General features: G+C 40.4%; 6 protein-coding genes across 7 annotated transcripts in view; 5 read left to right on the forward strand and 1 right to left on the reverse strand.

The window, feature by feature from the left end:
- Positions 1–56,091: 56,091 nt before the first annotated feature.
- LOC136678467 (uncharacterized) lies at positions 56,092–58,832 on the forward strand. Its single transcript, XM_066656521.1, has 5 exons — positions 56,092–56,416; positions 56,535–56,645; positions 56,752–56,776; positions 56,877–56,908; positions 58,717–58,832. Exons 1-5 carry the CDS (start codon positions 56,092–56,094, stop codon positions 58,830–58,832), a joined length of 609 nt encoding a protein of 202 aa, XP_066512618.1.
- A 5,698-nt stretch (positions 58,833–64,530) lies between these two features.
- LOC136679731 (uncharacterized) lies at positions 64,531–69,291 on the forward strand. The gene is made up of 7 exons (XM_066658398.1): positions 64,531–64,585; positions 64,700–65,017; positions 65,124–65,600; positions 68,356–68,457; positions 68,554–68,575; positions 68,685–68,719; positions 68,831–69,291. The coding sequence occupies exons 1-7, from the start codon at positions 64,534–64,536 to the stop codon at positions 68,998–69,000; spliced, it is 1,176 nt and encodes a 391-aa protein (XP_066514495.1). The 5' UTR covers positions 64,531–64,533; the 3' UTR covers positions 69,001–69,291.
- Positions 69,292–77,603: 8,312 nt separating this feature from the next.
- On the forward strand, positions 77,604–111,229 carry LOC136678926 (myotubularin-related protein 10-like). Of its 2 annotated transcripts, none has more exons than XM_066657117.1 (17): positions 77,604–77,873; positions 78,562–78,789; positions 79,515–79,575; positions 90,249–90,385; positions 91,952–92,024; positions 94,506–94,648; positions 100,137–100,230; positions 100,505–100,652; positions 101,189–101,276; positions 101,516–101,604; positions 102,607–102,737; positions 103,266–103,335; positions 103,592–103,662; positions 103,868–104,040; positions 106,199–106,369; positions 106,942–107,130; positions 107,355–111,229. In XM_066657117.1, exons 2-17 carry the CDS (start codon positions 78,730–78,732, stop codon positions 107,964–107,966), a joined length of 2,310 nt encoding a protein of 769 aa, XP_066513214.1. In that variant the 5' UTR covers positions 77,604–77,873; positions 78,562–78,729; the 3' UTR covers positions 107,967–111,229. The 2 variants fall into 2 exon arrangements, with proteins under 2 accessions (XP_066513214.1, XP_066513213.1); XM_066657116.1 differs by having other exon boundaries at positions 78,565–78,789.
- A 374-nt stretch (positions 111,230–111,603) lies between these two features.
- Positions 111,604–117,069, reverse strand: LOC136679051 (U3 small nucleolar ribonucleoprotein protein MPP10-like). Its single transcript, XM_066657326.1, has 11 exons — positions 116,876–117,069; positions 115,623–116,325; positions 115,219–115,403; positions 114,928–115,102; positions 113,981–114,122; positions 113,570–113,637; positions 113,333–113,470; positions 112,844–112,954; positions 112,637–112,744; positions 112,254–112,484; positions 111,604–111,828 (listed from the first exon to the last, which is right to left on the reverse strand). Exons 1-11 carry the CDS (start codon positions 116,947–116,949, stop codon positions 111,679–111,681), a joined length of 2,085 nt encoding a protein of 694 aa, XP_066513423.1. The 5' UTR covers positions 116,950–117,069; the 3' UTR covers positions 111,604–111,678.
- Positions 117,070–117,641: 572 nt separating this feature from the next.
- On the forward strand, positions 117,642–120,374 carry LOC136679593 (methylmalonyl-CoA epimerase, mitochondrial-like). Its single transcript, XM_066658216.1, has 3 exons — positions 117,642–117,687; positions 119,118–119,464; positions 119,767–120,374. Exons 1-3 carry the CDS (start codon positions 117,660–117,662, stop codon positions 119,917–119,919), a joined length of 528 nt encoding a protein of 175 aa, XP_066514313.1. The 5' UTR covers positions 117,642–117,659; the 3' UTR covers positions 119,920–120,374.
- An 8,545-nt stretch (positions 120,375–128,919) lies between these two features.
- The window catches only part of LOC136679606 (amyloid-beta A4 precursor protein-binding family A member 2-like), a 118,957-nt gene continuing 103,697 nt past the window's right edge, over positions 128,920–144,179 (forward strand). Inside the window, 1 exon segment of the mRNA XM_066658234.1 lies at positions 128,920–129,013. The gene's annotated coding sequence lies outside the window, so the exon portion shown is untranslated.

Raw genomic sequence — 144,179 nt, forward strand, 5'->3', positions numbered from 1 at the left:
TCTGCCTGTTTATAAAGGCTGTGTTCACGCATTGTCACACAAAACCCACAAACCTGTCATTTGACCAGGATGTGCAAATTGTGCAAGTGTCTATATGTGCAGTATGTATCTGAGAGGGGATTACAGTTTTTCTTGACTGTTAAACACATTTCCTGAAGCTCTAAACACAAGCTCATTATGTCTTACCCAGTTCCCCAAATGTCCTCTTTCAGGTCAAAATGAAGCTCTTTATTCAAACCACTCACTCTCGCTGATAAAACAAACTTTGTCTTGAATTGTGAACCCAAGCCCTTAAGGCCCCTGGTGAGATTAATTCAGAGAAATACCGCAAAACCTGGCAATATACAATGCATATATGTTTCTCCCTTTAAAAATCTGATGAACGCAACTAAACATACAACCAATCTGTACATCTACACCTTTTGTATTCCATAATCTACTGTACAATACAATACCACTGACCACTATATAGTATTTTGAGGCCACAAAATAATATATTGGGGCAATGAAATAATATTTTGAAGCTTGGACCAAGGGACCTGCATTTGCAATGCTCACAAGCTTGTTTGGCATAGCAGCTGAACAACCACACAACTAACCTTTGAGATTAAGTCTAACACCGGATTGCAGTTGGTTAACGTTAATGCACACTGCCTTGAGGTTCATGGACAATAAGGAAAAACAGCACAAATTAGAGAACTTTCCCAGATGAGATATGTGGAGGAGAATAAAATAGCTAAAATGGTGGAACACAAGGTAGGTTTGTACAAGTTTTGTCAGGGTGCGCACTCATTTCATGGCCTCAATTTACTATTTTGTGACCATTCAATATATAATTTTGTGGCCTCAATATACTATTTTGTGGCCTCAAAATATTATATAGGAGGCTCAAAATACTATATAGTGGCCACGACTTGCTAAATAATCCCACCATGTCACCGTAGAAAACCCTTATTCTCCATTCAGCATAATGACCTATATATTTTATTTTTCCCACAAAAAACAGTGTACACAGTGTACATCCCAACCAACACAAAGTCACACATACAGTGGTCTACATACACAACTACAGAAGAATTTACTGTATATAGTTACAGTAGGAAAAAAAATGCTGCATCCTCCCTACTGTTTCAGTCTGGTCACAGCACCTCATCCACATCACAAGCAATGTTTTCTCTGGCCAAGCAGCGAGGGAAATATCACCTACCATGACGAATGAACTGGTGTTCTACTGCAGCCACCTCTAGCTCAAGGACTTTCTGAAACACACATGACATGGAGTGGTCACTATAGTGATTATATTATGATTACAATACTGAAATATGTATAATTTATAGTGCTGAGGCCAAGCATCAATTGTGGGATTGTATAGGACTTACTTGCACACAGTTATATCGCAATTCCTTTAGCTCTTTCTGAATTGCGTTCAACTGGCCTGCTCCATCCTCTGGTTTTTCTGCGCAAGACACGGTCCAGCAGTGATAAGCTTACCCTATCCATATTTAGAAATATCTTGTTTTTTTATTATTTTACTTTGTATTTGCCGTAATGTTATACCATTATTTTCTAGGGCCATGTTTATGATTTCAGTTTCCTGTTCAGGAGACAGAAGACATTCTCCTGCTGGTAATCTTCCAGTTCTGCCGTACAAATAGTAAAATACTGCAAATACTGTGTAGGAATATAAAATAGGAATACATCTCCCAAATACCTGAAACATACTTTATTTTTACAGTCCTACGGATCAGTCCACAGGCGATGTGGACACAGGCTGCACTACTGTACTCATTGAGTACTGCATTGATGTGCAGTACTGCAGTCTTCTAGTGAGAGTAGATTTCTTACCTATTCTCATTTTGGAAAATCCGGATGGTTGATGCTACAGTTTACCTGCTCAAATTTGGCTGTACTCTTTGCCCAGCCTCCCTCATTGTTAGACCATGGTTGACTTCATGGACAATTAAAAAGGCTTGGATCTCATCAGAGATTATGGTCTATGGCCTTCCTCGTCCTCCCCATCCTCCTTCTCTTCGTCTGACTCCTCTGGCTCTAGGCTCTGCTTCTGTTGGTATCCATTGCTCTAAAACAGAAGAGCTCACCTGTTGCCTTTTCATGCTAAAGCTCTGATTGCTAATGTGACAGGTGTTTGCTCAGTTGATGAGTTAGTGTGCATAGTAGGGCTATTAACTTTAGAATTTAGGACAACAGTGTGTTCCTTGTGAAAACAAGAGATTTTCTTCATAAAATTGTGCCAAATGTAGAAAGTTGTGTGTAGTTTTTTGAAAACTGTGTGTTTTAGAACTGCAGTAGGAGTGTAAAGCAGGAATTGTGTTTGTAGTTCAGCAGAATTGGTTCAGGGGGTTGGTGCATGAGTTACATGTTCTGATCGTTGTGTCTGAAGTACCAGTATGTGTGTGCAAACAATTGAGAAAAACTGTAAAATGTTTGTCTGAAAAAAGAAGAAGAAACTGGAAAGAACTGAAACTTATTTGTTCTTATTACATTAAGTAATGTGCAATTATTTGTCATTGTACAATGTATAACAAAATATGCCTTCTGCATTTAACCCATCTGTGGCAGTGAACACATACACACACACACACACACACTAGTACACCCAGAGCAGTGGGCAGCCATCCCTGGCACCTAAGGAGCAGTTGCTGGTTCAGTGCTTTGCTCAAGGGCACCTCAGGCATGGATTGAGGCACTCCCACTGCCCTCAGTTATCCTGCCGGTCGTGGGAATTGGACCAATGACCTTTCAGTCCTCTTCTCTAACAATTAGGCCACAGCAGCCCTCATATATAGCCTCACACTGCTGTTTATCCAATTGACAAGCTAGACTTTGAGACCTGACCGAGGGCTACATCACCACTGAGATACAAGGTTTTAGTTTGACAGGGATGATATACACTCTGGATCTTAGGAGGAATATATATGACCCTGACTGTTAATGTAGTATATTATTTCACTGATTGTGTTTCTGGTTTCTGATGTTTGTTAATGCTCTGTATTCACAGGTTCTAAACTCCTGTCTGTGTACATTGCTGTCCCTGTTTTACTGTGTGTCCTGCTGGTTGTTGTAGTTGTGTTTATAAAGAAGAGGAGGATGATCTCACAAGGTCAGCACACTGAAGAAACAGCTTGAAAAACTAAACCCTCTGAACTCTATCTGCTGCTGTCAGGCGTCATTAGTGCAGTCAGTAAAGGTTTTCTTTGTGTTTCAGAGTCTCAGTCTGCACAGAAAAGGTAAGACACTGTAGTTATATCTATATTCACTTTACACAAATATGACTCTGTGTCATCACCGTTTCCTCTGACTACTGCAGCTACCACAGCAGAGAAGACACTCTTTATACGGACTGTAAGTGGTTTTACATTTTTGTCACCTCTCTTTTGCCTTTTCTTTTTTTAACCCTTGACTGCTCAGAGTCATGTCTGTAAAAGTCATTCTCCCCCCGTGCTGTGTCCAGGTTCTCCATACGCCATTGGGACAGGGGAGGAAGAGCATCATTTTGCCTCCAAGAACTTGTATTCCGAGATGTCTGATCCAGGCTGTAAAGAATCCACACCTGCCCCTGACCCGTATTCAGTTGTTCGACTCAACAGTTTGTACGAGTCTGGTGTAGCAGAGCACAACTAACCTATTTAAGACAAGGGGTCTGTATCCTCCACAATGACAGTGGCTTGAATGCTATATCAGTATTCTAGGATTTATTTTGAAAAATATATACAGGAAGGACTGGCGCCCCCTCCAGGGTGTGTTCCTGCATTGCTCCCAGTGATTCAGGATAGGCTCCGGACCCACCGCGACCCAGAATTGGATAAGCGGGTTCAGACAATGAATGAATAAATGAATATACAGGAAGGAAGTGCTTAAATGCTTTTGTCAGACAGAAATATTTTATGTTTTTAAATGTCTTAACTTTTTACTGTGTTTTTATTATCCAAAAAGAGTAAAATAATTAAATAGTGACTAAATCAAATGGCTCTTTATTTCAGGTCAGTTTTTTGTGTGTTGTATTGTTTTTTGTGTGGTCTGTTGTGTGATTTTTTTGTTGTTGTTGTGTTATGTTGACGGCACGATACCCCAACACATAGGGTCCTGGTGTAGTGCCTCGGGCAGAACCAGAAATCATCACTGAGAGAGCAGTGGAGGCCTTAAGGTTACAGAAGCAAGCTTAATGCCGGAGGGTCACTGGTTCAATTCCTAGGACCAGCAGGAAAACAATAAATCCACAGCTGAAGTGCCCATGAGCAAACGAACCTAACCCTCAAACTGCTCCCAAGTGGCGAGGACATTGGCATCCCTCTGCTTTGGTTGTGTGTGTGTTTACTGCCCCTGAAGTGTGTTTGAGGAACTGCACGCTAGTGTGTGTGTGTGTGTGTGTGTGTGTGTGTTCACTACGAAGGATGGGTTAAATGTAGAGAATCAAATTCTCAAAAGGATTTAATAAAGGTGATTCTTATATATGTGTTTGTGTGATGAGATGTGATGTGTGTGTTGTGTGATGGTAAAGAGATGGTTTTTCAGTAAGAATTTAAACATTATGGCTGTGTCTAGAGAGATCGGCATCTATCAGATAAACCGCAGGAACATTAATGTGGGGTGCACTAGTTTCTCCTCAGAGAAAACTACAGGCAAACGTCTCTGGAGAGGCCTCTCACTCAGAACTCATAGATAAATGTGTGGACTTTAATTACTGTAAAGTTGTCATTAAACAGAATAATGTTCCTGTAATATGATTGTGACCACTACAGCAGTGAGTAACATATAGAACTATTATTCCATGAGGTGCGCTGTAAAGATGCACATTTAAAACAGGGCTTTGCACTTGATTAGTTAAAGAAATGCATTTTTTAATAACAGGGGACAAAAAATAATCAGAAGTTCACTGTAAAAATTAAGACCACCTGTGTCATCCAGTAGATGGTGCTACTGCTAAAAAAGTTTCTCCGAATTACCCTCCTGTTACAGCAGGTGGCGCTGCTGCACCATTTTTCTCTGCTGCTTTAAGTCTCTGTTTCAGAGTAATACATAAATACATAGAAAAACAAGTTATTAATATTGATTCACTTCTCTTTTTGATCCAGTTTATTTCTATTAAATCTCTTCTATTCCTGTAAATGTTGGTGGAGCTGTTTTTACAAAAAGGTTCGATTTGTGCTGAACACATTTCAGTTTCTGTGGCAACAGACCACAAACCTCAATAACTTCAAACTGTTTAGCAATGTATGTTAGCTATAATTCCTCTTTAATTTTAATTTGTGATATTTTACATTGCAGCTGGTTAAATGAAATAATCAATAAACAATAGTCTTGTAATGTCTGTCAATGAATAAATGTAATGAAATATAATTGAGCAAATGAACAAGGAGTGCATTATTCATACATTTTATCACACAATATATGCTAATAAACATGCATATCACCATTGTCCAGTGACAAACAGGCATCTCCCAAAATATTAACTTTACAGAAGAAGGAAAAGCCTTTCAGTAGAGGTCAATGTAAAATTATTTTATTTCAAATAATTTTGGAGCAGTTCTATTGGTTTATTCATCATGAAATTGCCACAGAATGTGACGGAGAGTGACTGTATTCTAATGATGTGGTAAACTAAAACTCAACAAAAATGGAGAAATGTTTTTAATTGGACAGTGACAATGTGAGAATCATAAATTGTAACACAGATGTTTGTAGTTATTCTTACCCCTTTTCTAACAATCTTCTTAAAACAGTTGTACATATCTGGCACAGTTTCTGGGAGCAATGTGCGATACCACACATTTCCCTTCTGATCCAATATCAATAAAACCCAGGCTGGTATTGATGCCAACACCGATACTGATATTTTGAATAGTTTTTAAATCAGCTTCAGCAAGGGCAAATAAAAATGTTTAAAATATTTCTATATAACTATTTTATTTATAGCCCCCTCCAGGTTGTATTCCTGCCTTGGACCCACCGTGACCCTGAATTGGATAAGGGTTACAGATAATGGGTGGATGGGTGGATATTTTATTTATATTTAATTCATAATAATTATATTTATTTGACAATAATATTTATTTAAAATAAATATGGTATTCTATCATTCAAATTATTACAGAAAATGTACATCCATTCATTCATTCATTATCTGTAACCACTTATCCAATTCAGGGTCGCAGTGGGTCCAGAGCCTACCTGGAATCATTGGGCGCAAGGCAGGAATACACCCTGGAGAGGGCGCCAGTCCTTCACAGGGCAACACAGACACACACACCTACGGACACTTTTGAGTCGCCAATCCACCTACCAACGTGTTTTTTTGGACTGTGGGAGGAAACCCACACGGACACAGGGAGAACTCACCAACTCCTCACAGACAGTCACCTGGAGCGGGAATCGAACCCACAACCTCCAGGTCCCTGGAGCTGTGTGACTGCGACTCTACCTGCTGCACCACCATGCCGCCCAGGAAATGTACAGTCATATGAAAAAGTTAGGACACCCCATGAAAGCCTTTGTATTTTTGAACATTTTTAAACATATGGACATTTGAGCTTCATTTGAACAGCACTGAGAAATGGAGCTTAAAAAAATACACAAACAAAACTGGAGAAATTACATATAAAACATAAGCTGTAAAATGTAATGTAACGTACATTTATTGTGAGGAAAATGTTAGGACACGCCTACATTTATTATGGTTTAAAATGTTTATATTTAGAATCAGCTGCAAATGATTAGACCATAGTAAAAGAGGACATTGGAGGAGATCCTTAATTAAACCTCAGACACTAGTTGGATTTGCCATTGAAAGTGAGTGGTATCATCATGGCAAAATCTAAAGAGCTCTCTGAGGCCTTCAGAAAGAAGGTTATAGATGTATATGAGCCTGGGAAGGGATGTAAAAAGATCTCAAAACAATTAGAATCAGGCACTCCACTGTCCAGAAAATAATTTACAAGTGGAGAACATTTAAGCCAACTTCCAGTGAGGCCAGGTCAGGCCATCCTCACAAGAGCAGCCCAAAAGCAGACCACAAGGTGTGTGAAGAAGTCTCCAACAATCCTAAAATGTCATAACGGGACCTACGGGTAGCTCTTACCACAGCTGATGATCTTCTGAGCTGCGGTTGTGCTGAGCTGAACTGAACTCAGAAATGAGTCGACGTTGCCTTTTCAAAGGCGGCGCGGTCACGCCCTATTGGGAGGTGTCCTTTCTTTGATTGGATGCGAGTCCGAATCAAAGAGAAAAGAGGGGGAAGGTTTAGACCAGAGATTCAAACAGAAAAGGTAGAAATTTCGCGTATCGAAATTTCTTATACATGTTAGTAACATATCACAATGAATGTCCTGGATTATTAATATCAAACATTTACATAAGATTTTATCTTGGGTACGTTGTGTTTACGTCCCATTTACAATATTGTCAGAAGATATTAATTCGTATTTCTAATCAGAGACAGAAACTTCCTTTCATGGTAGAAACAGTAATACACATCATTTCATTAGAAGGTGGACGTTCATCGTAGGACACAGAGAGTGACATTCATACATATTGCATAAACATACTTATTAAAATTTCATTAAGTCCATTATGTATTTAGATGGCCTTAGGCGAGACGTGATTTCGCAAACGTCCACTTGGGGTCGCTGTTGGTCCATGCTGGTGGTTCGGTGCGGATGAGTCAACGGGAGTTCAAACCGAGGTCACCCCTGTTAACCATTTGTTGATCCCTGCAGGCGATAATGACGAGACCCTTAGGCGCCACTCGTCATAAAGAGAAGGGATTATAACTCTCCCCTTTTGTTTGAGGTTCCTGTTTCTTAAGAGCATCATAAAAGTTTGTTATCTTTAAATTTCCAAAGAGAGGAGGGGGGCCGGGGGCCAGGTGTCCTGGTCCGTCTTTTGATGTTAGACCTTATGTGTGTGCGTGTGTGTGGGGGGGACTGCAGGGTCTTTGCACCCCCACGGTTTGTGGAATGTTGATTCTGTCGCAGACGAAGGTCCTGGTCAGAGTGAAAAAGTTTTAATTCAAAACTTTTCATTTCTTTATTTCTTCATTTGATTTTTCATCTCGTTATCCGGTCCATACTCCACTACACGCCCATCTATAGCTTCTGGACAGCAGCATTGTGCCACTAAAGCTTTATTAAAAATGCTCAATCTCCTTCTGGTACAGCAGATGAAAAGTGAAAACCTGTATTTAACAGAAAAATAACCAGCTTCTCTTTTCTGAGAGATTTGCTTTTAATTTTCCAAAGATATTAAAGAAAAACATTTTTCATGAATCAAGATCAGTCCCAGACGTTGCTTGCATTTTCTGCCGCTCTCGACTCCAAATCCCAAAAGACATTCTGTGTGTGAACCTGGGAAAATAAAGGCAGTCAGATGCAGGAGATGGGCACAAATATAATGAAAGGACGAGTACATGAGTGATCAAATCCAGGCCTAGGTTCTCACACCAGAGAATCCAAACATTCATTCATTTTCTGAAACCACTTATCCAGTTCAGGGTCAAGGTGGGTCTGGAGCCTACCCAGAATCACTGGGCGCAAGGCAGGATCACACCCTGGAGGGGGCGCCAGTCCTTCACAGGGCGACACACACACACACGCACACACACATTCACTCACACCTACGGACACTTTTGAATCACCAATCCACCTACCGACGTGTTTTGGACAGTGGGTGAAAACCGGAGCACCGGAGGAAACCGACGCAGACACAGGGAGAACACACCACACTCCTCACAGACAGTCACCCGGAGGAAACCCACGCAGACACAGGAAGAACACACCACACTCCTCACAGACAGTCACCCGGAGTGGGGCTTGAACCCTCAGCCTCCAGGTCCTTGGAGCTGTGTGACTGCAACACCTACCTGCTGCACCACCGTGCCGCCCTAGAGTCGAAACAGCACAGGGAAAATACACAGAAATACAATTCAAAAGATCAAAACAACAAAGGAAAGATCAAAACACTCAGGAGAGAGTGAATTCTCCTGCACTGACTGGAGACAGAGTTGTCCCTCTTTACTAAGTGTACTCCCGGGAGGCTCTTGTGAGTTGTAGTTAGGAGCTGTGGTAGCAGGAGGGATTGATGTGACATTGTGATGCTGTGGTATGGGGTCAGGTAATTACTGGCCACTTTGAGTGGATATTAAACAAAAGGAAATGTAGTCTCTAAATTTTACACAGACTCTTATTTCCCCCAAAATCTACAACATAATTTGAGTTAAACTACACAGGGTTAATCAAAGCTTCCCATTTACTTTCCTTTTAAAGCCAAGACTTTACAAACCCCAACCGGTTAAAGCATCTTCCGGTGAGCGGCAGTTTCACATCATTTCACACTTCTGCATTTGCACAAAGAATAGAAGTTATAATGTTGCTGTCTTTAATTCTGCTGGGTTTAGTCCTCGATAAATGCTGTGGTGAGTGATATTCATTATGTTTCGATGTCGTCCTGTTACTGTGCTGTGTTTATGTAACTGAAATATTATAATGTAACTTTGTCTACAGTTTAAACTCAGAAAGGGTTTGAATCTAGCAGTAGGTTCATGTTCAACTGAAAAAACTTACAGTGTAGTATTTATTTTCACAAATTATTCTACATATTTACACTTTTAGTTCATTAATATTAATTATATAATGGACAAACTTATAATAATGTCTTTTTCCTCCTTCAGATCAAACAGAGTTCATTTATACGACAAAGAAGGAACACACCATTACATGTGAAACAAAGAAATGGCAAATAAGCACAGATTCTAACAGCATCATCGACCTGAACTGCACAGAAGAGTGTTACCACCTCACGATTGAGATTAAGAATGATGATGAAAAAAATGTGAAAAACAGAAAGATAAACCAGGCGTTTGTTTTCTAAAAGTAAAGAGTGAATTTGTTGCGTGTGTTAATCATTCTCTTCCTGGATTCTTATTTCCATTCAAACCATCTCCCAATGTTCTCCAGTCGTTCATAGTCGCTGTTCCAGATAAAAGCAGTGAGTAACTTTTCACTCCTTTATTATCTTCTAAAATTCATGGCTGTTTTCTGTTGATGAATAATGACTATATATAAGTTAATAGTAAATAGTTGTATTTTGACAGTGACGTCTGAACCTGAGAAAACATCTTCACTCACTGTAAATGAAGGTGAATCAGTGAATTTAAACTGCAGCTTCACTTTCACAAAAGGACATTATGGATCTGCATTTGTTGTTTACTGGATTAAGACCAAAGGACAGAGCAGCACCTGTTTATATTCTTATGATTTTTCAATGGATTATATAAAGCTCGGTCACAACTGTGAAGTGGAAGAAACACTGAATAAACGACTCTCAAACAGAACCATAGAGAAGCTCACTCACAACATCAGGATCAGTGGAGTGATGGAGTCAGACAGTGGTCAGTACCTGTGTGCCTTACGCATGGACACAAGTAAAACAGATACAACAAATGTAAAGTGGAAGGTGATAGAAAGAGTTAAAGTCAGTGTCAGTAAAGACAAAACATCTCAGTCACCTGAAACGACCTGGACTGAGGAAACACCTGAGGAAACACATGAGGAGAGAACTGAAGAGAGAAATGGTAAGATACATGTATATAATCTCTTCACTGTTAGTTCACATATTTACATTATTTACTTTAGCAGTGCTTCTAATGACTAATGCTGTGTTTGTTGTCTGTGAACAGGAAGTGATCCTCTCATGCCCTTGTACACTTCATGGCCCATAGGTCTGGCTCTTCTGTTTTCTGTTTGGGTTGCATTTGCATTCCTAAGGATTAATGCCAAGAGTTTACAAGGTAAATGTCCAGTTTGAATCTCTACATTCATTTACCTAGTCTCTAATAATAGGCACTTAATGGTTACATACAATAAGACTCTTGTTTCATAACTGTATTCCTACAGGATCTCAGTCTGTGGAGTTACAAAGGTAGGTCACAGCAGTAATGTCTTTAAATAACATGATTATTTCTGTCATTGTGAAGTCATTTCCTTTCTGTTGCATCGTCTTTTCCCTGTCACTGTTACAGCCACCAACAAGAAGCTACACCTGACGCTGACGGTGAGTTCTTCAGTCTCATGTCTTAGCATTTTCCTTTTTGATTGTTTTCAGAATTGTATTTGAAACAGTAATGGGATTTTATGTTATGTGCTTTTCACAGGCCCCCTTTACGCAAACAGAAATGCTGAAGAGGGGCATTAGGATCTGTGTGGAATAATTTGGACATATTACAGTTCTACTGATCATCATCTATTCACCAGAATCCTGGACATCAGAAAAAAGCATTCATGATAAAAGTTATACTTAGAATTCCCCTTGAACAGTGTTTTTTCACCTCAGTTGTTAGAAATCGAAAACAGCAGCAACTCTGTACAAGTCGTCTGTACTGAAAGAGTCACTGTAAAACCACTAAGTTAAAATATATTAAATGTCTTATGCAACATTAAAAGCCTATGTTTAATCTAAAATTACTAAAATGAACCTCAGGATAGCCATTAGCTTAGTGCTAAAATAAAACTACAGTCATGGCCAGCAATGAGATCTAAAGCCCATAGAACAGATGTAGAGAGATCTTCAAACAGCTGTTGGGAGAAACACCCTTCAAACCTGAGAGACCTGGAGCTGTTGGCCAAAGAAGAGTGGTACAGAATTTCAGCAGAGAGCTGTGAGAAACACGTTCATATGAAGTGACTGATTTCAATTATTGTTTCCGAAGAGTGGGTAAATGTTATATTGAAGGAGCCAGTGATTGTGTCCAGTTCATTTCTGGAGCTCTGTGTGAACTGAGATTAGATCTGACTGTTTTTTTTCTGAGCTTTTCTTCGGTTTTTGGCCTGAACTGAAGATCTGGCTCTAAATGTCATGGTTTGTCATTGCTCAAAGTATTTGTTCAAACATGTTACCAATACTTTATACAAATTGAAATAAATTATTATTCTAATATATGCTATGAAACATGTGTCTGATTCAGAACACTATCAGCACTGTTTTTAATTTTTCTGACCTCTTTACTGTAGAACATATTAACAATAATTTTCCTGGAATGTTTTAAATACTGAATATTCAAACATTTAGTTACATTAAAAACATATTTCAAGCTTCTCTTTATGGAATCATTTTGACTGTTCAATTAATTTACAGAACTGATTCTTATTGATTCTCTGATCCAATGAATCGAGTATATGATTCAATGATTCAAATATTCCCAAGTCAAATATAGTGTAGTCTATTGACAGACTATTATCTCCGTCAACATGTGGGCGGAGCGCCTGTGGCTGAGACTAAGAGTAGTGTAATGTTCATGGGCAGAGTCAGGTGTTTTACTCTTGTACAAATAACTTATTCACACTGTAAACATATTCTTCGTAGGAAGATCCATCTTAACACCTGATGAAGACATGTTTTCTGGAGTAGACTTGTTAAGATCACTGAGTGCACTAAGAGCTCTGTTTAATGTTTCACAGTGTCCTATGACAAAATGATCTAATACCTCAAGCAGTGGTGGATTTAGGCATGGGCCACATGGGCAGAAGCCTAGAGCAGCATGGTGCAGGGGGCGGCATGCAACGTTTAAAGAAAAAAATGGTGATTTTTATTCTGAGCATTATGTTATTAAATGAACGTAGCTCAGTTACTTCTTTTGAAGCGGGCACCCTCTCATCATGATGTCCTCATGAGGCATGTAACTTTGTTGTCTGTTTACCTGTCAGTTCCACGTTACAACAGCACATGGGTTCACTTTGCTCCTTCATTCTGACAAGCACTAGAGGAGAGGGGCAGTGGGATGTGAAGTCCTGTCTCCACAGTGGAGACCCATTGCAGAGGGGAGCAGGTGAATGAATCTGATGAATCTGTGTCAAATAGCACTCTTCCAAGTGTAATATAACAAGTAAAAACATGCAGTGACACTATGTACAGTTCACCATTAAGATTAATTGATTTAGTGTTGACTCTTGGTTGATGCTCCAGTGCCAAATTAACAACACAAACCTGGATAAGAAAATGTAGTGGATATGATGAATGTGTATTAATTTCTAATAAGAAATTTTGACTTTCTGAAGATGTGATTTTAAATACCCAAGCTTTCGCTAGTTTTCAGAGACATCTCTAACTAAGATCGTAAGGTGAGATAAACCTCCAGAGCAGGCCCATAAAACCCCCTCCAAAGACCCTTTTTATGACTTAAGGAATAATTTTTTATATTGCAAAGTATTCACTCAGGGATGGTCAAGTCGTTGTCTTGTCCAGGGTCATAAATTCTATGTGATGCCAATCCCAAGGTACAGGAAACAGCCAATCAGGAGCAAGAAAAGCTCCAATTCTCTCTCATTGAGGACAAATCAGGTATTCGGGGCGGGTTTTCTAAACTCTGGTTAAAAACCTGTGGCGCCAAATGACACAAGCTTTTTTAGCTTTTTGAGCTTTTAAGCTGTTTGGGCTTCTGCCCCTTTTTCTCCACTGTTCGACTCTTCAAGGCTCCAGATACTTGGAGCGTTATCTCTCTTAGCCTTTTTCAAGGCTAAAGAGTAAAATGACCTGAGTTTTGGAAATGACTCTGCAGGCATCAGACTCATGGCTTTCTTAAACAGTCTTTGGCCTTTAAAGCGTGGTCCAGATAGAAACTACAGATTAATAAAAGCTATAGTTTAACCCTAGCAAAATTTCAATGCCACACCCAGAGCATGAAGGCAACCTTAGACCTCTGACCCTCCAAACGACGACAACGCCACGAAGAGGACGGCTGCGCTCCCCCTCAGAATGACCTTCTGAGATGCGGAAACCTGCCCAGGAGAGACCTGCATGGACGTGTCTCTCTTTCACAAGGCGGCAGATCAGCGACAATGAAGAATCCCCACAGAGACCTTCAGAACACCACCAGCTCCGACGGCTGCGTCTGAAAGCCTCGGGAGAAAATGAACGCACGCGGATGCAACCTACAAGGCCCGCGCCTGCAATTCTCCAGGAAGTCGTGCCGGAAGGCACCGTCAGCAACATGCTCCATGTCGATCTCCGGATACGTAAGGTCACATGGTCTCATGTCTCTCATGGCTCATGGGTTGGAACTGAAAGTTTGCTGGGATAAACAATAGCCTTTCTTAGAACTTAGGGTAATAATTATCATAGAGAAATTCCCTCATATATTAATCTCCCTGTTCCCTCATTTCGCTGTAATCCATTTCATTATATGAATGTCTAATTAATATTAATTATTTGATATTACAATTAATAAACCAGTTGTGTGATAAAACCAATCCTTGGTTATTTGTTTGTGTGTGCACCTTTCCTGTATGGAATTATAACTTCTAGTTCAGATTCCATTTCAGAGTCAAGAACCCATGGCGGGTCAATGAGCATAATTCATTAATAATAGTTAATTCTAGCTAATTCTGCTGTATAATATGTGAAGATGACCTACTTGTCTAAGCTAAAATTAAGACAGGTTAAGACACTACATATTAGTTAATGGCTCCCAAACATGGAGCTTAGCAAAATGAATAAAATAATTAATTATTAATAAAATAATAATTAATTATCATTGACTCCACTATGTAGTGCTAATGCCACCGCAACGTGTGCATACTATTTCCACTACAAAAATGTCTTCAGGTGCCCAGTTTAAGAAAAAGAGGAAAGAAGAAAAAGACAAATGTGCAAAAAAATAAAGGTATGCTGCTGTTGTGTTCTTAATCTCTTTATTAATATTCTTATTAGACATATAAGCTATACATAACCATTTCTGTCGGTCATGTCCGAGTCATTACATCAATTTTCCAGACAGTTGTCAGTATTGTATTTTATTTTTAGATGTGGGCCACATACGATTAATATGCAGTATTTAATAAAATGCTCTGATCAGTGTAGTGTGCTAACTGCAATGGCAATCTTCTCGCCAGCCGACTGTGCCAACGTGCAGCCGGAATTGGGCCAGATGCAGGGTGCCGCATTCACACCGAGTCACAGCCAGACGACAGTACCGAGTCTGAGCTAGAATCGACCCAGATCTATCTTGCTAGCTGGTTAGTTTAAAACTACTGTCCTTTAGCTGACATGTCTGTGTTTCTTGCTTTGATATTAACATAGACAGACAATATTCCATTTACTGTATTTCATATAGGTGGCACGGTGGCGCAGCAGGTAGTGTCGCAGTCACACAGCTTCAGGGTCCTGGATTCGATTAACAGCTTAACGATTAACGTTAAGCTGTTAACGATTAACGACAGCTTATTCGATTAACTGCATCTACTTTACCTGCTCCGGGTGACTGTCTGTGAGGAGTTGGTGTGTTCTCCCCGTGTCCGCGTGGGTTTCTTCCGGGTGCTCCGGTTTCCTCCCACGGTCCAAAATCACACGTTGGTAGGTGGATTGGTGACTCCAAAGTGTCCATAGGTGTGAGTGTGTGATTGAATGTGTGTGTGTGTCGGTGTTGCCCTGTGAAAGACTGGCGCCCCCTCCAGGGTGTATTCCTGCCTTGCGCCCAATGATTCCAGGTAGGCTCTGGACCCACCGCGACCCTGAATTGGATAAGCGGTTACAGACAATGAATGAGGATGAATGTATTTCATATAAATACTGCATCTACTTTACAGTATTTAATCACATAATTACACAGTTTTCATGAATGATATGTGTAGCCTCTATCAGGAATTACTTAGCAGCAGGGCAGGCAGGACAACAGGCTTCGTGACTGCACACGTATCAGCCAGGGATATCTGTGAGAGCATGAATGTAGACGCTGCATCAAAAAAGAAGCACTTTTTATATGAATCATTAGAAGAGGCTTTGAGTGAGGCCTTGAAGAAGGCGGAAGTGATATATTTCAATGTTGTTGTTGATGCTGGCACTAAAGGGTGGGTTTGCCCAAGGCGTCACACAAACTAGAACTGCCACTGACACAGTGTTAACCTCTGCTTCACATTTACTTCCTTTACAAACCCAAGCAGTTAAACATCTTCTGGTGAGAGGCATGTTCACATCATTTGCACAAAGAATAGAAGTTATGATGTTGCTGTCTCTTATTCTGCTGGGTTTAGTCCTCGATGAATGCTGTGGTGAGTGATATTCATCATGTTTCGATGTCGTCCTGTTACTGTGCTGTGTTTATGTAACTGAAATATTATAATGTAACTTTGTCTACAGTTTAAACTCAGAAAGGGTTTGAATCTAGCAGTAGGATCACGTTCAACTAAAAAAAACTTACCATGTAGTATTTAATTTCACAAATTATTCTACATATTTACACTTTTAGTTAATTAATATTAATTATATAATGGACAAACTTATAATAATGTCTTTTTCCTCCCTAAGGTCAAACACACTTCATTTATACGACAAAGAAGAAAGAAACCATTACATGTGAAACAAAGACATGGCAAATAAGCACTGATTCTAACAGCATCATCGATCTGAACTGTACAGAAGGTTGTTACCACCTCACGATTCAGCTTATGGATGATGATGAAAAAAAATGTGAAAAAGAAAAAGATAAACCAAACTTTTGTTTGCTAAAAGTAAAGAGTGGATTTGTTGCGTGTGTTAATCGTTATCTTCCTGGATTCTTATTTCCATTCAAACCATCTCCCAATGTTCTCCAGTCGTTCATAGTCGCTGTTCCAGATAAAAACAGTGAGTAACTATTCACTCCTTTATTATCTTCTAAAATTCATGGCTGTTTTCTGTTGATGAATAATGACTATATATAAGTTAATAGTTAATAGTTGTATTTTAACAGTGACGTCTGAACCTGAGAAAACATCTTCACTCACTGTAACTGAAGGTGAATCAGTGAATTTAAACTGCAGCTTCATCTTCACAAAAGAACATGATGGAAATGACTTTGTTGTTTACTGGATCAAGACCAAAGGACAGAGCAGCACCTGTTTATATTCTTATGATTTTGAAAGGGACGGTATAAAGGTCAATCACCACTGTAAAGTGGAAGAAACACTGTATAAAAGACTCACAAACAGAACCATAAAGAAGCTCACTCACAACATTGGGATCAGTGGAGTGATGAGGTCAGACAGTGGTCAGTACCTGTGTGCCTTACACATGGACACAAGTAAAACAAAAAATAAAGCAAATGTAAAGTGGAAGGTAATAGAAAACGTTACAGTCAGTGTCAGTAAAGACAAAACACCCGAAACAACCAGGACTGAGGAAACACCTGAGGAGAAACATGAGGAGAAAACTGAAGAGAGAAATGGTGAGTAATAATCTTATGTCATAAATTTTGCAAAAGTTTGGAGACACTGCTGAAATTTGGACAGGATTAGTTTTGCGTGGGGAGCTGGGGTAATGTCATGTGACCACAGGACATCATTAATTTTTGAGGTGGATTCACACTGTATAAGAAATGGTGAAATTAACAGAGATGGGAGCAGCTACTCGATACATGCACCGCTGTCACACAGTGGATCAGACACAGCAGAGCTACTGGAGTATTAGACTGTCAGTACTGTTCTGAGAGCAGCCCTAACACCTTTAATATTAATATGACCTGAGGTTATTTTTCTGCTCTTTTTACAGTAGGTAAAGGCTCAGGTATCTTTCCTGGAACAGGAGCAGGGCCACTCCAGAAAAATGACTTTAAATGGTCTGTTCAGAGGGGAATAAAAACACTGAGATACTCCAGTAATAATGAATTTACCCCATGTCCAAAGTTAAAACTAATCCCAGAGGGTTTTAGGTTTTACATGTGACTGTATGTACAGTCTGTATCTGAACAGGATATTAATGACTTTGAGTGTTAATCTACATTATTTTATTAGTTATATCTTGAAGTTTTACAGTTTTTCTTGAACACATTTTGAATTTATGCCCCGATTTCACCAAACGTCATATTTTCAGGTCAAAATGAAGCTCTCAGTTTCTCAAAACCTTTAATTCTTGATGAAAAACAAGCTTTGCCTTTAGACATAACCCTCACACACACACACACACTAATGCTTAGTCTTACACTTTCTAAATGACCACATGGTGAAGGCAATAAGAAATTGAGGCATTTGTGTGAAGAGTGAAAGCTTAACACTTAATTTTCTCAAAACAGTGGAATTGTGTTTAAAGTTTAGGGAAATTGATGTGATTTTGATGAATGGTGTTATGGTTTTGAAAGTTTAATTTAAAAACGTGTTTATAGTGTTATAGTGTACTGTAACTGGTGTCTGTTGATCTCACGCAAAATGTGGGAGCCCTGGTCAAATCAGGTTTTGTTGATTTTCTGAGTGAAAGTGAACTCTCTGTAAACGATGTCAGGGCTTGTGCATATGAATGTATTTTGTGTTTGTTCTTTTTTGAATCTTAATTATTTCCCACATTATTGACACACATTGATGAAACAAGTTGATGAACAAACCAATAGAAAAGCTTATAATTCATTTGAATATAACTAACTTCAATTAGAATGGCATTAGAACCATTAGAGTCCAGACCAAGACAGACACCCAGTCTTCGTCAATACCATGACATTTTCAGAATAAGAAAAATTAAAAGAAGAAAGAGGAAACACTGAAACCTTTCTGTAGTTTATTGTACATTTATTATAGATAACAGAGGTTAATCAAATATATAATAATATTTAATATATTTTGAAATGATTACATTAAGGAATATACAGTTTTAAGCCAATATTTAGACAACTGAAAAACTGGACTTTGAGACCTGACTCAAGCACAAGACCATGGAGATACAAGGTTTTAATTTGACAGTGATAATATACACTCTGTATCTTAGGAGGAATATATATGACCCTGACTGTTAACGTAGTATATTGTTTTACTAACTAGTTTTTCCTGATGTTTGTTAATGCTCTGTATTCACAGGTTCTAAACTCCTGTCTGTGTACATTGCTGTGCCTGTTTTACTGTGTGTCCTGCTGGTTGTTGTAGTTGTGTTTATAAAGAAGAGGAGGATGATCTCACAAGGTCAGCACACTGAAGAAACAGCTTGAAAAACTAAACCCTCTGAACTTTATCTGCTGCTGTCAGGCGTCATTAGTGCAGTCAGTAAAGGTTTTCTTTGTGTTTCAGGGTCTCAGTCTGCACAGAAAAGGTAAGACACTGTAGTTATATTTATCTTCACTTTACACAAACATGACTTCAACTACTGCATTACGTGTTCCTCACTTCTGTGTCATCACCGTTTCCTCTGACTACTGCAGCTACCACAGCAGAGAAGACAATGTTTATATGGAGTGTAAGTGGTTTTACATTTTTGTCACCTCTCTTTTGCCTTTTCTTTTTTGTAACCCTTGACTGCTCAGAGTCATGTCTGTAAAACTCATTCTCCCCCCGTGCTGTGTCCAGGTTCTCCATACGCCATTGGGACAGGGGAGGAAGAGCATCATTTCGCCCCCAAGAAAGAGTCTTCCAAGATGCTTGATCCAGGCTGTAAAGAATCCACACCTGCTCTTGACCCGTATTCAGTTGTTCGACTCAACAGTTTGTACGAGTCTGGTGTAGCAGAGCACAACTAACCTATTTAAGACAAGGGGGCTGTTTCTTCAGCAGGATGCTTTTGCAGTGGCTTGTGTGTATATTAATATTCTAATGTTGTAGAGAGATTTATGCAGGAAGGAAGTGGTTAAATGCTTTTATCAAACAATATTTAGACATGTTTTATGTTGTTTGTTGCCTTCACTTTAAATGTGACTTTTTTATTAACCAAATGTGAAATAGAGAATAAAACATATATTACTGAAATATCTAAATGACTCAGTACTCAAATGACTTATTTTATGTGGGTTGTGTGTGATGTGTGTTGTTTTTCTGTTGTGTGATGTGTTTGTGTGGTGTTTTTATGGGATATGTGTGGTGTGTGATCTGGCACCATAGTGCTACAGCTAGGGTTCTGGGGTTGTGGGTTCGAGCCCCACCTCGGGCAGGACCAGAAACCGTTGTTGAGTGACAGCATTGGCCTTAAGGTTAGAGAAGGGAGCGTTTATGAGTTCTGGCCGAGCTGTGAGGTCAAATATTAAAACCAAAATATCGATGTCATCCAGTAGGTAGCGATACTGCTCACTCTGCTGGAAACGTTTCACCCCATTACCCTCCGGTTACAGCAGGTGGCGATACCGCACCATACTACTCTGCTGCTTGAGACTTTTTATTTTTATTTTAACAGAGCAATGCAGACAAAACAAACATGTTTTTGAAATTGAATAATTGCTATTTATCATTTAGTTACCTTTTCGTGCACCTCAGACTGTTTGAAGGGCAGGGGTAAAATAATAAAAAGGGCACCACCTAGAAGCCTCACCAACGTGATAAAACCTATGATGTTATGATAAAAGAGCACTTCTTAAGACACATAATGGAATTTCCTTGCTGTAGAGGGCGCCCTATCATAATTTATTGCAAGAAACAGCACTCAGTTATTTATTTGGCACTTTGACTCATGGTTGCTTCTCTAGAGGGCACTTTAGCAACGTTTTTTTCAACTATAAGTGCAACTTTATCTCTGTATTATATTCAAACTGTCTAGCAATGTAGCTATCGTTCTTTTATTATTGAAAATATTTGTGATATTTTACTATGCAGCTGTTAAAATTTAAAAATCATAAAGTCTTTTCCATAATATCTGTCAGTTACAGTTTTTCTCAGTTGCTTTGGTGCATTTCTCTGATCAGAATTAAAATTCTCATTAATGTTAGTTCAACCTCCTGTCAAAAGCATCATTTTTTTCTGAAATTGTCTCCCAAATTGAACAATTCCTCTCAGGTGAACCTCAGCTTTCAATGAGGAGGAGTGTTTGAAGCGTTAGTTGTAACTAATGATAAGCCACTTCTCCACAGTCACTCAAAGCTGAATCCCATGAACCCTCAATTGGCAAGCACATATGAACCAAGCAGGACATAATGTGTACCATATTGACAATACAGTGACACAGAAATGGAAGGTCAGCATCGTGGAAGAGGGGTGAGGATGCGTGGAGGAAGGGGAAGGGGACAAACCAGGGGAAGAGGAAGAAGAGGCCAAGTACATATGCAGATTCCTAATGAAATTAGGGCTACAATCATGGACCATGTCGTCAATCATGGCCTCACAATGGCTGAGGCTGGGCGAAGGGTGCAGCCAAATGTTGGAAGATCCACTGTAAATTCAATTATTCAAACATTTTGTTGGGAGAACAGGTGTGTATACTGGACAATAACTCAGCACTAAACAATCTGCACTGCTCTACTGTGTCATACATGAAGCTTACAGTGAGACAAGAACTCACTTTTACATTTAGACTTACAGCGTTATTGCAGCACAGATTTACTATATTGTAGTGTAAAGTAGTGTTACAGTAAAGAATTGCCATATTTACAGTATGGTACTGTACTGCAACATTTTACAAGCATTAAGCACTGTTATTGTACACTACAGTAATACGGGTTAAAGAAATATATCTCATGTTTACTGTACATTACTGTAATTTTACTCTGCACCGCATAAGATTGCAAGACAACCTCACAGAAGTGGAAGAGGGCCTCTTTTTACTCCGCAACAAGAGGAATCCATTTGTGCAATGGTGATTTCAAACAATGCCCTAAGGTTGAGAGAGATACAAAGCACTATTATAAAGGATGACAATATTTTTGGGAATACTGAATCCCTTTCAATCGCTACAATTGACAGAGTGCTCAGAAGAAATGAAATGCACATGAAACAATTGTACAATGTGCCATTTGAACAGAACAGCGACAGAGTGAAGGAGATCCATCACCAGTATGTACAGGTAAAGCATTTATGTGTTCTATGCATACTCTAATGTACAGTGCTGTAAACTGGTTACTGTCCAAAATGCATTATGTTACACAGGAAAAGTTGTTATAGTTTATCTCTCTCTCTCTTTTGGTATGAAGCATGTACTGGAGCTGGAGGCCAGGGAGCTACTGCACACATTCATATACGTTAATGAGGCGGGTTTCAATATGGCAAAATGTAGAAGGCGTGGAAGATATTGCATTGGACAGATAGCAACCATTGATGTCCCAGGCCAACAAGGAGGGAACATTACAATGTGTGCAGCCATCCCAGGAAACTGCGTCCTCACCCATATCCCCCGTCTTGGTCCATACAACACACAACATTTGCTGAATTTTTTAGACACTTTACAGGGACATAATCCCTGAGAATGAGAGGGGTCTAAATGGAGACCATCTGAACAAGTTTGGATAAGTATGGGATAATGTGCATTTTCACCACTCAGATTTGGTCAGACAGTGGTTTGCAGCACATGAAAGGCTGCTGGTGGAATATCCCCCTCCCTACTCCCCATTCCTTAATCCAATAGAGGGGTTGTTCTCTGCCTGGAGGTGGAAGGTATATGACCAGCATTCACAGACCCAAATGGCCCTGTAAACGGCCATGGATGATGCATGTGATGACATCACAGCAAAGTCCTGCAGAGGGTGGAGTCACCTCTCGAGTAGATACTTTCCTTGCTGCATTGCCAGGGATGATATTCGCTGTGATGTTGATGCAAATATGTGGCCAGACAGACAGGAACGTCTGGATGTGTGAGAATGATTTACAGTACTTTGTATGTTCCTATTCAGTTCCAATATGTGCTGCAATATTGTTTACAGTTGTGCACAACTCTATCCAAAGGGAGTTTCTTATGTTTGTCGTAAATATGTTTGTACTTTGCTTTTGCACAGTGCTGTGAACAAATTAAAATTTCAAAGAACATATGGAGTAAAAATGTGAAACATACATATTGTGTCTTGTACTCATTTACCTCACTAAATACAATAATGTGTAACTTAACTGTAGACTTCAGATGGGTGTGTGCTTATAGTGTATAGTGCTGTCTTGAGCATTTTCAGGTAGTGTCAACATAATCTGTATTCCAGTTTTTTGCACTGGAAAACACTTACAGAGTGAACTGTCATGATGAAAACATGACAAAGCCATTTGACTATCTTGTTCATAAACGATGGTGTCAGGAGTTTTTATTTTTATGACACAGACACTTTCAATGATATGAATACTTGCTTTTGAGGAATGAACTATTCATTTTGAGCAAGTGACATGCTTTTGCAGATTATCAACTAGGTTTTGCAGTTTGTACTAATTGTTTTGAGAAATTAACTTACTGTTGTGCAAATGTTAATAGTGATGTGAGAAATGCACCAAAGCAACTGAGAAAAACTGTAATAAAATGATTGTGTTACCTCTCCTCTGCTTCCAGGTGGTACAATACAAACCTGTGTATAACAGCAAAATCCACTAAAATAATTCGGTAACACTTCAAATTACAGCCCGCTAATTACTGGGTACAGAGTATGTACCTGTAAAGTAAGCCGTAAGATAAAATAAGTTCTGAGGAAGTAAAGGGTATGATACTAGAAACATGTGGTTATTAATGGGTATCTTACAATTCGTTTAATCATTTCCTCATTAGTCAGCTATGTACATATAATGCTTCAATACATAGAGAATAAACAGTGTAAAACATTGTGGTAAATCACATGTCCTGAACCTAGTGAGTACAAAGCACCATGAAACTCTGCTAGTGCTTGTAATGAAAGTAACTGACCTTGTCCTTCTCTGTGGGGGCACTGTAAATCATTTTGAAGGATCTATAATTACATTCAGAACTAGAGTCAATTCAACTTACTCTGCACTTATGTTTGTAAGACACTCATTAATAACAACATATTTCTCGTATCATGCCCTTTACTTACTCAGTACTTATTTTATCTTACGGTTTACTTAACAGGTGAACACTCAGTACACAGTACATAGTGGGCCAAGAGCACAACAGTGGCCGACTCAGACTGTGGCACTTTGTCTCATATTTGCCACTCTAGAGGGCTCTTTAGCAATGTTTTTTCAACTATAATATTATTAAACTCTCTAACAATGTAGCTATCATTCTTTTAAAGTTTTTGTGATGTTTCACCATGCAGCTGTTAAAATGTAAAACTCTTTTCTATTATATCTGTCAATTAATAAAATGAAAGTATTACCTCCCCTCTGCTTCCAGGTGGTACATTACAGACCTGTGTATAACAGCTACAAACACATAATTGTCCAAATCCACTTTCTGGGAGACTTGCTTTTTTGAAATTACAAAGAAATCTCCAAAGAATCAGACGTAGAAAATATTTTCATTGATTCATTCTTCTGGGTTCAGTCCTGGATAAATACCATGGAGAACAATGTCCATGTTTCTGATGTTGTTCTGTTAAATACTAATTTTAAAGTAGATTTATCTTTAATAGACGTTTTCCTAACTCTGCAGTATTTTTTTTTCACTAAGCAAGTGGCATATTTACACTTTCAGTTCATAATAATTAGAAAAGTAACCCCTGATACTGGGGCGGTACGGTGGTGTAGCAGGTAAAGTTGCTGTCACACAGGTTCTGGGGTTGAGTGTCTGAGCCATGCTCTGATTGATTGTTTGGTGTTTGGTTTGTTTTCTGACCCATGTCCATGTGGGTTTTCTCCAGGTGCTCCGGTATCCTGCCTCAGTAGGTGGATTTGCTACTCAGAAGTGTCCATAGGTGTGAATATCAGAGTGTGTGGACTGGCGCCCCCTCCAGGGTGTGTTCCCACGTTGTGCCCAGTGATTCTGGGTAGGCTCCTGACCCACCACGACCCTGAACTGGATAAACGCTTACAGACAATGAATGAATGTCTAATGTTAACAACAAAATGAATGCATATCTAAACTTATAATAATGTTTCCCTCTCTAAGGAAAACTCAGCTCATTTATAAAATAAAAGAGAATGTAAACGTGACATGGGACACAAATGTACCACAGCAAATAATCACAGATTCTATCATCATTGACCTGAACTTCACCTGAGCTGTTGTTATCACCTCATGATTGAGCTCACGTATAATGAGGAAAAACAGTGCTTAAAACTAGAAAATCAACCAGGAACTAGAAGTGTATTTGTCGCCTAATCATCATCTTCCTGGATTCTTATTTCCATTTAAACCATCTCCCAATGTTCTCCAGTCATTCATAGTCACTGTTTCAGATAAAAACAGTTTATTATCTTCTAAAATTCATGGCTGTTTTCTGTTGATGAATAATGACTATATATTAGTTAATAGTTAATAGTTGTATTTTAACAGTGACGTCTGAACCTGAGAAAACATCTTCACTCACTGTAACTGAAGGTGAATCAGTGAATTTAAACTGCAGCTTCACCTTCAGAAAAGGACATTATGGAAAGGTGTTTGCTGTGTACTGTAATGTAGTGAATAATGTCTGTGTTCACTATTGTGGGCCTCTGTTATAATTCACAGCATTTCAGTCTACAGCTGTTTTAGTTAATCACTGCTGATGGGGTCTTGTTATGAATTTGTAAGAGATTCACTGTTTATTGCAGCTACAATGACTCTGAAGGAGGTGTGAAAAGGAAGTGTGATAACAATTCTTCATTCTCACTTCTGTATTTTATCACAGTGCATGAAGCAAGAGAAATGGCGTTTCTGCTTCTCACTCTTCTCCTCTATTTTCTTGGTGACTGTCTCGGTGAGTTATTTTCTCTGTTTTCATTAAACTGTGGCAGTTGTCATTTCTTGTGAAAGATGTCTGTTCTGCAGAGAGTTTGTCTCAAACTTATAATAATGTCTTTTTCCTCCCTAAGGTCAAACACAGTTCATTTATTCAACAAAGAAGGAAGGAGTCATTACATGTGAAACAAAGAAATGGCAAATAAGCACTGATTCTAACAACATCATCGACCTGAACTGCCCAGAAGGTTGTTACCACCTCAAAATTCAGCTTAAGGGGGATGATGAAAAAAAATGTGAAAAAGAAGATAATAAACCAACCTTTTGTTTGCTAAAAGTAAAGAGTGGATTTGTTGCGTGTGTTAATCGTTATCTTCCTGGATTCTTATTTCCATTCAAACCATCTCCCAATGTTCTCCAGTCGTTCATAGTCGCTGTTCCAGATAAAAACTGTGAGTAACTTTTCACTCCTTTATTATCTTCTAAAATTCATGTCTGTTTTCTGTTGATGAATAATGACTATATATAAGTTAATAGTTAATAGTTGTATTTTAACAGTGACGTCTGAACCTGAGAAAACATCTTCACTCACTGTAACTGAAGGTGAATCAGTGAATTTAAACTGCAGCTTCACCTTCACAAAAGAACATGATGGAAATGACTTTGTTGTTTACTGGATCAAGACCAAAGGACAGAGCAGCACCTGTTTATATTCTTATGAGGTTTCAATGGAGGGTTTAACTGTTGGTCACCACTGTGAAGTGGAAGAAACACTGAATAAACGACTCTCAAACAGAACCATAGAGAAGCTCACTCACAACATTGGGATCAGTGGAGTGATGGAGTCAGACAGTGGTCAGTACCTGTGTGCCTTACGCATGGACACAAGTAAAACAGAAAAAACAAATGTAAAATGGAAGGTGATAGAAAGAGTTATAGTCCGTGTCGGTAAAGACAAAACATCTCAGTCACCTGAAACAACCGGGAATGAGGAAACACCTGAGGAGAGAACTGAAGAGAGAAATGGTGAGTTTCATCTGTGTTAAAACCTTTAAGATACATGTATATAATCTCTTCACTGTTAGTTCACATATTTATATTATTTACATTACCAGTGTTTCTAATGACTAATGCTGTGTTTGTTGTTTGTGAACAGGAAGTGATCCTCTCATGCCCTTGTACACTTCATGGCCCATAGGTCTGGCTCTTCTGATTTCTGTTTGGGTTACATTTGCATTCCTAAGGAAAAAGGCCAAGAGTTCACAAGGTAAATGTCCAGTTTGAATCTCTACATTCATTTACCTAGTCTCTAATAATAGGCACTTAATGGTTACATACAATAAGACTCTTGTTTCATAACTGTATTCCTACAGGATGTCAGTCTGTGGAGTTACAAAGGTAGGTCACAGCAGTAATGCCTTTAAATAACATGATTATTTCTGTCATTGTGAAGTCATTTCCTTTCTGTTGCATCGTCTTTTCCCTGTCACTGTTACAGCCACCAACAAGAAGCTACACCTGACGCTGACGGTGAGTTCTTCAGTCTCATGTCTTAGCATTTTCCTTTTTGATTGTTTTCAGACTTGTATTTGAAACAGTAATGGGATTTTATGATATGTGCTTTTCACAGGCCCCCTTTACGCAAACAGAAATGCTGAAGAGCGGCATTAGGATCTGTGTGGAATTATTTCAAGACGGTTTAGATCTGCTGATCATCTTCTATTCACCAGAATCTGAGACATAAGTGGAAAACAAACATATTTATGGTAAAATATATAATCAGGAGTCACCTGAACAGTAAGTTTTTCCAGTTGTTAGAAATGGAAAAGCACAGTAGTGCCATGAAAGAGGTCTTTACTGAAAGAGTCACTGTAAAACTGCTAAAGTAAAATATATTCAATGTTTAATTCACACTTTTAAAACCCTGGTTTAATCTAGAATTCCTAAAATGAGCCTAAGAATTGTCATTAGTTTAGAAATAAAACTAAAGTCATGGCCAGCAATGAGTCCATATCTAAATACCATAGAACAGATGTGGAGAGATCTTCAAACAGCTGTTGGGAGAAACACCCTTTAAACCCGCGAGACCTGGAGCTGTTGGCCAAAGAAGAGGGGTTAGAATTTCAGTAGAGAGCTGTGAGAAACACGTTCATATGAAGTGACTGATTTCAATGATTGTTTCCAAAGAGTGGGTAAATGTTATATTGAAGGAGCCAGTGATTGTGTTCAGTTCATTTCTGGAGCTCTGTGTGAACTGAGATTAGATTTGACTGTTTTTATCTCAGCTTTTCTGTTTTTCCAACACACACAAATATAAACGTGAAGACTAAAGCACTCGTAAATGAATGTGTTCTGGGTGAAATGCAGCATCATCTGAAAGGGCAGGGGTGCCAGTGCTTTTGGCCATGACTGTACAATCTCATATGATGTGGGTGCAAGTAAAAATGATGATAACCACAGTGGTGTTTGTTGTTTTTCTTCATTTTTTGGCCTGAACTAAAGATCTGGCTCTAAATGTCATGAAGTGTCATTGCTTAAAGAAAAAATAAACATATTTCAAGCTTCTCTTTATGGAAATATTTTGACTGTTCAATTTAATTTACAGAACCAATTCTTATAAATTCTCAGATTCATTGAAGTCAAGTGTAGTGTACTGTTCATTCACTGAGTCGGGTATCGTACTCTCATGCAGACAAAGAACTTATTCACACTGTAAACATATTATTGGCAGGAAGATCCATCTTAACTTTTTATTTTTCTCCAATTTTTTATTGATTTCTAATCTTAACGAAAATTAAAGAATGAACAATTACAACATAAACAAAGACCCCCTCACACTCACACACACCTACACACACACACACACACACACACATACAAACCTGCACCAACAACATTGAGATACACAATTTAGAGATAGTGTACATAGTGATAGTGTACACTTTGTGTGTGTAAGAAATAACAGATCGCATATTTTACTCCACGGTTTCTATAATATTTACATATTTTCCCCAAATGTGTCCAAATTCCTCCCATTTTCCCTGACTATATAAGTCAGTCTTTCCAGACCTATACTTTCTGTGAGTTGCCTTATCCATTGTTGCTTAGACAGGGCCTCCATATCCCTCCAGCCCAGTGCAATGGCTCTCTGTGCTTGAAGAAATCCTTATCTCTATGATTGAGAGAAGTCTTTTGGGTAAATTCCAAAAACACAGAGTTTAACACTTAACTTTATCATTTAAACGTTTAGTACACATTTCTGGAATGTTCTTAGCTAAACGCTGGAGCTTGACAGGAGTCACATATGTCCTCATTTGACAGGAACCACTTATAATGTAGCAGTTTAAACCATGTATTTATTGATCTTTCTGTGCCCTTAATAAGCTTCGTTCCAGTCGTCTTCACTTATATTTACTTGAATATCACTTCTCCACTGATCTATTCTGTTCTGAGCAGAGTGCGTGGAATTAGACATCGGTAAGTTATAAGTTATATATAATATCCATTTTAACACTTGATGAAGACTGTTTCCTGGAGTAGATGAGTTACGATCACTGAGTGAACTAAGAGCTGGTGTTTAACAGTTTCCTGTGACAAAATTATCTAGAAGCTCAAGTACCATTTCTCCACTTTGTGACAAATGTAAAACTGCACATTGCACTCTGGTTAATCTTTTCTGGTTTTGTTCAATCTATGTAAGTTCTGCTCAAAAGTATTCGCTTATATCTAGGATGCTGTAGTACACAGATACAGCCGGATCCAGTAATAGCAATAAGTGGATATTCAGAGTCTCTGGACAATGCCTCCCAAGTCATTCAGCAGATTATGACCAGTTTGGTTGCAGCCAAAAAGATGAATCTTCTTGAACGGAAGTCCTCCTCTGCCCCTCGCTTTGCCTGTTGACTATTTGAGATGACGCATATAACTCAGATGGGACAACTGAGATGCTCTGATTACAGAGCTCAGCGACACTTTAATTCAACATGAAGTACTTCTTTGGACAAACAGAAAGACCCTTAATATGTAGAATGTCCTTTTTTCTGTTTTATACTGTCTTCATTATCTTCCACCTCCCACAAGGGATTTGATTATATTATTTAATTTGATTTTAAGGACTGGAGTTTGAGTGTCTTTCTTCATATTTTGTCTGTTGTTATTTGTTGTGATTAAAGAAACACAATGTATTTTAACAAACAAACAAGAAAAAAGTAAAAAATAACAAACAGTGTGCAATAGAAAATGAGTGTACAGTTTCACATGAATCAGGCCACTACTGTCATGTGTAATAAATGTATGTTAATGATTTTACGTTTTTACATTTTAATTCTAAGTAAGACCTGTTATTCTATAAATTATTCATAAACACTTTACTCATAGAAGATTATTACAAATACCTTTCATTCATTCATTGAGAGAGAACAAGAGAGAGAGAGAGAGAGAGAGAGAGAGAGAGATTTGATAGAATAAATGTGTACAACAGCAAAATACACATAATTGTCCAGTGTTAATTTTTTGTTAAACTTGCTTTTCGTTTTCCAACAAAATGAAGGAGAAATCTCCAAAGATCAGTATCAGATGTTGGTTATATTTTTCTGCCTCTCTTGATTCAAGCGCTGATCCCAAAACACATGCAGTGATGCTAAGGTCTGGGGTTCATTACACAGTCTGCTTTTAGCTGAAGTGATGCTAAAGACTTTTTATCCCTAGTTATCCGTTTCAGGTGTTTCTCGTCTGGTAGATGTACTTAAGTCCTTTTGTCTCGCTTCCTGGTATCGGTCATTCGTTTTGTGTCATTCTCAGTCCAAGTCATGGCGTTTCGTTTCTTTCCCCAAGCCATGTCGTTTCTTTCCTCTAAGTCTTGTTGTTTCGCCTCCAGTGTTTCCGTGTCTAGTTCCTTAGTTCGGTCTGTCTGTCTCTGTCGTTTTTTCCTCGTTTCATTTCCTATATGTTGTTGATTCCGTAGTTGCCTGTCTTTGTTTTGTTATATATTTTGTTTAATTAAAAGTACTGTGTTTTAGCGTGTGCGTCCGTCTCCGTCAGTCCGCCCTCCGTGAATCATGACACCGAGAAGTTGTGATTGTCACACCTTGACACTTTCTGGTTTGTTTTCCCCTTTCTATGTGGCTCTGTTCGTTGTTTTCCTTCTCCTCACATGGCTTTGTTTATGTTCACTCTAGCTCCGCCTTTGTTCCGCCTCCTCATCGTTTCCCTTGTTATCCGTTTCAGCTGTTGCTTGTTAAGTTCATGTATTTAAGCCCTCTTCCCTCACTTCCTGGTATCGGTCATTTTGATTTTGGTTTGTTGGTTTGTTTGTTCATTTGTTTGTTCATTTGTTTATTTGTTTTCGTTGTTGTTTGTTTCATGGTTTCATTGTGTTTGTTTCACGCTCATGGTTCTTCGTAGTGTTTCTCGTTTTTGGTTTCTCGTTGTCTCCTGCTTGTTTAATTCCCCAGTCTAGTAATGTTATCTCGTAAAGTTTGATTTGTCATCTCTTTATTAAATTCCGTGTTGTAGCGAGTGTGTCCGCATCCTTTAAATCTACTCCTCACACCACCCTGACAGAATGACCGATCAAAAAATGGACACAGCTAGCACGGACTACCCATTTAAGAGAGGTGTAATTCGCCGTACTCCGTTCCGCAAAGATCCCGTGGAGGAGGCGTTGAAAGCGGCTTCGGAGTGGAGTCAACGGCTTCAGTGCATGTCCGGTGTGGTTCCTTTCCCCCGAACAGAAGACTCGATTCAGGAATCGAGTGATTCCTCCAGCGGGAATCGACGGAGCCGGAGGAGAAAGCAGGCTGAAAACCCAGCTCCAGAGAATTACCCCCTCAGGTCCGGAGAGATTTTTGGGGGGGCGTTATGGACAAGGGCTGTTAGCCTCAGTTCACAGGACATGGGAGATGAGGCTAACAGGGACGCATCTCCGGGGGAACTACGTTCAAAGAAGTCCCTCGAGAGTGCGTCCAAACCCGCTAAATCTTCAACTCGTGCTCGGCGAGCAGCATGAGCACCTGCCTCGCTGGGCGTTTTAACTCCTGCTCCCGTAAAAGCGGCACCTCCGGCCGCTCCTGTTCCTGGAAGAGCGGCACCTCCGGCCGCGTCTCTCTTCGTGCCCGCGGCACCTCCGGCCGCGCCTGTCTCCATGAGCGCGGTGCAATACATAAACTGTGCATATTGATACCCATTCTGATCAGATACCATTGTTGAATTAACTAACCCTAACCATATACCTCACCTTGTGGGAGAGACTTAAGGCAAAAGGATTGACTTAAACTTTACTAACAAATAAATTAACTAAACACAATATAACAAATTAACACAGAGATATAAATGTACTGAAATGATATTTATTTGTCATGAAAATACACAATTGTGCAGGACTTATGCAGGCTCAGCATTCAACTTCAAAATAAAAAAGGAATGAAACCTCTTAAAATGTAATAAAATAAATTAAATGTATCAACAATAAATGAAAATATGTAGCTTCACTTTGTCAAACACACAAACAATAATAAAAATTACTTGTAATTGTTTGGTGTAAACAGAAATCCAAAATAAAATCTAGCAGCTGAACCCGAGAATAAACAAATAACTTGGTCAAATACAATCAGTGATCAGACACCATAAACATGCAAACATTTAGTGCAAATAAAATATGAATATATAATATTCATAAATATTTAGTGCAAAGATTCTAAATAAATTCTAGCAGCTGAACCTTAGATATAATATGTAACTTTTTCAAATACAAGCAGTGATCATATATTGTAAACCTGTAAACATTTAGTGCAGTCTCACACCAGGTATTGGTAAGGATTGTCTGAGGCAGTGATTGCTTCTTAGTAAAAAGATCTATGCAGATGAAAGCAGGCTGATGTGCCATCAACGTATAGTGCAGCTGACGTCACAAACAAATTAAAGTGAATGGTCTATTAATGGTCTAGTAATGGATTGGTCTATTTATCCAATACCTGATCCAGCTAATATTGGATCAGTGCATCCTTAGTTCTTAAGTCCACAGCTGTTGCATTCATTTGTAAGAAATTTGCTGTTCATTGCAGCTACAATGACTCTGAAGGAGACGTGAAAAGGAAGTGTGACTACAGTTCTTCATTCTCACTTCTCTATTTTATCACAGTGCATGAAGCAGGAGAAATGGCGTTTCTGTTTCTCACTCTTCTCTTCTTTTCTCTTGGTGACTGCCTCGGTGAGTAATTTTTCTCTGTTTTCATTAAACTGTGGTAGTTGTCTTTTTTGTAAAAGATGTCTGTTCTACAGAGAGTTTGTCTCCAGCTCATAATGATGTCTTTTTTCTCCCTAAGGTCAAACACAGTTCATTTATTCGACAAAGAAGGAACAAACCATTACATGTGAAACAAAGAAATGGCAAATAAGCACAGATTCTAGCAACATCATTGACCTGAAGTGCCCAGAAGGTTGTTACCACCTCACGATTCAGCTTAAGGAGGATGATGAAAAAAGATGTGAAAAAGGAGATAGTAAAACAAACTTTTGTTTGCTAAAAGTAAAGAGTGGATTTGTTGCGTGTGTTAATCGTTATCTTCCTGGATTCTTATTTCCATTCAAACCATCTCCCAATGTTCTCCAGTCGTTCATAGTCGCTGTTCCAGATAAAAACTGTGAGTAACTTTTCACTCCTTTATTATCTTCTAAAATTCATGTCTGTTTTCTGTTGATGAATAATGACTATATATAAGTTAATAGTTAATAGTTGTATTTTAACAGTGACGTCTGAACCTGAGAAAACATCTTCACTCACTGTAACTGAAGGTGAATCAGTGAATTTAAACTGCAGCTTCACCTTCACAAAAGAACATGATGGAAATGACTTTGTTGTTTACTGGATCAAGACCAAAGGACAGAGCAGCACCTGTTTATATTCTTATGATTTTGAAAGGGACGGTATAAAGGTCGGTCACCACTGTGAAGTGGAAGAAACACTGTATAAACGACTCTCAAACAGAACCATAGAGAAGCTCACCCACAACATTGGGATCAGTGGAGTGATGGAGTCAGACAGTGGTCAGTACCTGTGTGCCTTACGCATGGACACAAGTAAAACAAAAAATAAAACAAATGTAAAGTGGAAGGTGATAGAAAGAGTTACAGTCAGTGTCAGTAACAACAAAACACTTCAGTCACCTGAAACAACCGGGACTAAGGAAACACAAATGGAGAAAGATAAACCTGGTGAGTTTGAAAAGTTCCATATCACAAATCTTTGGCAAACTTTGGAGAATCAAATTCTCAAATTACATGTTGATTTTCTATATTCTTTCTGCCATATTTAAATCTGCTTGTTTATAAAGGCTGTGTTCATGTATTATCACTTAGAAAACCAACAAACCTCTCATTTGACCAGGGGGTGCAAATTGTGCAAATGTCTATATGTGCAGTATGTATTTCGTGGGGGGGGGGGGGGTTTACAATTTTTCTTGACTTTTTTTGTTTTTAACAATTGTCAAGACACATTTGCTGAAACCATGCATCCATTTCTCCAAACTGTAAACACAAAACCCAATTCACACACTAAATTCACAAAACCTCTGAGTCTTCCTACAAAACCAAACTATTGCCTCAAAACAGTCCAAGCAATGTTTTCAAATCAGGCCTCGAGTCAATCACAATGAAAAACAGCACTGAACGGTCATTACACACAACACTGAAAAAAGGAAAACACAGTGATCAGATCATGAAGCTGTAGAAATAATCTTTATTGTCCACAAAGGAAAATGCAAAACAAAACTCTTGTTTAACAAAAATTAGTAATTATGTAATGTGTAAAAAATATATATAAAATATATATATATACGAAGAAATACATTATAACAGAACTGCTACAGTATCTTCTCTAGTGCAGCATTATGTTGATGTGCTGGGTCAGGCCATAGGACCGGTAGCATGGGAAATAACTCCTAGTATGTCAGACCCATGCTTGGCATGCATCCACCCCTATGTCATTACAGGCCAGTTCCATGGCCTGCAAGAGGTTTGCCGGTCATAAACTTTCCAACACCATGAAGAGAAGAACTCCTCTGATGGGTTGAGGAAAGGGGAGTACGCTGGAAGAAAAACATTTAGGAAATCTTGGTTGATATCGAACCACTGTCTGACCTGGACAGGACGGTGAAAACTCACATTGTCCCACACAATGACATGTACAGGATGTCCTGTCTGTTCATGATACTGCTGCTCACACCTCTAACACAATATCTCGAAGATCACTTATAAAAGCTAAAAGATGTTGAGTGTTGTATGGCCTTAATGTGGATGATGGTGGAGAAACCCATGATTGCTGACGACAGCACATAACATGACATTGCCACCACGCTGGCCAGGGACTGCAACAATGGCTCATTGGCCAATCACGTTCCTGCCTCTCTTCCTCCTTTTGGCGAGATTGAACCCAGCTTCATCCATATAAATATATTCATGTGGACGGTCTGAGGAATCCAGCTGAAACATTCTCTGCTGTATTTATATACACTATTTATATACACACAGTATGATTACACTTGTCTTTGAGGGACCATGTCAACAATGAGGGTCTCTTGGTGTGGGTTCAACATAGACGTCCTCCCCGCGATATAGCAGTCTTGGGATTCTACAAAAGAACATGCCTACAAATGTAATTCATGTAATGAAAAACCATTTTACAGATCTGTATTGAGTCATACTGTAAACATATAAAGCAGTTACCTTTTCTCCTCTCTGAATGTTCAGACTATGGTGGACACTGTGAATCTACTCAGGTTGGGCTGAATTTGAAGTCCTGTTTTCCTCATAGTCAATCCATGGACAAGAATGTGGTCAATGATGGCTGTCTGTATTTCATCTGAAATTATCATTCTTCATCTCTGCCTCTCTGTTTCTATCCATAGTGAAACTTCTACGACCAGGACCCTTGTACTGGCTTATATTGGTTTCCTCACATCATTGGTCACGTGTGATCAATTTAGAGCGGCTGTGTTTAAGTTGTGATACCGGTGCTTTATTTCAGTTTCACTTTTGCTACCTGTGCTTACCATTATGCAACCCAAGTGCATCACAGTGCAAAATGTGTTTTAGAGGGTGAAAATATGTTTGCAAATTGTGTCTTAATAGGTGAAAAGTGCTTAAGGTTCTGCCAAAAGGTTGAACCTGTTGTGACTAACTAGGTGAAATGTGCTCATGGTTCTGCCAAATGGGTGACAATTTCAATAAATGGGTTTAGGACACTGAGACTTTGATTCAGACAAGTTTTGTGTTTTAGCAATTGAGAAAAACTGTAAAATAGGAATACATCTCCCAAATACCTGAAACATACTTTATTTTTACAGTCCTACTGATCAATCCACAGGCGATGTGGACAAAGGCCGCACTACTGTACTCATTGAGTACTGTATTGATGTGCAGTACTGCAGTTTTCTAGTGAGAGTAGATTTCTTACCTATTCTCATTTCGGAAAGTTTGGCTGTACTCTTTGCCCAGCCTCCCTCACTCTTAAACCATTGTTGACCTCATGGTCAACTAAAGTGGCTCGGATCTCATCAGAGATTATGGTCCTTGGCCTTCCTCGTCCTCCCCATCCTCATCCTCCTCTTCGTCTCACTCCTCTGGCTCTGGCTTTGCTTCTGTTGGCATCCATTGCTCTAAAACAGAAGAGCTCACCTGTTGCCTTTTCATGCTAAAGCTCTGATTGCTAATCGTAAAACTGTGTGACAGGTGTTTGCTCATGTGATGAGTCAGTGTGCATAGTAGGGCAATTAACTTTAGAATTTAGGATAACAGTGTGTTCCTTGTGAAAACAAGAGATTTTCTTCATGAAAATTGTGACAAATGCAGAAAGTTGTGTGTAGTATTTTAAAAACAGTGTGTTTTAGAACTGCAGTTGGAGTGTGAAGCAGGAGTTGTGCTTGTAGTTTAGTAGAATTGGTTCAGGGGGTTGGTGCATGAGTTACATGTTCTGATCGTTGTGTCTGAAGTACCAGTATGTGTGTGCAAACAATTGAGAAAAACTGTAAATTGTTTTCAGAATAAAAAATAAGAAGAAACTGGAAAAAACTGAAACTTATTTGTTAAAAACAGTAGAAACTAATCGACAATGAAATAGTTCGTAATACACTTTGAAATTATTACATTAAGTAATGTGCAATTATTTGTCATTGTACAATGTATAACAAAATATGCCTTCCGCATTTAACCCACCTCTGGCAGTGAACACACACACACACACACACTAGTACACCCAGAGCAGCGGGCAGCCATCCCTGGCACCTAGGGGGCAGTTGCGGGTTCGGTGCCTTGCTCAAGGGCACCTCAGGCATGGATTGAGGGACTCCCACTGTCTCCAGTTATCCTGCCGGTCATGGGAATCGAACCAATAACCTTTCAGCTCTCTTCTCTAACCATTAGGCCACGGCAGCTCTCATATACAGTCTCACACTGCTGTTTATCCAAATGACAAGCCAGACCCTGAGACCTGACTCGAGGGCTACATCACCACTGAGATACAAGGTTTTAGTTTGACAGGGATGATATACACTCTGTATCTTAGGAGGAATATATATGACCCTGACTGTTAATGTAGTATATTATTTCACTGATTGTGTTTCTGGTTTCTGATGTTTGTTAATGCTCTGTATTCACAGGTTCTAAACTCCTGCCTGTGTACATTGCTGTGCCTGTTTTACTGTGTGTCCTGCTGGTTGTTGTATTTGTGTTTATAAAGAAGAGGAGGATGATCTCACAAGGTCAGCACACTGAAGAAACAGCTTGAAAAACTAAACCCTCTGAACTTTATCTGCTGCTGTCAGGCGTCATTAGTGCAGTCAGTAAAGGTTTTCTTTGTGTTTCAGGGTCTCAGTCTGCACAGAAAAGGTAAGACACTGTAGTTATATTTATCTTCACTTTACACAAACATGACTTCAACTACTGCATTACGTGTTCCTCATTTCTGTGTCATCACCGTTTCCTCTGACTACTGCAGCTGCCACAGCAGAGAAGACACTCTTTATATGGACTGTAAGTGGTTTTACATTTTTGTCACCTCTCTTTTGCCTTTTCTTTTTTTTAACCCTTGACTGCTCAGAGTCATGTCTGTAAAACTCACTCTCCCCCCGTGCTGTGTCCAGGTTCTCCATACGCCATTGGGACAGGGGAGGAAGAGCATCATTTTGCCCCCAAGAACTTGTATTCCGAGATGTCTGATCCAGGCTGTAAAGAATCCACACCTGCCCCTGACCCGTATTCATTTATTCGACTCAACAGTTTGTACGAGTCTGGTGCAGCAGAGCACAACTAACCTATTTAAGACAAGGAGTCTGTTTCCTCCACAGTGACGGTGGCTTGCATGCTATATCAGTATTCTAGGATTTATTTTGAAAAATATATACAGGAAGGACTGGTGCCCCCTCCAGGGTGTGTTCCTGCATTGCTCCCAGTGATTCAGGATAGGCTCCGGACCCACCGCGACCCAGAATTGGATAAGCATTTACAGACAATGAATGAATAAATGAATATACAGGAAGGAAGTGGTTAAATGCTTTTGTCAAACTGAAATATTTTATGTTTTTAAATGTCTTTAATTTTTACTGTGTTTTTATTATCCAAAAAGAGTAAAATAATTAAATAGATACTAAATCAAATGGCTCTTTATTTCAGGTCAGTTTTTTGTGTGTTGTGTTGTTTTTGTGTGGTCTGTTGTACATAGGGTCCTGGGGTAGTGCCTCAGGGAGAATCAGAAATCATCATTGAGAGAGCAGTGGAGGCCTTAAGGTTACAGAAGCAAGCTTAATGCCGGAGGGTCACTGGTTCAATTTGAAGAACCAGCAGGAAAACAATAAATCCACAGCTGAAGTGCCCATGAGCAAACAAACCTAACCCCCAAACTGCTCCCAAGCGCTGAGGACTTTGGCAGCCCTCTGCTTTGGTTGTGTGTGTGTTTACTGCCCCTGAAGTGTGTTTGAGGAACTGCTCACTAGTGTGTGTGTGTGTGTGTGTGTGTGTTCACTCCCAAGGATGGGTTAAATGCAGAGAATCAAATACTCTAAAGGGATTAATAGAGGTGATTCTTCTTATATATGTGTTTGTGTGATGAGATGTGATGTGTGTTGTTTGATGGTAAAGAGATGGTTTTTCAGTAAGAATTTAATCATGGCTGTTTCTAGAGAGATCTGTATCTATCACATAAACCACAGGAACATTAATGTGGGGTGCACTAGTTTCTCCTCAGAGAAAACTACAGAAAACTACAGGCAAATGTCTCTGGAGAGGCCTCTTACTCAGAACTCATAAATAAATGTGTGGACTTTAATTACTGTAAAGTTGTCATTAAACAGAATAATGTTCCTGTAATGTGAATGTGACCACTACAGCAGTGAATAACATGTACAACAATTATTCCATGAGGTGCGCTGTAAAGATGCACATTTAAAACAGGGCTTTGCACTTGATTAGTTAAAGAAATGTATATTTTAATAACGGGACAAAATAATCAGAAGTTCACTGTAAAAATTAAGAACACCTCTGTCATCCAGTAGATGGCGCTACTGCTAAAAAAGTTTCTCCGAATTACCCTCCTGTTACAGCAGGTGGCGCTGCTGCACCATTTATCTTTGCTGCTTTAAACCGTCTGCTAGAGTCTCTGTTTCAGAGTAATACATAAATACATAGAAAAACAAGTTATTAACGTTGTATCACTTCTCTTTTTGATCCAGTTTATTTCTATTACATCTCTTCTATTCCTGTAAATGTTGGTGGAACTGTTTTTACAAAAAGGGCTTTTTTTGTGCTGAACACATTTCAGTTTCTGTGGCAACAGACCACAAACATCAACAACTTCAAACTATTTAGCAATGTATGCTAGCTATAATTCCTCTTTAATTTTAATATGTGATATTTTACATTGCAGCTGGTTAAATTATATAATCGTTAAAATCTGTCTTGTAACATATGTCATGAATAAATTTAATGAAAAATAATTGAGCAAATGAACAAGAAGGGTGCAATATTTACATTTTATCACACAATATATGCCATTAAACATCCAACCCAACCCAGGCTGGTATTGATGCCAACACAGATACTGATATTTTGAATAGTTTTTAAATCAGATTCAGAAAGAGCAAATAAAAATGTTTAAAATATTCCTGTATAACTATTTTATTTATATTTAATTCATAATAATTATATTTATTTGACAATAACATTTATTTTAAATAATTAAATAAATATGGCATTCTATCATTCAAATAATTACATGGCGAAATCTAAAGAGATCTCTGAGTTCTTCAGAAAGAAGGTTATAGATGTATATGAACCTGGGAAGGGATGTAAAAAGATCTCAAAACAATTAGAAATCAGCCACTTCACTCTCCTGAAAATAATTTACAAGTGGAGAACATTTAAACCAACTGCCAATGAGGCCAGGTCAGGCCATCCTCGTAAGAGCAGTCCAAGAGCAGACAACAACAATCCTAAAATATCAGGTAGCTCTTCCCACAGTTGATGTCAATGTACACAGCTGAAATAATTCTTCATGGAGGAATGGGGAAACACCACCTCCCAGTCGATGTCGGAGACTAGTAGCTGGTTACAGGAAACATCTAATTGAGGTTATTTCAGCCAAAGAGGGAAATACCAGCTATTAGGGCATAGGGTGTCCTAACTTTTTCCTCACAAGAAATGTACATTTTTGTTCACTACACTTACAACATATGTTTATAAATATAAGTATTTATATAAGCTCCATCTCTCAGTGCTGTTCAAAAGGAGCTCAAATGTCCATATGTTTAAATATGTTCAAAAAGACAAAGATTTTCATGGGGGTTCCTAACTTTTACACACGACTGTACACACAAACTGAGGCTGAAGAAATGTGAATCACTCCCCCACACTGAGTTATAAATATTGCTTTATCAGTTATACACAACCGGGGTAAAGCCGGTCACTGCCAAAAGATTCAGTGTGGCTCTCTGTGCTACTTTTTCAGCGCCTGTGTGTGTGGGGCAGCAGAGGGAGAAGGCAAGAAAAAGTAGTTCCTATACTGTGTCCTATTTATGGTGGAGTTTTATTATTTATAGACAGCTAGGATATACATCTATTCTACAATTCTACATATTTCTACAAATTATCTCAAAATTTTGGAGCCAGTATTGATACACCCATCTATAGCTTCTAGAATGCAGCACTGTGCCACTAAAGCTTTATTAAAAATGTTCCGGCTCCTTCTGGTACAGCAGATGAAAAGTGAAAACCTGTATTTAACAGAAAAATAACCAGCTTCTCTTTTCTGAGAGATTTGCTTTTAATTTTCCAAAGATATTAAAGAAAAACATTTTTCCTGACTCCAAACATCAGTCCCAGAAGTTGGTTGCATTTTCTGCCGCTCTTGACTCCAAATCCCAAAAGACATTCAGTGTGTGAACCTGGGAATATAAAGGCAGTCAGATGCAGGAGATGGGCACAAATATAATGAAAGGACGAGTAAATGAGTGATCAAAACCAGGCCTAGGTTCTCACACCAGAGAATCCAAACATTCATTCATTCATTAATTTTCTGAAACCACTTATCCAGTTCAGGGTCAAGGTGGGTCTGGAGCCTACCCAGAATCACTGGGCACAAGGCGGGATCACACCCTGGAGGGGGCGCCAGTCCTTCACAGGGTGACACACACACACACATTCACTCACACCTACGGACACTTTTGAATCACCAATCCACCTACTGATGTGTTTTTGGACCGTGGGTGAAAACCGGAGCACCCGGAGGGAACCCACGCAGACACAGGGAGAACACACCACACTCCTCACAGGCAGTCACCCGGAGGAAACCCATGCAGACACAGGGAGAACACACCACACTCCTCACAGGCAGTCACCCGGAGGAAACCCATGCAGACACAGGGAGAACACACCATACTCGTGCACCACCGTGCCGCCCTAGAGTCCAAACAGCACAGGGAAAATACACAGAAAGGCAATTCAAAAGATCAAAACAACAAAGGAAAGGTCAAAACACTCCGGAGAGAGTGAATTCTCCTGCACTGACTGGAGACAGAGTTGTCCCTCTTTACTAAGTGTACTCCCGGGAGGCTCTTGTGAGTTGTAGTTAGGAGCTGTGGTAGCAGGAGGGATTGATGTGACATTGTGATGCTGTGGTATGGGGTCAGGTAATTACTGGCCACTTTGAGTGGATATTAAACAAAAGGAAATGTAGTCTCTAAATTTTACACAGTGCTGTGTAGACCATATTGTACATTCATGATCACACATTAGATTAATACTTTGTTTAGTCTTCATTTAACAGTCTGTTTCTAACTGAAGTGCTGCTAAAAAGACTCTTATTTTCCCCAAAATCTACAACATAATTTGAGTTAAACTACACAGGGTTAATCAAAGCTTCCCATTTACTTTCCTTTTAAAGCCAAGACTTTACAAACCCAACCGGTTAAAGCATCTTCCGGTGAGCGGCAGGTTCACATCATTTCACACTTCTGCATTTGCACAAAGAATAGAAGTTATGGTATTGCTGTTATTTATTCTGCTGGATTTAGTCCTCGATAAATGCTGTGGTGAGTGATATTCATCATGTTTCAATGTCGTCCTGTTACTGTGCTGTGTTTATGTAACTGAAATATTATAATGTAACTTTGTCTACAGTTTACACTCAGAAAGGGTTTGAATCTAGCAGTAGGTTCACGTTCAACTGAAAAAACTTACCATGTAGTATTTATTTTCACAAATTATTCTACATATTTACACTTTTAGTTAATTAATATTAAATATATAATGGACAAACTTATAATAATGTATTTTTCCTCCCTCAGGTCAAACACAGTTCATTTATTCAACAAAAAAGGAAGAATCCATTACATGTGAAACAAAGAAATGGCAAATAAGCACAGATTCTAACAACACCATCGACCTGAACTGTACAGAAGGCTGTTACCACCTCAAAATTCAGCTTAAGGATGATGATGAAAAAGCATGTGAAAAAGAAAAAGATAAATCAGGCTTTTGTTTGCTAAAAGTAAAGAGTGGATTTCTTGCGTGTGTTAATCGTTATCTTCCTGGATTCTTATTTCCATTAAAACCATCTCCCAATGTTCTCCAGTCGTTCATAGTCGCTGTTCCAGATGAAAGCAGTGAGTAACTTTTCACTCCTTTATTATCTTCTAAAATTCATGGCTGTTTTCTGTTGATGAATAATGACTATATATAAGTTAATAGTTAATAGTTGTATTTTAACAGTGACGTCTGAACCTGAGAAAACATCTTCACTCACTGTAACTGAAGGTGAATCAGTGAATTTAAACTGCAGCTTCACCTTCACAAAAGAACATGATGGAAAGGACTTTGTTGTTTACTGGATCAAGACCAAAGAACAGAGCAGCATCTGTTTATATTCTTATGATTTTTCAATGGAGGCTATAAAGGTCGGTCACCAGTGTGAAGTGGAAGAAACACTGAATAAACGACTCTCAAACAGAGCCATAGAGAAGCTCACTCACAACATCGGGATCAGTGGAGTGATGGAGTCAGACAGTGGTCAGTACCTGTGTGTCTTACGCATGGACACAAGTAAAACAGATAAAACAAATGTAAAGTGGAAGGTGATAGAAAGAGTTACAGTCAGTGTCGGTAAAGACAAAGCACCTGAGGAAACACCTGGTGAGTTTGAAAAATTCTATGTCACATTTCTTTGGCAAAATTTGGAGCTATTTCTGAACTTACATGTTGATCTACTACATTCTTTCACCACATTTAAATCTGCCTGTTTATAAAGTCAGTGTAGGTAAAGACAAAACACCTCAGTTACCTGAAATAACCAGGACTGAGCAAACACATGAGGAAAACACATGAGGAGAAACATGAGGAGAAAACTTGAGAGAGAGAAGGTGAATAATAATCTTATGTCATACATTTTGCTAAAGTTTGGAGACACTTCTGAAATGACATGTAGATTTTTTTAAAATTAAACATAGAAAGTAAATACATTTGGACAGGATTAGTTTTGCGTGGGGAGCTGGGGTAATGTCATGTGACCACAGGACAGCTGTAATGTTTGAGGTGGATTCACACTGTATAAGTACTGGTGAAAACAAACAGAGATGGGAGCAGCTACTCGATACATGCACTGCTATCACACAGTGGATCAGACACAGCAGAGCTACTGGAGTATTAGACCGTCAGTACTGTTCTGAGAACAACCCTCCCACCAAAAATATCTATCCCTCATTGGCCTTCTCTTCTAATCTTTCAAAATATATAATTTTCACGAAGATGGCAAAACGTCACTATTCCTTCACAGTTATTACAACTGATATAAACAGCTTAATGGTACATTAATGAGTAGAACACACATATTATAACGCTAGGCTGCTATTGTACATCAAACCTACTAACACCTACCAATAATTTCTCTCCACTGACTGATGCTTTAAGTTGTTTGTGGATGCGATTGTGGGGCGTTGTTCAGCAGCTGAGTTTAGTTTAAAATGTGAACCTTATTTCACCACAAAATGCCTCCATTCTTGAGAAGACCAGGGAAATACTTATTTTTCCCTGAATATGACGGAATACTCCCAGAATACGTCAATTCAGACAGGATTAATATGACCTGGGGTTACTTTTACTGCTCGTTTTACAGTAGATAAAAGGCTCAGGAATCTTTCCTGGGACAGGAGCCGGGGCACTCCAGAAAAATGACTTTAAATGGTCTGTTCAGAGGGGACTGAAACACTGAGATACTCCAGTGATAATGAATTTACCCCATGTCCAAAGGTAAAACTAATCCCACAAAACCTGACATTTAACCAGAGGCTTTTAGGTTTTACATGTGACTGTATGTACAGTCTGTATCTGAGCAGGATATTAATGACTCTGAGTGTTCTATATTATGCCCCGATTTCACCAAACTCCATATTTTCAGGTCAAAATGAAGCTCTCAGTTCAAAACCTTTCATTCTTGATGCAAAACAAGCTTTGCCTTTAGACAACCCTTAATCCCTCAAAACATAAACACACACACACACACACACACACACACACACACACACACTAATGCATAATCTTACACTTTCTAAATGACCACGTGGTGAAGGCAATAAGAAATTGAGGCATTTGTGTGAATAGTGAAAGCTTAACACTTAATTTTCTCAAAACAGTGGAATTGTGTTTAAAGTTTAGGGAAATTGAGGTGATTTTGATGAATGGTGTTATGGTTTTGAAAGTTTAATTTAAAAATGTGTTTATAGTGTTATAGTGTACTGTAACTGGTGTCTGTTGATCTCACGCAATATGTGGGAGCCCTGGTCAAATCAGGTTTTGTTGATTTTCTGAGTGAAAGTGAACTCTGTAACTGACATCAGGGCTTGTGCTTATAAATGTATTATTGACACAATTTGATGAAACCAGCTGATGAACAAACCAATATAAAAGCTTACAATTCATTTGAATATAACTAACTTCAATTAGAATGGCATTAGAGCCATTAGAGTCCATTGTAGTATATTATTTCACAGACTGTGTTTCTGGTTTCTGATGTTTGTTAATGCTCTGTATTCACAGGTTCTAAACCCCCGCCTGTGTACATTGCTGTGCCTGTTTTACTGTGTGTCCTGCTGGTTGTTGTAGTTGTGTTTATAAAGAAGAGGAGGAAGATCTCACAAGGTCAGCACACTGAAGAAACAGCTTGAAAAACTAAACCCTCTGAACTTTATCTGCTGCTGTCAGGTGTCATTAGTGCAGTCAGTAAAGGTTTTCTTTGTGTTTCAGGGTCTCAGTCTGCACAGAAAAGGTAAGACACTGTAGTTATATTTATCTTCACTTTACACAAACATGACTTCAACTACTGCATTACGTGTTCCTCACTTCTGTGTCATCACCGTTTCCTCTGACTACTGCAGCTGCCACAGCAGAGAAGACACTCCTTATACGGACTGTAAGTGGTTTTACATTTTTGTCACCTCTCTTTTGCCTTTTCTTTTTTTTCAACCCTTGACTGCTTATGTCTGTAAAACTCATTCTCCCCCCGTGCTGTGTCCAGGTTCTCCATACGCCATTGGGGCAGGGGAGGAAGTGCATCACTTTGCCCCCAAGAAAGAGTCTTCCGAGATGTCTGATCAAGGCTGTGAAGAATCCTCACCTGCCCCTGACCCGTATTCAGTTGTTGAACTCAACAGCTTGCACGAGTCTGGTGTAGCAGAATTTGATGTAGGGCTGGGCAATTAATTGAAAAGTAAACAAAATCTACATTTAGAAATTCTAATTGACATAATGTTGTCTATATTGATTATATTGATTATTTTTATTCTGTTATGTCCACCCTGTGTGTTCATATACTGTGCCTTTAAAACCAAGCTGTAGTCACGTGATTCTGCCTCTATCTGACACATGGAAGCAGCCTAAACGCTGAGTACGACAGAGCGACTCGAGCAGCTCGCACCAAAAATAAAACACAGTGTCTGTGGTTTGGACGTGTTGTGTTTGTGTATAATTAAGACAACACTGAACAAAAATAAGTCAAATGTAAACACTGAGAATTTTGAGAAATGTGCCAAAGCACAATCACACACCAAATATAAAGAGGAACAAGCTCCCAGCAACATTAGAAAAAATAGCCCAGCTTTAACACTGGAGCATATTTACAGCACAAGCCTCGTCACTGAACTGTGAGGGTCACAAATACAACAATCGTTCATTAATTGTAATAAAATGTACAATTAATCGTGATATTGATTTACGCTCATATCGATCAGCACTAGTGTGATTTGTGTTGTTTTTCTGTGTGATGTGTTTGTGTGGTGTTTTTGTGAGATGTGTGTGATTTGGCACCATAGTGCTATAGCTAGGGTTCTGGGGTTGTGGGTTCGAGCCCCACCTCGGGCAGGACCAGAAACCGTTGTTGAGGGGCAGCATTGGCCTTAAGGTTAGAGAGGGGAGCGTGTATGAGTTCTGGCCGAGCTGTGAGGTTAACACTGTGTTCAGGGCGATGGAGGACAGAGACACTTCAACAGTCCGACAACAGAAAGCAGTAAACAAACCAAATACAAAATTTAAAACAGCTAACCCACTGATGTGCAATAAAACACAAGCTACAGCTACTGCTACAACCCCCACAGTTCAGAGATCTGTATCTCTCACATAAACCACAGGAACATTAGTGTGAGATAAACTAGTTTCTGCTCTTAAACTGCACACAAACTTGAGGTCTCAGAAGCGGATGTGGACATGAATTCTTTAAGGTAAATTTGTTGTTAAATAGAATAATGTTTCTGTAATCTGAATTAACTACTGAATATTGATGTATAACGAGGGTAACATTTGCTGTGTGGGGCATTTCTGAAACACTTGTTTTAACCAGCTTCAAAACCGTGTGGACTTTAAAGAAAGACTTTGGAGCCTGTGGCAGCATTTATTTGCACTTGATCAGCAAAATAAATTTATATTTAACAAAATAAAATATCATCAGAGCTTCACAGTGAATATTAAAACCAAAAGACCAATGTCATCCAGTAGGTAACGATACTTCTCGCTCTGCTGGAACCGCTTCTCCCCATTACCCTGCGATTACAGCATATTTCTCTACTGGTTCAAACGTTATTATTATTATTTTTTTAACAGAGCAATGCAGACAAACAAAATGTGTTTGAAATTGAATAATTGTTATTTATCATTCAGTTACCTTTTAGTGCACTTTCTATTCCTGTAAATTTTGGTGGAACTGTATCCACAAAAATATCAGATTAGTGCTGAACACACTTCCGCTTCTGACAGACGCTGATAAATATAATTACTATATCCTGTAAAAAATGTCTGTGAATTTTATGGTGGAAAACTGTAAAACCATGACAGTAAATGACTGTAAACTCTAAAAAGGTTGAAAACAGTTTCTGTAACAGTGAAATACCGTAAATACTTTTATCAGCCAAAATAAAATTTTGACATCTTTTTACTGTAAAAAATACATTATTTCACTGTTAAACACACAAACCATTAGGGGGCGGTACAAGTTTCCAAGGACTGGGAGGAGCTGAGACTCAATAGGGAGCTCCCAGCATGCTTTGCTTCTCCATATTTTCTGTGATTTTCAGGGTTTCTTTGTTTTCTTCTGTCTTTGAGACTTATTGATTTTGGTGTGTGTGTTTGTGTTTATGTGCATGTTATGACGAGATGTGTGTTGGTCAGGAAAGTTCACCATCAGCCTGTGTTCGGTGTGTGGCAAACAGATACCGTACATTTCTTTAGTCCTTTCAGCAATATCTCCTTTTAAGGGCTGAATATAGGATGCAGTTTGGCTATATCTAAATATGGCTATATCTCAGTCTCCTTTCTCTAATTTGTCACACAATTTACATGTTAATTTTACTTTAATTTACTTTGTTATTTTTAGGTAAATACCATGTTTTTTTACAGTGTATATCTGTTTTTTAACAGAAATATACTGTAAACAAAACGGTCCTTAAATGTAAAATTTATGATTGCCAAAAACCTGACCGTATATTTTACGGTGAAATTCTGGCAACCACACCTGCCAGTATTTTACAGTAAATTTAACTGATTTTTTTTACAGTGTATAATATTCAGACTCTCTATCATTATCATGTAGCTTTTGTTCTTTTATAATGTTTATGATATTTTACCATGCAGCTGTTAAAATAAAAAATTCGTAAAGCAATTTCCATTATATCTGTCAATTATTAAAATAAATATTACCTCTCCTCTGCTTCCAGGTCGTACAATACAAACCTGTGTATAACAGCAAAATACATATAATTCTCCAGCATCTATTTTTTGGGAGACAAAAATCTCCAACTATCATTATCAGTCATAGGAAGCATTTTCATTGCTTCATTCTTGTGGGTTTAGTCCTGGATAATGAACACACACACTCACACCTATGGACACTTTTGAGTCATCAATCCACCTAGCAACATGTGTTTTTGGACCATGGGAGGAAACCAGAGCACCCGGAGGAAACCCATGCGGACACAGGAAGAACACACCAAACTTCTCACAGTCACTTGAAGCGGGACTTGAGCCCACAACCTCCAGATCCCTGGAGCTGTGTGACTGCGACACTACCTGCTGCACCACTGTGCCGCCCACTTTCAGTTCATAATAATTAAAAAAGTAATACCTGATGCTGGGGCGGTACGGTGGTGAAGCAGTTAGAGTCCCTGTCACACAGTTTCTGGGGTTGTGGGTTTGAGCCGTGCTCCGGGTAATTGTCTGAGGAGTTTGGTGTGTTTTCCCTGTGACAGTGTGGGTTTTCTCCGGGTGCTCCGGTTTCCTGCCTCGGTAAGTGGATTGGCTCCTCAAGAGTGTGAAAAAAAATGTGAAAGTGTGTGTACTGGCGACCACCGCGCCCCCCCCCCCCCCCCCTCCCGCCCTGCCACGGTGTTCCCACCTTGCACCCAGTGATCCTGGGTACACTCTAAAAATTAAAGGTGCCTTGAACATCCTGTAGGATACTCAAATAACTTAAAGATACATTTTGTTTGCCTCAAGAAATCATTTAACATTTACTGAAATAACTTTTGTTAATCACTGGGTTCCATTAAGCACTATCCTTTAGCTCTAGGTTGTAGTGAGTTCTTTGAATAACTAAGATATATGAAGCTAGGGTTAGGGTTAGGGTCAGGGTTAGCTTTCGCTCGTTTTCAGAGACATCTCCAAGCCACACAATCCCCGGTGGGAATTTCAGATAACACAGATCAGACTCGTAAACCACTCTCCAGGGACCTTTTTTATTATCCAAGGCCATGCAGGGTCAAGATAAGAATCTTTTGGGAGACACTCCTGAGGATCAGTTTATGCTCTGTATAAAATTGCTTAATGAAGAACTTCTCAAACTATAGAATTAAACCTTAATTCCCATTGGTTTAAAACAATTTGAAGTCACATATGTGCACAACAATTTGAAATTAATTTCATTTGGACAATCAAAATGGGTGGGATTGATTTACATGTGTTTAAAGTCATTTTTGTTTATATGAATTTATGTAGAACCAAGGTAGCCACATAATTATGAAACACGGTTGTCTTCATGATATTACTTTGTGTTAATATATAATCTATAATAATCAGGTCTTTAAGGTGGGCTTTCTAAATTCGGATAAAAACCCAGTGGCTTCAGAGAACTTCAAGGATTCAGACACTTTTGGCGTCTTCTTTCTTGACACATTCACTTCACTTCACCCTTTTGACTCGGGTTTTGAAATAACTCTGTGGGCTCCTCTGCAGGTGTCAGACTCTCATGGCTTTCTTAAATAGTCTTGGGCCCATCAAGCAGGGTCCAGACAGAACAGAAGTTTATTTTAATTTTATCTCTAGTAGAAACTATTGTTCTAGAAAGGACTGTAGTTTAACTCTAGCAAAATTCAGTGCCACCCAGAGAATGAGAAGCCCTCTGACCTTCAAAGTGATGACAAAGCTTCCGAACCGGCAATGAAGACGATGGCCACATGCACCCTCAGAATGAACTTCTGAGATGAGGAGAAACCTGCCCAGGAGAGACCGGCAGAGACGTGTCTCCCACAAGGCGGCAGATCAGCGATGACAGAGAATCCCCACAGAGAACGGAGGGGTCGCCGCGTCTGAAAAGGGGGAGAAAAGGAACGCCCGCAACTGCAACACTAAAAGGCCCACAGCGGAAAGCCCGTGCCGGAAAGCACAGCGCGTCAGCGACCTGACCCCAGCTATCTCCAGTCTCCAGCATCTCCCAGGATACATAAGGTCACATGGTTTCATTTATTTCATTGCTCAGGAGGTTGGAGCTGAATGCTTGCTGGGATAAACATAGCCCTTCTAGAATTTAAGGTAATTATCATAGAGAAATTTCCTCATATATTAATCTCCCTGTTCCCTCATGTATCGCTGTAATCCATTTCATTATATGAATGTATAATCAATACTCATTATTTGATATTATTATTATTAATAAACCAGTTGTGTGAAAAAAACAATCCTTGGTTTTTTGTGTGTGCACTTTTCTTGTATAGAATTATTGCTTCTAGTTCAAATTCAATTTCAGAGCCAAGAACCTATGGCAGGTCAATGAGCATAATTCATTAATAATAATAAATTCTAGCTAATTCTGCTATATAATATGTAAAGATGGCCTACTTGTCCAAGCTAAAATTGTACAGGTAAAGACACTACATATTATTTAATGACTCCCAAACATGGAGCTTATCAAAATGAATTAAATAATTAATTATTAATAAAATAATAATTAATTATCATTGACTCCACTATGTAGTGCTTATGCCACTGCAACGTGCGCATGCTATTTCCACTACACATTAATAATAATCACAGTGATAGAACAGTGATAATAATAACTAATAATACTCATATTTAAAGCTTTGTTTAAATGACATTTTTTGTTTTGTTTATATGCAATTACATCTGAAGCTATTAACAAACTATAAAAGCTTCTGAAACAAATACAATGGAAATCATTATACTAGTACTTCTTGTTTAGCATAACAGAAGAAATATTAAACCTAACTGCACCAGAGATGAAACAAAGCAATTAAATGTAGTATTAGGTGGAATAAAATGTTTTTAAATAACTAGTCTGTAGGTTCACATCAGAGCTGAAGAGTAGAAACAGCGCAGGGCTTAGCAATGGTTGCTCGGTAACAGAAATCAACGGCGATGCACAGTAACGTTAAGGATAAATTATACGTCTAGAAATTTTTTTCTTTTAACGTTACCAAATCTCTGTCAGGACAAAAGACAGCACATGTATTTAAATAGTGAAATACATTTTAAATTTCTGTGTTTATTCAGAGTTTGTTTGTGATTAGTGTATTCACAACTGTAATGTAAGTCGACCTAAGTGTATGAGACTTTACTGTATTTACATATTTGTATTAATTGGTCATATTTATTTGTCATTGGTATGTATTTATTTAGCATAAGGCATGGCTTAGGGAACAAACTCATTTTCCAGAAAGCTGGGACACTATAAAAACTGAATTGTAATTTGTTAATTCACTTGACCTTATACTTAACAGACAAAAGAACAAAGGTTTTCAGTAACAAATGTAACCGTAGTTGTTAAAAATAGAAACAAATTTAGAAATGAATGTTTGCAAAACACTCAAAAATATTTGGACAGAGGCATGTTTACCACAGTGTCACGTCACCTTTTGTTTTGATTATACTTTTTCATCAGTGACTGGGGATTTGGCATTGTTGAAATTTGGCATTGTTGGGGTTTGGCATTGTTGTAACTGTCTGGATGTCTTTCATATTTGGCATGTAGAATCTGACATCTCTTCAAAATCAAGCTGAAATGATCTCGTCTGACCTCAGAACACATTTCCATTGTCCAACTCAAAAGACTTCAGACCAAAAAACTCACTGGTATTCCTACAAAAAATTAGTGTATGGCATCCTCTTTGTGAAATACAGTTTCAGGCTGCATTTCTTGATGCAGCAGTGGACTGTGTTCAGTGACAATCATTTCTCCTCTGGCTATGTACATCATGTTATCATGACAGCTTCTCCAACAGTCTCACCTGAGGGCTCGATGGTCACACATTCAGCAGTAGGTTTCACCCTTGATCTTTACACAGAGATTTCCCCTGACAAGGTTTGTATGGTATTTTGAACGTTAGATGGAGAAACTTGCACTTTGAACTGATTGAGAATTTTCTCACAAAATTTGGTACAAATTTTTAACAGCGACCCTGCTTTGCTTTTATTCTCAGTCTTGATAACATCACTTGTCACCAGTTAAACTGCTAACTGGGGAACATCGCAGAACCTCACAGTTAAATGTATAAACTTTTATTAAATTTATTTGATAAATAAAAATTAAAGCAATTTAACAAATTACACTAAGTGTCCCAACATTTTTAAATGTGTAAAATATATACAGTCATGGCCAAAACCCATGTTGGCACTCCTGAAATTTTTCCAGAAAATTAAGTTTCTTTTAGAACACAAAACATGTTTTGTTGTATAAGTTTATTTCCTTTGTGTGTACTGGAACAATACAAAAAAGAGAGAGAGAGAAAAAAATGCCAAAATTCACACAAAACTCCAAAAATTGCCCAGACAAAATTATTGGCACCCTCAACTTAATAATTGGTTGCACACCCTTTGGAAAGAATAACTGAAATCAATTGCTTCCTATAACCATCAACAAGCTTCTTACACCACTCAATGGGAATTTTGGACCACTCTTTTTTGCAACCTGTTCCAGGTCTCTCATATTTGAAGTGTGCCTTCTCCCAATAGCAATTTTAAGATCTCTCCACAGGTGTTCAATGGAATTTAGATCCGGACTCATAGCTGGCCACTTCAGAACTTTCCAGCTCTTTCCTTCCATCTATTTCTGGGTGTTTTTTGAAGCACGTTTGGAGTCATTGTCCTGCTGGCAGACGCATGACCTTGGACAACGACCAATCTTTCTGACACATCTTTCTGTAGGGCCCTACATTGCTACCCAAAATCCTTTTGTAATCTTTAGCTTTCATGATGCAGTGCAAACAGTCAAGGCACGCAGTGCCAGAGGCAGCAAACCAACCCTAAAACATCTTTGAACCTCCACCATATTTGACTGTAGGTGCTGTGTTTCCTTTGTAGGCCTCGTTCCATTCTCAGTAAAAAGTAGAATGATGTGCTTTACCAAACGTTTTCATCTGTCCACAAGATATCTTCTCAAATGGATTTGGGTTTACTAATGTACATTTTGGCAACTGCAATCTGCAGGACAGCTTGAATTTCTTTGGAACTTGATTGGGACTGCTTATCCCCCATCCGGACTATCCTGCCTTGAAACCTTTGATCAATTTTTCTCTTACATCCACTTCCAGGGATGTACAAAAGGCTATGTGCTCAAGAGAGAGTGATGTACTGGTCTTATACACACACTGCAGTTGTTGTATTCAGGACTTATATAAGAATTACACCTGTTCGTGCTTATCAGTCACTGTGATGTAGTGTTGTGTGCGTAAATGCCAAATAAGTGAGTAACTATATTTGATCTGTTGTTAAATGACACCACTTCATGTAAATAAGTTAGAGTTTTACTCTCCAATGTTTATGTTTTGTGCAGTAATCACTACTTAGGCACTCATTGTTTTCTATAAGATGTGAGCATGGAATGTAATAGTGATTATTCCTTTGTTTGATTACTTTACAGCCACACATAGACACACCTCTACCTACTGAAATATCTGCTGATGTGCAATGTTCTGTATTGCTCTCTTGCAAGTAAAGAGAGGAATATTTAAACACCTGCCTCTTTCCTGTGCTCTGACCGGCACCCCAGAGTGAATAACACTAATTTAAACCTCGCCTATTACAATCAATATCAGCATCCCCAACAAGGGAGATGCCATAGGTTGTTGCGTACCATAAACTAAGGAACATCAAGATGTCTGGAGATGGACTGGACCCGTAACCTTGAGATTGTTGATACTTTTCCAAAATCTTTTTTTTCATGTCCTCCAACAGTTCTTTTCTCCTCTTTCTGTTCTTCGTGCTTACTGTGGCACAGACAAGGCAAAGATTGAGTTAAGTTCTCTCTATTTTATCTGGTTTCAGGTGTGATTTTTATGTTGCCTACACTGGTTACTTGCCACAGGTGAGTTTAAACAAGCATCTCATGCTTGAAACAAATTTATTTACCCACAATTTTGAAAATGTGCCAATAGAGTTTAGCGTTAAATTAAATAAATTTTGGCTTTTTTTGTTTTGTTCCAATACACACAAAGGAAATAAACATGTGTATAACAAAACATGTGTGATTGCAAAACATTTCTAACATAATTGCCAACATTTTCGGTCATGACTGTAGGCCCAGTCTGTAGTTATTTTATTTCTTTAATTGTTTTCATTATTTTTTTTACAGTACATTTATTAAGTTTATTTGTTCATTGCTTTTTATGGAACTGTAACTGAAATAGTAAAAATGTAAACGTACAAGTTTAATAAAGTCATTAAATTAATTCAGTTGTTTGTTTAACTTTGTGTTGTGATTAGTAGTATTTTAGTAGTAATATTAACTGTAACCTTGAACCCAAAATATGCTAAAGTACTTTGAAAAATTTATTAGCTTAAAAATGGTTCCCTGAAGAACCTAAAAAGGTTTCAGATCATGTTAAATGAAACAGTTCCTCAATGACCCTTGTCATTGTCAAAGGGTTTCTCAAGGCTCCTTAAGGGGTTCCGCCAGTGTGGCAAGCTGAGGAACCCCAAAAGGTGCCTCAAGTATCCTTTAGTTTTAAGAGTGTAGGCTCCGGACCCACCGTGACCCTGAACTGGAAAAGCACTTACAGACATGCAGAAGCACAGAGTCTATCATCATTTACCTGAACTGCACCTGAGCTGTTGTTACCACCTCATGATTAAGCTCATGTATAATGAGGAAATACAGTGCTTAAAACAAGAAAATCAGCCAGGAACTAGAAGTGTATTTGTTGCCTAATTAGCATCTTCCTGGAATCTTATTTCCATTCAAACCGTCTCCCAGTGTTCTCCAGTCATTCGTAGTCACTGTTTCAGATAAAAACAGTTTATTTATTTTTTTTTAAATTCATGGCTTTTTTCTGTTGATGAATAAGGACTATATATTTGTTAATAGTTAATAGCTGTATTTTAACAGTGACGTCTGAACTTCAGTCCACAGTGATGTTTTCAGTCCACAGCTGTTTTAGTTAATCACTGCTGATGGGGTCTTGTTATGAATCTGTAAGAGATTCGCTGTTCATTGCAGCTACAATGACTCTGAAGGAGGAGTGAATATGAAGTGTGACAACAAATATAATTTCTCACTTCTGTATTTTATCACAGTGCATGAACCAGGAGAAATGATGTTTCTGCTTCTCACTCTTCTCCCCTTTTTTATTGGTGATTGCCTCGGTGAGTAATTTTCTCTGTTTTCATGTGGAGATTATCACTGTGCTGTTATTGGGAGGGTGTTCTATATCGTATTGGACTGTTGTTACCCTTCTGCAAAAACAGTTGGAGCACAGCAAGTCTGTGGCAGTTTTCTGTCTTTTTTTGTGAAAGATGTCAAACACAGTTCATTTATTCCACAAAGAAGGAAAAAACCATTACATGTGAAACAAAGAAATGGCAAATAAGCACAGATTCTAACAACATCATTGACCTGAAGTGCCCAGAAGGTTGTTACCACCTCACGATTGAGATTAAGGATGATGATGAAAAAAAATGTGAAAAAGAAAAAGATAAACCAGGCTTTTGTTTGCTAAAAGTAAAGAGTGGATTTGTTGCGTGTGTTAATCGTTATCTTCCTGGATCCTTATTTCCATTCAAACCATCTCCCAATATTCTCCAGTCGTTCATAGTCGCTGTTCCAGATGAAAGCAGTGAGTAACTATTCACTCCTTTATTATCTTCTAAAATTCTGTTTTCTGTTGATGAATAATGACTATATATAAGTTAATAGTTAATAGTTGTATTTTAACAGTGACGTCTGAACCTGAGAAAACATCTTCACTCACTGTAACTGAAGGTGAATCAGTGAATTTAAACTGCAGCTTCATCTTCACAAAACGACATGATGGAAATGCATATGTTGTTTACTGGATCAAGACCAAAGGACAGAGCAGCACCTGTTTATATTCTTATGATTTCACAATGGAGGTTATAGAGATCAATCACTACTGTAAAGTGAAAGAAACACAGTATAAACGACTCTCAAAGAGAACCATAGAGTATCTCACTCACAACATCGGGATCAGTGGAGTGATGGAGTCAGACAGTGGTCAGTACCTGTGTGCCTTACGCATGGACACAAGTAAAACAAAAAAAACAAATGTAAAGTGGAAGGTGATAGAAAGAGTTACAGTCAGTGTCAGTAAAAACAAATCACCTACAACAACCAGGACTGAGGAAACACCTGAGGAAACACATGAGGAGAAACATGAGGAGAGAACTGAAGAGAGAACTGAAGAGAGAAATGGTAAGCTACATGTATTGTACATGTGGACATGTAAGCTACACTGTTAGTTCACATATTTAAATAATTTACATTACCAGTGTTTCTAATGACTGATGCTGTGTTTGTTGTCTGTGAACAGGAAGTGATCCTCTCATGCCCTTGTACACTTCATGGCCCATAGGTCTGGCTCTTCTGTTTTCTGTTTGGGTTACATTTGCATTCCTAAGGATTAAGGCCAAGAGTTCACAAGGTAAATGTCCAGTTTGAATCTCTACGTTCATTTACATAGTCTCTAATAATAGGCACTTAATGGTTACATACAATAAGACTCTTGTTTCATAACTGTATTCCTACAGGATCTCAGTCTGTGGAGTTACAAAGGTAGGTCACAGCAGTAATGCCTTTAAATAACATGATTATTTCTGTCATTGTGAAGTCATTTCCTTTCTGTTGCATCGTCTTTTCCCTGTCACTGTTACAGCCACCAACAAGAAGCTACACCTGACGCTGACGGTGAGTTCTTCAGTCTCATGTCTTAGCATTTTCCTTTTTGATATTTTTTTCAGACTTGTATTTGAAACAGTAATGGATTTTATGTTATGTGCTTTTCACAGGCCCCCTTTACACAAACAAAAATGCAGAAGAGAGGCATTAGGATCTGTGTGGAATTATTTCACGAGGGTTTAGATCTGCTGATCATCATCTATTTACCAGAATCTGAGACATCAGTGGAAAACAAACATATTTACATATTTTGGAATGTGTCCTTGATTTGAGAAAGGCGTTATATAAATGAAACATATTATTATTGCTATTATTATTAATTGAGGTTAGATTGGCTATTTCTCTTAGCTTTTTCTGTTTTCCAACGCACACAAATATAAAAGTGAAGACTAAAGCAATCATAAATGAATGTGTTCTGTGTGAAGTGCAGCATCATCTGAAAGAGCAGGGGTGCCAGTACATTTGGCCATGACTGTACAATCTCATATGATGTGGGTGCAAGTAAAAATGATGATAAACACAGTGGAGTTTGTTGTTTTTCTTCGTTTTTTGGCCTGAACTGAAGATCTGGCTCTAAATGTCATGAAGTGTCATTGCTTAAAAAAAAAATAAACATATTTCAAGCTTCTCTTTATGGAAATATTTTGACTGTTCAATTTAATTTACAGAACCAATTCTTATAAATTCTCTGATTCATTGAAGTCAAGTGTAGTGTACTGTTCATTCACTGAGTCAGGTATCATACTCTTGTACAGACAAAGAACTTATTCACACTGTAAACATATTATTGGCAGGAAGATCCATCTTAACTTTTTATTTTATTTTTTTATTTTTGGTTTTTAATTTTAACGAAAATGAAAGAAATGAACAATAAACAAAGACCCCCTCACACTCACACACACACACACACACACACACACACAAATACAAACCTGCACCAACAACATTGAGATACACAATTCAGAGATAGTGTACATACTGATAGTGTACACTTTGTTTGTGTAAGAAATAACAGATCGCATATTTTACTCCACAGTTTCTATAATATTTACATAATTTCCACAGAGGTGTCCAAATTCCTCCCATTTTCCCTGACTATATAAGTCAGTCTTTCCAGACCTATACTTTCTGTGAGTTGCCTTATCCATTGTTGCTTAGACAGGGCCTCCATGGCTCTCTGTGCTTGAAGTAATCCCTATCTCTAAGATTGAGAGAAGTCTTTTGGGTAAATACCAAAAACACAGAGTTTAACACTTAACTTTATCATTTAAACGTTTAGTACACATTTCTGGAATGTTCTTAGCTAAAGGCTGGAGCTTGACAGGAGTCACATATGTCCTCATTTGACAGGAGCCACTTATAATGTAGCAGTTTAAACCATGTATTTATTGATCTTTCTGTGCCCTTTATAAGTTTCGTTCCAGTCGTCTTCACTTATATTTACTTGAATATCACTTCTCCACTGATCTATTCTGTTCTGAGCAGAGTGCATGGAATTAGACATCGGTAAGTTATAAGTTATATATAATATCCATTTTAACACTTGATGAGGACTGTTTCCTGGAGTAGATGAGTTACTATGACTGAGTGAACTAAGAGCTGATGTTTAACAGTTTCCTGTGACAAAATTATCTAGAAGCTCAAGTAACATTTCTCCACTTTGTGACAAATGTAAAACTGCACATTGCACTCTGGTTAATCTTTTCTGGTTTTGCTCAAATCTATATAAGGTCTGGTCAAAAGTATTCGCTTATATCTAGGATGCTGTAGTACACAGATACAGCCGGATCCAGTAATAGTGATATGTGGATATTCAGAGTCTCTGGACGATGCCTCCCAAGTCATTCAGCAGATTATGACCAGTTTGGTTGCAGCCAAAAAGATGAATCTTCTTGAACGGAAGTCCTCTTCTGTCCCTCGCTTTGCCTGTTGACTATTTGAGATGACGCATATAACTCAGATGGGAGAACTGAGATGCTCTGATCACAGAGCTCACCGATACTTTAATTCAACATGAAGTACTTTTTGGACAAACAGAAAGACCCGTAGAATGTCCTTTGTCCTTTTTTCTGTTTTATACTGTCTTCATTATCTCCCACCTCCCACAAGGGATTTGATTATATTATTTGATTTGATTTTAAGGACTGGAGTTTGAGTGTCTTTCTTCACATTTTGTCTGTTGTTATTTGTTGTGATTAAAGAAACACATAATGTATTTTACAAACAAACAAAAAAAGTAAAAAAAAACAACAGTGTCCAATGGAAATTGAGTGTACAGTTTCACATTCGTCAGGCCACTACTGTCATGTGTAATAAATGTATGTTAATGATTTTACATTTTAATTCTAAGTAAGACCTGTTATTCTATAAATTATTCATAAACACTTTACTCATAGAAGATTATTACAAATACCTTTACACTGAAACCCTGCAGACAATGTGTCTCATTCATTCATTCATTGAGAGAGAGAGAGAGAGAGAGAGATTTGATAGAATAAATGTGTACAACAGCAAAATACACATAATTGTCCAGTGTTCATTTTTTGTTAAACTTGCTTTTCATTTTCCAACAAAATGAAGGAGAAATCTCCAAAGATCAGTATCAGATGCTGGTTACATTTCTCTGCCTCTCTTGATTCAAGTGCTGATCCCAAAACACATGCAGTGATGCTAAGGTCTGGGGTTCATTACACAGTCTGCTTTTAGCTGAAGTGCTGCTAAAGAATTTTTCCCTAGGAGCTGTAACAAAAATTAGAATTAAACTACACAAAGTTAATCTCAGATTCATGTTTACTTTCTCTTAAAGCCAAGCTTTTACAAATCCAAGCCATTACAGCATTTTCCAGTGAGAGGCACTTTCATATGTTTCAACACCTCTGTATTTGCACAAGAATGAGAAGTTATGGCATTGTTGTGTTTAATTCTTCTGGGTTTAGTCCTGGTGCCATGGTGAGTGGTGATACCATGGTGAGCAATGTCCATGTTTTTGATGTTGTCCTGGCAGTGTGCTGTGGTTCTGAGAAGTTGTGATGTAACTTTGTCTACAGTTTGAATTCAGAGACAGTTTAATTTAAAGTAGATTCACTTTTAATCAGTGGCGGATCCTGGTCTTTCAAGGAGGGGAAGCTCAATTTCGGCCTAAATTCTACCCTCCGTTCCTTTTTAAGAAAATGATCTGTGACCCTGTCGTACCAACAAGGCGTCTTTTCCAGGGACTTGACTAGTGTCCTCTCAGTGGCCAGCAGAGCTAGGCTTAAACGGCCTTGGCCCATGTGAAGTGTGTCCGCCTGTGAGTGCTTTGTGGCGGTGGGGGGGCTCAGCAGCACCCGCTGGACAGAAACTGCGATAGAAGTCAGAAAGAGTGATAGAAGTCAGTCTCCAAACACAAGCAGCTACAAAAAACTCCCCCAGAAATAGAAGCTCGATTTGTCGCTAGTCGTTTTTAACAAAGAAAATGCCGCTTAGAGAACTTCTCCGGTTCAACTCAGAACAGAATGAAAATGTAATGCTCCCACGGATCTTTACACCAAAGGATTGCTGATTCGCTCATTTCGCTGTCAATCAAAAAGGGATTCAGCCTCAGACAGATCATCCAATCATCATGCAGATCCCCAGAGACGCTGAGCGTCCGATGGGCGGGACAAAGCCCAGCATTTATCCAATCACTCGTCTTGTTTTGCTGCACTTCGGTGCTTCGCAATTGAACGCCGTGGACGCTCAGCGTCCGCACTGTTTAAAGCACTGTGAAGGGAATGATTGAGAGGAAAGCCGCGTCTTTACCAGTGATAAGAAGCTGATTCTGAACAAAAGTTGAGCGCGTTGTAGTGCATACTTATTCAGTGACATGTACACACAACAGTATATATGTGATCACTTATTTTTTTACATTTTAGGGGAAGCTGAGCTACCCTTGCAGTCTTAGAGCAATCGCCTCTGCCTTTAATATACGTTTTTTCTTAATCTGCAGTATTTCTTTTCACCTTTCAACAAGTGGCATTTTCACACTTTCAGTTAATAAGTAATGTAATGTAATGTAAGTAAAAGTAATGCTTTCACTAGGCATGCACTGGTTTGACTTTTTCAGTTTGATGCGATACATACATTTTGCATATTGATACCCCATTTTGATCAGATACCATTGTTGAATTAATTCATTCATTCATTATCTGTAACCCTTATCCAGTTCAGGGTCGCGGTGGGTCCAGAACCTACCTGGAATCACTGGGCGCAAGGCGGGAATACACCCTGGAGGGGGCGCCAGTCTTTCACAGGGCAACACACACACACGGACATTCACTCACACCTACGGACACTTTTGAGTCACCAATCCACCTACCAACGTGTTTTTTTTTTTTTTTTTTTGGACTGTGGGAGAAAACTAGAGCACCCGGAGGAAACCAACGTGGACACGGGGAGAACACACAAACTCCTCACAGACAATCACCCGGAGCGGGAACTGAACCCACAACCTCCAGGTCCCTGGAGCTGTGTGACTGTGACACTACCTGCTGCGCCACCGTGCTGCCCACCATTGTTGAAACTAACAAATAAATTAACTAAACACAATATAACAAATTAACACAGAGATATAAATGTACTGAAATGCTATTTGTTTGTCACGAAAATACACAATTGTGCAGGACTTATGCAGGCTCAGCATTCAACTTCAAGATAACAAAGGAGTGAAACTTAAATGTGGATCGAAACCTCTTAAAATTAAATGTATCAACAAAAAATGAAAAGTAGATTCACTTTATTACAAACAGTAATAAACATTACTTTTAAATGTTTGGTGTAAACAGAAATCCGAAATAAAATCTAGCAGCTGAACCTGAGAATAAACAAATACAGATGATCAGACACTGTAAACATGCAACCATTTAGTGCTAATAAAATATGAATATATATTCATTCATTCATTCATTCATTATCTGTTATCCAATATGAATATATATAATATTCATAAATATTTAGTGCAAATATTCAAAATAAAATCTAGCAGCTGAACCTTAGATATAAAAAGTAACTTTGTCAAATACAAGCAGTGATCATATATTGTAAACCTGTTGTAGTGGATATGATGAATGTGTATTAATTTCTAATAAGAAATTTTGACTTTCTGAAGATGTGATTTTAAATACCCAACCTTTCGCTAGTTTTGAGAGACATCTCCAAAAAAGATCGGAATGTAAGATTAGCATCCAGAGCAGGCTCGTAAAACCTCACTTCAGGACGTTTACGACCCAAGGTCCCAGGGTCAAGAGGAGAATCTCAGCAAAGTGCAGAGAGACAAACAGACTGAAATTTGATTAAAACTGTTCTCTCACACCTTTTGAAAGATTGTTAAACAAAACAATCACAAACCTTAATTCCCATTGGTTTAAAACAATTTGAAGTTACATATGTGCACAACTGTTTGGGATTAATCCCGTTTTGACAATCAAAATAGGTGGAATTAATTTTCATGTGTTTAAAGTCATTTTCGTTTATATGAATCTATGTAGAACCAAGGTAGTCACATACTATGTGTTTAGTTGGTTAATAATTATATAGAACATGGTTGTCTTTTTCTTAATGATATTACTTTGTGTTAACATATAATCTTTTATATTGCAAAGTATTCACTCAGGGATGGTCAAGTCTTTGTCTTGTCAAGTGTCATAAATTCTATGTGATGCCACTCCCAAGGTACAGGAAACAGCCAATCAGGAGCAAGAAAGGCTCCAATTCTCTCTCATTGAGGACAAATCAGGTATTCGGGGCGGGTTTTCTAAACTCTGGTTAAAAACCTGTGGCGCCAAATGACACAAGCTTTTCTGAGATTTTCGAGCTTTTTAAGCTTTTTGGGCTTCTGCCCCTTTTTCTCCGATGTTCGACTCTTCACTTCAAGGCTCCAGACACTTGGGGCGTTGTCTCTTTTAGCTTTTTCAAGGCTAAAAGAGTAAAATGACCTGAGTTTTGGAAATGACTCTGCAGGCGTCAGACTCATGGCTTTCTTAAACAGTCTTGGACCTTTAAAGCGTGGTCCAGATAGAAACTACAGATTAAGAAGAGCTATAGTTTAACCCTCGCAAAATTTCAACGCCACACCCAGAGCATGAAGGCAACCTTCCAAACGACGACAACGCCACAAAGAGGACGGCTGCACGCACCCTCAGAATCATCTTCTGAGATGAGGCCCCAGGAGAGACCTGCATGGATATGTCTCTCTTTCACAAGGCGGCAGATCAGTGACGACGAAGAATCCCCACAGAGACCTTCAGAACACCACCAGCTCCGACGGCTGCGTCTGAAAGCCTCGGGAGAAAATGAACGCACGCGGATGCAACCTACAAGGCCCGCGTCTGCAATTCTCCAGGAAGTAATGCCAGAAGGCACCGTCAGCGACATGCTCCCTGTCCATCTCCGGATACATAAGGTCACATGGTCTCATGTCTCTCATGGCTCATGGGTTGGTACTGAAAGTTGCTGGGATAAACAATAGCCTTTCTTAGAACTTAGGACAATAATTATCATAGAGAAATTCCCTCATATATTAATCTCACTGTTCCCTCATGTATTGCTGTAATCCATTTCATTATTTGAATGTCTAATTAATATTCATTATTTGATATTACAATTAATAAACCAGTTGTGTGATAAAACCAATCCTTGGTTATTTGTTTGTGTGTGCACCTTTCTTGTATGGAATTATAATTTCTAATTCACATTCAATTTCAGAGTCAAGAACCCACAGCGGATCAATGAGCATAATTCATTAATAATAGTTAATTCTAGCTAATTCTGCTGTATAATATGTGAAGATGACCTACTTGTCTAAGCTAAAATTAAGACAGGTTAAGACACTACATATTAGTTAATGGCTCCCAAACATGGAGCTTAGCAAAATGAATTAAATAATTAATTATGAATAAAATAATAATTAATTATCATTGACTCCGCTATGTAGTGCTAATGCCACCGCAACGTGTGCATACTATTTCCACTACACTGTAAACATTAAGTGCAGTCTCACACCAGGGCCTGTGGTTGCCCTGAATGCTCATTTGAACAATAGTGACATGTTCTTTCTCAGGAAAATAAGCATTTCTGCTCTCTGTTTTATGTCTGTTTCTTTTCTCATCCACAATGTTGGAAACTGTGCTGAACAATCACTCACTTTCTACACTAGTGCAGGGGGCCCAGAGGTATTTAGTGGCAGTGGCAGCAACTCAGGGTAACTGAACTATTTTTGACTCTCTGGTATTGGTAAGGATTGTCTGAGGCAGGGATTGCTTCTCAGTAAAAAGATCTATGCAGATGAAAGCAGGTTGATGTGCCATCAATGTATAGTGAGGCTCACAACACAAACAAATTAAAATGAATGGATTGGTCTATTTATTCAATACCTGATCCAGCTAATTTTGTTAATATTAAGACCATTATCTGATCATAATATTGGATCGGTGCATCCTTAGTTTTTAAGTCCACAGCTGTTTTAGTTAATCACTGCTGATGGGGTCCTGCTATGAATCTGTAAGAGATTCACTGTTCATTGCAGCTACATTGACCCTGAAGGAGGCGTGAAAAGGAAGTGTGACTACAATTCTTCATTCTCACTTCTCTATTTTATTACAGTGCATGAAGGAGGAGAAATGGCGTTTCTGTTTCTCACTCTTCTCCTCTTTTTTCTTGGTGACTGCCTCGGTGAGTAATTTTCTCTGTTTTCATTAAATTGTGGCAGTTGTCTTTTTTGTGAAAGATGTCTGTTCTACAGAGAGTTTGTCTCAAACTTATAGTAATGTCTTTTTCCTCCCTAAGGTCAAACACAGTTCATTTATTCGACAAAGGAGGAAAAACCTATTACATGTGAAACAAAGAAATGGCAAATAAGCACAGATTCTAACAACATCATCGACCTGAACTGCCCAGAAGAGTGTTATCTCCTCAAAATTCAGCTTAAGGAGGATGATGAAAAAAAATGTGAAAAAGAGAAAGATAAACCAGACTTTTGTTTGCTAAAAGTAAAGAGTGGATTTTTTGCGTGTGTTAATCGTTATCTTCCTGGATTCTTATTTCCATTCAAAACATCTCCCAATGTTCTCCAGTCGTTCATAGTCGCTGTTCCAGATAAAAACAGTGAGTAACTTTTCACTCCTTTATTATCTTCTAAAATTCATGGCTGTTTTCTGTTGATGAATAATGACTATATATAAGTTAATAGTTAATAGTTGTATTTTAACAGTGACGTCTGAACCTGAGAAAACATCTTCACTCACTGTAACTGAAGGTGAATCAGTGAATTTAAACTGCAGCTTCACCTTCACAAAAGAACATCATGGACCAGCATTTGTTGTTTACTGGATCAAGACCAAAGGACAGAGCGGCACCTGTTTATATTCTTATGATTTTTCAGCGGAGGGTGTAACTGTTGGTCACCACTGTGAAGTGGAAGAAACACTGAATAAACGACTCTCAAACAGAACCATAGAGAAGCTCACTCACAACATCGGGATCAGTGGAGTGATGGAGTCAGACAGTGGTCAGTACCTGTGTGCCTTACACACGGACACAAGTAAAACAGATAAAAATACAAATGTAAAGTGGAAGGTGATAGAAAGAGTTACAGTCAGTGTCGGTAAAGACAAAAGACTTCAGTCACCGGAAACAACCAGAACTGAGGAAACACCTAAGGAACCACAAGTGGAGAAACATAAACATGGTGAGTTTGAAAAGTTCCATATCACAAATCTTTGGCAAACTTTGGAGACGCAAATTCTCAAATTACATGTTGATTTTCTACATTCTTTCTGCCATATTTAAATCTGCTTGTTTATAAAGGCTGTGTTAACGTATTATCACTTAGAAAACCCACAAACCTGTCATTTGACCAGGGTGTGCAAATTGTGCAAGTGTCTATATGTGCAGTATGTATCTGAGAGGGGATTACAGTTTTTCTTGACTGTTAAACACATTTCCTGAAGCTCTAAACACAAGCCCATAATGTCTTACCCAGTTCCCCAAATGTCCTCTTTCAGGTCAAAATGAAGCTCTCTATTCAAACCACTCACTCTCGCTGATAAACCAAACTTTGTCTTGAATTGTGAACTCAAGCCCTCAAGGTCCATGGTGAGAGTAATTCAGAACAATACCACAAAACCTGGCAATAAGTAATGCATATATGTTTCTCCCTTTAAAAACTTGATGAATGCAACAAAAGACACTCAATCTATACATTTACACCTTTTGTATTCTACAATCTACTGTACAATACAATACACCAAGCAACAACAACAACAAATATTCTGCCCCAGAATCTTGTCTTTGGTCTTAGTTAGTCCAGAGAATCCCATCAATCCCATCCCATATATTTTATTTTTCCCACAAAAACAGTGTACACAGTGTACATCCCAACCAACACAAACTCACACATACAGTGGTCTACATACACAACAACAGAAGCGTTTACTGTATACAGTTACAGTACGAAAAATGCTGCATCCTCTCTTCTGTTTCCATCTGGCCACAGCACCTCATCCACACCACAAGCAATGTTTTCTCTGGCCAAGCAGCGAGGGAAATATCGAAGCATATATAGTAGGACGAATGAACTGGTGTTCCACTGCAGCCACCTCTAGCTCAAGGACTCTCTGAAACACACAAGACATAGACATGGAGTGGTCACTGCAGTGATTACATTATGATTAAAATACTGAAATATGTATAATGTATAGTGTTGAGATCATGCATCAATTGTGGGATTGTATATGACTTACTTGCACACAGTTATATCGCAATTCCTTTAACTCTTTCTAAATAGTGTTCAAATAGCACCCTGTAGACCTGTTCCATCCTCTGTTTTTTCTGCGCAAGACACAGTCCAGCGTTCATAAGCTTACCCTATCCATATTTTGAAATATCTCATTTTTTAAAATTATTTTACATTGTATTTGGCGTAATGTTATACCGTTATTTTCTAGGACCATGTTTATGATTTCAGTTTCCTGTTCAGGAGACAGAAGACGTTCTCGTGCTGGTAATCTTCCAGTTCTGCTGTACAAATAGTAAAATACTGTAACTACTGTGTAGGAATATAAAATAGGAAAACATCTCCCAAATACCTGAAACATACTTTATTTTTACAGTCCTACGGATCAGTCCACAGGCGATGTGGACACAGGCCGCACTACTGTACTCATCGAGTACTGCATTGATGTGCAGTACTGCAGTCTTCTAGTGAGAGTAGATTTCTTACCTATTCTCATTTTGGAAAGTCTGGATGGTTGATGGAGGTAGTTTACCTGCTCAAATTTGGCTGTACTCTTTGTCCAGCCTCCCTCATTGTTAGACCATGGTCAATTAAAGTGAATCAGATCTCATCAGAGATCACGCTCCTTGGCCTTCCTTGTCCTCCCCGTCCTCCTCCTCTTCCCCTGACTCCTCTGGCTCTGCTTCTGTTGGTATCCATTTCTCTAAAACAGAAGAGCTCACCTGTTGCCTTTTCATACTAAAGCTCTGATTGCTAATCGTAAAACTGTGTGACAGGTGTTTGCTCATGTGATGAGTCAGTGTGCATAGTAGGGCAATTAACTTTAGAATTTTGAATAACACTGTGTTCCTTGTGAAAACAAGAGATTTTCTTCATGAAAATTGTGCCAAATGCTGAAAGTTGTGTGTAGTGTTTTAAAAACAGTGTGTTTTAGAACTGCAGTTGGAGTGTAAAGCAGGAATTGTGTTTGTAGTTTAGCAGAATTGGTTCAGGGGGTTGGTGCATGAGTTACATGTTCTGGTCGTTGTGTCTGAAGTACCAGTATTTGTGTGCAAACAATTGAGAAAAACTGTAAAATGTTTTCAGAATAAAAAATAAGAAGAAACTGGAAAAAACTGAAACTAATTTGTTAGAAACATTAGAGACTAATCCACAATGAAATAGTTTGTAATATACTTTGAAATTATTACATTAAGTAATGTGCAATTTTTTGTCATTGTACAATGTATAACAAGATATGCCATCTGCATTTAACTCATCTGTGGCAGTGAACACACACACACACACACACACACACTAGTACACCCAGAGCAGCGGGCAGCCATCCCTGGCACCTAGGGAGCAGTTGCGGGTTCAGTGCCTTGCTCAAGGGCACCTCAGGTATGGATTGAGGGACTCCCACTGTCCCCAGTTATCCTGCCGGTCGTGGGAATCGAACCAATGACCTTTCAGTCCTCTTCTCTAACCATTAGGCCACGGCAGCCCTCATATACAGTCTCACACTGCTGTTTATCCAAATGACAAGCTAGACCCTGAGACCTGACTCAAGGGCTACATCACCACTGAGATACAAGGTTTTAGTTTGACAGTGATAATATACACTCTGTATCTTAGGAGGAATATATATGACCCTGACTGTTAATGTAGTATATTGTTTTACTGATTGTGTTTCTGGTTTTTGATGTTTGTTAATGCTCTGTATTCACAGGTTCTAAACTCCTGTCTGTGTACATTGCTGTGCCTGTTTTACTGTGTGTCCTGCTGGTTGTTGTAGTTGTGTTTATAAAGAAGAGGAGGAGGATCTCACAAGGTCAGCACACTGAAGAAACAGCTAAACCCTCTGAACTTTATCTGCTGCTGTCAGGCGTCATTAGTGCAGTCAGTAAAGGTTTTCTTTGTGTTTCAGGGTCTCAGTCTGCACAGAAAAGGTAAGACACTGTAGTTATATTCATCTTCACTTTACACAAACATGACTTCAACTACTGCATTACGAGTTCCTCATTTCTGTGTCATCACCGTTTCCTCTGACTACTGCAGCTGCCACAGCAGAGAAGACACTCTTTACATGGACTGTAAGTGGTTTTACATTTTTGTCACCTCTCTTTTGCCTTTTCTTTTTTTTTAACCCTTGACTGCTCAGACTCATGTCTGTAAAAGTCATTCTCCCCCCGTGCTGTGTCCAGGTTCTCCATATGCCATTGGGACAGGGGAGGAAGAGCATCATTTTGCCCCCAAGAACTTGTATTCCGAGATGTCTGATCCAGGCTGTAAAGAATCTACACCTGCCCCTGACCCGTATTCATTTATTCGACTCAACAGTTTGTACGAGTCTGGTGTAGCAGAGCACAACTAACCTTTTTAAGACAAGGGGTCTGTATCCTCCACAGTGACGGTGGCTTGCATGCTATATCAGTATTCTAGGATTTATTTTGAAAAATATATACAGGAAGGACTGGCGCCCCCTCCAGGGTGTGTTCCTGCATTGCTCCCAGTGATTCAGGATAGGCTCCGGACCCACCGCGACCCAGAATTGGATAAGCGGGTTCAGACAATGAATGAATAAATGAATATACAGGAAGGAAGTGCTTAAATGCTTTTGTCAAACTGAAATATTTTATGTTTTTGAATGTCTTTAATTTTTACTGTGTTTTTATTATCCAAAAAGAGTAAAATAATTAAATAGATACTAAATCAAATGGCTCTTTATTTCAGGTCAGTTTTTTGTGTGTTGTGTTGTTTTTGTGTGGTCTGTTGTACATAGGGTCCTGGGGTAGTACCTCAGGGAGAATCAGAAATCATCATTGAGAGAGCAGTGGAGGCCTTAAGGAAGTGAGCTTAATGCCGGAGGGTCACTGGTTCAATTCGAAGAACCAGCAGGAAAACAATAAATCCACAGCTGAAGTGCCCATGAGCAAACGCACCTAACCCCCAAACTGCTCCCAAGCGCAGAGGACTTTGGCAGCCCTCTGCTTTGGTTGTGTGTGTGTTTACTGCCCCTGAAGTGTGTTTGAGGAACTGCTCACGTGTGTGTGTGTGTGTGTGTGTGTGTGTTCACTCCCAAGGATGGGTTAAATGCAGAGAATCAAATACTCTAAAGGGATTAATAAAGGTGATTCTTCTTATATATGTGTTTGTGTGATGAGATGTGATGTGTGTGTTGTGTGATGGTAAAGAGATGGTTTTTCAGTAAGAATTTAAACATTATGGCTGTGTCTAGAGAGATCGGCATCTATCAGATAAACTGCAGGAACATTAATGTGGGGTGCACTAGTTTCTCCTCAGAGAAAACTACAGGCAAATGTCTCTGGAGAGGCCTCTTACTCAGAACTCATAAATAAATGTGTGGACTTTAATTACTGTAAAGTTGTCATTAAACAGAATAATGTTCCTGTAATATGATTGTGACCACTACAGCAGTGAATAACATATAGAACAATTATTCCATGAGGTGCGCTGTAAAGATGCACATTTAAAACAGGGCTTTGCACTTGATTAGTTAAAGAAATGTATATTTTAATAACAGGGGACAAAATAATCAGAAGTTCACTGTAAAAATTAAGAACACTTCTGTCATCCAGTAGATGGCGCTACTGCTAAAAAAGTTTCTCCGAATTACCCTCCTGTTACAGCAGGTGGCGCTGCTTCACCATTTATCTCTGCTGCTTTAAACCGTCTGCTAGAGTCTCTATTTCAGAGTAATACATAAATACATAGAAAAACAAGCTATTAACGTTGTATCACTTCTCTTTTTGATCCAGTTTATTTCTATTACATCTCTTCTATTCCTGTAAATGTTGGTGGAGCTGTTTTTACAAAAAGGTTCGATTTGTGCTGAACACATTTCAGTTTCTGTGGCAACAGACCACAAACATCAACAACTTCAAACTATTTAGCAATGTATGCTAGCTATAATTCCTCTTTAATTTTAATATGTGATATTTTACATTGCAGCTGGTTAAATTAAATAATCGTTAAAACCTGTCTTGTAACATATGTCATGAATAAGTTTAATGAAATATAATTGAGCAAATGAACAAGAAGAGTGCAATATTTACATTTTATCACACAATATATGCCATTAAACATCCAACCCAACCCAGGCTGGTATTGATGCCAACACAGATACTGTTATTTGGAATAGTTTTTAAATCAGATTTAGAAAGGGCAAATAAAAATGTTTAAAATATCTATGTATAACTATTTCATTTATATTTAATTCATAATAATTATATTCATTTGACAATAATATTTATTTAAAATAATTAAATAAATATGGCATTCTATCATTCAAATAATTACAGGAAATGTACAGTCATGTGAAAAAGTTAGAACACCCCATGAAAGCCTTTGTCTTTTTGAACATTTTAAACATATGGACATTTGAGCTTCATTTGAACAGCACTGAGAAATGGAGCTTAAATAAATAAACAAACAAAACTGGAGAAATTAAATATAAACATAAGTTGTAAATTGTAATGAACAAATGTACATTTCTCAGGAGGAAAAACTTAGGACACGCCTACATTTATTATGGTTTAAAATGTCTATATTTAGAATCAGCTGCAAATGACTAGACCATCGTTAAAGAGGACATTAGAGGAGGTCCTTATTTAAGCCTCAGACATTAGTTGGATTTGCCATTGAATGTTGAAGTGAGTGGTATCATCATTGCAAAATATAAAGAGCTCTCTGAGGCCTTCAGAAAGAAGGTTATAGATGTATATGAGCCTGGGAAGGGATGTAAAAAGATCTCAGAACAATTAGAAATCAGGCACTCCACTGTCCGGAATATAATTTACAAGATGAGAACATTTAAACCAACTGCCAGTGAGGCCAGGTCAAGCCATCCTCGTAAGAGCAGTCCAAGAGAAGACCACAAGGTGTGTGAAGAAGTCTCCAACAATCCTAAAATATCAGGTAGCTCTTACCAAAGTTGATGTCAAGGTACATGCATCTACCATCAGGAAAAGACTGCACAAGTTTGATTTTCATAGGTGGTGTGCAATTAAAGTTTGCCAGAGAGAACAGAGACAAAGACCAGGACTTCGTGAACAATGTGCTTTGGACAGATGACTCCAAAGCTGAATTATTTGGGTACAGTAAAAGAAGATAGTACTGATGAAAACCAACACAGCATTTGAGCACAAGAACCCCGTATCAGCTTGTGAAGCACAGACGTGGAAATGTCATGGTTTGGGGTTGCGTTGCTGCAGCAGGGTGTGGCAAGCTCTCCATCACAGAATCTACTATGAATTCTTCACTGTATCAGAGGGTGCTTGAGACTAGAGGAAAATGTGAGACTATCTTTCCAAAAACTGAAGCCGAAGTGGACGTGGACCATGACCCAAAACATTCCAGTAAATTCACAGGCTCAAAAATAAGAAATGGAGAGTTCTGGAACAGCCAAATCAGACCCTGGATCTTAATCCTGCTGAGATGCTGTGGGGTGATCTGTGCATTCAAGAAACCCCTCAAACATCACACAGCTGAAATAATTCTTCATGGAGGAATGGGGAGACACCACCTCCCAGTCGATGTCGGAGACTAGTAGCTGGTTACAGGAAACATCTAATTGAGGTTATTTCAGCCAAAGGGGGAAATACCAGCTATTAGGGCATAGGGTGTCCTAACTTTTTCCTCACAAGAAATGTAAATTTTTGTTCACTACACTTTACAACATATGTTTATAAGATATAAGAAAAGACAAAGATATAAGAAAAGACAAAGATTTTCATGGGGTTTCCTAACTTTTTCACACGACTGTACACACAAACTGAGCCTGAAGAAATGTGAATCACTCCCCCACAGTGAGTTATAAATATTGCTTTATCAGTTACACACAACCGGGGTAAAGCCTGTCACTGCCAAAAGATTCAGTGTGGCTCTCTGTGCTACTTTTTCTGCACCTGTGTGTGTGGGGCAGCAGAGGGAGAAGGCAACAAGAAGTAGTTCCTGTGTCACAATTTATGGTGGAATTTTATTATTTATAGACAGCTAGGATATACATCTATTTTGCAACATATTTCAACAAATTATATCGAAATTTTGGAGCCAGTATCGATACGCTCATCTATAGCTTCTGGACAGCAGCACTGGGCCACTAAAGCTTTATTAAAAATGTTCCGGCTCCTTCTGGTACAGCAGATGAAAAGTGAAAACCTGTATTTAACAGAAAAATAACCAGCTTCTCTTTTCTGAGAGATTTGCTTTTAATTTTCCAAAGATATTAAAGAAAAACATTTTTCATGAATCCAAAGATCAGTCCCAGACATTGGTTGCATTTTCTGCCGCTCTTGACTCCCAATCCCAAAAGACATTCAGTGAGTGAACCTGGGAAAATAAAGGGAGTCAGATGCAGGAGATGGGCACAAATAATGAAAGGACCTGTACATGAGTGGTCAAAACCAGGCCTAGGTTCTCACACCAGAGAATCCAAACAATCATTCATTCATTCATGGTCTGTAACCACTTCAGGGTCCCACATCCAGTTCAGGGTCAAGGTGGGTCTGGAGCCTACCCGGAATTACTGGGTGCAAGGAGGGATCAGACCCTGGAGGGGGCGCCAATCCTTCACAGGGTGACACACACACACACATTCACTCACACCTACGGACACTTTTGAATCGTCAATCCACCTACCGACGTGTGTTTTTGGACCGTGGGTGAAAACCGAAGCACCTGGAGGAAACCCACGCAGACACAGGAAGAACACACCACACTCCTCACAGACAGTCACCCAGAGCGGGGCTCAAGCCCACAACCTCCAGGTCCCTGCCTGGAGCTGTGTGACTGCGGCACCTACCTGCTGCACCACCGTGCCACCCTAGAGTCCAAACAGCACAGGGAAAATACACAGAAAGGCAATTCAAAAGATCAAAACAACAAAGGAAAGGTCAAAACACACAGGGGAGAGCGAATTCTCCTGCATTGACTGGAGACAGAGTTGTCCCTCTTTACTAAGTGTACTCCCGGGAGGCTCTTGTGAGTTGTAGTTAGGAGCTGTGGTAGCAGGAGGGATTGATGTGACATTGTGATGCTGTGGTATGGGGTCAGGTAATTACTGGCCACTTTGAGCGGATATTAAACAAAAGGAAATGTGTTCTCTAAATTTTACACAGTGCTGTGTAGACCATATTGTACATGTGTTCATTCATGATCACACATTAGATTAATACTTTGTTTAGTCTTCATTTAACAGTCTGTTTCTAACTGAAGTGCTGCTAAAAAGACTCCTATTTTCCCCAAAATCTACAACATAATTTGAGTTAAACTACACAGGGTTACTCAAAGGGCACAGAAGGTTGTTACCACCTCACGATTGAGCTTATGGATGATGATGAAAAAAGATGTGAAAGAGAAGATATTAAACCCGACTTTTGTTTGCTAAAAGTAAAGAGTGGATTTGTTGCGTGTGTTAATCGTTATATTCCTAGATCCTTATTTCCATTCAAACCATCTCCCGATGTTCTCCAGTCGTTCATAGTCGCTGTTCCATATAAAAACAGTGAGTAAGTTTTCACTTCTTCATTATCTTCTAAAATTCATGGCTGTTTTCTGTTGATGAATAATGACTATATATAAGTTAATAGTTAATAGTTGTATTTTAACAGTGACGTCTGAACCTGAGAAAACATCTTCACTCACTGTAACTGAAGGTGAATCAGTGAATTTAAACTGCAGCTTCACCTTCACAAAAGAACATGATGGAAATGACTTTGTTGTTTACTGGATCAAGACCAAAGGACAGAACAGCACCTGTTTATATTCTTATGATTTTTCAATGGAGGCTATAAAGGTCAATCACTACTGTAAAATGGAAGAAACACTGTATAAACAACTTTCAAAGAGAACTTTAGAGTATGTCACTCACAACATCAGGATCAGTGGAGTGATGGAGTCAGACAGTGGTCAGTACCTGTGTGCCTTACACATGGACACAAGTAAAACAGATAAAAAAACAAATGTAAAGTGGAAGGTGATAGAAAGAGTTACAGTCAGTGTCAGTAAAGACAAAACATCTCAGTCACCTGAAACAACCAGAACTGAGGAAACACCTGAGAAAACACCTGATGAGAAACATGTGGAGAGAACTGAAGAGAGAAATGGTAAGATACATGTATATAATCTCTTCACTGTTAGTTCACATATTTACATTATTTACATTAGCAGTGTTTCTAATGACTAATGCTGTGTTTGTGGTCTGTGAACAGGAAGTGATCCTCTCATGCCCTTGTACACTTCATGGCCCATATGTCTGGCTCTTCTGTTTTCTGTTTGGGTTACATTTGCATTCCTAAGGAAAAAGGCCAAGAGTTCACAAGGTAAATGTCCAGTTTGAATCTCTACATTCATTTACCTAGTCTCTAATAATAGGCACTTAATGGTTACATACAATAAGACTCTTGTTTCATAACTGTATTCCTACAGGATCTCAGTCTGTGGAGTTACAAAGGTAGGTCACAGCAGTAATGCCTTTAAAGAACATGATTATTTCTGTCATTGTGAAGTCATTTGCTTTCTGTTGCATCATCTTTTCCCTGTCACTGTTACAGCCACCAACAAGAAGCTACACCTGACACTGACGGTGAGTTCTTCAGTCTCATGTCTTAGCATTTTCCTTTTTGATATTTTTTTCAGAATTGTATTTGAAACAGTAATGGGATTTTATGTTATGTGCTTTTCAAAGGCCCCCTTTACGCAAACAGAAACGCTGAAGAGGGGCATTAGGATCTGTGTGGAATAATTTGGACATGGTCCAGTTCTACTGATCATCATCTATTCACCAGAATCCAGGACATCAGAAAAAAGCATTTCTGATAAAAGTTATACTTAGAATTCCCCTTGAACAGTGTTTTTTCACCTCAGTTTTTAGAAATCGAAAACAGCAGCAACTCTGTACAAGTCGTCTGTACTGAAAGAGTCACTGTAAAACTGCTAAGTTAAAATATATTAAATGTCTTATGCAAGTTTAATGTTTAATGTTTAATCTAAAATTACTAAAATGAACCTCAGGATAGCCATTAGCTTAGCGCTAAAATAAAACTACAGTCATGGCCAGCAATGAGATCTAAATCCCATAGAACAGATGTGGAGAGATCTTCAAACAGCTGTTGGGAGCAACACACTTCAAACCTGAGAGACCTGGAGCTGTTGGCCAAAGAAGAGTGGTCCAGAATTTCAGCAGAGAGCTGTGAGAAACACGTTCATATGAAGTGACTGATTTCAATTATTGTTTCCGGCAAGTGTTATATTGAAGGAGCCCGTGATTGTGTCCGGTTCATTTCTGGAACTCTGTGTGAACTGTTGTCTCTATGGAATGTGTCCTTGAGTTTGAGAAAGGTGTTATATAAATGAAACATATTATTATTGCTATTATTATTAATTGAGATTAGATTAGCTATTTCTCTTAGGTTTTCCTGTTTTTCCAACACACACTAATATAAACGTGAAGACTAAAGCACTCGTAAATGAATGTGTTCTGGGTGAAGTGCAGCATCATCTGAAAGAGCAGGGGTGCCAGTACATTTGGTCGTGACTGTACAATCTCATATGATGTGGGTGCAAGTAAAAATGATGATAACAACAGTGGTGTTTGTTGTTTTTCTTCGGTTTTTGGCCTGAACTGAAGATCTGGCTCTAAATGTCATGGTTGGTCATTGCTCAAAGTATTTGTTCAGACATGTTACCAATACTTTATACAAATTGAAATTCTTATTCTAATATATGTTATGAAACATGTCTGATTCAGAACACTATCACCACTCTTTTTAATTTTTCTTGCGTCTTGACTGTAGAACATAAAAACATTCATTTCCCTAGAATGTTTTAAATACTGAATTCTCAAACATTTTACAACACATCTGCCTTTCAGATATAAAATATATACATTTAAATAAACATATTTCAAGTTTGTCTTTATGGAACCATTTTTACTCTTCAACCGATTCTTTTAAATTCTCTGAGCCAATGAATCGATTGTTTGATTCAATGATTCAAACATTCCCAAGTCAAGTGTAGTTTCGCATTGACAGACTCTCTATGTACAGGATATTTTACTCTCGTACAAAGAACTTATTCACACTGTAAACATATTCTTAGTAGGAAGATCCATCTTAACCCCTGATGAAGACTGTTTTCTGGAGTAGACTTGTTAAAATCTCTAATTACACCAAGAGCTTAGGTTTAACAATGTCCTGTGCCAAAAAGATTTGAGATCTAAAAGTAACATGTCTTTACTTTGTGACGAACGTAAAAACTGCACATGGCACTTTTGTTCATCTTTTCTAGTTTTGCTCAAATCTATATAAGTTCTTGTCAAAAGTATTCACTTATATCTTGGATGCTGTAGTGCACAGATACAGCCGGATCCAGTAATAACAATATGTGGGTATTCAGAGTCTCATTCATTCATGTCACTGCTTCATACTGACCATGTCCATGGTGGGCCTGCTTACCTGGAACAATTGGGCGATAGAAACACACACACACCCATACACACACAATTATGGACAAATGTACACACCAGATGATCTATACATTTTTTGGGGACTCTGGGAAGAAACTGGAGCACCCGGAGGAAACCCACACAGACACAGGGGGAACACGCCAAACTCCTCACAGTGATCAGAAACAAGAACCTCCAGCTGTGAGGTAACATCACTACCTGTGACACCACAATTTATTTGATTGTTTTCTTATTGTTGTCCAGATATTTTAAATAAAAATTCAATTTAATAAAATACAATGCAAATATGAAATATATGTTTAACTGAACAATACTTAAACCTCTTTGTATTGAAATTATATTTAAAAAAAAATAAAATAAAAAATGCTCAATCTCAAAGAAAATCCTGTCTTCGAAAGGAACCGATTCTCTTGAGGGATGTGAATCGGCTCTCTAGATTTATTTAAATAGAAGCGCTTCAAAAGATTCGACTCTCTCGAGTGATTCGCCGCTACTTGTGTAAACATGGCCGCGACGTCGTCTGCAGAAACGGACCGCTCTCTGTAATAAAACAACTGAGTTAGAGGGAGAGAAAAGGAGGGGAAACTGCGGAATTAGACACACTTCCGAGTCCTAGGCTGTGCTTCGGGAAAGAGAAGTAGACGAGGATGGACTGCAGAAATATGTGTTTAGGACAGAGCTGAAGAACCGAGCAGGAAAAAGTTGGACTTCTGCGGAGTTTGACAGGCAACTAACTGAAGAGCTAATGCTAACACTGCTAGGTGAGAGAGAAATAAGATGAGAGAGAAAGAGTGAGAAATACTATGCGAGAGAGGGAAAGTGGGAGAGAGTGGGCAAGAATGACAGAGTAAGAGATAAATATGTGTAAGAGAAAGAGTGTTGGATAAAATGTGTGTTTGAGAGAGAATGAGTATGAATTTTGAGGGGGAATGTGTGAGAGAAGAGGTGTGTGTGTGTGTGTGTGTGTGTGTGTGTGAGAGAGAGAAAGAGGGAGAGAGTGGGCAAGAATGACAGAGTAAGAGATAAATATGTGTAAGAGAAAGAGTGTTGGATAAAATGTGTGTTTGAGAGAGAATGAGTATGAATTTTGAGGGGGAATGTGTGAGAGAAGAGGTGTGTGTGTGTGTGTGTGTGTGTGTGTGTGAGAGAGAGAAAGAGGGAGGGAGGGAGATATATAGATAAATAGATAGAGACAGATTTGATAGTGTAAAGGTGTGCTTTAGTTTTTCCTCCGGTCACATCTCGGGGTTGTTTTATTTTCCTCAGTCTGTTAGAAACTGAGCGTTAAAATATGCAGAAGTATTTTTCTCTGTGGACGACGTATCAGCTCATTTTCACACACCACTTGATTAGTAGTGCCTAAACTTCTGCATTAGGGTTAGTAAACTCTGAGGATGTGGACCTGCTGTTATTTAGAATGAATGAAAATGGACTCTCTTTTATTTGAAGCAGGAAAATCTAGGCAGGCAGCTGCTGTGAACATCAACACAACTCAAAGAAATTAGTCCTGCTGAAAACCAGCTGCTCTTCGCCTGGATATTTCTTCTTGGGATTGATTGGCTATAAACAGTTTTCACTGAAGTCTGAGTGTCGATCAGCTCAGTGATATGCTTCAAAATGTTTTCCAACAAAACACCTCCAAAGCCGACCTTCAAGTCCTACCTTCCTCCAGTGAATGTGAGTGAAATTCTTCACATTTCTGTTCAGTTGTTTGTCTTTTTGTCTGTTGAGATCATTAATATCCCATCTGTCAAAGAGTTCCCATTGTGTTTTACAGTCTGTTAAAATCCGTCATGAACCGAGAAAGAGAAATGATCAAAATGGAACTAAAATACAATGTTTCTATTAACTTTAATCAAAAGTCAGCGCTATGGTTGCTCCTCCAGGAGGAATGTAGTCTGAGTGCGCTACTGTGACACTGCTATTTCCTTCAGGATCAATGAAGTCTTATCTTATATATTTGTGGAGATACAAGCGTTGACTCACTAATCAAAAGCTTACAAGCTTTGTGTGTATTATGCCATGTTACCTTATGGCTTCTGTGAAACATCAGTTAGTGTAACGTTCAGATCAGTACTGTTAGTGTAACATTGTGCTGTGGCTACATACGAAAACTCCAGGATCAGGAACTGTTTCCTAAAACACGTTTGATTGGAAATCATTGTGACGCTTATTCTGTTCCCATTGGAACACAGCTCTATAGATATTTCCCACAACAAGTCAAAGGGTTAACTACATTAACGAGTTAACTTTCTTAAACCCTAACAGCTGTAGTGTCAATGTAGATTATGACCATTTTTAGAGCAAAGCAACCTCGCAGCTGGCTTCAGGATTTCATGTTTCAATTGAGAAGATGTTGATGTTCTTTTATTTTTATGCTATTTTCTTGTGTTTCAACGCAGACTGAATTGAAGAAAACTCCTCAAGTGCTCATCAAGAAGCTTGAAGCCAGACTTCTACCAGGTAAACTCTTCAATAAATGTTTTATATAAGTTTAGAAAAGAGAGGGGTGGAGGGGTTGGTGGCTTCATAGAAGAAGGGATGAGGAAAAGTGGAGTTTCCTGTAAATTCCTGTAAATAAAGGCTGCACTTTAACCACAGCTATTACAACCATTGCTGTTATTGTACTGTTTTCTATGATCTTTTGTTAATGTATATGACATACCCATTTGTTTTTATGGAAGTGCATGAAGAACAGCATTTGCCAACATTTTTAGCTTTAAATAAAATCTAAATCTAAAGAAAGCTAACAGTTGTTGTTGGATTATCCCAAAACTTAGTGTTGATTCCTCGTGTGACACCAGATAGAAAGGCCTCTATCTAAGGCACAGGCCAACTGCACCCACTAAAGTCATATAAAAATATTTATATAGACAGGACATATCTTTGCATTAAATATAGAGGGTTGTGTCTGACTGACGAATATAAATGAGCTGTGCTCTCGGAGCATGTCTTGAATTTAAGTCCATGGTCCTCCCTCAGATTCCCAGGAGGTAAAGCAGTGTTTGGGGCGCTGTGTAACTCTCCATGGCAATGCAGTTTCTTGCCCTTTCTCCCTCTTTTATCACTACTGCGGTCAAGTGTGCATAATTTGTTTGACAATGGGGTTTCTGCAAATGTGTGCCAGACTTGTTTCTGAGCTCTTTGCCATAAAGAAGCAGAAGTATGCCCCACCCTATACTGGAGTGCATGAGTGTGTGAGGGGGTATGTGTTTTTAAGAAAAAGGGCTGTCAGACGTACTTAAATGATTAATGGAATAAGATATTCAGATATGTTTCCTGCATGGTTCCTGTATACGGAACAGTGTCTTACCCGGCCCATTTCCTACACTTGTGCAGCCTCTGAATTTTTAATGCCTGGCCTCAGACGGAGAGCCTGTGATCTGACCTGGTTTGTTATGCTTGGGGTTGGCTTTGGGTCGATGTGTTTACAGAAAGCTTGAGACACATGGGCTCACTGTGAAGGGAATGTGGGTGCTGCTCTTTTTCTTGCTCAGAGACGGTGCAGAGAGCAGGTGTGGGTAGAGATGCTTTCGATACTGGACTCTGAATAGGATCTAGTTATGAATAATACAGTGGCAAAACCACTTTATACAGATCTAACACTATGATAAGATGGTTCTTCTGTCTCTCTGACTGTCAGTTCTTTCTGTTGGCCTATTTGTGTTTCTCTGTTTGTCTCACTAGCTTTCTGTCTATGCCCATTTCTCTCTCTCTGTCTCTATCTATCTATGTCTGTTTATGTTTTGTTATGTGTCTCACACTCTCTAGGGTGTAGATGGTAGAATGGTAGGTCTGTAGACGCTGCAAAATCGCCCACTACATTTAGTGTGAAATTACCCCAAGTGAGAAAGTGAGAGTGACTGGGGGAGAGTGTCAGAGGGAGTGTTCCCTGCCTTTCTCTGTCACCTTTCTACCAAATATCTGATGTGAGGAGGGTGTACGGTTGCTGCCTTTTCATCATCCAGGTGCACAGCTGCACATTGGCAGTGGAGGCAACTCCATAGTGTCCCAAAGAAGTGCTTTGAGTATTTAGAAAAGCACAGTATAAATGTAAATGTAAGTAAATAACCTCTCTTCAGCTGGTTGAGGGAACAGAACAATCGGGAAGTGTGGTAACTGTAAACTTCAACTGAAGATGACAAAATAATGAGGTTTATGAAGCTGTGTTGAAGTTTGCAGTGGTTTCTATTTTGTGGTGAAGTAGCATTAAAGCACTGAATCCATAATAACTCAATCTTAACAAGTGCCGTTACTGCTCTAAGTGACCAAGGTGTTAAGCTGCCGTCCTTAAATGCTTTCCTATAAACAGTGCTCACGTCATTGGTCAGCGACAGGCTAAAAGTGTTTGCACACCTGCTTCTGTCAACGCTCTTATCTGTGAAGATAGCTGCACTTTATTCCACTCAGTTGATTTTAAAACAAGTCTGAAGAGGTGCGGGGATGTTTTGGTGAGACGTCTTGATCTGGCTGATTAAATGCTTTTTTTTTTTTTGCTCGGTCAATCTGCATTTTCACAGTAATCTACAGTTAAATCTACAGTTTCAGGTAATCTAACATTATCAAACACAAACCACCCTGTGACTTTTACAGGCCCTGAGGTTTTAGAATGCTTTAGAAAATGTTTATTTTGTTCACAAAACGTGGCCAAGCTGTCCTGAACGTTTGTGCTCTGGAGTCATCCATCTTTAAATTTAGTGTGAATGTGTCCCACTGAGTAATGAAGCCCTGTTCATGGAATTTCCCGTTAGGTTTTTTGTTAAGTTCGTTTGTCATCTCACCTTTTCCTGTCACGAAGCTGAAACAATATCTGAGTATATTCAGTGTCTATATAACACTGGAAATTAAAGGGGAATTCCACCAAATTTTCAGGAATTCTGCAATTTCAGTCGTAGAGATAAGAAAAATAGAATGGTTTCATGAGGAATTGTTATGAAAAAATGAGCCTATTTATTTACAGCACAGACACATCAGGTTTTCTGTTCTTAACTATTAATATAGTTTAATACTCACAACATCTTCCATATACATATTTTCCATTAATGTATTAAAAATGACATAAGCTGCTTTCTATCATTAAACAGTGTCTCAGTATCACATGGCGTATATGTAATAGTTTAATTTTCCTTGATATAACTTCTAGAGGTGTGAAATTCTTCAGACGTGTGGTTCCTATCACCACTGTGAACAATTCAGACTCAAGTACATTCCACATTAAACCACTCTGAAAGAGGCAGAAGATTTGAAAAATGGGTGTAATTCCCCTTTAATCAAATGACCAGCTTCAGTGTTAAATGGAACTAGACTGCTTCTGCTTTTCCTAGAAGTGTCTGTGCAGGAACAGGGAGGAGGCATTGCATTTAAACGCGGAGAGCCCAGTCTGTGTTGGAGGCTGTTAGGAGCCCAGTCTGTGTAGGAGGCTGTGTCAGTCTGTGTTGGAGGCTGTTAGGCGTTCACTCCTTATAATTAAAGCTACACAACTAGGACCTTCCCTGTTTCCAAAATAGACACACCACACCATTTTTTTTGCTTGTTTTTAAGAAACATAAACCTCTTTAAAGCTTTACTGTTCCTGTTTATCTCACTTTGGTTGACTACTGTGGTAACCCACCTGCCTGACTTATACTGCTATCGTTATTTCTGTCGTAGTGCATCACGCAGTGTTTAAAATACACAAGATGTTGACGTGATAAAGTGTTGTAAATGGTGTGAGGGTGAGGTAGCGCTAATAACACGTTTGGATGGGGATTTTTGTGACTCAGTGTGACATTTAGTGGTGCGTTTACAGACAAAGAGTGCTTTTAATAATAATGATAATTTTTCATGTAGTCATGGATTGTATATTAAACTTAAAGCCAAAAAAATAAACCTCATTCCTCAAAACCTAGACATTGCTGTGTGAGTAGTGATGGATTGTTTTGTGTTGTAGCACATGCATCTACACCTGCTCAGACCGTTTTTTGGAAGGAAACAAGGCAGTTGGGAAAACAGCCATGCTTTTGACTCTAATCATACACAGCGAGGTAGCCACACATCTCATTAAACAGTGCTAGGCGTCGTCCAGTAGCACATGCCACTGGCTTAATTATGTGATTTGTGCATATACTTATGCAACCTGCGCAAATATAGTAAATGTGTGAAGTGAAGGAGATAATGTCATTATTTTAAAAGAACTTAACCTCAGGGTTTTGTGATTTTTAGTTGTAGATAATTGGTGCCCCAAATCAGATTAGACTACAGCTGGTCTAACGTATCTGCAGCCTGTGACAGAAGGTGTCAGTTTGGTGATGTGACCTGTACATTAGTAACAGTGTGTATCTGGTAGAGTTTCACTTTATTCTGAATGGAAGTCTATTAGGGCTGTGCCATATCGTATCATTCACAATAATATCGTCATCATTTTTGAAACGATAAGGGCGGCATGGTGACGCAGCAGGTTAGTGTCGCAGTCACACAGCTCCAGGGGCCTGGAGGTTGTGGGTTTGATTCATGCTCTGGGTGACTGTCTGTGAGGAGTGTGGTGTGTTCTCCCTGTGTCTGCGTGGGGTTCCTCCGGGTGCACCAGTTTCCTCCCACAGTCCAAAAACACGTTTGTAGGTGGATTGGTGACTCAAAAGTGTCCTTAGATGCGAGTGCGTGTGTGTCTGTGTTACCCTGTGAAGGCGCCCCCTCCAGGGTGTATTCCTGCCTTGCGCCCAATGATTCCAGGTAGGATACACTGAAATATCGTGATATAATTTTGGAGCCATTTCACACACCAGTAAAGTCCAGTACTAGGCTTAATCCCTGATTGGTAGACTACGTTTTTTGTATATCCTGTTTGTGATGCTGAGATTAACCATGCGTGAATGTAGCAGGTGAACTGTGGTCTTGTTGGTACTGTAGATCTAATTTTTGTAAATTATAACACAACAGGCAGTATAGTAGCTCTTTCTTATCCTGTCTTTACCTCAGATATAGGACACTGGTTCTCATCTGTATTAGGAGCTGGCAAAACTGCTGCCCAGTCTTAAACCTTAATGCTCTCTATACCGGTCTCACCCCAAGCTTCTTCTTTTTCTCTCTCTCTCTCTCTCTCTCTCTCTCTAAGGAAGTCAAACACAGGAAGCCGGACTAGTGTGGTTAAACTGTTCATATGATGAACATTTTGATCGTAGGTTTGATATGTTATTTATTTAAAGAGGCCTGTTGGCTTTAATGTGGCAGTTCACATGAATACACACACGCACCACATAGATGAGATCGCATAGTCACAGTTCTCAGATCATATGAATATTTTCGTGAGAGCGCTTTGAGCTGCTGCTGTTGACTTTGAGCTATTATCCTCTATGAAATGTAGAAAGCCTTACTTTGTTCATATCCAGACGCTCTGATTACTGCTTATCATGTGTCAAGTGCCTGGCCAAGGCCTTTGTCAGCCAATGATTGCCTGCTCAAGTGTATTGTACTTGAAGTCCTTATGATAAGCAAGAGTCCAACACAGTTATGTGGGAACCTACACATGACTTGCATCCTTGAGACATCAGAGAGAGACCCAACAGTCTCATGTGCTGTTCCTTAGTGCCAGCATATCCAGCATTTTCAACCCAAACAGAAGCACAAACCAAGCATTTTGGAACAACAACAGGACCTTTGTGAAGCAAAGCAACGTGAATCTGCAGATATCTTCTTTACCAACTTATAAATAGCCTCATTCAGTTCACATTTATTGGATAATCATGTGGGCCCACAGTTCCCATAACACTGTGTCCCTAAGAAAACATTGTTTAGGAATCAGTATCAAATCCAAGGTGTCAGAGCTAGATGCCTTGCTAAAGGACACTTTAGCCATGGATGAATTTTTCCTGACGGTCCTGGGAATTGAACCAGAGATCCTCCTGTCTCAGGCTCGCTTCTCTAACCTTAAGGCCACAGCTGTTTTATTTGGAAACATAACTAATCCCCTGCTGTTTTTTTTTTTTTTCCCTTTCTCTTTTTATTGAAGTGAACACGTACTTAACATAAAGCAAAGAAAACATTTTATTATTGTCGCCCAATCTCCTGCTCTAATTAAAACTTATTCCTGCTGGAGTGGGTGAAGTGCAGGCTGTGTGGAGATTGCACTGTCAAGGCCTCTGCCACGCTGCCAGCGCTACTGCTGCATCAGCAGCATGGAGCTGTTAATTGCTGGAGAAGTGAAGCCAAACTGCTGATTAGCTTCTGTAGTGGGCTGTAGACACACTCTCTCTCACACACACACACACACATGCATGCACATGCACACACAAGGGAAGTGAGAGGGCAAAGGACAAGGGTTATTAGCAAGCAAACCCACATGTGCTGCTTGTCAGCTGAAGAGGAAAATTTGTGTGTATGTGTGTGTGTGCGTGTGTATGGGTGTTCCAGTTTAGATGTGAAACCGGAAGCATACACAAAGACAGTAGGGCCTCTTTGATGTGTCATGGACGTAGTGGTGGATGCCCACTAAACCACTTTGTTAGAACTCGTGTTTTTAAACATGACCTTAAATGGTATGAACATTTAAACATTTCTATCACTTGATTAATCCTCATTATTTCAAGGTACACGTTGAATTTAATTAATACTCGACAGCCCTAGTATGTGCAGAGAGAAACAAAACGTTAGGACATCTTGAGGGTCCAAACCTTGCCATGAGATACTCCCCAGAAGCAATAAATTAAAACAGTAAATGAAGATGATCTGTGTGCACCGATTCTGTCCACCCTGCCCCTGACCTTCTGTGACCCAGCAGGGCTGGGTTTGTGCATGAACGCCTGCTACAAACACGCACTGCTCTTCTCACTAGTGAGATTCTCTCACTATTTCTCTGTATGTTTTTCCCCTCTGGTTTCCCCAACGCAGACATACGAGTCTCATCTTCCTCCTTTTGTGCTCTGGTACGGACTTCTTGGAAAGGAATGAGAAGTGAGAGTGTTTGTACTCTAAACTACAGTTGTTTCTGTTCGCTGCGTGTGTGAAATGTAGTTTGGCAGAGATACACAAACACTTAGACACAAGTCGAGAAATATTAGGATTAGCTTCAGACTCTTCTGTAATCCTCGCTTGGTTGTGGGGGACTTAAAAGTAAATCTTCCTCATAAGCATGTAGAAAGCAGGGGCATCTGTAAAAGAACAGGAGAAAGGAGGGCCTGCACCTGTCTTCGATGAAATGGGTTTGTGTATAACTCATGAAACGCATTCGTTTTAGCAGATGACTCATGTCTGTGTGTTAATGCATTGTAATGGACAAGAATTAAACCTAGCCTTGGACTAACTTGCCTTTCCACTGTGGTCAAATCACATTTAATAAAGGTTCAGTGTAATATAATATGCCACTGTGAACCACTTGGATTTAACCCAAGTCTGGAAAAAGTGTGGCCACCGGCATAAGATGTCATTATCAATTACCTAGAGTTAAATATTTACAGATACATATACCTACTGGATATAAGGCGTATGCTTTTTAAGGGTGTGCTTTTTAAATAAGGCTTTTACTTAAGTGTATTTTCAGTTCTGTCCAACAGCATTCATTTGGGAGGATGTGATGTGACCATGGCTACAAAGATGACTGCAGGGTAATAGCAAGGTAGCCTTGTACAGGCCTGTACTAGCAAAACCTCATTTGGTGTTTTGGATTTTTCCCCAGTGCTTACCTAAAGTGGTTTCTCACTGCTCAGTTAAGGTAAGTGGGTGTGTGAGGGAAGCCTCAAAGCCAAAGTTCATTTCAGTTGTTTTAGCAACAGACACTGGCCCTTAAAGTTGAAATGGCAGTATCTGCTCACTAGGTTTCTTCTTATTTATCGCGATAAACAACAAAGCGGAGCTCTGGTTTTCTCAGGAGAAAGTGTGGGGTGTATTTCCCCCGCCTGCCAGGACTGTGTGCCTTGGGCATGAACTCTCCCACAGTGCTCTGTGATCCAGAATGCTGGATGAGATTCAGGCTAGTGACTCATTGGCTCCCATTGTGTTAAAATACCTCCTAGGTTCAGAGCAGTGGGCAGCGGAGAGAAGCAGATACAGAGAAGGATATGGTAATTAGAAACTGCTGTTGGGGAAGGGATGTCCTGTGTAGATGGTGGGGTGCTCCCCGCTGCATGGAAGTGGACATGAAAGAGGCTGTAGTCTTGATTTACACGCACATTAGAATGTTTTGTGGCTTGTGCAGAGAGACTCTGTGGCAGTGTTCATTACTGGGCAGAAGAACGGTGCAATTGATAGTATAATCATCATTGTGACATGTTTCTGTGCTAAACGCAGAATGCTGCCGGCTGTAATTTAATCTTGTTGTGTTCCCTTTAACACTTGAGTAATCAGTCATCTAGATCTGTGACTGTTCAAGACACAGCACACAGTAGGAAACACAGATTGTTTAGATGTCTCAGTTCTGTATTGGAGAGCTTTGTGTTGTCAGTTGTGCTGAGATTAATATAATATATTACACATGATATATTCTGCAGCTCTAATGACTAGTGATTAATTCTGGTAGCAAAGGAAGTTGTTGTAGAACCACAGGCGAATCTGACAGTGTGCTAACTTTGCTTAACAGATCTGACACCAGCTTTACTGGACTACCAGAGCGCTAAATCGCTGTGGAGGAGAAGGAGAGCTACAGAGGGATAGAAGGGCATACAGACCGATTAATATTTACACACACACACACTTAATAGGCATGTCACAATAGCCATATATATTCCCAGAAGGTATTGCAATAAACGAGATTATTGTTATTTTAAGATCATTTTATGCCACTGATATAAAGATAATGCAATTGCACACATTTATATAGCAATGAACTTTAAGCAAAAACCTACTTATTAAGAAGGTTCCGTCATTAGAATTAAAATGTATAACAAATGTTATAAAAAATTAAAAATATAACGTTTAAAATATGCAAAATAAATAAAACACATCTAAAATAGAGCCACAGGTTTTAAACAAGTCAATGTAACTGCTCAAGAATAGAGAGACCAGAGAAAATTAGAGAAAAGAACAGTGCGAGTGGCTTAAATATTGGTGACGTGCTCATTTAAACAAACACACCAATAACACAGTAGGCAATACTGAGGTAAGCAAAACTTACTGAGGTAATGACCATATATTGTACAGGGTAGGCCATTTTATTAAGGTGTATCCATATAAATGGGAATGGTTGGTGAAATTAACTTCCTGGTTGTGGCATGTTAGTATATGGGAGGGGGGAAACTTTTCAAGATGGGTGGTGACCATGGTGGCCATTTTGAAGTCGGCCATTTTGGATCCAACTTTTGTTTTTTCAATGGGAAGAGGGTCATGTGTTTTAACGTAACTTTATTCTTTCATGAGTTATTTACAAGTTCCTGACCACTTACGAAATGCGTTCAAAGTGCTGCCCATTGTGTTGGATTGTCAATGCAACCCTCTTCTCCCACTCTTCACACACTGATAGCAACACCACAGGAGAAATGCTAGCACAGGCTTCCAGTATCCGTAGTTTCAGGTGCCACAAACAAGAAGTTAATATCACCATCCATTCCCATTTTATTAAGGTGTATCCATATAAATGGCCCTCCTTGTACAATGATTCAATAATGTGAGTATTGTGACAGGTCTACACACTAGTCAAACTGTCAGAAAGTAACTTTAAAAAATTGTAGCCTTCATGGTTTTGACTTTTTTTGACATCTTTGACTCGGAGAGCAGTGTTGTATTTCATTGGCCGTCTCTGTACATGGCTTAAAGTGGGTTACAAAACTTGTACTAAAAATGTACATATATACACATTGGCTCTTTTTACCCTCACCTTTATAATTTCACGGATGATATTTCAAATTTCAAAAAATAAACCCCTGTAACTTTCCCTGAGGCTCAGGGAAAGTTAGCTGCAGATGCTCTGTGCTCTGTCTGTGTCTGAGGGTATTTCCATTGCTCTGTGGCAGCAATAGAGCCCTGGCTCAGAGGAGGATCATTAACTCTGCCCTCCAGCCCCAGCTCAGGAATGCACATATCACCTGTCAGCAGGAGTAAGAGGATCTTGCGCACACCACCTTGGAAACTTGAACAAGGCACAGGTCATGAGGGACGCTCTCTGTCTGACCTGCTTCTGAATGATTTTGGTGTTGTCTTTCCACTGTTTTGGGTTTGTGTTTGGAACTAGAGGGCTCTCAGTAGGTTTGTAAGGGAAATGCATAACAGTGCTGTGTTTATACAAGGCATATGGGATATTTGTATGGGCTGGGGTTGTCCTAAATACAGTATTTTGGCTTTGATATTGATTCAGAAATACTGATTAAAGACCTACATTACTCAGTCAGCATTCGCTGGATAAAGTGACACATTAAATTAATGGTTATATCTGATTTTCTATTCCAAATTTACCAAAGCAAACTTTACTAATTTCTCACTTCATTTATGTAATATTACCAAATAAATCATGTGCTATTTTATTGTGTTCCAACTAATAAAGAAGGTAAAGGGCAGCAATTGGGGGTTAGGTGCCTTCTTCAAGGTCACATCAACTGGTTTGAGAGAGAAGACATCGCTGCTCCTTCACCCCACCCCCAATTTTCCTGCCCGTCGTCGTAATGGACCTAGTGACCTTCCGTTCCCAGACCTGCTTCTGTAACATTAGGCCACAGCTGCCCTATTCAACGCTTCCAAAATCTGGCCGTGAGCTTCCCCTTTGTTGCACATTTAGGTGTTTTCTGCTCTGACACATCTACGCAACACATCAGCTCTGTATCTGACCCTTCTTAAAGAGGATGTCCTCTGAGTTCTGCATAATATTATTTCTGCATATGTCCTGTTTGAAGTGTTTGGTTGTGAAACCAGAAGTCACAAATATCTGCAACGTAAATGAAAAAGTGAAAAATACTTCATTCACTATCCAAGCACTGTGTACAGAGTCTTTAATGAGTAAATCTGTTTACATCTTAATAGTTTAAATGCAGTGTTATTGAAGCATCTGTGAAATGTACTGTTAAGTTTAGATTTACCACAATATCTGTCCCCTACAGGCGTTTTCAAAATCATGTCACAGCCACACTACTACTTCATGCCGGTCTTCCTGAACTGTTTACAACCAGCACTACTTGGTTTCTTCATGGTGTGAAGCTTATGAATGTTCCTCTGACTCTTAATATTCTGTTTCTGTTCCTCAGGGGAGATTGTAGTGAATGAGGCGAATTTTGTGCGGAAGTGCATCGGGGCCGACAGCAGTCAATATGATCTGTGGGGGAAGCTCATCTGCACTAACTTCAAAGTCTCCTTTGTTACCCACGATTCCCTGCCACAACAGGTGAGCTCAAATGTTTCAGTTATTGAAATGTAGCGTTTCCCCTTTTAAAATATTAAGTGTAGTTAGCAAGTAGTGGAAGTTAATACCCACTATTAACTATTAAAGCATCACACCTACCTTGAAATATGCCAAGTTATTCAGTGATCTGAAAGTATGAACTGCAGTATGGTGTATGATTCTTCTATCAGAAAGCAAATAAGGAAAATGGTGTTTAACGTTTGTGTATATTTTAACAGAGAGGCTTACAGATGTGGGTGTCAGTTGTGTATGATTTGATTATATTCAGTCCTAAAAGTATTTTCAGAAATTACTACAGTAATTACGTACATTACAAATGTTTCTGTTGTGTATTTACGATTTAAAATCTAAAACGTAGAGCTGGTTTCCCACACTGAGACTAAGCCTAGGATTACAGATAGCATTGAGTTGTGTGTAGGTGTAATCCCTGTTAAATCCGTGTTAAATCACACAACAGACCCATATAAATATATGAATCTAAATGGCCAAAAGTATTAGAAATAATCTAAACTGTAGCCTCTGAGGAATGTGCTATAATCAAGCCCTCGTATTTTCTACTGGAACAACCCTGAATCAGCTCATCGGTCATTGATGAGCTGAGTCAGAAGAGAGCGGTGAGTGATGTATGAGGCTGACGCTGTGGTACACTGGTTTAGACATTTTAAACAGAGAGAATAATAAGGTGTTTTCTTCATTGTCTCTGACTCTGCTGAATGTGACGAGGCCGGTTTGTCTTGTTATGAAATATGGATCGGGTGGAGCTCTTGCGTAACTTTAATAGCTTGTTTATTTTGCCGCTCACCATTAGAAGGTCTTTGACGGTGTGCTTAAAGCAGCCCCTTGCACAAAGCTGTAGTGGAATTATTTTGCCATTGCCGTGACTTTGAGAGACTGTGTTAAACATATCTTTTTGGAGCAATAAAGTGAATCATTAATGGAACCTGTTGTTTCACAGCTTTTATGTGAGGGGGTAAGTGGGTGGGAAAATAATTAACTGTTTGGTTAATCTGCCACCGAACTGATAAACATTTGAGCAATCTGGTCGACACACAGCCTTGTTTACTGATTGACAGTGTTACAACTGCATGATGGTGCGGGTTGATTTTTAGTGTCATCGTCTGTAATCAGCTGACAGTGGTGTAGATTCGACAGTAAATACCAGGTTTATTTATAAGGGAATGTGTGGTAAATGTGAAACTTACTTTGATGGAGGAACTACAGGGTTTCCTGAAAGAAAGGAAACACCCATATTTAAAAAACGGTGATCCAGTTTTAGACACAAGATGTAAGGAAAGAGCAAAACCTGTTAGGCCATGGTTCCCACCTGCCTCACAGCTTGTTTCTAAAATTGGATCACTATCTTTTATGTTCTTCATTTTTGGGAATCTCTGAGTAACAGTGAACATCAAATGATTCAATAAGTGTGTATTTGTTAGATTTTAAATGACTCTTATTGTTGCTATAGAATTTAATTCACCAATGTATTAACATGACAGTGACTTTGCTAATGAAGCTCGCAATGTATTGTTTGTTTGCTGCACTGTATAGAGGTTCCAGTGCACCCATCGGCTGCTGGGAGAGCACGACATCCCCCTGGCCTGTGTGGAGAGAGTCGTCACTGGTAAGACATCCGTTTATTTGATGCCATCCACTATGTAGGATAGTTAAATGTGATTAAAATCAAGCGGTGAATCAGTGAAACTCACCTTTTATAAGTAAAATCATGGCCACATTTGAGGTCTCACAGCACCAGAACAAACGAGAAAAGGGAAAATCGCATTAAGATAATTAGTGGTCATTCTTATGTTTCAAGCCTGTGTCCAGTTGTAACAGACTCTCATTTAGCTTCTCCACTGTGGGGAACTGAAATGGCAAGCGTTTTATTTTGGTTCCAGGTTGAGTTTCCAAAAAAAAAAAATAAACCCCATGGTTTAAAGTTCTTAAATTGTTCTTGGCTTGAATGTGCAGTTCCAGGAAAGAAATGCCCGTTGGTATAAAACCCTTACGTTATGTAGATATTCGTTAAACTTTAAAAAGCCTCTTCACACTCTCATATCTCATTTAAAAGTTCGGTTCTCTCTGGTGGCTGGCTCCATGGGGAAGTGGTTCTTCACGGGGCGTCACTCCAAAAACCTGAAGCAACTTTGGCACCTTTATTTTTAAGCGCGTGGCATGCTTCACCTGACAAATATGAGCTCTGCTCGGAGGCAGACTCTGTCTAGCTGTGTGTAGGGACTTTCTGGACACATGAAATGATCCAGTACAGTTGCGTATTCATAATCTTCAAGCACAACACAAATGTCAACTTTCTAGAGCTGCTGAATTGTGAAAGACAGGTTGTGTTAAGTTGCTCCACATTCTGCCTGAATTGGCCTATTCAATCTCTTTCTCATTTCTCTCCCCCTCTCTCTCTCTCGTGGCTCTTTCTCTCTCATTCTCGTCCTTTCTGCCTCTCTCAATTTCCAAAACTATTTGTTCTAGGCTTACAGAGGAGCCTGTATTGAGGATGAACTAATGTAACCCATCCTGCTCTGTTTTGTCCTCCTCTCCCTCGCTCTCTTAAGCCTGCAGTATTGACTGAACCTGTTTGGGTGGCTGTCTGTCCCTCCCCCCCTTTAGCTGGGCTGTTTTTAGCCGAGCTGCAGATGAGATCATTGAGCCAGACTGTGGCCCAGCGCTGCAAAGCCTGGCTGGGATTAAGCTTGTTTGTGTTAGATCATTGCCTCTGCTCTTTGCTGACTTGGCCCCCCAGGGCCTAAGCCTTATGTAGAACTGATAGAGCATGAAGCCATGTGTGTGAATGTATATGTTTTTCATGCATTTTCAGGACAAAAATCTCCTGAGTTTTTGGCTGATCCACAGAGCTTTCCTGTAAACCAGCTGGATGAAATGTAGTTAATGCTTGGCTTCTCCAAAGACAGGACTCACAAAGGGTTAAAATGAGCCAGCTAATGTCTGAGAAAATGCTTAATGCTCACTTCATTACCTTTTAACACCTAATTTTCACAAGTGCCTTACACGGCACTCTGTTTGAGCTCAGGTCCTGACACTGTATGTAAACAAACCTGTGTGTGTATATATGTGTATGTACAGAAGGTTTCTCCGCTGCGCCTCCAACAAAGGTCCATTATGAGCATTGACAAAAAACATAGAGCTGAATGTGTGCAACCTGTTGGACTCTGAATGCATATAAACCAAATACAACTGAGCAGCTCTCACATTTCCGAAGCTTCCACTTTACCAAGCCGAACTGACATTCTTACTCTTGTGGCCTATACCACATCAGCTGAAGCTGTGTTTGTAGTTATTCTGGGTTTAATGTTCTCTTTTTTGGGTGCTATGGTGAAGAAGTGTCATTGTAGGCTTGAGTTTGATGGACTCCAGTCTGTTAGAGAGACGAGTCTTGTCCTTTTTGCTTAGTGGTGGTGCTCAGCCCACATGGAGCCCTGTAAACACGAAAGCACAGGCATTGAACTATGCCACTTTTGCTTAAAGGAGAATTCAGAATTGTTGCATAGTTGAATCATTCAGCGTAGTTTGAATGAATTGGGCTATTTAAAAAATAATAATAATACATTTAATGGAAGCCAGATGTCCAAATGTTTAATGCAGTGGTTACTATTCTGCTGCCTTATGATTAATATGGTTTTAGGTTACCTTTTGGCCTCGAAACTCGTCCAACAAGACATAATTCTTGATCTAAAAATGTAATCTCCAGAAATGGACAGGTATGCGAATGAGTGAGAATGATAAATTGCAACAAGGAAGTGTATGACTAGGTGTTGAGTTTGAGGAATTTTTGCAGCCCAAGGTTGGTTGACCATTATGGTCATGGGGTACAATATGAGTGGAGTTTCATTTCAATAACAACCTGCGGTGAACACTGTTGTGAATTTAAGTACAAGAAAGGAAGTGATACTGAACAAGTGGCTTGAACCGTCTACCTCTTAACATTTAATGTATTTGCATGTTGTCCATTTCCCTTTAGTCTTGTTGGCCTCTTTACAACATCAACATATAACCGAGGCTGCTTGCATGCAGAAAGTCCACTCTACTAAGCTCATGTGTAATTTTCTCACTAAATTAATGTTCCTCTCTGCAGTGAATGATGCTAAAGGTAAACAGAAGGTCCTTGGCTGTAATAAGAAGCTGAAGTTTAACCCCACTGAGTTGATACTTTACTGTAAGGACTTCCGGATCGTCCGCTTCCGTTTTGACGAGGCCGGGCCTGAGAGTGCCAAAAAGGTAAACACACCTACACAAAAAACTCAAGCAAGTTAGATTAACAAACCCGCCAGACACATCAAAATGTCAAGTAAATGTATTCATACAAACTACATATGCACTAAAAATTTCTAAATACCAATTCATAAATAACTTTTTTTTTTCTTCAGTGAATGCACATTAATTTGGCAGTAATTCCAGAGCCTTCCCACCCACAAACCATACAACAAGACCACCTTGTCAATTTTTTTTTGTGGGTGGCCTAATTCCAAAAACATGGGATGAAATGAGTTATCCCTCCTCCTTATCTGAGTACCTCCACTAATTCTACTCAGTAAAAAGTCAAAAACTAGAACTGAGAAGAAAGAACAGAATGAAAATGGCTAAAATCCAGAGCATCTGCTCCTCACTCCTCATTATTTAAAGCAACAGGTGCTGAACATGGCTGTTATTGAGAAAAATGTTTAGATGGGGTGTGACGGACACTTCTGTGGTGCTTGATCCTGGGGAAGTTTCTGTGTAATTAAATCGGTTTCACTTGTTTTTTTATGTTTCTGTATAATTAAATCATGATGAAGTACAGAGTTGTACAGATTGGTTTACTCTGAGATGCTCCCTTCTAGAAGTAAAATATCGTTACTCTGTGGACAAAACGTACGTTCAGTTTTGTTGTATTTCAGTTTGCTGTGAATGCACCAGTAGGTTCCACACTTTCTTTGCAAGTCCAGAATATCATTTTCCGTTTCCTGTGATTGTGATTTTTATTTTATTTAACAGGTAAATAAAGATGTTCTATAAGCAGTTATAAAATATGTTAATGAGGTAATACTAGAGAAAGAGTGAGAGACTAATAGAGCTATTCAGTGTTCCTTAACATGTTCTTTCGTGCACATTTAAACACATGCTGTAGTTTTGACCTTACAGACTGCTGCATGATTCCTCTGAGATTGGGATTAGTTTGTAAGAGGATTCAGAGCTCAGCTGGTGCATTTACTGACTGTGTGTTCTGGGACTTCCGTTGGTCAAGCCAAAGGGAAAAAAAGACCTGTCAAGCATTCTCGCCTGTTTTTATTATCACTTCTTTTTTGGACTGAAATATTTGTGGCTTTAGCTGTTTTGGATCACAGCAGATTTGATCATTGCCTATATTTATGCTGTGAGGATTTCTTTTATCACGACCCAGCAGCGTAAACATAATAGTGCTGTAACCTCCATTTGAACTGACTGTGAACTTTACAGTGATCAGCGATGCTGAGAAAGCACAACTGCGAGTTTTCTATTGTAAGATGGAGAGGATTACAGTTGGTCTACTTGCCCGAGCAACCTTCCTTTCATCCTGTTTCTCCATCTGGCCAACAGTGAGCCTGTAGTGGAGCTGGAATTAGCACTGTCTGTCTCGGAGGAAGAGCCAGTGTGGGACCAATTTTTCCCTGCTCCACCCAGCTGGCTGGGACACAAGCGTTCCTTTGCTTTAATTGAAAAAAGACCAATTCATGAGCCATTTCTATGTCTTTTCCTGTTTAAGTGGATCCGTGCTTATTTCACTAATATTAATTTGTAAGAGGTGGTTATTTGGTGCTTGTTTGATTGAAATGGGGAGTGGTATAAAGAGCAAATACATTCATTAGACCTTAAGTCCTTTACAGGGTGCATATTGTGGTCTTTATTAATATTACAGAAAAAACTTTGCTTATTGTTGTAACTTCTTTTGGATTCTATCACGGACACCGATGCTCACATATAAACACCTTTATAGATTGTTATTGCTCTGTCCATTCACTGAAATAGACATATTTACAAAACTTTGATCATTATTTGTTCTATTCCTCCTGAGAGAATGCCACCTCATAAAGAGAAGTTTGTTTTAAGGAACATTAAAAAGTGGTGCTGAAACATTAAAAAGTGAAAACTGATGTGAAAGCAGCAGAGAATGCTCACTTCTACTTGTTCCCAACACGAGCACTTCTCCTGACCTAAACGTCTCTCTCTGGTCTCTTCTAGAAAGGGACTTACATGGAAAAGTTCAGTCCACTGTGAAATATTTGACTGCATATTTCCTCTATAAAGTTTTAAAGCTGTTTCTGAATCAGACAGTCCACTTTGCTCTGTTGAGGAATGTGCCTCTGCCGTGTGATTTATGTCTAGCAGAGTGAGATGAGCAGAGTGTTTTTTTGCTGAGAGAAGTATTTGTTTGGGATAGACCTGTGCTCTCTGACTCATGCCGACCCTTCGGATCCATCCTGTTGGCTCACAACAGCTGCCGTTGCCTGGAAACGTGGGCTGTTGTGTAAAATGAACTGTACCTCCTGACTCATTGGCTGACAGGAGCAAGTAACAAATTCCTATTCGTCATTCCTTCAGAATGGCAGCTTTTGATTGGCTCATTCCTTCAGAGTGAGTCAGGGCCTGCATGAAAGAGGTCCATAGTATGTGAGGAATGGGTGTTAGTCATTGGGGAGGACAGGAGACTCTTAAGTTTTTTTATGAAAGTAGGGTTAGAGGGTTGTTTACGTGTTCTCTGGCCTGAGGGGAAAAAAATGATGTGTTTCCCTTTGCAGTGGCAAAAAACAGTGAGGCAATGGTGTCTGAGAGGACAATTAATATCCATAGGAGTCACATTTTTCTCTGTGTATTATTAATCATTTTATGAACTTTGGCTCCTGAACTCCTCCTGTTTTTCCTACTACAATTACACTTTTTTTCCCCACTGACTCTCACCCTATGTTTTCGGCTGCAAATGTGATTTTAAAAAAAAAAGTTTATTTAAACTAATTCTAAAAAAGGATTAATCGAATCATTAATCAAATCATTAAACATGGCAGCCCAAGTTTAATACACACATTTTCAACTAGAGTTCCCCAGCCAACACTGAGCATGAGATCACAGGAACGAAGGGAGGAGGAGGAAGAGGAGGAGGTGAAGAAGCAAGAGGGAGAAAAAGAAGAAAGCTGGCTGAGTTGGAGTGACAGATTTTGAGAGACGAGTCTGCCAGCTCCTGAGAAATGTGTGAAGAGAGGAGGAGGAGGAGGGAGAACAGCATGAAAACAAGAAGAACAAAAAGGGCATTGAGAAGGGCACTCGCTTTCTGATCGTTCAGCAAACACAGACTCATTTGTCTTGCAGTTCCGTTCCACAGCCCGCTGAAGCCTCCGGCTCAGAACGGCGATCTATAGAGCTTACGTGCAAGGCAAGCTGAGTGTGTATAGGGTGCGCGCGCACACACACACACACAAACTCATACAGATGTAGTCAGAGTGCAGGGTGCACTCACAACACATTGGAGCGATTAGGCTGCCGGGGGCACTTCAGCTCTCACTGCTCACACACTGAGGTAAATTTTAATCACACTGAGACTGATTTCTCCTGGTGTTGAATGTGAACAGTTCCCATTCAATTCACACTCACTTTCACATCGTAGATATGCCAGGTATATGACATTCATGTTAGGGTAAGTTGCATCTAGCGTGGACCATTGAATTTCAAAGGTTTTCTTTAAAAATGTAAGAATTTCCTCAAAAAAACAAAGTCTGATATCAAGGTATACACATATTACAACAAAATCCATCCATCCATTATCTGTAAGCACTTATCCAGTTCAGGGTCGCGGTGGGTCCAGAGCCTGCCTGGAATCATTGGGCACAAGGTGGGAATACACCCTGGAGGGGGCGCCAGTCCTTCACAGGGCAACACGCACACTCACTCACACCTACGGACACTTTTGAGTCTCCAATCCACCTACCAACGTGTGTTTTTGGACTGTGGGAGGAAACCGGAGCACCCGGAGGAAACCCACACAGACACAGGGAGAACACACCACACTCCTCACAGACAGTCACTCACAGGAAACCTACGCAGACACAAGGAGAACACACCACACTCCTCACAGACAGTCACTCACAGGAAACCTACGCAGACACAAGGAGAACACACCACACTCCTCACAGACAGTCACTCACAGGAAACCCACGCAGACACAGGGAGAACACACCACACTCCTCAGACAGTCACCCGGAGTGGGACTCGAACCCACAACCTCCAGGTCCCTGGAGCGCTGTGACTGCGACACTAACCTGCTGCGCCACCATGCCGCCCCTAATACAACAAAATTATTCCAGTAAAAGTAATATTAGTATTGAACCACATTTTAACAGGTCTCTTATCCATTGTCTTTTTAAGCTCCCAGGTAACTGCTAGAGAACGGTTAGAAAACATAAATGCAGAGGCACCTGTCAGAACCAGCTTGATGTTTTTAGTTTGGCTCTGTTAACACAGCTGTTTTAAGATGTGTGTGTTCTTTGTACTTGAGTGGAATGAGGGTGTAGGATTTAATCATGCCTCCCATGTCTGGTGAAGGGGGCCGAGTGTAATTACAGCGCAGCTAAAACTGGGAGCTCCAAGTTTCCCTTTGTGACAGATGGATTGAAGCCAAGCTGTAATAGTGTATTATACAGAAGGAAATTACAGAGCTACACAGCAGACTGACATGGACCCACACACACACAGAGTCGCTCTTCGCCTCCGTCCTGAACTGAATGACTATATTGTGCGATCTTGTTCCATTGCCACCAGCACCAAACTCTGCACACGCCATTCTCAGCCACTTTATCCCCAGAGCAATAGTTCCTCTATACAGAGTTTTCTTTCTGTTCCATTACAGATCAGCTCTGCTTTGCAGCTCTCTGAAAGCCTGCTGTCTGTATTAGGGGAGCATTATATTGCTCCTCATCATGACTGCGATGTGCCTTGCTAATTATAAAATGTGTATATGTATAAGTGCTTGTTTTATTTTGGCCATATGTATTATTATTATTATCAGCATTTAATTTGATATAATTTAGCCATTTAAAAAGCTCAGAGGTCACTTTACAAACATGGCCTTTGTCTTGTTCAGTAACCGTTTTTCAAATCGCTAATTTGCAAGAACGGTTAATAAATGTGCATTGTATTCAGACCCCAGACATGCAGATTCAAAAAGAGACGAAGTGCTTCAGAGGGCAAAGGAACCTTTTTTAAATGCTGCTATATAAATCAGTATTGTTTTAGCTGTTCCACTTTTAGCTGCCATGATTCTGTCAGCCACGCTCAGACATTACTGAATTTGTCTCGGTGCCGTTATATATCCCGCTATTTTTCACGGCTTTCTACATCTGCAGTTCATTCCTTCTCGGCTTGTGGGTGTTACTCTACTACTGTACTTAAGCATTATATTAAAACATTTGTACGTTCCTGAATTATTCTTGCAACGTATTTCTCGTTCTTTCTCTCGATTGTTAATTCTCTCAAACATCTTTCCAAAGCAAAAGGAAAACCCCACATTTTTCTCTTTCTCTTTGGGCTTGTTACATAACTTAAGTATTTTTTTCCATTTAAATTAATGTCATTGTGAAACAAATCTGTTTATTGGCAAAAAAATCCCTGAAAATCCCCTGTAAATGTGGATGTAGGTATCCATTTTTTTCACTCCTATAGGCTCTTCTGTGTATGTTCATGTGATGTGTCTGTGTTTCAGGTCTGTCTCGCCATCGGCCACTATTCCCACCCAGCAGACACCCAGCTACTGTTTGGATTTGAGTATGTTGGCACTTGCTTCTACAGCTCATCAGGTAACACACACACACACACACACACAGAGTATGTGATCCCCTTTTTGTGATGTGGGTTTATATACATTAAGGCATAATACATTTTAGGATTCCAATAAAAAATATAAATCTAATGTGGTTACGAATTATCACGTAAATATTTAAATGAGCACAGTTAAAACTGAAAACATAGTAAGAAAAACTCATCACTGACCTATAAAACAATAGAAAATTAAAGAGGAAATGATGAATTTACCCTCACTTACATGTTATATGTTATACATTTTGTGTGCAGGTGAGAGGGTGAATGGCGTGGACCCTGGAGGAGGGTTACAGACGCCTCTGTTCGACTGCTCCTCTGACTGGGACAGAGAGATCAAACGCACAGGAGCCTCAGAGTGGAGAGTGTGCTCCATCAATGAGGACTATCTGATCTCTCCCAGGTTTGTGTGTGTGCACACTTTGTACCACATGCCATTTTGTAAACAGCACTGTGGATTACCAGGGGCTGGAGAACAGGCTTAGTCTTGCATTTGGCACATTAATCTTTATTTAATCAAAACAACAGCGCTGTCTTAAGCAAGGCCCTTGTTACATGTTTATGTAATTTCTGTGCGGATGTGATTATAAATTGCTGCTTAATCTCCATTGTGATTTTAAAAACATCAGTTCAATATTTTGCATAGATTTGAGTGAACCATTTAAGCTCCTTTGATGTTTTTGGAATAAAGTTTTTGGACAAAATAAATGTTCACTTGATTATAGTCCATATGTAATATACTTATCATATTATGTTATAAGTATATAATAGTATGTATATTTAAGTACATGTTTATTATATTTGTGAAAATAATTGAGAAATCACACTGGATACGTTTTTCTTGAACAGTATCTTTTATCAACAATCGATTTGTTTCTGTTTGTGATGCTGTACCCTTCTAAATCTGACTAACTGTCAAAATCCTGTTGTTTCCCCCAGTCTCCCAGAGTTTTTTGTGGTCCCGTCCTCACTGGCGGATCAGGACTTGAAGCAGTACGCCTGTTACTTTCAATCTCAACGCATCCCGGTGAGTTCTTACTGTGACCTCGGAGAAATCTGCTTGACTGCCTCTACATCTGCCTCTGCTGCTGTTCTTTATTATGAAGTGCTTGACGTTTTAATGTCATAGTAAAAGAGTGAGGGGTAACCATGCTGACGTATTTTGTCTGTTTGTGCTGTTAAAATGAAATACAGACTAGATATGTGACAGATGTGTTTTGTAATATTTGTATTTATAAAAATAAAAATGCTTGTGTGTGTGTTCAGTTATGGTGCTGGAACCACCCCAATGGGAGCGCCCTGGTTCGCATGTCCGTCATCGCTGAGCCTCAGCAGCAAAGGAAGCTAGATCAAAGGTATGGAAGCACAGTAGATTTGTAGTATTTAACCAGATATTTTGTATTTAATGTGTCATTTTTTTTATATGTTAATTTCCTATAATGCACAGTTGTTTTGCCTACCTTTAGAAAATGCAATCGCTGAGTGAAGTTGATTTGGTTAATTAATGAAATCCTTAGCAGTGAGTGTAAGAAGTGTTTAGGAAACTGCTGAATTGAATTTTGGCTTTCGCTTCCTCATTATCACTCCCCGATTATTTCTTGGAACTAGGACTCACGCCAGGCAGTTGCCACATCAGTCTCCAGGGACTTTGACTTGGATTAAGACTTAACCATGTTTTGAGTAATTACTGTAGTTTAAAGTGCACATGTGAAAGGGCTATAGAGAGGAGAGCTGTCCGAGGCTGTGGATGACACTAAAGAAAAAAAAGATAGTTGTCATCGTCCCTCATATTCCACTAACTCTGTGGAATAGATGTAATAAATAAAGCAGATTTTGGATAATGGACCGTGGGAATGCAGGAAGTCCGAATTCATCATCCTCTGCTTTTTCATGGCAAGTGTCTGTTTTCAATTTATTTTAAGTCTTCCAAAGAGCCTGTCAGCTCAATCACTTGATCTTTTGGCACAACAAACCAAGAGGGGATGCCAAAGCTTCTCAGAGATGCACACTGTCCTATTTTCTGTCTGAGGCCCAGACAAAGCAGTTACAGCAAAACCAAGAAAACACAAAGCATCGACAGAAAATCCAGCATATGATTTCTCTGATGATCCTAAATATGATTTTTTGTTTTTGTATTTCATTAAAAAGCTTTAATTGAACAGTTATAGCACCCACCACTAAGTACAGGTGTCCTCTCGCTGGCGTCTCTCAGATTGCAAAACTGGTGACTTCAACTCTATTACAGCTAGTACTTACTTAAAAGCTTTGTTGCAGCCTCTGTTGTTTTTAAAGTGCTTTACAAATAAAGTTGAGCTTATATGTCGGATGGAAAACAGCTATTTTCTGGATTTTGACAGGGTTTGCAGTGCAATAATGAAAAGCCACCCGCTACGCAGCGACGTCTTGAAGACAGACTTGGACAAGAGTCTGCCGAACATCCAGGATATCCAGGCGGCTCTGGTGAAGCTGCGGCAGATTTGTGTGATTGGTGAGTTGGATCACACCCTGAATTAACTCTCAGCTCTCTCTGTTTACTCTGACTGTTTGCCTTTCAAAACAGATGGATTTGAATCCATTGGCGATTCAAATCCTTAACCTTTTGTCCTTGACCAGTGTCTCCACATGCTATTCCTTCTCTGCCTGTTCACTGTGGTCCCTCCTCCCAGAAAACCTCAAGCAGCTTATTCTGACCCCACTAAAGGAACAGTTCAGTGTTTTTTGCCACACTTCTAACATGCAGTAGATTACCACAGGATATCATTTTCACTCATTTCTCTGTACTTTATTAAATAACTGCTTATATTCCACCAAGTACGGTTTGAATCAGTGTATTTTTTCCTATTTGCTAAGAATAGGGAAATGCAACAAAACGTAAGTCCACAAAACTCTTGAAACCCTGACTAGGTCTGAATTAAACTCCTGTGACTGTCTATTTTTTCTTGTGGGAACTGTTTATTGACTTTTTCAACCTGTGTTTACCTGTGATAGCTGGTATAAATGTTTTGGCTGTGCGCAGATCCCTTTGAGGAGTCTGAGGAAAAGTGGCTGTCGTCCATGGAAAGTTCACGATGGATGGAGTATGTCAGGTATGAATAAACACCAAACTGTGGCCAAATGACAAGCTGGCTCTCTCCTGGCCTCATGCTGGCAGCATCGCTGCTTTGTTCCCTCTTATTTGGATGAGTCAGTTCAGCTGCCAGCATCAGTGACATTTGGATGGTGGGTGTTTAAAACCCTAAATTTATCTGTTGTAGAAGCTGAATTTTCATGAGTCTCATGTGTATTCTTGTGGACAAATAGATTTCAGTGAAAGCTAAACTGTCTTATATCTATCTGTTTCAGAGTGTTTCTGAAGCATGCGGTGGAGATAGTCTACATGCTGGAGGGGAAACAAGCTTCTGTCATCCTGCAAGGTTAGAGATGCTTTAGGCTTTTTTTTGCCTGCTCTCTATCAATCTCCATTGCTGTGCAATCAAACATCAGACCCATCAGCCCTCAGCTTGTGCTTAGAGGTTTTCATAAGCTTTTGCAATTTTTTTTTTCCTAGCATAAAGATATGTGCAAACCATTAAAAAAATATCTGTCTCCCCTTTCCTCTCTCTCTCTTTGTCTCTGCAGAAGAGGTGGACAGGGATCTGAGCTGTGTGATCTCATCATTGGTTCAGGTGATGTGTGACCCTCACTGCCGGAGCCTATCAGGTTTTCAGGGTTTGGTGCAGAAGGAGTGGGTGATGGCTGGCCATCGCTTCCTCGACCGCTGCAACCATCTGAAGAAGAACGACAAAGAGGAGGTAGGAGTGTGTTCCTGAACTCTGACATGAGCAAATCAGCCTGGACAGGTTGAGGGTTGCATATGTGTAGCATGGTCTTGTTTCAGTGTTCACAAGGGCTTTTCACATGGCAGCTGAAAAACTGCTTCCCAATCTCATTGTGTCCGTTTCCATAAAGAAGGAAGAGCACCCACCACTAAGTTCAGGTGTCCTCTCGCTGGCGTCTCTCAGATTGCAAAACTGGTGACTTCAATTCCAGTACAGCTAGTACTTAAGTGTATAATGTGCCACTAATAGAATATATATAAAATGCAGAGAACCATCTTTTGAAGGACTGTGTGCTCTTTTATTTATTTATTTTTTTTCCTTTGAGATTTCACAAGACCTCGGTCACTGAAAATGTTTCAGTTTGAAAGCTGGTGGGCGGGTGTTCATTTTGAGGAAATACCCTATGGTTTAAGCTCACGTTTCGTTCTGTCTGTCTGTTTTAAAAGATTTGAGGCATGAACAGTTGTTGCTTGTGATGTGAAAAGCCCTGAAGTTTATGCATCTTTCACACATGTTCACACAAAGCTCAAACATTTCTAGTTTATCATGTGGATTACATGACCATCCGCAGCATTCATCTTGGACATTACCTGGACTTACCCAGCGCTTGTGCGAACTGAGTGCGGACTGTTCCGGAGTTTCTCCTACATGTGCTGCACAGGTGCCGCGCCACGCCTAAAGCATGTGTTTAGTTTCCTGCTGTGAGAGCACGTCTGACACGGAAAATCTCCCACTGTGCACTTCATGTGTGAAAAAACACTGGACCCAGCACTCCAGTTTCTCTAGAAATTCTCAGAGGTTTCATATCTGAAAGAGGCATTAGTTAGCACCAGGAAACTAATGGCGCTTTTCCACTGCATAGAACCTACATGACTGTACTCGACTCTGCACAGCTCTTTTGCTTTTCCCACTGGCCAAACCGGGTCCCTGGAAACGGGTACGTTTTCAGTCTCAGCTCACTTCGGGTTCCAACCGTGCTGCGTAGGTACTAAATGGTGAGGTGTAAACCCTGCAGAGAGCTGATTGGCCAGAGAGACATGCCAATCACCATGAAATGCAGAGCTCATTCAAATCCAGCACATTTATTTTTATTAAACTCACAACGGTAACTCGTAACTTTACCTCGAGGTGTTTTGAAGAGGTTTATATGCTTCCTGGACCGATGGCAGACAAATTTCCAGTGAACGCACAACAAGGAAAACTGATCCGTGAGAACTGGGGTGCGGAGCTGTGTTCAGGTCCAAAAAACTAAAACAACACGCAAATACACAATGAGTAACCAAGACCTAACTTTACCGCCACCGTTGTGGTTTTTAGCGGCAGCGATTCTTGAGAGACTGGGTTTTGTGAAGTCATCCACTGCATTTCGTGGGGGAGCACTGCCAGTGGGAAAGAGACAAGCTATAAGCGAGCCAAGCCGTGTCAAGTCAGGCCGTGTAGAGCCGGACCCATGCAGTGGAAAAGCGACACAAGACTGGTTTACTGTACCCAGGTGTGAAGCCTCTTGAGCTGCCTTCCCTTTTCACACAAGTTCATTTGACTTGATAGTTATTACTAAGTTTGCGTATCTGTTGGGAATGAGACTCAGTTTGCGTAGGGAAAAACCCTTGCAGTCAGTAACAGATGACATATCTCCAACAGTAGATCTATCTCAAGTCCTAGGTAATATTTGCACTACATTTCGTCCTACTTTGACACACCTGAATCATAAAGATCTCGATAATGAGCTGATAATTAGGTTGAACCAAGGGTGTTTCCTGGTCAGTACTGCAAACCTAACACAAATAAATGTAAAAATGTTATCTCTTATTGTCTTTATTTCTGCATGAACAGCAGCTTATCATTGACATCACAGGTAGCACAGATGGTATTTTACATAATCACATCTGTAATGGTTTCTTTAAAGGATTTTGTTTAATAAGATGGTGTTAAAGACCAGATTACATTTTGAGTCTGAATTTTAACATTCCCAAGTTGTTTGTGAAATCTTGGCCTAAATAGTTCTTTTTTTTTTTTCCCTGATACAGCACATCTGTTTAAACTCCTCATGGTAGTTATTAATCCTTAGAAAAGCAAAATAATCTCAATAATTGCAGGAAAATATTTAACCTCTCTCCTCCCTCCTCTGCAGTCTCCTCTGTTCCTGCTGTTCCTGAACTGCGTCTGGCAGCTGATGGAGCAGTATCCAGCAGCCTTTGAGTTCACTGAGATGTACCTGATCATGCTGAGTGACAGCATGTGGGTTCCTGTCTTCAGCACCTTCCTCTTCAATTGCCCTAGACAGAGAGCAGAACACAGCAGGGTGAGACAGTTCAATTACAATCTAAACACACAGAGATGTACCACCCGTTATCATTTCTGACAAGACTTTCGTCCAATTGGTGTCCCAATTCTCCCCACGTCTTAAGCGCTGTTCCATTATTCTAAGAAATTACTTCAACAGCTGAAACTGCCCAGAGACACTTTTATTTTGAAATAGGGGAAAAAGGGACAGAACTATCGACAGGCAATAACATATAATTTAAAATGCTTAGATAATTCAGACTGTAACAGGACATTAGCGCCTTTCTCACAAATGAATTCTCCCTCAGCACGGCTTGCTAAATATAAATAGTTGCTAATAGTATTTAATAGTGTTTGAATACCTTGTTTTTCTCAGATCTGATTGTCCTCAACTTTCTTTTTGTTGATTAAAAAAAATAAGAATTCATGTTCATTTCTATATGGAAAGTCATCCAAAAGATGAATGTGACATAAACAGACCAAAGCTGTTATTTTGGAACTCCCGAGCACGTTTCTGCCTGCTTGAATGCACCTGAATCATAAAGGGTTAAACGTGATCTTAGTTATTATTTCTTCGTCTTCCCCTAACAGGATTTTGCCCTCAGTAAGAGTATCACTTTGGGAAAGGACCAGTCTCTGCGTTTCCCACCTGTTTGGGATTGGTCTCAGCAGTTCAGCTTGAAAGACCAGGCCCTCTTCAACAACCCTCTTTATGTGGGCAAGAGCGCCCCCTGTGTGCACAATGGCACAGTGCGGACATTCGCACACAAACGAAGCAAGGTGAGCCCTTGTAGAAACAAACAAGAATATTTTATAAACATCCTAACTTTAAAATACATTTAGTGTTATGGGATTTTAAGTCATTTTGAACACTTCTAGTGGTTCATCATAAAATGTAGATATAGTGTAAACAGGAATTGGGTTTTTTTAAGTAGTAGGAGGAGAATTATTGTCCACCCTTCTTTAAACCCTGTCCTTAAAAGATGCATGTTTTCTCTTGGCAGAAAAACTACAGCTCTACACTGCGAGGCGTTCCCTCGATGCTGCGGAACGGCTCTCTCGCTGACCATGACACATTGACGAGGCGTAACTCTCTGATGCCGAGGCTGCGGCCGGATTTGTCTCAGTCCCGCGAGCAGCAGGAGAGCCCTACTGATCGTTTCTTACAGGACTGGCTCTCTCGGCCGGCCGACCCACAGAGTCTGATTCTGCCTCAGCTCCTGCCCTCGCACCTCCCTTTCTGGAAGCTGTACTTCCTTCGCTGGGTTCCTGAGGCTCGTATCCCCCACGGTGGATCTGTAACCACGTTCCACAAGCTCTCAGTGCTGGCTGATGAAATAGAAATGCTCCAGAACCAGCTGAGGCAGTACAAAGGAGGAGGAACTCCAGCCCTAACCCCCAGTGACCCTCAGACAGAGCCCAGCAGAATGTACTTCAAAGCAGGTTCACCTTGTGAGTTGTCTTCTACTCCTCCAGAGTACCTCAGCTCATCCTTCCCTTTCTCCCCCGTGGGGAACCTGTGTCGCCGCAGCATCCTGGGAACCCCTCTCACAAAGTTTCTCAACGGAGCCAAAATCTGGCTGTCTACTGAGACACTGGCCAATGACAGTCTCTGAAATCACGACAGGAGAATTGCAGGTGCCCATGGTACAAAACAGCCAGGGAACGCTGACCCCAACCAACTCAGAGAAAGCCAAACATTTGGTTGATGTGCCATAGCTGTGGTCAAGGATTTTGTGCAGTGACTGCTTTTGTTGAGGGGATATAAATCTGTTTAGATTACACTTAACCAAAATCACTCTGAAGTCCAGTACTGGGGACCCTGTGTAGGGCATGGACTGGGTTTCAGAACCACTGATCTAGTGTAAATACACTGTAATTTTAAAAAGTAGCGGTGGGTACAACAGTGGGAAGTCAAATTGCTGCATGCACAGAAGAGTAGAGTCTTTTTCCAGGCCACTCTAGTGTCTCTGCTGTCATCTCCTTCATTCACATTGTTCTCAAATATGTCCCTCATTTACCTTGTTTTGAATTGCTTTCTCTTTTCACGTTGCTTTTTTTTTTTTGTTTATCAGTTTACTTCAAACATGTCGGGACAATGTTCTAGGACATTGTGTATGGGGAGATCTTTCTAGATTATAAGTGACCACAACACCCACTGTACACGCAACAGCTAGGGCACACCAACCCTCTGTTTGGGTTTAGTCGGAGAACGCTGGTCAGTCTTTAAGGAGTCGGAGTGTCTGGACTATTAAAAAGGACAGTGTAAATTGTAGCTTGCCTGTGGGTGAGGCCATGGTGGTGAATTGTTGTGCAAGGGTGGACAAAGACTGAATATTTGGGTCTGTCTTGGGCTGCTACAGTTTTATTTACTAAAGTCTGTTGTCCAGGCTTAAAAATGTGTCCACTCATGCACTGTATTTTATTTTGTGTGTTTTTGTTTTTTTTTTGTTGCACAAGGTTTTCTGTATGGGTGAATCCGTACATTAATTTTCTGATGTTTGATATCGTTTCACCTTTTCTAAGCTGCCAATACTGCCCCCCCCCCTGTCCTGGGTTGTTTGGAGGTATGACAATATCATAAGGAAAGTAGGACTGTAATTAAATCTGTGGTTGAAAATCTTTTTAACACATTTTACTTTTAGCGTGTATAGTAATAGAGTATATAGTTCTATAGACATTTCAAAGGGCCTTCTGGAAAGGCCTGACTAGCTTTGTTATGAATAAGTAATAACCAAAATTGTGAATTATGTGGGAAATGTCAGGGATTCCCCACACTAACCCAAAATGCAGGTAATAACTGTGCACCCTCAGTGATCTCTGACGCAGGCTGGACCTGTCTGATAGAACCCTGCTGTTGTCCGTCAGCCGGTTGACTGGGTGCAGCAGAGGAGTGCACAGTAATCCTGACAGGCACATAGTGAATAAACATTATAATAGTTTAGTTTAGAAATTAGAGATTTTAGATAAAGGGTTCTATTGGTAAAATATAGCACTTGTTTCTTCCTAGTTTTGTTAAAGGGCCCATATCATGAACAAATTATTATATATTTTTTTTAAATGTATTGATGGGGGTGTATATATAAATACCTTTTTAAAGAGTCACACCAGTGGCCTTTAGCTCCTTCTACTTTCTCCTGGCTTCTCCAAGATTGTGGGTTCATTTATGGCAGTGGTTGTGACTTAGTCATGAGCAGTGCAGTTTTGGAGGTGGGACGGGGCACTTCCACGCATCCAGTGCCTGCAGACAGAGCAGTTATGGGTAGACCCAGTGCCTGCAGACAGAGCAGTTATGGGTAGACCCAGTGCCTGCAGACAGAGCAGTTATGGGTAGACCCAGTGCCTGCAGACAGAGCAGTTATGGGTAGACCCAGTGCCTGCAGGCAGAGCAGTTATGGGTAGACCCAGTGCCTGCAGACAGAGCAGTTATGGGTAGACCCAGTGCCTGCAGACGGGGCAGTTATAGACATATCTAGTGCCTGCAGATGGGGCAGTTACAGATGTATCTAGTGACTGCAGATGGGGCAGTTGAATATATATCCAATTAATGGAAGACAAAGATGTTTGGTTTTCTTTAGCCGTGCCCCTTGGACCACTGACGTTACGGCACAACACCACACGAGCTACATGGAGAGTTCTTTCAGGGATCAGCTGGAGCAGAGAAATGACTCATCTATAATGAGATTAACTTCCAGATCATATTTTTCATCATCTTTTTTTGGCTTAATCCACTTCACGGTCGCTGTAGATCATATTTTTTGTTACAAATTCTTAAATATTGCTGGCATTACTCTAAAATGTCTGTCCCCAGTTCATAAAACCCACAGATACAAAAAAAGCTGCCACATTCTTAACTTCTAAGTTAATGCAGCTCCTATTTTTCCATGTTTTTGGAACATATCCGTTGGTGGTATATCATGAAATTTTACCACAGTGAAAATGATAATTTTATACACACATCCCCCTATGAGGCACACTACAGGACCAGCCAGTCAGGAAGATTGATTACATATTCCTAAATATTTAAAGGCACAGCATCTACAGTAGTCTTTTTAATCTCTAGGGATGTATAGAGGTTAAAAATGGTTGTATAAAGATATAATGAATGTTTTTGGTACATAAACCACATCTCAGGGGAGAGCTACAAGAAAGATTCAGGATATGGGCCCTTTTTAAAACCCTTGTTTCTTTTGAACTGGACTGAAGTCCTGATTTTATCAGATTCGTAGCCTTCTATAGAAACGTTTACTGAAGCCCTTCGAGTTTGGATTTGGTTTGAGCACATATTTGACAGAACTGTATTAATTCTCTTTTAGTTTATTTTTAATTTGAATTAAGGTACTGTTACTTTGCCCATTAATGAGTTACGAAGTGGTTTGTGTGATTGTGATTACAACTAATGCAGTGCACTCATTGGTGTTGAGAGGATGATGGTTGGTTGAGCTTGATTTTTCAACATGTTTTGAGTATTTTTTTTTTTTTTCCTTCAGAAAACAGCTGATCAATTGTTCAGATATGCAAACATGGCTGAGACAGGGTTATTGGCTTTAATCCTCTGTGCCTTGCTTTCCTGAGATCATGATGTTGACGTCCAAGGGACCTGTTCTCATCTTTCCGGCTGTAAACCATGCTTAGCAAAGCCTTAAGAGTTTTCCAGTTCTCTCGTCCGAGGCTAAACTCCTAACACCATTCCAAAGCTCTGAATGGAAGCCATATCTGGAAAGGTGTGTGTGTGTGTGTTACAGGCCTTTTTTGGAGGGGCTTTGACAGGCTTCTGAAGGGCTTTGCGTTAACTCCTTGAAGGCTTTTCCAACTCTGTGGAGCCTGGAGCCACTGTGTAAGATGTGATGCTTCTGATTCAATTTGTTGCGAATAAAAAGGAAAGACTCTTCAAGGTTGATTTATTTATATATATATTTTTTCCAGGTTTTACTGCCCTGAGAAATCAGATGGAACAGCTGCTGTGCTTCAATGGTTTAGCTCCCTCTTCTGACCAGTTAATGCAACAGTTTAAAGCCAGTGGTTATTAAACCTAGTCTCTCTTTTCAGTGCTCTGGGGCCTTGAGCTCTCTCACGTCCCTGTTGGTCACCTTTCAACAATGTCACAAGTGTGTATTTTAAAGAGGGCTTCAGAGTCAAGGATAAGAATTAGAACAGGCCTGAAATCTAATTAAACCAATTAAAGGTAAAATCATGGACAAAATCTACAAGCTGATTTTCTTTAAATATGAACATTTTAATATAAACGACAAGACATTGTAAAGACGAGCATTAAGCAATGGCAGTTAACGTAAAACTGTACACAATATTTGACAACTTCAGTGAACGCTACAGCTTCAGCTTGCTGCCAGAAACCTCTTTCTGCTTCTTCTTCTTGCCGCCTTGGTCTTTGTTGCCCTTGATCTGGCTCTTGACTTGGTCCTGAAGTTGAGAGAAGAAGGACTGGGAAGAACGCAGAGCCTTGTCCATGCCATCATCCTGTCGCAAGTAAAACAGAGGACATATCAGCAAAAAAAAAAAAAAAGGTATGGCTTAGTGAGAGGTGGAGGCATGGAGCTGAATTCAAGGGTTCGTCAGCTGTAGATCAGAGTTGAGCTCAAGAAAATATGGTTAAACATTGAGTTTATAGCACAGAGCCATCCAGAGTGAATGACAGACTCTTTAACACCCTTAGTATGAGAGGGGGAATGATATAACATTCTTTTTATTATTTAAAAGAAGGGGAAGGAAAGAAGGAAGATAAAATCTAGTAGAGAATCTTGCAACAGACTCTAACCACCTCGTATCACTACAAAACATTTAGACATAAAAATACTGCTGACCATTTTATACACACAGGTAGGTTTTGGGACTACACTGATGCTGTGGTGGCCATAAAACCATGTATTGAACCAACCACTGACCGTGAGAATCTTGGCTTGGCCTCCTTTAGTAAGTTTCCTGAGAGTCTCTGCAACAGCGGCTTTGGACTTTTTCGACTTCTCTCCTCCATTCACAGCTTCTTTCAGCTTCCTGCTCTTTTCACGCTCTTGGATCTTCAGCCTCTTCAGTTTCTTCTTCTTGCGTCTCTCGCGCTTCTTGTCAGTGGTTGTCTTCTCAGTGTCCCCGAGAATATCACCAGCTTTGTTCTTCTCCTGAAGGAAAGGAATGTTACACACCAAAATAAAACTTGGTTTTCAGACGGAGCTTAAATAATAATTTGCTCGTTTCAGTTCTGTTTACATTTTAAGAAGATCACTATTCAGATGATTTGCTCAAAGTAAGAAGAAGCAACAACGGATCAGACCTTAATCTCCTCTGGAGCCAGGAGAGTGGCGTTGCTGGCGTTGACTGGCGCCACCTCTTCCATCGTGATTGAGGGCAGGTTGGAGACCACTTTAACCTCAGGAATGTGCTACACAAACGAGAACATGGAATAACCAGTGAACGATAAGAACCATTTAAGTGCCAGTCGGGATCGTAATCAGCTCTAGTCAAAGTTCCACAGACTTACAGGCTTCGGTGTGAAGTGGAAGTTGGAGAGAGCGTCCAATTTGAGGAAGAGTGTGTCCATGAACTTCTGAATCTCCACATGAGCTGGATTCTCCTCTTCTTTTGTCTTTTCCTAAATTTCAGAGAAATAAAGCAGTGGAAATAAATCTTTGTGGACATAAAAAGGTGAGGGAGCATTTTCTCCACCTGCTATGAACTTGGGGGATCCCTAACTATTTTTGTCCCCCAAACAGCAGCTAACACTATGACTGCACAGTTTGACTATCTTAGAGAGCAAAAAAACTAACAGACACTCTCATGTTGGCTGCGAATCTGCTACCGCTGACTGGAAAGAGGGGCCGTCCTACATCCTGGATAGGACCAATGGTCTTAGAGCACTGCACCTCACAGGAGCACCATTTTGTCTTCTGGATGAATCGTAAGGGGATCATTTAAACGTATATTATTTGAATGTGAAAATGAAACTTCCTTCAACCTTTCTCCTCCTCACCTGGGTCTGTTTGAGATACTCCTGCTCATAGACCTCAGCCAGGCTCAGCTTGCTCTTTTCGTGGTCCAGAGTTAACCTCTTCTTGTACTCGAACACTTCTTCCTTGGGTTTCTCCTTCCTCACGACATCATCCCACGCCTAATAACACAATAATAACAACAATCCAGTGTCGTCGAGTACCACAGAACCTGCTGCCCATGAACGCTTCACTGTTCACAAAGAAGAAACTACACAAACCTGGTCTTTAATCCTCTGTTTGATGATCTCTTCGATGTTCAGAGTGGTCTCCTCTGTGACTGCAGGAGCTTCAGACAGAAAACAAATTGAGATGTACCAAATAATCTGTTTAGATTTTTAGAAATTAATATTTACTCTATAATGTTCACTACACTGCACTCTGCTAGAACACTAAATATATTTAAAAAACATAACAGTTCACTTCTGTATGTGCAGCATATTTAAAAATGTAATTATGTAAATGTAACTGAAAAGCACTGATGATATTTGAGACGCTGAATCGTTCTCTAAAGAATAATAACAGCCAAATTGTGGTGCTGAGCTAGCTCCTCGTTAGAGATGGATAATAAATCTAGACATTCATCAGCAAGTGTCCCTCTAAAGCACAGTCAGAACAGAGATATGCCTCACCGCCCCGCGTGGCCTGGTCAAACGCCACGTCCTCCTCCAGCATGCTGTTCTCTGGCCGAGTCTGAGCGGTCACTTCTCCGCTCAGCTGCCAGGGTTTCTCCGCTAGAGCTGACTTCTCCAGCTCCTCAATCTTCTGAGACATCTGGGTGACAACACAACATTTAACACGGTTACACCACTGCTCAGACGTTCGTTTAAATGATACGTTCATTTCATTTACATCAAATTGCTTTAAGTCACAGGTTAGGGTCCACAGAGCAGCCCCTCCCCCCACCATCACTGCAGAAAAGGACTGACTGCTTCTTTATTAAGTTTAAAAGAATATATAGACTGCAATTGTTGATTCAGACTCCAGCAGTACGTCTGTAGACAGAGCTGTAGTTTATTCTAAAAAGACTGAGAAAACACTGCAGCGGAGATGAACAACTCTCGCCCTGGAGTGCTGGAGCCCAGCAAAGTTTGGTGTTTCCCCTGAGGAGATTAATCGTGTGTTTGAGCTGGAAAATCACCACACCGTGCTCGACAGCGGCCCACCAGGAGTCATGCACCCCCTGCGTTACAGGATCAAGACTGTAGCTGGAATTAAAGTAATATCTAGAATATTGTGGGCTTTTTATTTCAAACGTGGAGCTAATTTATGAGGACAGCTGTGGCCTAAAGATTAGAGAAGCTGGACGGGCCAAAAAGTGGGGTCTTGGGGTCTCCTCCTAACCCACAACTGCTTCCTGGGCTACTCACTGACACTGAATGTTCAAAACATTGTTGATAATGAAAACCTCTTCAAATGTGTAGTTTACAATATTTATGTCAATAGAGTTGATTTAATACTGAATAAAAGAACAAAGAATCTAGTAGACACTGTTTTCCAAAGCTGATATTAAAGTTATGTTCTACAGATCTGTGTGAAAGAAGGTGCTGGAGAGGATTCCACCAAATCTGAAACATACCTTCTCCTGTCTTTTCTCAAACGCCGACTTGGGCTGGGCTTTATCTGCGGGTTTAGACTTTCCTCCCAAAATGTCCTCCACATCCTCCCCTTCCTCGTCACTGTCACTGGGGAGGTCAAAGGTCACTTTCCGTAGAGCGTCTCTGGCTTTCTGCCCCTCAGCATCGGAATCAGCTCTATACACACACACACACACACACACACACACACACACACACACACAGCTCAGCAACACTCCTCTAAAAAAGACAATAATATCCTCAAGACTCAAGTGGGGGATAAAGTCTCCTACTCCAAATCTGGACTCTCTTCATCCAGGTCTTCCTCATCCTCATCTTCAACATCATCATCGTCCTCCTCCTCTCCGGCTTCCTCCTCCTCCTCAGCCGCCGACTCGTCTTCCTCATCTGGCTCACGCTCAGCTGTGTCTTCATCCATGAAATAGTCTTTGTATTTTATTTCTCTGGAGCTTTTGGTCTGAAAATACACACAACACAGTTACAGAGCAAAGAGGACTGAAGTTATTCTGTTTTTGAGCATTTCGCCTCAAACTCTCGATGAGTGTTTACATCGCAGTGAGGAAACCATTTACAATTATACACAAATTCTAAAGCATTTCTGTGTAAAATATAATTCAGACTGACATTTTAAACATCTCTGACTCCAGCACAGACTCGACGATCACAGTGGCCTCACCTTCTTATTCCTCTTTGACGTGGCTGGTTTGTCGAAGGTCAGCTCCTCGTCCTCATCCGACGGCAGCTCCTGAAAGTAGTCTATCTGCTCTCCGACGCCCTCCTTCCCTTCTCTCTTGTCCATATCGTCCAGAAACGACTCCATTTCAGACAGTTTGAAAAACTTATCGTCCACCTCTGACACAGTTCTAGATTTAGGAACGCTTGGAGCCGCTTTCCTCCGATTCTTGGCTTGCTTTTCAAACTTATCCACATCGAAATCGATATCTGAGTTCTGCTCGGAAAAGTCCTCCTCCTCAGCCTCTTTTGCCTTGGGCTTGAGTCTGTCTACTCTGTCGTCATCACCATCATCATTGTCATCCTCTTCCTCCTCATCCTCGTTTTCTTTCTCCTCATCTTCCTCTTCCAAATCCTCGTTATCATCCTCCTCGTCACCATCTCCATCTTCCTCTTCTTCTTCTTCTTGGTCTAATAAAAGACTAAATGTGTCGTCTTTAACCACCTGCTCCACTGCCTCCTGGAAATGCTCGAGTACAGAGTAGTTCTGAAGCTCCAGCTCCTGCCAGATCTGCTCCTCATCAAAGTTCTCCACCACCAGCTGCTCCAGGGGACTGCCCTTACTGCCGGTCAGCTCCTGGGCCTTGTGCAGGTCGTACAGGGTCTTTGTGAGTGACTTTAAGTCTGTTGCTAAAGCATCCTGCACTCTGTAAGAATAAGTGAAAAGGAAAGACACACATGAACCCACCGGCTGAAACATCATTGTATCATTAACTATATTCTCTCTCTCTCTCTCTCTCTCTCTCTCTCTCACACACACACACAGAAATATTGAGCTGAGGCCAAAATGGAATATTTTTCACTGATGCACTGTATCAATAGCTCAATCAACAGCTGAAATTATTTTTAAAAAGAAATATGAATTTGTTCATTAAAAATTACATTGCCTCCAACATTAATGCTCATTAAGCCACTGATCTTTAGCATAGGTCTAATTTTACTTAAACAGAGAGAGAGTAAGAAAGAATCAGTCAGAGGTCCTCTTGAACACTTCTGCCTTGTTCATGGTTGTGATAATCAGTGAAGTGAAATACACAGAGAGGTTATAAGCAGTGTGCTGCACTGTGCCTCGCTGGAGGTCCAGACCTCAGGTACAGTCCACGTTAACAGCTTTACTCTCCACACACTGCGGCCCATAAATAAGCCGCATGGTCGGATAGTACGATTTTAAAGACCGGTTAGAATGGTTCCTCTCACCGTAGAAACTGTTCCGGCTGCGCGGTGCTCTTCTCTAAAATCCTTAAACACGTTTCCAGCGTGTGCGCCGCCATCGCTGCTCACGCTACAGGCGTCCGAGTACCCAACGAGTCAACTCTTTTGAACCGGCTCTTTTTAGTGAATCAGTCTAGCCGATTTACCAGTCACAACTGAATCAAACCAGAGCCGATTGGCTTTTTCGCAATGCTTAAAAAATCTTTCATGTGCTCAGCTAAAACTCCCGAAGAAAAATAACATATAACACTGATTAAAATGGATATTAAAATCATGCTATGTATCTGACAGTGTACAATGTGTAAAGCACAAGCTGTTAAATGCTAGCTACAGTTTATAAGACAATGTATTTTAGTTTTTGTCAGTTTTATTCTTTGTAACAGCGAGCAATAAAATTGTGGGACATTTAATGGGAGCAGAATAAAGAATATGTTGTTGTAAAAATTATGTTAATGAGTTAATATATTGTCGAATCAGGGTTTGATAGAAATGAGTCGTTTGAATAAACGGTTCGCTAAACTGAATCAAACGTCCCGTCTGTATCGCTGTCCGTGTGAAAACGTTCCCTTTGAAACAGTGCGTTCCACAACACGTGTATATTTATTAACGTTTAAAATTTAACATTTCAAATACAATACAATTCAAATAAATTTCTCATTGTTTTTAATCAAATTTTAATCAAAATTGTTGTGTAATTATTATATTTACTGAATTCATCGAAGGTCAGTTATTTCTTGAAATAAAAGTCTTTTATTATGAAAACATAAAAATGGCTGCGTCCATGCTGAAGGTTGCAGGTAAATAATGGGAATTTTATTTCTGTGTTAAATCGAGCCTTTGGCGAGTGTAGTGTTCACATAAATCTGACATTTTAAGTGATTGCCCGTTGATTTGCAGCAGTTATGACAATACACCCATCAACCACAACAGTTAAAGTCAATTCTTCATTTCTGCCCTTAATCTCCACTCTCTCAGCTCCTGACCACAGAGGAACAATGTGCTCTTTACCAGATACAGACGTTTGTTCAACTGTTTATTTGAGCCTTAATGAACTGTGCTACACGGGGTAACAAAATAGGCAAAGGAGCTAACAATAATTGTACATTTTCAAATTAATCCTGTATGGTCAGTGGAGATGATAAATGGACAATGTGTGAAGAGATAAAATCATTGTAAAGTTATGATTAAATATTCAATAATATACAAAATATTCAACACAGTTATCCACATGTTCAGCAGTAATAACTTTATTGATGTGTGAACCTAAATGTGGATTGCATTTTGACAATGCCTCTATTTAAAGGATCATTCCACAATTTTATTTTTATTTTTTTTTAGAATTTCTGAGGTGTAAACAAACCTGAGTGTTCTTTCCAGTACTGGTGCTATTTTATTTAATCTCCACAACCGGCAGTAAACCAGTTTATATGTGGAGTGTTGATAATGATAAATAATGCTACTTTAAAAATACATTTTTTTTCACTTGCAAATTTTAGTTCCTGTCCCTCCCTCATGTATCTTTATGTTGTGAATGGAGTTTTAAAAATAAATTTCAGGCCTAAATCTCCTGTCGTCTGTTGAACTCAACACTTTATACATTAAGTGTTACATTCAATGAGAACAGTGTCATCACTTCCTTCTTCATTTTTGATGTCACTGTTTTAATTGAAGACGAGCTCCTGATGGCTCTTTCCTTCACTCTTGTCCAGAAACACCTACTTTTCTGAGAGTTTGAAAAACGTATCAGGAAACTTATTGTTATAACATCAAATGAAAGCACTTTAGAGCTTTTAGAGGCATTGCAGTTTCCAGACGTCACCACCACTGTGAGCAACATTGACTCCGCAAGTTTCCATTGCGCAAAACATTTCACATTATGCCCCTATGAATAACTTTGTTTGCATTTGTATGTTAATAAATAAATAAATAACAATCAATATTAGCATTACTTAATGATGAAAGTGCTCTTAGACAGGTCCTAGCACACATCAGCAAACTAAATTATTCACCAAACCTTTTTAGAAAATAAAGAGAGAAATTAGCCAGTACAGCTTTCGATGTAATGAGAAGAACCATCCCACTGAGCACTAAATACAGACATTTAGTCTGAGGCATTTTTGCTGAGGATAGAAATACGCCTCTGGAAACACTTGCTTTTAAATATACAGAAACATTGCTCTCTAGACTTCAGACTCTTTGAAATACTCGTGTTTGCACTCTTTTGCAGTGACGGGTCTCTCAAGATGTGCTCAGCAGTGTTCCCCAGCTCTGAGGATGTTCTCCTCGTCTTCAACCCTAAGGCAGGGTGTCCCCTCAGCCTTGTGGAAGCTGGGGAGGCTGAACCACGTGGCCATCGCTGTTCCTGATCTGCAGAAAGCCACAACTCTGTACCGAGATGTGCTCGGAGCTCAGGTGAGCGACGCTGTGCCTTTACCTGAGCATGGTGTTTATACAGTGTTCGTGGAGCTGGGAAACACAAAACTGGAGCTTTTACATCCTCTGGGTGAGAAAAGTCCCATTGCAAGCTTCCTGCAGAAGAACAAATCCGGAGGCATGCACCACATCTGCATCGAGGTGAGGACAGTGTTAAAAAGAGAAATGAAATAGAAATGGTACCACCAATGCTTTCTGTCTGTTCTCATTTATGAAACCTTCAAGCAGAATATCACAATCCGTATTGTAAAGCTGATAATTATCAGTACTGTGTGTCATAACAGTATATTTTGCCATAGAGCAAACCCTAGTGTAATCTTTAATTGATATTTGACAGAATGCACACCTCCAAGATCACATTAGCGTCTAATACAGTTTGCATTGTACTGTATTGCAATGTGTTTATAACATTGTTCATCCCTTTATCAAACTCCTGGCTGTAGGTTGATGACATAAACGCAGCGATAGAGGATTTGAAGGCAAAAAAAATCAGACTTCTCTCTCCAGAGCCGAGAATAGGAGCTCATGGAAAACCAGTGATGTTTCTCCACCCTAAAGACTGTGATGGTGTTCTGGTGGAAATAGAGCAAGCATAGAGTGTACACACACACACACACACCCACTGTAAGCTAATTCTGAAGTAGATAATCACAATAACGTGAAGGTTACTGTAACAGATGCAAAAGAAACTGACAATGAATATTTTCCCTTTGTTCTTTCACAGAGTGTGTGATGGTGTGATTTGTTCTGTAGCAGCTTTCCATACCTGGGCTGAATAAATTAAGTGCTGACATTAACAGCATATTAAAAGACAAACTCTAACAAGCAGATTCAGGGGGAATGAGTGTATTTGAATAATATTAAAAATGACTTAATAATATGTGGGATACAGGATGACCATTGAGTTTCAGTTAAAGATGTACTTCACAAATTGTAAAAGAAATGAATAAATGTGATAAAACCCGAAGTAATTAAACTTTTATTCTGGTTTAAATTAAGAGTTTACTTAAGTTGATGAAGATAATATTATGTTTCTGTACTGTCTTCTAATAATCCGTTATGTTATTGTTATTAAATGTGTTGTTTTCAGTGAGTGGTTTATTTATTTTTTTTTTTTTCGGTCGACAATCGCATTAATTTCTTTCACAGTTTTCATTTTAAATCCTCCTATATAAATACATCCACAGCGTTCCCTCCTCACAGCACTGAGTTAAAAACCCTCCCAGGCAGAGAGTGTTGGTGAAAGGTGAAGGCCTTGGCATCCTGCTGTGGCCAGACTTTAGCTTCTCTCTCCTCCAAATGAGAGAGTATTAATGAGAAAGGACTTGGACCATCTCCATCTCTCCGCTGTCTACCCGTCTGAGTCTCCCGACTTAAATCCGCTTCCTCTTGGACACAGCTGGAGGAGGGAGATTAGAGCCGTGTTTGTGGGCTGCCAGTTTCCTCTCTGTGTGGTCTCTGAGGTCCCGTCTGAAGTTTGCGCTGTTGCTGGAATAAAAAGGGTCTGTTTTGCAGCTTTAAGCCGTGTTTGACATTTGGATTCTTTTGGCAAGTCCGAGACGGAGAAAACGCTCTGGAATCCTGACTCAGCTCTCGCTAAGACCTTTTTAGAAATTCTCTAAAACTTTACGCCGGTCTGACCTTTGATCCGGCACTTTTCACTTCAGTTACTTCTGAGTATGTCTGAGATGTAATGAATAATGCACAATTCCTGCATTTATTTTCATGGAAAATAATATATGGATTATATTAAAGTGCAGCATGGTGGCGCTGCAGGTCGTGTCAGTGCCACACAGATCCAGGTTCTTGAGGTCCTGGGTTCAAACCTCCTCAGGTCACTGTCTGTGAAGAGTTTGGTGTGTTCTCTCTGTGTCTGCATGGGTGTCCTCCAGGTGCTCAGACAACTTCTCAATGTCCAGAAACACAATAGTAGGTGGATTGATTGTGTGGCACTGTCCACAGTTGTGAGTGTGAGTGAATGGGTGAGTGTTTGACACTATCTACACATGTGTGTGAGTGACTGGGTGTGTGTGTACATGAAATTATCCTCAGGTGTGAGTGTGAGTTGATGGACTGCTGCCAGTGTCCAGTTCATAATATTTCAATATATTGTAATTCATGTAAAGTCTAAGGGCGGCACGGTGGCGCAGCAGGTTAGTGTCGCAGTCACACAGCTCCAGGGGCCTGGAGGTTGTGGGTTCGATTCCTGCTCTGGGTGACTGTCTGTGAGGAGTTGGTGTGTTCTCCCTGTGTCCACGTGGGTTTCCTCCGGGTGCTCCGGTTTCCTCCCACAGTCCAAAAACACACGTTGGTAGGTGGATTGGCGACTCAAAAGTGTCCGTAGGTGTGTGTGTGTGTGTGTCTGTGTTGCCCTGTGAAGGACTGGTGCCCCCTCCAGGGTGTATTCCTTCCTTGCGCCCAATGATTCCAGGTAGGCTCTGGACCCACCACGACCCTGAATTGGAGCGCTTACAGATAATGAATGAATGAATGAATGTAAAGTCTCAGCCCATAAAATGACAACAATGAACATAAACACAGTTTCCTTCTCAGCTTAAAGAAACAAATCATAGTGAATCTCCTGAACATCTGAAGGAGATGTGAGTGGAAATACAAACTCCTCTAAGTAGGAATTATCATTAGATCTTATAAAGAAAACAGATTCAATCCAATAATCAAAGCGCAAGAAGAGTTTGTATAAAATTACAAGAACTAAAGTCCTACAGACCCCAGCAAGAGCTTAAACTTGTCGTGTTCCTTAAAGAAATCGTAAAATCAAAACTGCATTAATCTTTATGTAAGAATAGTTGGACAGTAATGAGGTTGTTTTCATTGTCCCAGGGGTGATGGGCTTAATTTCACTGACTCTAAGCGGCCTGTCCACTGTTATCCGCAGCGGTTCTGGCTGTATTGATTTCTCTGGAGCTGCAAGAGAGGATTTTGCTCATTTCGACTGAACTAAAGTGGCGTGAATAAGAGATTGGTGAGCAGTAATGCAGGAATATGCTAACAGCTCGTCCTAATCTTATTAGTCACACTGTTTCTGTAGATACTCCGTCTACTGTGTGTCGATTGCTTTCTTTTCTCTGTTGATCTTTATCAGTAACATCTCTTTTTGTGCTGCAGCTGGCAAACTGCACCACAACGGCTATTTCCTTGGGTCATTGTCTGCTGTGGCCAAATTAATTGGCGTTTTAAGGCCTGCTCATATTCTGAATGGTGTGAGCCTGAGTATAGTGTCTGTCATATATTTAAGAATGTGAGACTGTATATAGTGAGGCTGCAGGTTTTGACATACTCTAACCATAGTCTTAATTTGCAGTCAGAATTTCTTCTCATTATTTGCACTCTATTTTGTCTACAGCAGCTTTGGTGGTGTTTTTCTTTTTTAGCTCCTGTCCGCAAATAGATTGGTAATTGCTCTTCCGGGAAAGCTTTAAAGACTGAAACGTTGAGAATTTTCATTTAAATACTAAGTTATAAGTGAGGCCAGGCGTTGCTGCTGGATGATTAGTCCTGGATCACAAACGCCACTCTAACTCATCCCAAAGGTATTGAAAAGTGCTCCATGACACCAGAGGCTTTCAGTTCTAACTGTACCTTGACGGTACCTGCCTTACTACATAGTGCTGTTTATACAGCAACGTCTTCACTGAAAAACTTGAGACTGTTAGTCTATAAGGATACTGAACATGCGTATCATGTCTGCTGTGTGGCAGAGATGTTTCTGCTGTTCTGCGGGGATTGGCATTGCACACCTGAAGGGTTAATTTGCCCATCCAACCGCAGTGGCAAAAGACCTCTTTAGTCACACCTGTGGATAATGTCACACTCACACAGTTGCTCACTGTGGGCTATTTCCCACATCCAATCCATCTTTGAACATGTGTTTGGACTGTGGGGGCAGAACCGGAGAACTCAGAGAAAACCTATACAGACACAGGGAGAACACATCACACTCCTCACAACTGAGTATGACCTGAAGGGACGCTGCATTCCATAAACCCTGGACCCTTTGAGTCTCCAATCCACCTACCAATGTGTGTTTTTGGACTGTGGGAGGAAACCGGAGCACCCAGAGGAAACCCACGCAGACACAGGGAGAACACACCACACTCCTCACAGGCAGTCACCCGGAGGAAACCCACGCGGACACAGGGAGAACACACCACACTCCTCACAGACAGTCACCCGGAGGAAACCCACGCGGACACAGGGAGAACACACCACACTCCTCACAGACAGTCACCCGGAGGAAACCCACGCGGACACAGGGAGAACACACCACACTCCTCACAGACAGTCACCCGGAGGAAACCCACGCGGACACAGGGAGAACACACCACACTCCTCACAGACAGTCACCCGGAGGAAACCCACGCGGACACAGGGAGAACACACCACACTCCTCACAGACAGTCACCCGGAGGAAACCCACGCGGACACAGGGAGAACACACCACACTCCTCACAGACAGTCACCCGGAGGAAACCCACGCGGACACAGGGAGAACACACCACACTCCTCACAGACAGTCACCCGGAGGAAACCCACGCGGACACAGGGAGAACACACCACACTCCTCACAGACAGTCACCCGGAGGAAACCCACGCGGACACAGGGAGAACACACCACACTCCTCACAGACAGTCACCCGGAGGAAACCCACGCGGACACAGGGAGAACACACCACACTCCTCACAGACAGTCACCCGGAGGAAACCCACGCGGACACAGGGAGAACACACCACACTCCTCACAGACAGTCACCCGGAGGAAACCCACGCGGACACAGGGAGAACACACCACACTCCTCACAGACTGTCACCTGTAGGAAACCCACGCGGACACAGGGAGAACACACCACACTCCTCACAGACAGTCACCCGGAGGAAACCCACACAGACACAGGGAGAACACACCACACTCCTCACAGACAGTCACCTGGAGCAGGACTCAAACTGCAACACTGCCTGCTGCGCCACTGTTCCGCCCATAATTCACATTATACAACATACAAATCCTGCAAAAACAGCATTATTCCAATTTCTGAGCCCCTTCCCTCGTACTCTGAGCATCTTATTAATGCCTGACTGTAAACTTGTGTTTACTATGAAAAAAAAAAAGAATGGATCTACAGCTATTACTCTTAGGTCTATATTTCTCTGTAGATAATTTGTGTTTCTAATGAGGCTGAAATCTAATGGGTCTGGATTTGTATTCACCCTGCGTCACATAGCCTAATGTTTCCAGTCGGATGCTGCCAATGGCAGGAGAAGATTATCTGCTTGATGACAAGTTGGTGCAGATCTCTTGTTTGGTTATGTAATGCCATTTAGTGACTGTGATCTTTCACTGAGGCCCAGTGCGGGATGCATTAGAGTAAATTAGGAGCGTACAGACCATGCCCTGGTAATTATTTAGCTCTGTTTATCTGCCCTTGCTTATAAATAAAACTGCCCCCTTACATGACTGGTGTGAGTCATTATGGATAAAAAAAAAAAGTAATGGGACACTGCCCTGAACTTTTAGAGCGGGGCTGATCACAAACCCGTCGCTGTGGGGTTTTGACAAGCGGCAGAAATTATAATTAAATGCAGGATTTCTGGAGGAAGCCAAGCACACTTGTGTTTTGAGCCTCATTAATTTAATGATTAATAATAGATGTGAACAGAATAGAAACTGCCGCCTGTGTGTGTCACACCGCCCCTTCTGTCTCTATCTTACTCTCTGGCTAACGAGCGGGAAAACATTACTGAAAGAACACTGCATCCTCAACACGTCTTAAAATCAATAGCATCATTTAGACTCCAGGCTGAATCTGTCTGTTTTAAAATCGAGATCTCCGTCAGATCTGCTACTGTAGTGTACGACTCAGTGCAGAGATGCCTTTTATTTATGCTACAATGAGAGGAAGCTTTGGGAAGATAGAAGTAGATGAAGTTCAGTTTGAAATCTTAATTTGCACGCTCACTTTCTTAATGTTACATAATGAAGCTTAATTTCACTGAGTAGTTTCAGACGTTAGTTTTGTATCAGACACAAAAATTGATAAGTGAAGTTGTTCAATGACTTTCTCTTTTCTCTTTCTCTTTTCTCCTTCTCTTTTCTCTATTTCTGTAATTCATTTAAAACCACAATTTTGTATTAAACAGAGTAAAGTGTCAAATCACCTTCACAGTGGAATGATTAAAAGTAACATGCGTGAAAAATAATGTACTAATTTCCTTCCTGCTCCACACCTGCAGTAGCTCTGCGCCCCCCGCTTTGAGAAACACTGGATTAGAGGATGGTCAAAATGTGACTCCATCACTTTTTCAAAATATCTTCATAATTCAGCCACAGACCGAACAAAATGCTGTAACAAAAATAAGAACAAGAACAAGAACAAAACAAATACAGACATTTTATTTCAAAATGTATTTTTAAAAGACTTTACAATATATTTTACATACATTTCCTTCCCTGCTGTGTCTATACATTCCTCAGGTGGAATTAAGTGTGTTAAACAGACAACCAGCAAAGAGCTCCACGCCTCTGAAAGTAAAATAATAAAGTAATAACTTTGTAAACAATTTATTTGTTAGAAACCAGAGATAATGAAGACAATTCATTCATTGATTTGCATCAACTTCCTCACTTGGGGCTAGGACCCAGAAGACTGTGACTGTCTGTGAGGAGTGTGGTGTGTTCTCCCTGTGTCTGCGTGGGTGTCCTCCGGGTGACTGTCTGTGAGGAGTGTGGTGTGTTCTCCCTGTGTCTGCGTGGGTTTCCTCCGGGTGACTGTCTGTGAGGAGTGTGGTGTGTTCTCCCTGTGTCTGCGTGGGTTTCCTCCGGGTGACTGTCTGTGAGGAGTGTGGTGTGTTCTCCCTGTGTCTGCGTGGGTTTCCTCCGGGTGACTGTCTGTGAAGAGTGTGGTGTGTTCTCTCTGTGTCTGCGTGGGTTTCCTCCGGGTGATTGTCTGTGAGGAGTGTGGTGTGTTCTCCCTGTGTCTGCGTGGGTTTCCTCCGGGTGACTGTCTGTGAGGAGTGTGGTGTGTTCTCCCTGTGTCTGCGTGGGTTTCCTCCGGGTGACTGTCTGTGAAGAGTGTGGTGTGTTCTCTCTGTGTCTGCGTGGATTTCCTCCGGGTGATTGTCTGTGAGGAGTGTGGTGTGTTCTCCCTGTGTCTGCGTGGGTTTCCTCCGGGTGACTGTCTGTGAGGAGTGTGGTGTGTTCTCCCTGTGTCTGCGTGGGTTTCCTCCGGGTGACTGTCTGTGAGGAGTGTGGTGTGTTCTCCCTGTGTCTGCGTGGGTTTCCTCCGGGTGACTGTCTGTGAGGCGTGTGGTGTGTTCTCTCTGTGTCTGCGTGGGTTTCCTCCGGGTGACTGTCTGTGAGCCGTGTGGTGTGTTCTCCCTGTGTCTGCGTGGGTTTCCTCCGGGTGACTGTCTGTGAGGAGTGTGGTGTGTTCTCCCTGTGTCTGCGTGGGTTTCCTCCGGGTGACTGTCTGTGAGGAGTGTGGTGTGTTCTCCCTGTGTCTGCGTGGGTTTCCTCCGGGTGACTGTCTGTGAGGAGTGTGGTGTGTTCTCCCTGTGTCTGCGTGGGTTTCCTCCGGGTGACTGTCTGTGAGGCGTGTGGTGTGTTCTCCCTGTGTCTGCGTGGGTTTCCTCCGGGTGACTGTCTGTGAGGAGTGTGGTGTGTTCTCCCTGTGTCTGCGTGGGTTTCCTCCGGGTGACTGTCTGTGAGGAGTGTGGTGTGTTCTCCCTGTGTCTGCGTGGGTTTCCTCCGGGTGACTGTCTGTGAGGCGTGTGGTGTGTTCTCCCTGTGTCTGCGTGGGTTTCCTCCGGGTGACTGTCTGTGAGGAGTGTGGTGTGTTCTCCCTGTGTCTGCGTGGGTTTCCTCCGGGTGACTGTCTGTGAGGCGTGTGGTGTGTTCTCCCTGTGTCTGCGTGGGTTTCCTCCGGGTGACTGTCTGTGAGGAGTGTGGTGTGTTCTCCCTGTGTCTGCGTGGGTTTCCTCCGGGTGACTGTCTGTGAGGAGTGTGGTGTGTTCTCCCTGTGTCTGCGTGGGTTTCCTCCGGGTGACTGTCTGTGAGGAGTGTGGTGTGTTCTCCCTGTGTCTGCGTGGGTTTCCTCCGGGTGACTGTCTGTGAGGAGTGTGGTGTGTTCTCCCTGTGTCTGCGTGGGTTTCCTCCGGGTGACTGTCTGTGAGGAGTGTGGTGTGTTCTCCCTGTGTCTGCGTGGGTTTCCTCCGGGTGACTGTCTGTGAGGAGTGTGGTGTGTTCTCTCTGTGTCTGCGTGGGTTTCCTCCGGGTGCTCTGGTTTCCTCCCACGCTCCAAAAACACACGTTGGTAGGTGGATTGGTGACTTAAAAGTGTTCGTAGGTGTGAGTGAGTGTGTGAGTGTGTGTTGCCCTGTGAAGGACTGGCGCCCCCTCCAGGGTGTGTTCCCACCTTGCGCCCAATGATTCCTGGTAGGCTCTGGACCCACCGCAACCCTGAACTGGATAAGCGGTTACAGATAATGAATCTGTAATGAATTTTGAATCTGTAAGTGTCATTCAGCAATGCTCTAGGTTCAAGTGAATATAAAACACTTTAAATCTTCTGTGAGTAAAATTCCTTTAAGATATTAACTTATTTTTAGACGTCCCTGGTAGACCATCAGGTCTTACTCCTGGTAGTGGTGCCACCGCAGGATCCAGTAAGAAGTTTTAAAACACTTCCTTAACAGCATCAGACGACTCTTTCCAAAAGGACCTTGCAATTGCATCCATTCTGTTTCTCCAGAATGAACTAATGCAGCTTTGCCTCTGTTCATCTCTGGCATTAAGAAATGAATATAGACTTTTACTAGCCACATTGGGCCACACTGTGCTGTTATATTTCATGAGTATTACTATCAGCTGAAGCACACAGGTTTAATGCTGAATGTAGGACATTGCAGTGAAGATCTGAGGATGGATAATGTACAAATAAATGTAGACTGACCATTTTGGCAAGCAACAGTCCATTGCTGCCTTTCTCAAAACTTAATTAATAACTATGAATAAACTAATTTTATACCATTTATAAACTCTTCATGAGCCTGGTGTTATGTTGAAGTAGTAGCATTTAATATTATTATTATTATTATTATTATTATTATTATTATTATTATTATTATTATTATTATTATTATTATCAGCCTCTCCATTAGTTCAGTGTTTTGAATGTGAATGTAGCACTTTTTTTTCTGTTATTCACGTTCTGGGGCCTCCCTCTCCGCCCGTTTTCCGTCAAACCACGCCCTCCAGCACTTTGATTGGCTCATAATACCTTTTCTCCGAGCACTCCCGCTGAAGCCCCTCCCACTTTGCTTTACTCGTTCTAGAACGGCAAGTGCGTTGTGAATTATGGAGCTGGAAGGGGCGTGGCTTTGTCCTTCGGGCTGCAGCTCAGGGAGATGGAAAACGGGGGCGTGGCTTCAGCCTGCTAGAACGCGGTGGGAGCTGCCGCCTATTCTACACAGGCGAGTTCCTTTATGAGTTTGAACTAGTAGCCAATTAGAGCGCAAGGGGGCGGGGCTTTCCGCAATACGGGTGGAGTCGAACATACGCCTCTTTTCAGAGCACATCGTAGGGAGCAGCAGAAGCGAGAGAAGCGGCGTCTCCTCCTTAAACAACGCGGAGAGGGTTTTATCTCGAGATCTCCATCAGCGACGACGTCCACACAGGTACCGCTCTCTTCGTCGGTGTCCAGATTAACCCTTTAATTCGCTTCGTAGCGTCAGCGTGGCAGTGTAGAGTGAGATTGGCGAGGCTTTTCTTCATCTATCAAATGCAGCAGGGGTTAGTCACACACTGGACCAGCCACACACCGGGGTTCATGTGTTGACTTGTTTATTGCGGATAAACTAGCTATTCATTTAAAGCCAGTACTTATTAGAAATGATGGTTATCCAGTTCGGCGTGGCGTTCCGTGGGATGCTCTCAATTTGCTTTACACCGCCGTTCAAACCATTTCAATACGCTGTAAACACAGGCTCCTGGTGCTGGGGCAGTTGTTACATTCAGGTGACTTTCTAGTATCATTTACAAAGGGCTGCTCCACTTTAACTGTTGAGTTACTGGCTCTGATTTGCCACGACTAAAGTAACCCCCTCTGAAACCACAGTGATGCTTTAGAAGCTTAAAGGAGGAATTGATGAAATTGAAATAAAATTAAAGAATAAAAAAAAACAAGCAGTGATCTACAGAGTGTATGCTTTCCAGTCATTTCTCCTGTTACAGACCACACAGGATCAGCTAGTGCGGCAGTATCAGTGTATGTCAGATGAAGGTTGGATGCTTTCTGTTGCTTGTGAGTAATATCTGCTCCCGTCATGGGACTAATGTTAATCAGCGGGCTCCTGACTCCCAACAGCAGCGCCTGAGCCACGCGTGGCTTTGTGATTTAAATAATGACAGCTGAAATATATGCAGCTTGAACGCAGCCTTTGCAATCTTTTGGGAACTGTGCAGGCTTTCGGTCACGAAAATGAGATGCTGTGTGGACCGCACCTTCCATCCGCATCTGTGTGAGAAGGAGGAGAGCAACAGAGAGTCAGCACCTCACTGTGGGATCTCTGTACTTCAGCAGGTTTAGGAAAAGTGGATGATAAATGTATCTATTTAATATCTGAAAAAATAGAGGAGGAAAAATGTTGGAGAGAGTGAATAAACACGGCCAGAGGGAGGAGAGAGAGAGAGAGAGAGAGAGAGAGAGAGAGAGACAGAGAGAGAGGGAGGAAGGAAAAGTGGCCTTAGAGAAACAGAGAAGTAGGAAAGGTGACAACAACATGGAGAGAATAGATGCCCTTCTTCTGATGCCTGAGAGCAGGAAACTCAGGAGAAAAAAAAAAACATGGCCAGAGAAATAGAGAATAAGAAACGAGTGCTAGACAGAAAGAAAAGCAGGAAGGAGGGAAAGAGAAAGAAAGAAAGGAAGCATGAAAGCAGAGGGGAAGTGGAAGTTACAGAGAGAGAGATGCGAATGAGAGTGATGTAAACCTACATGCTGCTGGAACATTATCCCGCAGGGTGGATCTGTCTCCACGACAGCGACCTGCTGTTAACTTGGACATGCTACTGCCCCCGCATCCCCCCACCCCCCGACCAAAAAAAAAAAAAATCCCCAAACCCTGTAACTCCACCCCATCCAAGCATCCTCCTCCCTCAGAGCCCTCGTTACTGCGACTCCAGAGCTGAAGGACAAACACAGCGTCACATGAGCGTGCTGAAGTGTTATTCATGCACCAGTAGGAGAATTTTAAATTGCACTCTTGTGAGGGGGGTGGAGAGAGAAAGAGAGAGAGAGAGAGAGAGAGAGAGAGAGAGAGAGAGAGAGAGGGAATGGAAGATGCAAAGGAGAGTGTGGAGAGAGAATGCAAATTATAGTGGAAGAACATAAAGAGAGAGGGGGGTGAGAGAAGGGCAGAATGAGAGAAAAAGCAATAAAGATTGAAGATTGAGGGACATAGCTGGAGGGAGAGAGAAAGGAAAAACAAGAAAACACATAATAAAGTGCAGGGTACAGATAGAAAGTGAGAAGACAGTGTAAGAGAGGAAACAAGTGATTGTAAGAAAGGGAACAGTAATGATGGATAGAAAGAGCAGTGGAGGGAAATGTGTATGGAGAAGGAAATAGAGAAAACAAAAGGAAGAGGGAGAGAAAAAAATGCAAAGAAAAGGGGAGGGAGAATGGAACTTGAGGATGATGAAAATGATCAAATAAAGGCAGAGAAAGTGGGAAAGAGAAAAGGAGGGAGAGAGAGAGAAAAAGAGCAAGAAAGTGGGAGGAAAGATTAACAGAAAGAAAGAACAAGAAATTAACAAGAGGAAAGCAGAAGAAAGAAAAAGTGATGGTAAAAGAGGGAGAACAGGGAGAAAAGGCTGGGAAAAAGAGAGGTGGAGAGAAAAGAGTAAAGAGCAGAGAGAGGGAGAAACAGAGAAAGCAAGAAAGTGGGAATGAGATGGAGGGAGGCAGGAAAGATTAACAGAAAGAAAGAACAAGAAATGAACGAGAGGAAAGCAGAAGAGAGAAAAGGTGATGGTAAAAGAGGGAGAACAGGGAGAAAAGGCTGGGAAAAAGAGAGGTGGAGAGAAAAGAATAAAGAGCAAAGAGAGAGAGAGAGAGAGAGAGAGAGAGAGAGAGAGAGAGAGTGTCAGCTGGTGTTACCTGCTGCAGGCTTCAGCAAAATGGTCTTTTGGTTTTCTGCACTGTAAATGAAAAAGCCAGAGCTGCAGTGCATTTCCTGAAGCTTTCCTTCAGATCTCACAGATGGAGCGGGGACAGAATGTACGCTGTACACACAAATAGTATCCAGACGCCACTCTAATCCACACCCCATGATTAGGGAGATGTCCAGATAAAAGTGATGTCCATTATTTTAATCTGATTCACTTTTTTCTAAAATTCAGAGAGTGTCCCTCTCCATTTGCTGCTCTCCAATCTGTTAGAGATGGAACAAGTTCAGGTGTTTATACCCAGCCCTGGCCCGGTAAATGACAAAGAAGCTAATGTCTTGGGCCAAAATGGCTCTGGCGTTCTCTTTGACTGAGCCACAGCTGAAAAACCACATCTGGAGGTGCCAGGATGGTAGAGAGACCTCTGAAGGTTGAAAAGCATGAAAAGGGTTTAGGATTTTGTTCTATTCCTGCTCCATAAGTAGGTGAAATTGACTTATTTCTGCTGTTTCGGATGTGCTACTTAATGTAAACACAGACCCAAGGTGTAGCAAAACAAATCAGCTCAATTACTAATGAGTTTCTGAGGCAATTTAAACAGTGAACAAAAATGTAGCTTCAACCGTGAACAACATACAGTCGGCTTCTTACTGAAACACACCGTTCCACCTTAAAAGACGTTCCATTCAATACCTCTGGGATGAGCTGGAGCGGGGTTTGTGATCCAGAACTAATCACCCAACGTCAGTACCTGACTCATTGATATTCTTGTGGCTGTATGCAATCAAATCCTCAACAGCAGTGTTCCCACATCTAATTTAAAGCCTTCTTGCAGAAGTAGAGGCTGCTATACTGGTGCAAAGGGCTGACCATGTCCCTGTTAATACCCTTGAATTCTTAAGAAATGTGGAGTGAGCAGGTGTCTGCAAACGTTTGGGCAGCGCATATCCTTTTCTGAGGAGTCCAGCTGTGCTCCGATGCTGAAAGCCCTGGAGATGTGTGGCCACTCTTTTAGCTCTGGGCTGCAGTTCTGTGCAGGAGCTGATAATGCATGTGTGTTTTTTGCCCCCCTCAGAGAAGAGCTGCTATCCCCCAGCTGGGTGTCTTGTGAGAGTGTACGTGATTGGACACTGCTATTTAGGTCACATTTTCAGTCTGTGCTGCTGTTAGACTTCACGTCATGCGATGCTTTATGATTTGACAAATTTGTTTAAATTCATAAGCAGATTTTTGAGGTGTAAACAGTCTTTTAAAATGTTTTGATGTAAAATCCACTGCTCTAAGGAAACGTTCTGAGTCAAAATTGTTTACAGTGGAGGTGATAGGAACCAGACACTTTAATCCAATTGAATACAATTTTATTTATAGAGCATTCTTTAACATTAGTGTTGTCACAAAGCAGGTTTAAAGAGTTCTGGGTCCAGGCCCAGAGTGAGCGCCACAGAAGAAAGAAAAAACTCCTTTAGAGCCTAAGGAAGGACCACTGGGATGAAACAAAACTCTGAACGTAGCTTCATCCTCCTCTTGTTAAGACCACAGCAAAACAACCACCAGAGGTCTGTGCATAAAGTAAGAGCAGTGTATAAACGAAAAACACATTAAATAAAAATAGTGTATTATCATGGTAACAGTATATTACCATGTAGTGATAAAGAAAGAGCAGTGTATAAATAAAGAACAGTCAATAAAGAGCTGTATATAAACAAAAAAGCAGTAAATTAAGGACAATGTATAAATAAAGAGGTGTGTGTAAACAAAGAGCTGTAAATAAAAAGCGGTGAATAAACACAGAGCAGTAAATAAAGCACATTTTGTTACCATGTAGCGATAAAGAAAGAGCAGTGTGTAAAAAAAGAGCAGTAAATAAAGAGCTGTATATAAACAAATAGCAGTCAATGAAGAGCAGTGTATAAATAAAGAGGAGCGTGGAAACAAAGAGCTGTAAATAAAAACAGCATATAAACATAGAACAGTAAATAAAGTGCAGTGTATTACCATGTAGCGATAAAGAAAGAGCAGTGTATAATCAAAGAGCAGTTAATAAAGAGCTGTATATAAACAAAGAGCAGTAAATGAAGAGCAGTGTATAAATAAAAAGGAGTGTCTAAACAAAGGGCTGTGAATAAAAAGCAGTATATAAACATAGAGCAGTAAATAAAGTGCAGTGTATTACCATGTAGCGATAAAGAAAGCAGTGTATAATCAAAGAGCAGTTAATAAAGAGCTGTGTATAAATAAAGAGGAGTGTGTAAACAAAGAGCTGTAAATAAAAAGCAGTATATAAACATAGAGCAGTAAATAATCCATCCATCCATCCAGTTTATTACTATGTAGCGATAAAGAAAGAGCAGTGTGTAAACATAGAGCAGTAAATAAAGAGCTGTATATAAACATAGAGCAGTAAATTAAGAAGTGTATTAATAAAGCAGAAAATAAACTACTAAATTAAAAAGGGAAGAGTAAATATAGAGAGGCAAATAAACAATGAGCAGCAAATGAAGAACAGTTTATAAACAAAACTATTGTGATTAAAATAAGATGGAGGTACAGTGAGTGTATAGTAGAACGTCACATTATGAGAGCTTTAAGAGGTGTGTTATTAAAGTACAATCTGATGCAGGGGACATCAGCATCCCTGAGTGAACGCATGAGAGCCGCGGGATGACAGAACAGACATTGATTACTCTGTTATTACATGTGAGTTTGAGTTGGTGGGTTGTTTTCCTGTTGTCTGTGGTATTTGCCTTGAATGCTATAGATGCAGCCGATGGAGATCAGATTATAAACATCTGAGAATTCATTTAAAATGAAGGCAACGTGCTACACTGAGTGTGTGTGTGTGTGTGTGTGTGTGTGTGTAATGCAGTGACTAGAGCAGTTGTAGCCTGGTCTTTTATTAGCACATGAGATCACATTGTATTGGTGTGACTGAGGCAGTGAAAGGCATTAGCAGTCTTCCAATGAAAAGCGCCGAGATGAAAGAAGAGCCCTTTGTCCTGTGTCTATGTGGACGGTCATTTTTCTGAAGAGTAGGAGGTTAAACGCGAAGGGAAGCTGGAGGTCAGAAGCTCGGGGAGCTGCGAGAGGATAAGCAGCTCATTTTCAGGAATGGGGAAGGATATGGCGACCTGTTCACTGATGAATATAGTCTTTTTGAGCAGGGGCTTGAGGGTCCTCTCTTCATTAACCTCTCCCTGGAGGACAGGTTCTCCTCCAACCTGCCAGGCTTGGAATCTCAATCAGTGATTAGGCTTGGTCTTTTGCTGAACGGCTCTGACATTGCTCTGAAACCCTTTTCAAATCTACCTTTTGATATTCTTAGCGGGAGGCTGAGGAGGCAGCTCTCGGGAGGTTGTGCTTTTTTTAATGGGTTCAGAAAAAGGACTTTCTTGGACTTTTCTGTCAGAGATGAATGTTGTGAAAAGGTGAGGTGTCGTAGTTTACAGCCTTCAGCAAAACTCCTAAACCTTACACTGCCCTGTCTCTTCAATCATCGAACAAGGATCTTATCTCCGCCCCCGTCTCCAGCCCACAGAGCATTTCAAACTTCTGCCATATTCGGAAACCCGAGACTGTCTTTACACGGCGGAACTGTCATTCACTTTACGTATAATGTATTTTTAAATTCAGGGTCATGGAGCTAAATTTCTCTTGCATTGCATAATGTTGCATAACCCTCTGCAACCCACTTGAAACTTATTTGAAAATCAGCACACACACACTCACACATTCACTCACACTTACGAACACTTTGGAGTCGCCAATCCACCTACCAACGTGTGTTTTTTTTGGACTGTGGGAGGAAACCGGAGCACTCGGAGGAAACCGGAGCACTCGGAGGAAACCCACGCGGACACGGGGAGAATCACAACACACTCCTCACAGACAGTCACCCGGAGCGAGAATCGAACCCACAACCTCCAGGTCCCTGGAGCTGTGTGACTGCGACACCTACCTGCTGCAGCAACAATTAACAACAATAATTCTTTCATTCATTCATTATCTGTAACCCTTATCCAGGTCACAGTGGGTCCAGAGCCAACTTGGATTCATTGGGCGCAAGGCGGGAACACAACCTGGAGGGGGCGCCAGTCATTCACAGTGCAACACACACACTCACACATTCATTAACAACAATAATTAATAATAAAATAGAACAATTATAATAATATACGGTAATAATTGTAGCGTGAACTTGGTCCCTCTCAGCACATTTCAGGACGAGCAGATCTATATATGAGTAATCTAGATATGCAGCTCTATATATGCAGCCCCGTCCCTCCAGTCCAGTTTACAGTGTGAGAAACCCTGGCTGTCTGAATCCACATGTTGAAGACTGTCATTGGTGCACACACACACATGCTAACAACGTTAAACTCATTGGACGGGTTCTTACGATTCAGTATTTTCAAAACTAGAGCTGCAGAGGCGGGGGGCTACTGTACTAGCCACTAATCAGGCTAACTAGTGGAATAATTGAATTTGTTTATTTAATTATTCTTTTAATTGCTTTGTGTAACTGTCGAGTTGTGCTCCATGCAGCTCTCGGTGTGCAGCTGGTGGTGTGTTTCCCGTATCAGCTTCAAGTCTTCTGTTGTTTGACTATGTAGCCTCCTGATTAGCCGAAGGCGAACACAGTAATCAGGTGAAACAGAGGCGATTACAAACAGCTTCCAGTAAGAACGTGGTTCTTTGTGTTTCTGGCCTTGGATAACAAATCACACAGCTGAGATCACAAAACCTGGATCACAGAGATGCCACAGCCTCCTCTGTGAACTCTCTTTACTTTAGATTTTGTCACCACTCTTCAGTCTCATGTCCGGTGAAAGGCTGAGACGATGCGTCTGTGAATAAATCTCTTGTTTTGCCTTTGATCAGAATGGAGGATGATTAATAACTGTGTGCATTTTTCTGAGTCAAACACAAACAAAGGTTTGGTAGATACATCTTTTCCTTCCTTTCATGTGGGACTGCTGTTTACTTTGGACATGAAAGAACGGCCAAATATAGGGGAATTATCCGACCCTTTTGAAAGGCACTAATGAAATTTGGCAGTTGCAATTATGCTGTTGAAGCGAGACGGGCTAATTCAGCGTTGTGTCTGCCCGGCACTGTGTAGGGGCTTTGTTTTGGTTTCTCGGATGGATGGATGGACACTGTCCTCTGCTCGTCCTGCCACCGACAAACCACTTCCTTCAAGGGGAAACAGTCTTTGAAGCTGAGCGAAGGTTTAATTACTCAATCAAAGTCATTGTTCAGACAGAGTCTTTCTTTCAAGATCTTTATCCTTGCTGCGCTCACAAGTGATGAACATTGTGCACTGAGCTGAGATCTTACAAAGGTCACTGACCCATAGTTTGGATTGTGTCTTGTTAGTGACGATTGTGGTTTCAGAAATGACCTGCGGGGCTCTGTGCTGCCATGGATATTGGTGTTTAATCCCATGCTGTGTCCCAAATGGCTCCCTATTCAGTATTCCCTACATTACTCAGTATGTAATGCATATTAAAGGGAACTGAATTCAGGATAGTAGTGAACAATTTCTGACACCAATTCATATGCAGTGCGTTATGAGTATCAGCTTTCAACTAGTGTAAAGTGGGTTATACACATTTTTGGTGCATTGTGGGATTGTTTAAGTGCACTGAAAATTGACCGCTATGTTTTCAGATGCTTCTACAAAAGGACAAACCCCCAAAATAATGCACTATTTAGTGAATAGGGCAGTTTCTGACACAGCTCTAGAAATGTGTATAGCATAACCATGGAACTGGGTGTGTTGTAACCATGGAAACTGATGTTGCTCAACCACTGAGATCAGTGTAGCACAACAGTTGCAGCTGGAGTAGCGTTGCTATGACGAGATTGTAATGTAACTATGGATGTTTGTAACTGATGGTTGTAAACATGGGAAATCCATCTGAAGCGTAAAACATCAATGATAAATGGGTCGTTGGATGTCGCCCCTTCATCTATTTCTCAGGGCTCTGATCTACTTCAGATGGATTTGATCAGTCAGCTCATGTTGTAATTCTCTACTTCTCACAGAAATGGGGCATAACTCCTCCTTTCCTCCATATCTAGTAGAAAATAGGTCTATAAAGCACAGCAAAATAGCCCTCTGAGCCTCAGTCCCCGGCTCTTTTCTGTACTACTGTTTTTTATGTGTACAAGTCTAAATAGACAACGCCCGGATAGTCATTCCATGATTTACACAAGTCACAGAATAACATGACCTTTCCTGAGACACTGTGCTCCTGGAATATTGATTGACCTTTCATTTTTATGAATGATTTATGATCATTTTTGGTCTTTGGTTGTTTCTGCACTGCTGGAACCTACAGAATGTGTCAATATTAGTAGTAGGTTTTAATGTCTTTTGTTGGTCCACAGTGCCCTTTTGGACACAGCTTTTGTGAAGTCTATTCCTATGTCCAAAATATAAGTTAATAAACTCATGACATTAAATAAAATGACCATTAACATTAACATGACTCTGCAAATACAAATGTCATTGTGGTAAATAAAGCATTGGCTACTGCCAGTCCTAGTAAAGATGACTTGAAAATATTCATTCATTCATTCATTATCTGTAAGCGCTTATCCAGTTCAGGGTCACGGTGGGTCCAGAGCCTACCTGGAATCATTGGGCGCAAGGCAGGAATACACCCTGGAGGGGGCGCCAGTCCTTCACAGGGCAACACACACTCACACATTCACTAATACACTCACACCTACAGACACTTTGACTCTTCAATCCACCTACCAACGAGTGTTTTTGGACTGTGGGAGGAAAGCGGAGCACCCGGAGGAAACCCACACAGACACAGAGAGAACACACCACACTCCTCACAGACAGTCACCTGGAGGAAACCCACGCAGACACAGGGAGAACACACCACACTCCTCACAGACAGTCACCCGGAGGAAACCCACACAGACACAGGGAGAACACACCACACTCCTCACAGACAGTCACCCGGAGGAAACCCACGCAGACACAGAGAGAACACAACACACTCCTCACAGACAGTCACTCGGAGGAAACCCACACAGACACAGGGAGAACACAACACACTCCTCACAGACAGTCCCCTGGAGTGGGAATCGAACCCACAACCTCCAGGTCCCTGGAGCTGTGTGACTGCGACACCTACCTGCTGCACCACCGTGCCACCCCAAAGTAAAACAGCAAAATAATAATAAAGAAACCCTCAAGTAAATAAACCAGCCGTGTTAATGTTAGAGATGCAAAAGCCCGGAAGTTTCTTGACCTCTAGCTGCGGACGATGAGAGGTGGCCAGTCAGCGGAGTGATAAAAACCTTTACTCTGTATTTTTCAAAGACAAAATCCATCACACGCTCCTTCAGATATGGACAGACAGCTGAAACTGCAGTTTGTGCCCAATCACTAACATCAGCTCAGTCTGAGTTTCAGAGCCTCACATCCAGACATTAGCATTCGTCCTGTGCCGACCAGGGGAGTGCGCTCCGTTGCTAAAATAAAAAAAAAAAAAACGCCTGACAGAATTTGTAAGCTCGGCTCTGGTCAGTTTCTCTAGGTAATCAAAGATTTTCATGTGGACGTTCACCTTGGGGAGCGGCAAAGTTATCAGATCTAGAGTATCTTCAGTGATGAATCTTAATATTTCTCATCTTTCTAAAGCTCAAAGCTAAAACAAGTTCAAGGAATATTTCACAGTCCAATCCCTATGTGCAGTTCTGTGTTGCTTAACGGTTCTTGGCCAGTGAGGAAACTTACCGACCTTTAGAATTTTACTTCACCCTGATGTATTACAGTGTACATTGCCAGCAGCAATAACACCTGGACACCAGCACATGCAAATCCACTGAAAGTAAACAGAGCTGGGCCTGGGAGACCTCCAGGAAAGCTTGTGTTGTTGATGGAAGTTGTGTTGGCAGGAACAAAACGGGGCACTATCCCTGTGGTCTGTGTGGGGGTTCCAATGCCTAAATGCAGCATAAATAACAACTTAGGTTTCCTCCAGGTGCCCCTGGTTTATTCTCACAATCCAAACACACATGTTGGCATATGGATTGGTTGTGTGACATTGTCCACAGGTGAGAGTGTGATCACCCTGTGATTCCAGGTAGTATCCGGACCCACCACAGCTCTTAACAGGGTGAAGCTGCTACAGAAAATGAATGAATGAATGTATGTATGCATGATTATATACAGACTTTAAGGATGATTACATGATCAGTCATGTGATAATGTCAGGAAATAATAGCTGATATCATCCTGCATCTTCTCCTTACATTTAAATATAGTACGAACGAGACAATTTATTATTACATATAGACTCTTAAAGTAAATATATAACACAAGGGACATGTTACGTATGAGTGATTTCTGGCAGTACATTACGTGACCGTTGAACATATCTCACTTGCTGAGAATGAGTCATGTGCTTTAAGTAGAACAGCTCCCACTTGCCCCAAGTGCCTATTGTGTGTCTGTCGATAAAAACGCCTGCAGAAAACAATGCGATGTGTAGAGAGGAGCTCAGCTCAGTTTAGCAGAAGTCTTCTCGGCAGTTGTCAGTTTGATGGGAAGTGTATTGTTCTAAGGTTTGGTGTGTCTGAAGTTCTATTCTGCGGGAGCAGTAAGATGTTTCCCTGCACTGTGCTGGATCTTTTGCAGACTGTACCGGACTGGAGTGTTGAGGGGAGTGATGCTGCTTTGCTGTTTGTTTTGGGGGCCCGCTGGAGTCAGCTTTGCTGAGTGGGCTATACTGCGCTTACTGCAGCCTCAAGGTCAAGGAGCTCTGTCCCTACTGGGCTGATGGTTCTTTAATGATGCTGTCCTGTCTGCTGTGTACAGAGGCCAAGCTTTTACAGCTCAATAACAGCGTGAGGGTCGGACAGTTTCATACATGTACAATGGTTATAACATCATGCTACTTATTAAAACATGGATTTTGTAGAAGTACTGGAAACAGGCATCTTGTAAATGTGGTTCATGTCAGGTATCAGGGTTGGGTCCAAAGCCCAAACTGCTGCTCATGCTCCACACTACAGGATAAACAGGCTGATTTTGGCACTGATTTGCTCTTTCCAACAATCACAACAATCGCACATGAAACACGGGAATCCCACAAATATCAAGGTTTTCTTTTTAATCAGTGTATTCTATTAGTTTAATGGGACTCGGGTTGTGGGTTCAAGCCCCGCTCCGGGTGACTGTCTGTGAGGAGTGTGGTGTGTTCTCTCTGTGTCTGCATGGGTTTCCTCCGGGTGACTATCTGTGAGGAGTGTAGTGTGTAACTGCATTGCGCCCAGTGATTCCGGGTAGGCTCAGGCCCCACTTTGACCCTGAACTGGAGCAGTTACTGACAATGAATGAATGAATGAATGAATGAATGAATGGAGTCTCGGTAGTAGTTAGCTAGTGAATATTCAGTTCCACCTTAAATATTAAAGCAAACACATTCTGGGGCCTGCTACTGCTGCTGCAACATTTATGATGGAACTGGAAGGTTAAAAAACCCTCTGGAACAAGAATCTGAGTTCAGCTCCGTATAACAGAAGTGTGAAGAGTGGGTGATTAATATATGATTGTGGAAGTCTTCTGAAGGCGTATGACGCCCTAAATTTAACTAAAGCTTAGCAACCCTCCTCTGATATCACTGCAGACTGACGGAGCTGCCTCCAGAACCCTGCTTTTCTTCTGGTGATGTATCAGGCTCTAGAAGGTATATCCTGTGTCCTAAGGGAAGGAACCACTACTCTTTTTAATTCAGTTCCAAGTGGCAGGAGCACACTTGAAAAACAAGGGGTAGGGATCCAAAAAAAAAAGGTATTCACCCTTCAACTCTTGGACAGGAATGGCTATGTTGTCATCATAGATTGCAGTAAGAAACATTCTGGTGACAGGACCAGCGCTTAGATAGTAGTGAGTAGTGTCTAAACTTCTACCAAGTTCTATGCATGTGAGTGTGAGTGTGTGCTCACCGCTCAGATCCATGTGCATTAGCATTTAAATGAGCTAACTTGATTTCGGCCTGCTCTGTGGCTGTTGTCCCCTCCTGAATGTGTCCACCTTTGGCAGACAGCTGCGTCGAGATGGAATGAACTGAGAGGAATCGTCTGGGGGACCGTTCTCCGTTCATTGTTTAATATCTCGCTGCCTGCGCTAAGTAATGACGGCGGAGGTGAAGTAGGAACATTTCTGAGTGTCAGAATTACTTTCCTAATTCATCTCAGCCTGAAAGGTTAAAAATGGCTGCATAAAATCCCACCAGTTGAAATGAGCTCCCACTCCCGGAAAGAGCTGTCTGAAGCGTTGGTTAATGCAGGACATCGTTTTGCGGTTATTTTGGGCAGATCTTTATGACAGTTCGGAAGGCCCTTTGCTCTGCTGGACGTGGGAGGGAACGCAGGTGGTTCATTAAAACAACCCGACACGTCTGCATTGTCTTTTCTAATGCTGCAAAGCTTGTCATAACAAATGCAATTAAGCGTGGGGTGTCGTTCACATTATGAACCTGCTTCTCAGCTGTTTGCTTTGTGTTGCCGTTCAAAATATGAAATACCTGTGCTGGAAGGTTTTGGAGGGATTCCTCCTATTTATAGCTTGGTTGCTGCTGTTCAGGGACGTCTTGGCTTTGATTTGAAGCACTGAAGGAGGTCAGAGAAAAGGGGCTTCTCACATGCGTGATTGTTTTAATGAACTGGAAAAATACACCATAGTGGCCTCAGCTCAGCGCTCGGGCACAGTGATGTGAGGCAGACTTGTCCTTCTATATCATGTCCTTTAAGCAGATTCCTCTCCAGTGTGTTCTAGTCCTGTTGGGACAGGGCACATACATGTGTGAATACCAAAGCAGCCCTGATGGTGCCCTAATGCTTTATACCTATTGCACAGTGCACGTGATTTTTCAAAGGGTCATATTATGAAAACAATATCACTTCTTCAGTTCATGTGGAGATCTGGAGCCCACCAACCCACATACTGTGAAACAAGACCACACAGTCAGCTTTCAGGAGGTTGCCTAATTAAAAAATCAAGGGGTAAACTGAGACATTTTAATGTTGTGCTACGTCGTACATAGATGGCAGACACACAATAATTGCCCCGCCTCCTTATCTGAGTCTCTCCAATCACGGCTCTGGAACTGCGTTTATGTGAGAGCAGAAGGACAAGGAACAAAACAGACACAACTAGTGCAGAGAAAATGAGAAGTAGAGAAGAAAGAACTGAGTGAAAATGGCTTCTCCCTCCTCACTGCTGTGCGCTCGGGGTCAGGGTGAACAATGAGCGGCTCATTATCATTTAAAGAAACTGGTGCTGAAAGTGGTTGTTCTGAACTGGGCTGTTACACAGGGGAAACCCTACTGTGCTGTTTGATCCTTGTGGTATTTTGTCCATGTTTCCGATGTCCACTCTAAATGACATGAATTATGGACATTATGAATTTTGTTTCAAAACACCACTCCCCTGTTTGTACAAACTGTGTTTTGAACTCATCATGGTTGTGATATAAAGATTCTTCCCTAGTGGAACAAACTTTGTAGAAGGTGTTTGAACAATGCTGACAGAATTTGATGGCAGTCAGTCAGCTAACCCTAACATTAGTGGGGACAGGTTGAGATGTTAAATCTAAGTTCTGGATCACAAACACCACACCAGCTTCTCCCAAAGTTTGGATAGTACTTCCTCACTGTAGATAACACAGTTCCACTGCTCCAGAGACAAATGGTGGAGGATGTGCAGCTTCTCCAGAGCATCCCACTGTGATGAAAATGCTGAAGTTGTGGGTGAACATTTCAACACGTTTGACGTGGTGGGTGTACCGTAATGCAGCTCAGGGGACACTGATAGTACTTCTCCACTAGCGTGGTTCTGGTGCTGCTACTAATATCTTCAACAGTTCTGTGCTTTTCCACTACACAGAAGTGGTTCTCTGTTACAAAATTGGTGCCATTCCGGCCCCATAATCCTGATGGTCTCGCACCAACGAGTCTGTGACGCAAGCAGCTGAAGTGCAAGTTGTTTACCCACTTTTACAACCAAAAGCATGAGAACCTCGGCAAAAACACCAGCAGTGAATCATCATGGAAGATACAAAAGCGTTACTTTGAGATGATCCTCTTGAGAAATACAAGACAAACCTTACAGCTCCCAAAGGAAAGCTAAACAGGAGATGCTTCAGTAGTACATTCTATACTCCTTATAAAAAGGATGGTGTAAAAGTGGTGCTGGTTTATACACTGTCTTCTGAATTCTGTTTCCACTTCAGGGAACATCCACATCCGTGGTTAGGCTGTCACACCAGTCCAAACTCGAGTCTGTTCTTAAATGCTTTGCTAGTTCAGGGGAATCAGGAGCCAGAGACCTCGGTGCGTTGTTGTTAGAAAAGTGGTGATAGTGTATTTTCCCTTTAACATCAATAATAACCATGAAGCAGGGACGCCGGACCCGCTCTGCCCTGCAGGTGTTTCTCAGGTCCGTTGTTTACCTCCTGTCCTTTGCACAAGACCGTCAGGTCATTATCAGCACTTAAGCTTTCAGGCTTTTCAGAAGGCCCTGTCATTAGCGCTGGTGTTTGTAAGGCTGAGAGTGTTCCATTAGCATGTAGATGAGGTGAGGGAACGGCAGCTAACGCTTCCTACTCTCCTCACAACCAGGTTCAGAGCGAGAGCAGAGCAAGG

Source organism: Hoplias malabaricus, chromosome Y, assembly GCF_029633855.1.
Source record: "Hoplias malabaricus isolate fHopMal1 chromosome Y, fHopMal1.hap1, whole genome shotgun sequence".
NCBI classification, from domain to species: domain Eukaryota; kingdom Metazoa; phylum Chordata; class Actinopteri; order Characiformes; family Erythrinidae; genus Hoplias; species Hoplias malabaricus.

Bases quoted from the DNA above. Each gene is read 5' to 3' on its own strand.
- LOC136678467 (XM_066656521.1), top strand. From the start codon at position 56,092: ATGGAGGTTATAGAGATCAATCACTACTGTAAAGTGAAAGAAACACAG. The intron at 56,646-56,751 runs GTAAATGTCCAG...GTATTCCTACAG, and splicing joins TAAGGCCAAGAGTTCACAAG to GATCTCAGTCTGTGGAGTTA. The intron at 56,777-56,876 runs GTAGGTCACAGC...TCACTGTTACAG, and splicing joins CAGTCTGTGGAGTTACAAAG to CCACCAACAAGAAGCTACAC.
- LOC136679731 (XM_066658398.1), top strand. From the start codon at position 64,534: ATGGCGTTTCTGTTTCTCACTCTTCTCCTCTTTTTTCTTGGTGACTGC. The intron at 65,018-65,123 runs GTGAGTAACTTT...GTATTTTAACAG, and splicing joins CGCTGTTCCAGATAAAAACA to TGACGTCTGAACCTGAGAAA. The intron at 68,458-68,553 runs GTCAGCACACTG...TTTGTGTTTCAG, and splicing joins GAGGAGGAGGATCTCACAAG to GGTCTCAGTCTGCACAGAAA.
- LOC136678926 (XM_066657117.1), top strand. From the start codon at position 78,730: ATGTTTTCCAACAAAACACCTCCAAAGCCGACCTTCAAGTCCTACCTT. The intron at 79,576-90,248 runs GTAAACTCTTCA...TCTGTTCCTCAG, and splicing joins TGAAGCCAGACTTCTACCAG to GGGAGATTGTAGTGAATGAG. The intron at 90,386-91,951 runs GTGAGCTCAAAT...TGCACTGTATAG, and splicing joins ACGATTCCCTGCCACAACAG to AGGTTCCAGTGCACCCATCG.
- LOC136679051 (XM_066657326.1), bottom strand. From the start codon at position 116,949: ATGGCGGCGCACACGCTGGAAACGTGTTTAAGGATTTTAGAGAAGAGC. The intron at 115,404-115,622 runs GTGAGGCCACTG...GTGTATTTTCAG, and splicing joins CGTCAAAGAGGAATAAGAAG to ACCAAAAGCTCCAGAGAAAT. The intron at 115,103-115,218 runs GTAGGAGACTTT...GTGTGTGTATAG, and splicing joins GAAGAGAGTCCAGATTTGGA to AGCTGATTCCGATGCTGAGG.
- LOC136679593 (XM_066658216.1), top strand. From the start codon at position 117,660: ATGGCTGCGTCCATGCTGAAGGTTGCAG. The intron at 117,688-119,117 runs GTAAATAATGGG...ACTCTTTTGCAG, and splicing joins GTCCATGCTGAAGGTTGCAG to TGACGGGTCTCTCAAGATGT. The intron at 119,465-119,766 runs GTGAGGACAGTG...TCCTGGCTGTAG, and splicing joins TGCACCACATCTGCATCGAG to GTTGATGACATAAACGCAGC.